This window comes from Apus apus, chromosome 15 (assembly GCF_020740795.1).
Source record: "Apus apus isolate bApuApu2 chromosome 15, bApuApu2.pri.cur, whole genome shotgun sequence".
Classification (NCBI taxonomy): Eukaryota; Metazoa; Chordata; class Aves; order Apodiformes; family Apodidae; genus Apus; species Apus apus.
In genome coordinates this window covers 10,587,050-10,731,228 of record NC_067296.1, presented here as the reverse complement: position 1 = coordinate 10,731,228, position 144,179 = coordinate 10,587,050, and the positions used below count along the sequence as shown (strand labels likewise).

Here is a 144,179-nt window from a genome sequence, read left to right as displayed (position 1 = left end):
AACATGACACGTGGCCCGGTCATTTGGTTTTCCATCCAAAACCCCTGACCTCAAGTTCTATTTTCTAGGCACACTTACATTTAATTAAAAGGAAACTATCAGACATAAAAGTAACCCTCTTAGATATGCTATATCCAGTCCCAGGTTAGGCCTGTTCATGACTTGTCCATGTACAATATCCTCTAGGATTCCACCCAAAACCAAGACCCAGTGTGATGCAACACCACTTTCAGCACAGAAGATAGGGTAATGCTGGCTTGACAAGTGAAATTAATGATTGCATTCCATTAATTTTAAGTCATGCACCCAGCCCATGGAAGCTAGGAGAACCTTGTGAAAAACAAAATCACTACATTGTACTGTAATATTATTCTTGGCAGGAGTTCCAGGCAGCCTTCTGGGGTCCTCCTGCGTGGCTGAGCTTCACAGTGGTTTCTCCACTAGCATTGGTAGTGCAGCTGCTGTCTTCAGAGAGAGAAAGAGAGGCTCAGTCTTCATCCAGGTCTATAATAAGGACAGCAAGGGTCTCCTTGGGACCTTTAAATGCAAGCATGAGCTGGTAGGGTGGTGGTGTTGGCTCCTGACACTTTTGAGTGTTGAGCTCCAATTACCTATTTACTTGCAATTGCTAAGTGACTGCTTTGAGCATTTCCTGTTAAAAAACTTAACTTCTGGAGCATGCCATGGGAATGGTTGTGGCAGTGAAGGGACTCTGGTCCTTCTCAGAACAAAGTGACCTCCATAAAGGCCCCATCACAACTGCACAAAATCTTCTGCACCACAGCATTCAGCTGAAACCCTGCAGTAGCATCTTTCCAGTAGTAAAGAGGAATGGCTTAGCATGACTCAGAGCAGAAGCACTGCCCATCCCAAATGTTGTATTAAAATTTTGAGCGTGAGTCAGCCCAGTTCCCCCTGGGGAATACAATTACTGTCAGCGAGTGTCTGCTGAGCAAAGCCCTGCTCAGGAATCACATCCATGGGTTTCTCCCATGGGAACCTGTGCTGGAGGCACCCAGGTAGAGCACTGGCCTAGCACTGTGTCAGTAAGCCCATGACTCATGGCAGTGGTTGTCTTGCAATACTGACTTCACCAAACCATGGGGTGCTGATGTGCATCTAGCAGACTTCTCAAGAACGGGTTAAGACAGCTTCCCAGGCTTGTCCATAGGCTGACCTCATGTCATGATAGAAGGACAGTTTGACCCCTTCTCCTTCAGTAAGGACTGCAGCTAAGCACCGAGCAGACAAAACTAATGGATAAGCCTTTTCCACCATAACAGCAAGGCGCAGAGATCATGTTCATAGCCTGCAGGCCAGGGCAACAGCCCCTGTTCCAGTCCCCACTCTTTTGTCTTCAGTGTTTTTCCTGGCAGATTGAATTGGTCTGCACCTCTACATTAACTGACTTCACTTTCTTTGGTAAATAAAGTCAATCTTTTGCCCCTGGCTCATGCTTGGCAGTCCTCTGGGTGCTTCCATACGTTCTGCTGGGTTGAAGAGACAGAAGCCTTGTCCCTCTTAGAGAACCAAAAACTATGATGGCAGCTGTGCCAAGACCACCCAGGAGCCTCCTTGCTCACCTCTTCACGACCAACATCAACAGAGCCCTTCCCACCCCACGTCGTTCCCTTATCACCCATTTTCTGTCTCTCTCTGTCAGATAATGAAGCATATAAATGCTGTCTTGTCTCAGGTATCTGTCTGGGGCAGTAAAAAAAAAAATCTTCCCTGCAGTGAGCGGAGGTGCTTTGACACAGTTCAGACCGTGGCTGTTTGCACGCTACAGGCCGCTGGCACGCACCGCTTCTGGCTCTGCTCCTGATGAGCTTTCTGCTGTCAGGCTGCTCGTTCTGTGTGGGAAGAGAAATGAGGAGACTGGCGACAGAGATAAAATTAACTGCGCAGGCAATCTGAAAAGCCTTTCACTGAGGACAAGGACAAAGCGAGGAGGATTTATCAGAGGGAAGACAGCAGTTGTGAGAGACAGCAGAGTGATAAAGCACCTCCATGTGCCCCTGAGCAATGTCCTCACACATGTCCCTGCTCTGGCCTTTCAGGACAAGCAGAGGGTACGAGGAGGAACCCCATCTACACAGCATAGCCCAGCCTTTCTGCCCTGCCACCAGCACTGGCTACTTGGCACCTTCACACTAGGTGTTCCTCAAGGCAGCAAAAAGGAGACACTGACCCCAGGATGTGGGAGGTTGGGGAGGTATCCTGTCAATGCTGGTTTTCAGTGGAGAAATTTTCAGTTAGAATTATTTTAAAGAGGAAAGTTCTTAACAGAGTCCCACCTTTCTGAGAACTGAAAAATCCTTAGTCCCATTTCTTCGTTTTTTGAGTATGAAAATCCTCTGCAAGAATCTTCTGCGGAAACCACTGCTGGTTTCTGTGACGCTGGCTGCTTTTATCTGCTTTTCCTTGGAGGAAGAAGAAACAGAAGGACAAGTTCCAGAAAGACAGCTTCCCTTCTGGTGAGCACAGGAGCTTCTTTTTGCTTTCCATGTCCCAAAACAGGCTCTGCACTGCTGAATGTAGGAGATGCTACATTTGCACTCTGGTTCTGACCCTGCCCCTCAGCAGAAGCTTAAGTACCACGGTAAAGGCAATTCAGTGCACACAGGTGTTGGCCACACACAGCAGGATGCACAGACAGATGGACTCTCAATCTTTTGTAGACAAACATTCCATTGCACCAGGGTAAATGATACAAATGTTGTCCTAATTTCTTAACTTTTCAGCTAAGCATCTCAAATAAAATTTGACATCTGGATGAATAAAGTTGCATACATTGCCTCCTACTTCGCAGCCAAGAATTTAAAGCTGAAGATGACAAACTCGAGTCACACAGAAGCCTAAAGCCTGGTTCTTCCCATCCTTGCATTAACCATGGAGCTGGCAACAGCCAGCCCAATGGCATAGCCCTGACAGGAAATTCAAAGTTAGAGTAGCTCACTAACAGTAGGGATCAACCTAGTCTTCTGGGCATGAAAATATGGGTAATAAATATTAATAGATCGAGGCTCTGAAAATAGCCAGGGAAAACAAGTCCAAAACATTTTACAGAATCTCATTGATTAAAGAGAAATCTCATTTAAAATAGTCAATAGCGACAGCTTGGCTTTTACCATCTCATTTTAGTCAGATCAAAATGTTTCAGTTTGGTAAGAAGAAGCAGCTTTATATTCATAGTCTCAATCGGATTAGTTCTGATTTATATTACACACTAATCTTAGAATAAGTACTATTTTTTTTAAATTTTTTTTTTTTTTAAAGGAAGAACTGCATTTTTCAAAAGGCTGAGAGAAAGGTCATTTTTTGGACCCAGGACTTTGAGTCAAGTGACTTGGCTTGTGCTTTGTCCAGGGAGGAGCCAGGACCACATTTACACTGGTAATTACAGACCAGTGACCATCCAGCCCAGGGCTGAAATAGGGTTTTGCAGAATGTGCTGGTGGATTTGGTAGGCATTTCCCCACGTGTTGTGCAAACCACTGCGGAGAACAAGCCCAGGGAACAACCATGATGGAGTGACTGCTTGCTCTCTGAGGACTCCACATAAATCTCTGCAGGCCTTGTAACCACTGACCCAGACAGTGCCCAGCTCTAATTAAGGCCTTAGAAGAGTTTTTGGGGTGTACAGTGGGATGTCCTTTCATGGTTCCTGCAGTGAAATCCCAGTCTCTGTCTTGCCAACTTCCCACACCCTACCACCCACTGAAGTCAGCAGAAATTTAGCATTCAGAGGTCTTACAAGGTCAAGGCTAAGACAGATTTTGATCCTTCCTGGCTGCAGTTTTCAGGCTGGAGGAGTCTGGGGTTCACACAAGGGCACTAGCTCACTGCCTGGACTGTTGAACACACACGTATGAGGCAGCACTTTACCTTCAAAGGTTCAGAGAGGGGCAGTGATACAATGCTGACTTTATTAGGGGCTATAATCAAATTACACTGTTGTGCAGTTGTAACTGGTGGCAATAAAATTTGATGCACTGGAAGGACAAACAGTTTTGCAACAGCCTGAGAAACAAATTATAAAATTACATAGATTTTACAAAAGATTGTTAAGTCTTGCATGGATAAATTAATGGTGATAAAGGCTCTAAAAATGGATGCTATGTACTGTTTAATTTTAAAAAAGGTGATGATCACAAACTACATTTTAAAACTTATCAGTTCAACAGCATCCTTGGAGCAAAATGCCGTGTTATACTCATCAGTAGGTAGTTTCCTGGGATCACTCATCCAGAGAATGGGCATTTGATTAAGTCTTTGTCTATAACAGACTGTCTCTCAGACTTCTTCCTCATGTATATCAACCTTGAAAACATAGCTAATAAAGGCCAGATGGCTGCAGGCTCCTTCTCACACCCCTAATATTGACGGGAACATTCTGGAGGGAGTGGATTCTGCCTGAGTCTTTGCCTTGTGCATGATATGATGATAAACACATTCCAGCCTTTGCACTGTTCGGTCCTAACTCAATTCAAATGTTTCCTGGATTTCCAGCAAATGAATGAAGTGCAATTCAAAAGAAAATATAACCAGGCTGTATTAGAAAAGGTTGTACTCATCACGAATCATCTAAATACTTCATTTCTGACAGCAGGGAAATCCTTTTATTATTGAGTTTATTTGGAAAGATTTTGAATAGTTCATTATAAAATCACATTCATCTCTGCCAGGACGTACAGAAACCAGACAAAGGCCAAAATCTGGCCCCACTCAAGTCCATGGGATTTGCCTAAAATGGCAGAACTACTGGGCAGAATGCTTTGATCTGGAATAAAGTAGTACATTTTATCTACTAATGTAACCCACTGAAGTGTGCTCTCCGACACTGCAAACGCCTTGCAGTTAGGTTCTGTCTCACTATACTAATTAAGAAGACTAATTAAAGCCAAAATATAATTATCTGGAATTCTGCAGATAACACAGATGTTGCAAAATTGCACAGGATATTGCATGGGGTTAGATACTGTCTCTGTTGGTAAATTCCTCATGGTTAGTAATCTCATCTTTTATATTTCATTTTTAATAAGGAGCTACCTTCATTCTGAAGCCAGCTCTGTTTAAAACTGCAAGAAAAAGGTAATTAAATCTGACAGGACTCACTTTCATGATATATATTGCAGACTATCTTATGACATGGAAACCTGGTACTATTTTTATTATAAGGAGCTGATTTATTTTCACCAAGTATCTCTACTACAATTAGAGTTTTCCTGAATTCTGTATTTCTTTGGCTAAACAAGATCTGCTGCCTGTCTCTGGCTTTGTGCTCTGCAGCACTGCTGGCTGCACACTTACTGTATGTTGACATGTCATGGTTTGAACATTTGGCATTTATATGTAGCTGGCATTCATTTTGTCTCCTTGCAACCATCTGGTTCCAGAAGAAACTCGTAAACTGATCTTGAATCATCCAACCACTAGACAACAAACAGATAGAGCTGTAGGACTCTGACAGCACAGTTATCTCACTTCTGTGACAGCTGACACGAATACTGTACTGCACTGTCTTCTCCTATCTCTGCATACAGACCAGCGAGGGCTGCACTTTAAAGAGGATTTGATTCTTCACAGCAGTGGGAACTTACGGTTTGCACTGACTTGGGAACATCCCATGTTTAGATTCCCTCTTAGCCCGTGAAAGCTCTGCATGAACCAGCATGTGCCGCTGGGTCCCTGCACCTGGTAAGAAGTCACCCTGCCAACATGAGCGAGACGGGACTGCTCCACAGCCCACATTTTGAGCTGCAGTTTTCTGGACTTTGGAAATACCAGGGGGTAGATTTCAAGTTAGTGCCTTTCATGCTTGCACATGAAGAGAAAATTAAAAATTTATAGCCCATGATGATTCTGGTGGTGTTGGCACAACTAAGGAAAGGGGACTGCCAGTGATGTGTCACCATTCTCTGGCTCCATCACCCAGGCCAGAAGCAGGAGGGGAGCAAGCCAGCCCAGGTTTCTCCTGGACAGAGAAAATTTTGTTCAGAATATTCCAGCCACAAAAGCTATTTTCTTTATTGTGTTTTGCTCAGGTTAACTGATATTCGAATGGAAGGTTTCTAGGAACAAAGTGTGTTCTTCAAAATAGAGCAAGGGGAGTGCAGCTGCATTCTTTTTGACTGTGGTTTATTTAGGGGGATAGTAGCTCCCCTGCCATCCCACTTGCTTGTTGGCTCCTTTTTATTTCCAGTTCCTAAATCCCTGACACTGGTCTTGTGTCTGTGAAACAAAGAGATCACTTTTCGCAATAAATAGGAGAACGGAAAAATGTGGGAAGACCAGGTTATTAAATCCTCCGAACTTTTACTCAAGCATTATGTAATACCAATTTAATGAGAATTTTGCTCCACAATTAAATCCCCATAACTCAGCATATAATTGGTACCTCTTCCTTCCAAATTAAACATTGCTGTTTCTATAATTGGATAATATTGGAGTGCTACGGTGATTTGGGTTAAGATTTCATCATTGAAATCCATTTTTATTTTCAGATTCCACAGATGTGTACACAAACACACATTATGCACTAATGCAAAATAATTATTTTTAAATTACAAAATTCAACAAATAATAGTAGCAGTCACTGGAGGGCACCTGCCTCAAATTCTCACCTAGTTAAATATGCCAGAAAATACAAATAAGTACTTAAGATGACTGGAAATGCTTCCTATTCAATTTAAATTCAAAGTGCCCACAAGAATGTTTTATTTGGTTTTCTGAATCTTTAAGGTATGCATGTGTGCTGATTATTTTTATGTTGAGCATATTAAAAAATATGGGCTCTCTATGCTAAGGATTTCACAAACATGTAACAAGAAGCCATTCCTGTGCCAGGGATCCTTATATGTATATGGACAAGGCAGCAAAGAAGAGGATGGATGCGCAGGAAGTTATGGATGCAAAGCAGGCACGGAGCTTTGTTATCAAGACTGGTCTGAGCTTTACAGAAGCAGTGATTTTCAGTGCCCTTTAATGGTACTTGCTCTGCAGAGAGGGCTTAAAATCTTATTCTTGAAAACTGCATTTCTGTAAGGGATAAGATAAGATCTGTAAGATAAAAAGAGAAGCGTTTGCAAAAAGCCAGGGAGCTGCATCCAAGTCTTTTGCACTATTTACAACAGCCCACAGGAATGTCTCTGCCTTCTGCACTCCTTCAGGGGCATCTGCCTCCTGCTCAGGTCAGCAGACTGAACAGATTTTGTGTTTGGACTCTTTTATGCCCTATATCAAAACAGTGCAGATCACAGTATCACTTACTGATGCTCCAGATTACAAAGGTGTGAAATACTGCTCTGTGTAAATGTTCAGAATCTTGGACACGTGAACTCTCCTAAGTCCTAAGAATGATCTGTTCTGCTATCTGATGTACCCTGCCTTTCCACAAATCTGAGTTCATCTCCTCATGTATCAACAGACTTAGATAAACAGATAAGAGATGTCAAAAGGATTTCACAGGAAGAAAACTATATGCAAGAAAAGAAGGACTGCTTCAAGTGAAGGACATTCACAAGTTGGATTCTTTGGAGTTTAGTTTTATTTTGAACTATTATTTAAACCCTTCTAGTGCAGCAAAAAATGCACTTCTCTGTTCTGTACACCTACATAGGAACAGAATACTCAGTAAAAAGCCCAGAGATTATTTCAATAAGCAGGGTTATTTGGTAGACTAAGATATCTTCAGAGAAAAATACGTTTACTGCATTAAGATTAACAATTCTACATTAGTGTCTGAGATATTGTCCAGCCCACCACTGAGATGTGCAGTCAGCATCGCTTGTATTTCTATACAGCACAAAGTGTTACATGTTTTCGATACAGTTAGACAGGCAGAGGAGTTCTGCCTGAACTGAGACTAGACTTCACTCAGTTTTATGAAAAGAAAGCCCTAGGAAACAGATAAAACCAGTAAATTAGGACAATTACTGAGTATCTGCTTCCATGTGAGTGTGGAGTCACACCTGTTTTTTCCCAATACCAAACCAAAGCCTGGATTCCTCTTGCAGCACAGTTAGGTGCTGGAGCACTTACACTTGCTTCCTTTCTGCTTTTTTTGTACTTCAGTGATGTTGAACAACTTGCTTTAGTCTTGCCTTCTAATAGAGCACACAGCAGAACTCCCCTCATTGGTGCCTTGTGAGTCTCAGCTGTTTTTCCACTCAGACTGAAAATAGTCTCAACAGGTATATTGCATTTTTTTACTGAAAACCTTAGGTGAAGCCCTCTTCACAAAGAAATGCAATGAAATTTCCCTCCACAGGGAAATTCTTCCTCTTTAAGGAACAAACTGAAAGGAAAAAGCTGTACGAAATAAAGCTCTGGGAACTATTCATACAGCTCAGCTTAGCATGGCTACAGCTGTCCTAGGGCTGGCTGTTGAAAATATTTTTTAGTAACATGGCAGATAAGAGTGACTAGGATAGCGAATTACCCTGGACCATTTTCCTGATTGTTGAAACTGCTGCTCACTAGGATGAAACCACAGAAATGGACATGTTTTAGAGTGTTATGTATTAGATGCCTACATAAATGGACACTTTCTGTAAGCTTTGCACTGAGACCCCTTGTTGTCACTGGCAATATGTCTTAGAAGTAGGGACAAAGCTCTGGGATGATGGCAGACTGAGGGATGATTTAAGGCATGACAATGAGGGGCTCAAGAGGGAGCCTGCTTCAGAGAGGCTAATGGCAATAGCAACAACAAAACATACTGCAGGCTGCAGTAACTGTCTCCCCAGGGCACACTCTGTGCTGGCATGGCAATGGGCGGACAGAAAGGGAGGAAGGATGAAAAACCCCTGCCCAGAGCAGTGCCATGGCCCGGGGCTCTCACTTGTGCCACAGTGGCTTTGGCAGTGATGCCTATTGCTCTGTAACTCAGTCACTGATGGATTTCAGTGATCCTTCTGCAAATTGCTGAGGTGTTTTCCAGCAGAGGCTGGCACCAGCATCTCTCAATGGGCTGGCATTCAGTAGCAAACATGGTGAGAGAGGATTTCTTACTGTTTGTCACCAGGACATGGCAGACACACTGAGGTCCTTTTCCAAACAAGACACAGCATTTCCAAGGCATTTACATCTAGTGGAAAACCTCTCTACCATGACTCTGTGAGGGTATGCAAGCAGCAAACCACAACCAGAGGGGAATACTGGTTGTGAGGAGAGAAAAAAGAAATGTTTGGCAGACTGATGTGCAGGGAGACTCTGACAGAGCTGATTGCCCCCTGGTGCCTGCCCCACACCAAGGACAGGGCAGCTCCTGCAAGATCAGGCTCCAGGGAAAAGCCTGGTGCATGGCAGCATGTGGGTTTTCGGAGGAGCTGGGAGAGGTGGGTTGCAGCTGGCAAGAATTTCTGAGCTCAGACTGTGTGATCCTGACGCCCTGACAAGGCAAGTTCTTACAGAAGTGCTAAATTATAATGTGCCTGTCAAACTGTGACTGTCATATGGCCCAGATCCCTGAGCCCAGTGCTTGGCATTGCACCCTGTCTCCAGAGGACTGATCCTGGGATTCTTGAGCAGCAGAACTGGGACAGCCTGCCCCAGTTGTAGCCAGCTCAAAAGAAGAGTGGGATACCAGTTACACGTGAGGACATAAGAATTATGCATTAATCTTTATATATGCTTCATCTCTTACCCTATAGGCAAGAAAGCTTTAAAAGTATTTATTGACAATTTGTGGCAATCCTTCCAGTAAAGTTTTGTTCCTGCAGAGTCCTTGTTTTGGCCATGTAACTTTGGTGCTAGAAGCATTTTGTTCCATTATTAATCTCATTGCTCAACTGATTTGTTTTGTAAGTTTCCCCTCTAGTATTTATTTTCCTAATTTTTGTCTGGTTTTATACTGAACTGAAAAAGATCAATGTCTGTTCAATCTCCAGTAGCCTCATAAAATATCTATTGATGCAAACAAAGGAGAAGTAAATTCCAGATTTTTTTCCACTGTCTTTGCAAAAGGAAAGACTGCAGTAATTTCTAGAAGGGGATTTTGTTTAGGAAGTGTGTTTGTGTGTGGAAATGGGTGTTGTTTTTTGTTTTGTTTTGTTTTGATTTGATTTCAACCAGACAACACAAAAGTAATTCCTGGGTAATAGTTAAGGAGATATTTCACTCAAATTCTGAACACTCTTGGATTGTTTTCAAAGGAGAAAATGAAGGAAAGTCCACCATTAACTGGCAGTTAGAGAAATTTTCAGATTACTTTCAGTTTCTTACTTACCTTGGCACTCCATTAAAATAATTACATTTGCTGTAGTAACAGAGAGATTGATTAGACTGAAAACTTCACTGTTAGCATGTTTAACACTGTATTTACCCGACTTTGTACCTTTTGATTCAGAGTGAGGCATTAAAAATAAAAAATTGAAAGTAATTTCCATGAGGAAGATTCAACTTTAGTAGCTTCAGTCTGATAAAGGGGAACTCTGGTTTAATCTAATTTTTCTTTGGATTAGAAGACTTAATTATTGCTTGGAATCCAGCTTTCTAGCCTTGCATGAAGTACCACATTAAAGCTGGGAATTTAAAAGAGCCTAAGGAATACATCTATCATTAAAATTCAATGACACTGGTAGCTTTGCTCCCTGCCTCCTTTGAACATCTCAGGGTTTTCTATTAATAAAACAACATCTGTGAAATTTAGAAAAAAGTATTAATTTTGACCCTCTCTGGATTTCAAATGGGCATGTTGACCCAATGAAAACCCATCCTCCATTCCCTCAGGCCCCTCCTGCACATATCACTTTCCTGTGAGCAGTCTTCAGTCCTAGGGTTTTTTATTGCAAATTCTTCAAATTTTGCTGTTTCTTCAAAATAGGAAAGAATCAGGAGCATTGTCAGTGGAGTCTCTGATCATTTCCAGAGAGAAATGAGCATCAGCTTTGGTCAAGGCCCACATGATGGGGTTGCTGCAAAGCATCACTGAAATATTTGGTCCAGAACATGGTCAAGATGGTAGCATCAAGTGTGTGTGCATGTATGTGTGTATGTGAGAGCCAGTGAGTTTGGAGGACCTGAACTTCTCTTTGTGCTAGAGTCTTAACTGATAATGACCATTTTTTACACTAGGTAAGCTATCCTCTTACTCCATCAGACAAAAAGCAAACCAACACACTCCTCCCTCAGGCAATGCTACTGCTGCCTGGTCCCTACGACTGCTCTGCTAGCCCCTATGGAATCTGCTTAGACAAAGCTTCTGTACTGAAAGTGGCAGTTATCTTTAATTCTTCACTCTCAGAGTTTCCACTGGATTCCCATTACAGACAGAAAATTGGCAACTTTTCAGATTAAACACCAGAGTGAATTTGCTTGGCTCCACAGAAGACATTTCTGTGTCGAAAGCTAAATTATGTTGCTGTTTTTCCACCTGTTAATGTGTAGATTATATAATAGAGACGTTTTTCGATTTATTTTTTTTTCTTATGATTGAAATGATCTGGAAGATGTGATCTTCACAGCTCTTTGCTTCATAGAATAATGCCAATGCTTTTTTCAAAAAATCCATGAGATCAAAAAGAAACCATGAAGATTTTGCTTGCTGCTTACAGAGCTGTTTTTAGTGGTAAAACTTACAGAAACCCTAGTCCAAAGCCATTGCTAAGGTTTAGATCTTTGGCAACACAAAAGCTCCACCTCAAAATCTGGATAGTTGTGGGGAGCACTGCTGGACATCCAGATGTGTGGGTGCCAATTTGAGTGTGTTTTGGGATGCCATGATTTCAGGGTAGGCAGCCTGCAACATCTTTTTGAAACTCCTAACTTCCTGGGGGACCAGTCCCAATGCATAATGAAAGGGCAAGTACAAGTGGTGAGATCCCCAAATCAAGTCTTGACTTTCAAGTTGATAACAGGCTGTGCTATAACCACTATCTGATTATTTCCTTCATTGGACTCAAGTTACACACACTGTAGCAGCATGGATGCCACATACGGAGGCCACTAATGCAGCTGGGCTTTATATTTTCAGACTGCTATTGAACATGCAATGGCAATTTCTTGTTATTTTTTAATCTCTCCTTAAACAAAGTCATAGTTCTTACACAGTCACTTCTGAGACAGGGAGAGAAATATTTACCTAACAATTACTGCAGTCAGCTTAGCTGGGCATTTGAAAGTAACAGACATTTAAAAATATACAATAACAGTGATCTTTAAAAACACTTTATTTTAATAGTATTATTTGGGCAAAAAAAAAGTCCTTGCTCCCTTTATTCAGCAGGAAATGCCACATAATTTTCTTTATTTTCTTACTGTTTGTGGGATGAATTGAAAATTGCTGGTTTAGATTAATTTACCTAGCAGCAATTAACATTTAATTTCCTTTAAAAACATAGAAACAAGACTAAAATGCCCATTGGGGAGGGGTCATTTCTCTTTGATTGAAGTTTAGAAGTGACCAAAAAAAAAGTTGATGTTCAATGCATTAATCAAAAAACAAGAGAATGAAAATTCATGTTTGATACTCCAGAAGCAATCCCAGAAGTGGCTTGGTTTTAGCTTACTTCTATAATTAGATAAAGAAGTGTGTTGCAAGCCTGCAGGGGTGACCATAGCCCACTGAAGCAAACAACAGACTTTCTACTGAACTCAGTGGACCTTGGATTGGGCAAGTCCTTGCCCTGGAGTTGCCCAGAAAAAGTAAATATTCCTGTGTATACTAGAAGCCTTTTATCTCAAAGGCCCAGTGGGGACATTTATGAAGGCCATTATATTCTGTTTTCCTTTACTTAGAAGCCTTACAAAGAGAAATAATAAGAAACTATCCTGTAAAAATTCCAGAAGGATTTGTGCCACTACTGAGCATAATGATGCAATAAGTAAGGTGGTACTGCTGAGATAAAGAATGGTATTTTTCAAGGGAATGTATGGCTACACACCCAGCAACACTGATTTATTTAATGAGAATCATAGAATCATTTTTGGTTGGAAAAGAAGTTTAAGATCATTGAGTACAACCATAAACCTAACACTGCCACATCCACCACTAAACCATGTGCATCCTAAGCATCACATTCACACATCTTTTAAATACCTCCAGAGATGGTGACTCCAACAGTTTAGACCAAGGAGGACGAATTCTCAGGTTCAGGTCATTCCTTTAGGTCATAAACCTTAAGTCACCAAGATTTTTACTAACTAAAGCAGAAAAAAAAGCTTCTTCCATCACCCGTGTTCTTGCACTGTCTTTCATAACCAAAGGTGCTATCAATCCTGTTATGTCCTGTACATCTGGGCAGAAAGCATTGTGCTTGTACACCAATATTTTCCATATTATGCAGTAAACACATTCAGGTCATTCTGATTTCTTTACTGAACAGTTAACAGATCTATTTTTTAGGCCAGCCCATCCCTCCAGAAGCCTAGAGGTATGTGACTAATCTTAAATCTGTTTCTCCTCTGTAGCGATCCAGTGCAGCTCCCTGTGTGGGACCTCTGTGCACACAGTGATTATGGAGTGGACAGATAAACATAAGGGAAAATTGAGATGGAGACAGAATTATGACATTTTTATTGCATTTTGACTTTTTGCAGATTGTCCGAATAATTTGGAATCTGGTCCATAAAAAATAATGTTCCAGATTGTTCAAAATGCACATGCAGTGGAACAATCATTTTGTATGTCAAACGATTTGACTTGTGAGTAGACTGGTAAAACCTGGCTTATTTTTTCCAGCATATGGCCGTACTTGTTTAAAACTTTCAACTTGTTTGAAAGAAAAAATGACCCCAAATTCACATAAATAACTGTCCCACAGTTTTTCCTGTCTGCCTAATTTTGTCTGTTTTCCCGACTAGCAACCAGAGATCCAATAAACTATTGAAGGCTAAAGGCTGATGTAACTTCTTTTTTAGGGCAGTGATCTCAACAAAAGCAACTGTGTATGAAGTGTGGTTGTTTGTTTTGTTTTGTTTTTGTTGTTGTTTTTGTGTGTGTGTGTTTTGTTTTGGTTTTTTTGTGTGTGTGTGTTTTGATTGTTTGTGGGTTTTTTTTGTTTTTGTTTTTGTTTTTTTTAAGTAGGGAAGAAGAGCAAATGGCTAGAAAAACAAAAAAGTGAAGTGCTTATGCAAAAATCTGTCATGGACATCTGGACCACCCTTGTCCAGCTCAGGAAATGTAACACCAGTCATGCATCTAAGTGAAAAGAATCAATTGCACTTTCTGTTTTCAGAGGATCAAAGGTCCCCCCGTCAGCTCTGTTTCAGGTTGGGCAGTAACTTGCAGAGCTGGGGTCTTGATGCAGGTTTCTGTCTCCCCTCTGCTCTGCGCTACATCTATGGCTGCAGGAGTTGTGACTTCTTAGCATCCATGGCATCAGAAAGCTGTGTACAATGATGCTGCACTGGTGCAGAAGGGAAAGCCTGACACTGAAAGTCACAGAAGTCACCCCTTTCTGTGAAAGCTTGACTCTTGAGCCTGACAATGTAATTGCTTACAGCACACACACAACTCACTGAGATACTGAGGTTTAAGTCTTGCTTCTGTAAATACAGAGTATCCCTAAGGTTTTGGGGACATACGGGTACAGACCTCAGATTTATAATGATCTTATTTTTTTAATACCTAAACTGTCGCTGATGGGATAGACTGTATTGGCTCCAAATCACTGGTCTAACTAAACAGAGACACAGTTTGATTTAAGATTAGATACTTTTCTAAAACAAAGCTTTACAAAATATAAGATGAGGGGAAATTTGCCATATTTATAGTTCAAATACCAAAGAAATCGCTCTCCCCAACACTATTTGGTCTAGACATCTGTTTTCCATGTTTAAAATACAAATGCTGTAATTGCAAACCAGTTCACAACTGCAGGAATTGAAGGTGTCTGGAAACAAGAATAAAAATGACTTGTCCTCCATGGCAAGCAAAAAGCAGGAGGAAAAAGCCTCTTGCAATTAGTGGTGGAAAATAAAATTAGGTTTTCAAAATTATTACAGCCATATGTAAGACGTGCTCCCTCACCAGCGAAGCCACAGGCAAAACACAGTCTGGAGTACACTCCATACATTGATCCCTAACTAGCTGGGAACGACTGGGACTTTGTGGGTCATAAGGCTCACAGCTATCCCACAACCCATCAGAAGATACCAAGAGAGGTTCTGTTCTCCCTATATCTCATTTCCTCCCAGTACAAGGCTGTACATCCAGTCAAAAAAGCAGTTCCATCATCACCTGTCCAAGGTTGCAGCCATCTTCTCACAGGTCTGTTCTTTTTATCAAGAACTATGCTTTCTGCTGACTCAATCCTCATGAGAGTCACTGACTCATGGCTTCAAATGTAACATGGATAACATGAAAATAATTATCTATAAAAAAATACATATGGCCAAATTCACAGGCTAACCTGGACAATGTTCCTTTAAGCTTAAAGTCTCTATTGTGTTAAATACACAGATGTTAACAATCTCTTCTAGAGCCTATTGAATGCAGGAAGGACATGTTTTTAGCAATTAGAAAAATAGTAGTACACTTACACATGGCAATATTTAGCAGAGTTTGTTTGGTTAATAGGTCAGCAGTTTGGGACAGTTGGTGGTTGTTATGAGGCAGCAAGGAGGGTTTGTGCAATGAGATGTACTGCAAAGTTCAAGACACAGCCACATACCCATGGGGCACTGGCAGATGAAAGTGTGCTATATAATCCAAGGCACTCAGAAGACAGCCCTTACTCCATAGTTTCCTTCTATCTTAAAAAAACTTTGAAAATCTTTGCAATAGGTTTGAACAGTGGCAAGGAAACTGCACATTGGTAAACTAGAAAAAACACACATGGTGGAATCATGTTTTGGGCATATAAGGATACTACACATGAAAGCCTTGAGCTAAAGTTCATATCCTTAAATACTTTTTTCGTAGAACAAGAATTAAGTAAGCGATTAAGTGATTAGGGCACCAGTCTTGGCTGCTATTTGCAGACTTGTGTAAAGATATTTTTCATGTTTTGCAGGAATGTAACATGCAAGCGGCTGGTCTCAAGCTGCCAGCAGGTGCATACTGACATTGCTTCTAGAACAGATGGATCTGCTGCAACGCTTTACGATGCGTTCCTCTCAGTAGCATGAACTTGGCTGGTGCCTGTTGAAATTTATCTCTGTGGGTATCATTACATGCCTTGAGAACATTTATCTTCGTAAAAATAAAGAGTAAATGATTGTTGTAATTAGGAGAAAACAAGCCTTATTATAACATCCCTGGACTAGGGACTAAGGTTTGGATTTTTAACGTACTCCAATCTGTTTTAACAGCTGCTTATGGTTACTATAGTCACTGAACAAAGACACAGCTATTTTACCTTTCTTTATCGATGGTTCAAGTGCCCTCTTATTTTCTGTCTCTGCAGAATGGCAGAGGCCATGCTTGAAGACACAGATCTTTGGAGTCAGCCAGTTATGTGCAGTTTTCTGCATGCAGTGGTGCAACTGGCATTTCTTACATTGAAATCCTACACTGACAGTTGGATTTTATATAAGGATGCAAAAAAGGGGCCATATCCAATCTAAATAATTCATCCATTGATCTCAGTGGTGGTTTCCAGTCTTTTAGGATTTATGGACCCCCATGGAGTCACTGACAACAGACCTACTTTTCTTGGTTATTTCCTGCAGAACCTTAGATTTAGTTCACAGTCACCATGAGGTTTATGGAAAACACACAAAAAATCACACATCTAAAGTATTTATAAGATGCTAGCATCTAAATTCCTATAATCCTAACAGGTGAACATGAGGAAGTTTCATTACTTGCCCAGCAACCAAACCAGGTAGGTGATTATGCTTGCTGCTTGTTTCTAGGCACATGTTGCTCTGAAGAAACCAGTATCAGTACAGGCTAAATCTGTATCTATAGTAGCTTCTCCTCTAGCCACAGTCAGAGCCAGTGGTGATTTTGCAATTCATCATAATTTCTTTCTAAATTGTTATTCTTCTCCCTTCCTGGTTATGGGCAGAAACAGAGGAGAATGGGACTTGTGAAAAAGCTAAACCCTTGAGAGGAGTAAAATTAAATTATAATGTGGAATCAAGGCTTTGGAGTTGTCCAGTATTGGGGTATGACTGTCCCAGCTCTCATGCCACTAGAAGGGAGAACGGAAATTAATGCCAGGCTGCTAGGATTATGAAAGAAGCAGCATAACCACAGAATCAGTACCACTTTTTTTTTTTTTGATACAGGCCGAGTTTTTGCTTTGGAACAAGAAGTTGGACTCACATGAATCGTGTGAGGGCTTGGCCTTGAAAATCAATGGGTGGTCAGTATCTGGCAGGATCAAGCCCATGGTGAACAAGAAACTTGGCCTAGATGTGAAACAACACGTTTTCAGCTTTCCAACCCCATGGTGTAACCACCAGACCACAAACGTCTTTGCCACTTTTTGCTGTTAGGAAGGACGCGTCAGTTTTCAGGCTTGAAGAAATGTGGTGGACTGAGGGCAGGAAGGATCTGTCATTCATAAGAAAACGTGGGCTAGAGTTTCAAGATCTATTTAGATTTAAAATTTTCTTACTGCTGATAGAGTCTAGTGGTAGGAGAAGGTTCGTTTGCCTGTGGCTCTCACTCCAGCACGTAGCAAGATCTCACCTCTAGCTGCCTTTAAAAGTGTCTGTAAAAACCAATAACACACTTAATTCCTTAACACTTTAGAAAACAGTGGCACACTTACACCTTACAGATAGATAGAAAGCTAGCTCATTTTTTATTCTTTCTTCTTCCTGTAGCCCCAAAAGGGACCTTGCATTAATGTACATTCCTGATTAGCATGATGATAAAACCACAGCAAGCTGCTTTCATGTTGAGATGTGAAGCCAGCGCTCCACAGTGCCCTGAAGTGCACGTATTCTCAACAACTTGCAGTGCAATGAAACCAAAGTTGCTTCTGGTGTAATGTGCTACACAAGCTGTTGCAATTATCTCCAAGGATGTGGGAGCTTTATCTGCCTCAAACCTTTTGCTCTCAGACATTTTAAAGTTAATTATAAAATGTGCCAAGGGGGAGGCAAGGAGAAACCTTGTTAACCTTTTCTTTCTGTGGTTTTCCCCCCTCACTGCATTTACATTGGCCTTGAAGAACTGGGACATTTTGCAGATGGTTTAGAGTCTATAAATTCTTATTTAAATCATCATGAGCCAAGGATAACAGGTAGCAGTCCAGACTTCTCTAGAAAGGACAAACTCCAGCTAAGCATGTAAATAATACTCTAGTGCTTTTCAGCATATAAATACTTACACTGAACCAGGTATCCTGGAAGGTTTATTCACATTTTCCTATTGTTACTCTGTAAAGTGCACTGGGTATGCATTGTATGACTCTGCAGTATTTTTTAAACACTCCTTCTCAGTGAAAAGCACAAAGTAACAGGCTAAAAGAAGGTGGTAGTTCCTTCAGTGCTTCACTGGCAGAAGGTGCTCATCTCAGGTGGCTGATAAAGACAACCAAAGTGCCATGAAAAAAGGCCTGTCCACTGTATTTCTGATGAGGAACACTCTGTGCATATTGTTTTTATTTAAGAGTGAAAGAAATAGAATCTTCACCTGAGATATTTTATTTTTCTGAAAAACTCAAGAATCCTTTCCAAGTCTGTTTATTTTTTATAGCTTTTTACTATCTTTTTTTCTATCCACACCTGCCAACTCTGCATCATGGACAATCTGTTGGTGAGTCAAAGAGAGTTAAATGTATATAGCTCCCTCCAGTTTCCTAGTGAGATTCAAAGAAGTTCTTGCCATGAGGAACCCTTAACTCTTCTCTCACAAGCACCCCAAATCAGGCATTTATTATTTAATTCCATCTATTCTTGGATGAGACTTGACAAAAGAAGCTGTAGATTGGAAGTCATTGACAGGTAGTGAGAAAGATACTTAAACTCTATCCTGATGCAGAACCACATATATTAGCTTTTTTTTACTGATGACCATCCATAGCATTTGAAATTACCTGGATGCACACAGTCTGAATGTTAAGAAATACCTTTCCCAATATTGTATTTTCACTACCATTTTTGCAGTACTTTTGTGCCTAAATGTATAGGCTATCCTAGAAAGCTGTTAGGGCATACAAATTCCCATAGCCCCATAAAATACATGCCTGAAACTGAAATAGAGTGCAAGTGGTTCTACAGGATAAACATTAGTTGTAAATGTACATACTCAGCACTTTCAGGTCACCCAGAATTTTCAGCTCCGCAAACAATATATCCCTTGGTATTAGGTCTTAGAGACTGAACTTCAGAAGCAGAGTTGCTATGGACTATGGACATGGCTTTTTGGGGACACGACTATCTACTCACAGGATCCCTTTCTTCAGACAAGCAGTATTTTCAGAGCTGTTGGCTTATTAATCTTAGGTTTTCTGGCCTGCTGCCTTCATGTGTGGTTGCCTATCCTCTCTAGTCTGGCAAGGGGAAGAGAAAATATTTGGCCTTCAGGGGCTAGGCAACTCATTGCCTTGTATTGCTGACAAGAGAGCATGATTCTGAGTTCAAATATTCTGTACCTGTTTTGCACAGGAATGAATATCACACAAGGTGCCAGGCAAGTGAAGCATAGCTAATGTAAAAACACCTTGGTCTGGTTCCCAGTTACCCTGCAGCTGTGTTAGTATTTACAGCACTGTAAGTAAAGTGTTCCTGTATCAGAATAGGAACGACTTATATTCATTTTGAATGCATAAATCAGGCCACATAGTTCTGCTGGAATTACAGGCTATTTGCAGTCATTTGTCTCCTTCCACGTGCTTTGCCCAGCAGGTAGTCTGTAATTATTTGATAATAAAAAAATATAGGCATTTTTACATTGCTGGTCCTCTGCAGGAGCAGAAGATTACCCAGCAATTTTTACACGAGTTGAGAATTTAAGCCTGATGTCCTGGCAAACTTCCAGGTTGGAAGACTTGATCGCCTGTCTAAATCTCCCCGGTATTTCTAACAGGCTGTGGCACTCATCTCATCCTCGCGGGGCAGCACGCTGTGAAATAGCTGCATTGCTGTGCTCAGGCAGCTCTGCAACACAACGGTGGCAGGAGGAATTCTTCCAAAGAAAAAGTGCTCATGACTTGCTCATTTTGATAAAGTCCCTTGGAAGCTTGCAAGGATGAAGAAAGACAATGAATGAAATCTATCACTATGCCCTGTTAGTCTGATATATGATAAAAGCTCACGATAGTTAACATATTATTATTAAAACTTTCAAACACCTCTGTAAAAACTACTCTGCTTTGGTTTTATTGCCTCCCTCAAACAAATGTTCTTAAAATACATCAAAAGAAATAAGGGAGAGGTCAGAAGTCCATAGCCAAAATGGAAGCTTGTTACCAGTAGACTACCTGTATCATAATTTTTCTGGGTTTCAGTTGACTATGTCTGAAAAGAGTATGTCCTGCCTTGTAAAGGGAACTTCTTGCAAAACTACCCCTTTCTCTCTAGCATCATTACAAAGGACAACTTTTTTTGCCTATGCATTTGATAATTTATGTATTTGTAAATATAATAAAACCACAGCGGTTTGGACATCTACCGAGAATGACTAGTTTGGGGAATTTGAGAAACAAAAAGAGATAAAAACATCAGCTAGAAAAAGGAGTGCCTGCATTACAAATGGACTTTGTTATTTTTATCTTGGCAAGTATCATTAAACTTTAATTTCTTAGGCACCCATGATGGATAAGTTTGTCCCATGTCTCATTAAAGATGTTATGCGTTATTTTTGACAAAGTAATAAACCCACTGCTCTGAGACCTCACCCCAGCACGCCAAAGCCTCTGAGCAGCAAATACGTGACTGCAGAATCAGACCTCCACTCCTTCTCCTCATTGCACTCAATGGGATTACTGCTGTGAACTTGGAGACCAGCTTTTTTTCCCCCAGTGTTTGCCTTTGCCCAGTGAAACAGCCAGTTTCACTAGGAAATGTGTCTTTGCAGGGTCCTGGGGTTCTGCAGAGGACACATGAGTATTTTGATTTCTTTGCCTCATTTGCAAATACCAAACCTAGTTTACCAGTCTGGAAAAAAGAACTAAATCTCAACCTTTACTGCTGACACCAGCACAAGTGTTAGACTATCAGAGCCACCACACCTCTTTTTTCCTCACCTCTTCCATAGACAGTCGGCTCCCTCCATTACTGGACACATTTTACCACTAAAAGGCAGCAAACAGGCCAGCTCCACCTTCCCCCAACTCCTGGTTTCCAGTTCATCGTTACTCATCAACACAGATGAAGACATTGCTTTGTCGTACACACATCTAAGTTCACATTTGTGCTTAGCTTCGTGCCAAGAGCTTATTATAAGCTCTTGATCAATCACAGCTCTGCCCTGGGGGCCTTGTTTGGGTAATGGAAAGGGAACTGGTTGGCACCGCCAGCAGGGCCCTGGTTGAGCACGGTCTGAGGTACTTTTCAAAGAGTCCTGTATTTTTTCAGCGAGGTATCTTGAGGGGGTTTCTGAGGGCTTTAGACCCCATTCTCCTGATCACCCTGGCAAACGAGGCTGAAGATAAAGGTGGGCTGTGGGGTCTGAGGCAGCCACAGCCGGCAGCAGGCAGGAGGGCCTGGCCGTGGGGATGCGGGTTGATGCCCTCACAGCACCACACGGAGAAGAGCTGGCCCGGGCCTCCAAGACACAGCGGGAGCGGGGGCAGCCCCACTGCCAAGGCGGGGATGAGGCGGGGGTGACACTCGCCTCGGCGCGCAGCGGGGCCCGAGGCAGCGAGCGGCAGGCTGCGGCAATGGCGCCCGCGGCCGGGCCTCGCGGCCGGGCCCTGAGGGAGACGTGCCGGTCCGTGAGGAAAAAGTGCCAGTCCCCGAGGCGGGAGTGCCGGTCCCTGAGGAAAAAGTGCTGGTCCTGAGGTGGGAATGCCGGTCCCTGAGGAAAAAGCGCCGGTGGTGGTGCCGGTGGCGGTGCCGGTGGCGGTGCCGGCCCGACTCGCTCCCTCCCCCGCGTGTGCGGTGCGGCCGCATGTGGGGCGCGAGCGGCGGAGTCTCCTCCTCTTCTGGCAGCTGGAACCTGTGGCTGCCAAGCTCCATTAAACTATCGGCAGCCGGGGGGACGCGCCGCACAGCGAAGGCGGGCCGGGCTGTGCGGCTTGACTTTAAAATACAGAAGTTTTAAATTTTTTTATTATTATTATTTTATATTTTTTTTTTCCCCTCCCTTCGCAAGGCTTGGCACGGAGCAGGGCGGCCGCTCCGGCCCTGCTCCGCCGCGCTCAGCCTCCCGCCGGCGGGCTGAAGCCGCCGTCCCGCCGCCGCGGGCACCGCCGCTCGGAGGCGGCCCATGGCTGCCCCGCCGGGCGCCGCGCCCCGCTGAGCTCCGCGGGCACCGGCGGCCATCGCGCCTCTCCTGTCGCCGGCTCTGCGAGGAAACAGAGCGGCCACCATGGTCCGGTGCTGGTGGCTCGCCGGGCTGCTCGTAGGTAGGTGGCACCGGCGGTCGCTGCCGTTCAGGGGCGGGTGGAGGGGAGGGGGAACGAGAGCCGGCGGCGGGGTCGTTCCTTCAGGAGGTCCCCGCCACCTCTCTCTGCTCCCGGGCGCTGCGAAGGGGCAGGGAGGGTGCAAGGAATTGGGGTGCAAGGGGATTTCATGGAGAGTTCAAGGCAATAGCAAGGAGCGGGCAAGAAGTGTGCAAGGAGAGCGCAACTAAATGTCAAAGAGCGCAAGAAAGCTGTAAGGAGAGTGCAAGGAGATTGCGGAGAAATGGCAAGGAGTGTGCCAAGAGGGTGCGAGAAGATTGCAAGGAGGGCGCGAGAAGTTGAAAGGAGAGTCTCCGTGGGGCCGGCTCCGGGACGGGGGTCCCCGGGGTGCCCCGGCCGCCTCGGGCCGTGCTGTCGCGAGGCAGGAGGCACCTGGCGCCCGGAGCTGCCCTCGGGTGCCCGCCCGGCCCTGGGAGGGTTTCCCCGCCCTGCGCGCCCGCGGTGTCAGCCCGGAGCGCCCGCCGAGGAGCCAGGGCAGCGCCCCGAGCTGCTCCGCGCTGCTCCGCGCCATCCACCGCCGTTTGCCTGGGCACGGGACGGGCGAGGAGGGAGCCCGGAGCCCTGGGGATGCTACCGCGCTGTGAGGCCAGGGAGCGGGAGCAGCCCCCACGCCGAGGGGCTTCACTGAAGCCTTTCCCGTCTCCGGCTCTGAGCGAAGTGTGGAGATGCCAGAAGGGCGAGAGGTCCTGTGCTGAGCTGGGGCTCAGCCTCTGCCTCCCACCCGGGATTCGCGGTGTGCTGTGGGTCTCTGTGCTCCCCCCGCACCCCAGAAACCCTGTCGGGCTTCCCCGGTGCCAGCGCAGCTTGCTCCTGTCGGGCGCGGAGCACGGTGAGAGCTTGAGCTGAGTTTAGATCCAGGAAGGGCTCAGAGGTGGTTCTCAGTGGTGTTTCACTGAAAATTGGGAATTATCCTAGGGAGGATCCAGCACCTGCCCCAACAAGGGAGAACTTCACAAGTAGATTCCTGCTGCAGGGACATGCCACTGAGCCCCAGCCGTGCGGACAGACCCGTGCAGCACAGGCTGCATCTTTGCAGCTCCCTTTCAGAAAGGCATCTTTCAACCCCACAGTTCTTGGAGCAGTTTCAGAAGAAAAGGTTCTGGCTTAGGAAACCATATGGGAGAACAAAGACAAGTGTTTGGTGAAAAAAGCCAAAATTATTTCTGTTTACTACAAGGAGCAGAGCCTGAGGGAAGCTACTCCATACTTGGACAGAGTATTTTCCTATGAAATGCACAAGAGACCCTTGGTTGAGACTTTACAGCCCTGAACAGAAGGGGCAGGTGAAAGGAGGGGATGGGAGGGTGCCCTTGGGGCCCCTGTGCCGTCTGGACACTGGAAATCCAGACACCTGGGTTTCCTGCTGCTCGCTTCCTTTCTACCATTTAGTTTACTCTTCTGAGGTTTTGGGCAGCAAAACAGCACTTTGATTTGCCTCTCCAGCTCAGTGCTTAGTTTAGTGAGCACTGCAAAATAATTGTGTAGTGACAGCTATTGGACATTATTTGCATTAAGTGTAAAGAACCAAACTACAGAAATAAATATCTAAGTGAGGTACTACTATAGAGTTACTTTTCTATTCTCCTTATGTGAGGTCTTTGTCATATGTTGTTCCCCAAAGATAAGACTTAGCAGATTAAGAAATACATGTTTTCCTTCTCTGTATATTGTATTAGCTCAAGTTGCTCTGCTCAGAGATCTGTTATCCTGCATTATGTCAGATTACTCACTTAAGTCTACTTAGACTTACTTTCTTAAATCTTCATACAATTTATTTTAGTACAATCCAATTTAAACCCTGTGCTTCTTCCATCTGATGTCAGTGAGAAAATTTCCATGGATTTCAGTAAGAACAGAATCTGGACCTTAAGAATATGTATTTCAATAACCAAGATTCAGGACTCACTCAAATCAAAGTTTGCCCATGACTTTGCTGTGAGCAACACTGGCATACTGTATTTAGCCTAAAACTGTACACCAGCGTGAGCATGACACCAGTGCATAATTAGTTGAAAAAGCACTTAAGTTAGATAACTGAATCTGATTTTGGAGTCTCCTCCAGCAAAGAATCAGTCTTTCCTGGAAGTGTCCCCAGAGACTTGCTGAGTTTTACCTAAGCTTTCATTAAAGTCTTTACATTCCAATAACACTGTGCTGACATTTTCATGTGTAGCTTCTCCTACACAGCTTTAACATAAAAAGATCTATTCTTGCTTTCAATGTTTATTTTTAAGTTTAAAAATTACAGTGTTGGGGTAAGATAAGATCAGCAGTTGCATTCAATTACAAGATTAGGAAGACAATCCCATAAATGATAGTAGTACATTCAATATAGATGTGTGTGTATTTACACAGGCATATGTTTGTACTTAAATTAACATCATTGTCTTTGTGTCAAATATGTATTTGGACAATGTTTACTTTGCTAATTTATTTTTACCAGGTTGGTGGTTTTTATTCTTCATTTCTCAAGCTGGCCAAAAAATCAACAACTAATGTATTATGCCAGAATGTGTGATATGACTCTATTTGTTCTTTCCATAATTATAGGTTAACCATGTTTCAAAGTATATGGATGTAGATAAAAACAGGGCTGAGATGTAAAAAAAGCACAAATGAAAAAAATATTGTGTGGTTTCTATATTTTCCCCACAAGCACAAATTGTTGAGTAAGGAGATTTTCAAAAGCCAGAAATTGCTATGAAGAAAACCAAAGCTGGAATCCAATGCTAGGGGAGGCTGCATCTGGCAGAACAAAGTTTGGAAAGAGATTTTGCTTTCAGTGGGATCCTGTGTTTCCCCACAACACAGCATGTGTCATCTATAAAGACAATGCTTTCATGCATTTCATGCAATCACTGCTAAAATCAACCTCAAAATATATAATGCTGTTACACAGGTTCTTTGTTTTTTTTTTTTTATTTGGCAAGGAAAATAAGGCAATGAAAAGAAGAGAATTCCTAATGTCATTATTTTAAGCTCATGCATCTCAGATATAATAATACCAAGAAACTGACAGTGAGAATGTGAGAATTTTAATGTGTAACTCTTCTTCTGTAGGCTGAGTGCTGCCAGGAGCTGCAAGTATGATTCATAGAACAGGTCCTTCTCTACCTAGTTTAAATTGTGTAAGATCTGAGGGCTTAGTAACCAGCAATCTATGGTGTTTTGTTGTTTTTTATTTGTTTAAGGAGTTAAAAGGTCTCATGCTCTAAAATGCAAAAATAGGAAAGTTCTGTTTCTGTGCATTAAGAAGGGAACACTGTTGTCTATTTTAAATGCCAGAGCTCCAGAGTGTTAAGTGATAAAGAGGCTTGAAATCCATCATTATTTTTTGAGTTTTAGCAGGGTGATGGTGTGATAATAATGTCTTTCATACCAATGTTTTCTAATTTTCAGTGAATTTCTTATTAAAACATCACAGTTTGAATTTCAGCTGAAACTGAGAATGCAGCAATGAAGCTCAGCTCCTGTGGCAGGGTTGGAAAGACATTTAGATCAGTGCAACTGGTGTGATGGCACTTAAATCAACAGGAGAAGTCTCACCACTGAGTATTTGAAGAGATTTGCTTGATTTTAGTTTTTAAAATAATGGTTTCTATTGGGTTAATGAAAACACTGACAAATGTGTGACATTTTGACCTTGTCTAAGTTGAAGACAGAGATCTTTGGAAATGAGCTTTCACCCTGTACTCTGAGATCAATGTGTACTATACACCCAGATCTGCACTGAGACAATGGGATTCCCCTTTTTCTCTTACCAAACCTACAAGTGCTGGACACTGGCAGTTAATGGCTTTGAAGTGTCTCTTCTCCCCTATTGATACCGAACCACTGGGACACATGATTTTTAAAGCATTTCAAAGAAGCTTTTTCAGAGGCAAAAAGGATGTTTTTTTTCCCAGTTAAGACTCCCTGGAAAAGATGGATGAAAATATAAATGACAGCAAAGTTTTGCTGCAGAAAAGCTCCTAAGTTTTGTTAGCTTTTAGTAGCGCAAGTTCCGTTATTAGATTATGCAGCGCGTAGGTTGAATGTCAGCTTTGATTCTAGCATCTGTCGGCAGTGTTTTAAGAGAACTGGAACACATCAAAACTTGGCTAATGTTGACAGGCAAAACAGTAGACTGAAATTTCAGGCTATCTAGAAACCACACCCAGACCCCAAAACACATGTTAGAAGTAACTTTAATTCTGTGCTTCAGCTGAACAAGTAACCTTTTTCTGTGGTCGCTTGTGATTCTAAGTTAAACGTGTGTGTGTATTTCTGGTGTGGGCTGTGGATCAGTTAACCACCTTTCTGCAGAGCTTTTTTTTTTTTTTTTTTTTTTCTGAGGATATCTTCTGCTGTGACTGCTTTTGAATGTCCTTCCCATCCTTGGCTTCACATGAGCCAAGTAGCCTCAGAATATTAGATCCTATTAGATCCTATTTTTATTACTATAAACAGTATCCTTACTGCAGTGCCAAGAATCCTGTTGTGTTAGGTACTAAATAAGGAGAGAACAAAAGGATCGTTCTTGCTTTAGTGGGTTTATAATCTAATTTCCTGGACTTAGATTTTCAATGGCGAGTACTTGACATTGCAGGGACCTCCTGGAATTTTCAGCTGTGTCCAGCAGTTTCGTACCTATTGCAGTCACTTATGTCTTTATGCACCTAAATGCCTTTGTGCATCCAGCCCGTATTTCCAGCCCCATGGAGGTCAGGCAGTGGTTTTGATGAGCAGGATGGCAAACAATGTGCTTACACAGGAGAGCAGCTGTCTCCCGTGGGAGCAGGGAACTGGGACGGCTCCATCAGTGGGAGACTGAAAGGCCACTCAGAGTATCCCGCCGACTCCCTGCCAAGAGCGGGTTATCCCCTGCTGTACTAATGCTTTGTTCAATCCCTCAAAATTCTGCCAAGCAAGTGGACTTGCACTGCCTACTAGATTGTGCCTCAAGAAGTTCACCCTGATATACAAGCCACATTTTTTCCTCTCTTCATTCACTCCCAACAGAACCTCTTTATTCATTGTAAGGAATTCCTTTCCTTCCTTGGTGTTTATGCTTTGTGAATATTTATAGGCTGTTATCATGTCCATCTTGCCCCAGCCGTCACTCAGCCAGGCTTCATGTTTTCTGCTCCTTCAGTCTTGCTTTGCAACTCAGTCCCTCCCAACCTCTAATCATTTTTTGTTGTTCTACTTCCAAATCCCGCCAGTTCCAGTTGCCCATTTTGCTTTGGATAAACATTGTATTTATGTTAATATTATGTGGTGGGTGGTCTTCTCTGCACTCACGGTCCACATGAGTGATTTAGATGTTCAGATTGAGGTTGGCATTTAATAGCCAAGCCATGGTCTGATGACTGGTTCTGCTCTTCAAAGCACTTCGGGAAAAAATATGCTTAGCCATCACTACTAAAAATGGCCACAATAGCCACTAATAAAGTGTCTGTGCAGGGGTTCAAGGGAATTGCCAAAACTGTATTTGAAATGCACGCGCCATTAATTTCAAAACCACATGCTGTATTTTCTAATGAGTTTCCATCTCATCTAAATTGAGGAAGATAGGTGTAATATTTCATATTTGGTAAGAATCAAAATTCTGGTTAAAATTTATCTGAGTCACGATTTCCCCCCCCAGTTTTTGTTCAGCCTTGGACTGAGTTGGTTTATTTTGTTTTTGAAAATAAATACTTTCCCCTATGTGTTCTCACCAATCTCTTACTGTCTAGGTACCATGGGGATTACAGATCACTATGTTCTTACCTATTTCACCAAATAAAAATTTAAACATTCACCAGTGTTTGAGGAGAAAAGCTCTAGCTCCTTTGGCTTCTTTTGCTTTTTGGTTATATATTCCTCTCTATGCCACACCTCTTCAGTGATACTGATAGAGTTTAACACCAGCCACGGTGTGTTAGCATAGCCTGAACCCATTTGCTTTTTTGTCAATGCCAAAAAAACAAGGCAGGTGGCAACTACCCCGTTAGTTCTTACATCTCAAAGGCTCTCTCCTGTAGGCTTATGTGGTGAATTGTTGCAGGGGAGCTCTGATGTTGGCTCACAGCAAGACCCCATTCTCAGCCCCCTTGCCCACTCTCCTGGTCCCCCAGTGGGCTGGCAGCAGGACAGGGCTCTGAGCCAAGGGCTGGTGATGGCTGGGCTGACCACAGTGGTTGGGCCAAAAGGGCCATTTGCCACATGGAACAGTCACCTGTTCTCCAGTAAATCTTTGGACATTGATCATTTTAACTGTGGAAAAAGTGTATGACTCCTCTTTCTGTGTTTTCACAACATGTTTTGGGAGGTGGGAGGGAAAGACACAAAGTGAAATATTTCTTGTATCTGTCAGAACTGCAAGTATGTGAAAAGGAAAGCTCTGTTGTCTAATTGATTAACATAAACTGTAGGAGCTCTCTTGGGAAGATGCACTCACATCCACCTCCAGTGCTTTTATTTGTCATCACAAGTCCTCGATGCCAACTTACATGTCTTGCTTAGTTCACTCCATTTGAGAATATCCCATATCCCATTTCTCCTTTGTATCCCTTAATTCTCCAAATGGAGTGTTTACTGTTTACAGTGATAACTAATGTAATACATTTAGTGTGCCATCCTTAAAAGCATACCTGAGAACTTGAAGCATTTTGCAAATAGCATGAACTGAGCATCAGACTGGTGAACCAGCTATATAGAATTATGCCCATTTTACAGACAAATAAGAGAAGGGATGAATAATAAAAAATACTTTTCCAGAAGCCAAACAGTACTCCAGTGAAAGCGTTGGCATCCTCCCTTAACCACTTGACCACATTCTGGCTTCAATTCAGGGAGGCATTACTAATCAGGGAAAATGCTCATGCACTGGCTTAATTTCAAGCACATGCTTAAGTTTCACTGAAACCAATTAGACTTAAGCATGTGCTTGAATCCTGTCCTGAACTGGGTTCAGTCTGCAGATAGGCAAAATGCAAAGTTCTGCTGTGATACAGTTTTCCACCCTCAGTGGTTATATTTAAGTTTTATAACTTTATAAAACTATGATATAAAATGTATCTCTTCCCACAGAATTGTTCTCTTGAGGATGCCTTGTTCTGCATGAATTAAAAGCAACACTAACTTAATCTCCACACAAATGCAAGGAAAATTGATTTGCTAAATACAAACATTTTCTTTGCTTTTAAAAGAATGCTTAATCCTTTAGTGGCTAACCCAAAATCCATTCTGTGTGCTCTCAGGAGAGAAAAATGCTAAAGAAACATGATTTTGCTCTGTTAATGAAGTCTGTGTGGATAAGTGTAATTCACTTATGCACAATATATTGTTATGTTTCTTATCATCCATTTCATTCCAGTCTGAACATTCCTTAGAAAATATCAAAGGTTTTATGTCATCTCTAAATGAAGAAATGTGTAATGCTCCATGACTTCAGGCACTGATCTTATCCCTGTGAATGGGTGACTAACTGAAACATTAGAAATATAAATGAGAATAATAAATTCTGGCCATAGGAGGCAATAACATGTAACAGATTAAGCAATCTAGCTCTGGAGAAGAGTTGATCCACAGTAACTAATTTGGTGCAAACTGTAATTTATGCATTTTCTCCTCCATTTATAAAGAAACAGATGTGTGACTCAACTTTGCTTTTTTCCAAAGTCAATCTCCTTGGAGGAACACAAACAAGATTTGTTTCCAACAAGGCCTATTACACTATTTCTGCCGTGGTTGGTATTTTTTTCCTTTACAAGCAAGAAGTGGGTCAGAATCTGGAGTGTACAGCAGTTATGTAGCACAACCCCACTGGCAGGCTCTCATTTGCAGGCTTGGCCATTGCTTAGGAATCTTTCTTCTTAATGTTACCAACAATTTAGTTTGCAAAGAATTTCCAGTTCTGCCCTTTTATAATTTGATGCTATGGGTCTGATTTTCCTGAAATACATGTGCATTCCTTACACAAGCAAGTCAGTATGACCTACTGCTGTTGTCGCAAGGCTTGGTCCAGTTTCGCTGATTGCAGTCATAAGCCACCATTCCCAGCTGCTGGCATTCCCAATTGCCTGAGTGCTTGTGCAGGCCCATTGCTTGGAGGCTTTAGGCCAGTACTTTGGATGCAGCACACACCGGAAAGCTGGAAAAAGATACTGTTTTGTCTAGCTGCTGTACTGAGGAGCTCTCTGGAAACGCTTGTGGTTAATCGATACAGACAGACAGGATAGTCAGTGAGTGGAAGAGATCACAGTTGGGGATTCTTTTTAGATTTTCCTATTAATATTTTTGTCTTGAAGATGAATTGTGAATAATTCCTTCTTCCTGCCCAAGAACTTAATAAAGCAGTTGATTTGTGTCTCTCTTAAAATGGAGAGAGGACCTAGTCTGATGTGCTTCACTAGGGGCTGAATAACAGTGACATATGTGTGACAGCCACTTTATTCTGCTCTTGGAATAGAGATGTGCCATAACTACAGTGTTTAGGTCTGGAACTGAACTTTTCCAGCTTGAAAGGATGGTTGGATCTGGTGGGGCTGGGCTGTACTGTTTGAAACAGAAAAGCAGCCACAAAATTTGGAAACAAGCCAATATTTTTTGGTTTGAGGATGCATCCAGCTTGGAGTCTTCTATACAGTTAAGTAAGACAAAATCCCTAGGAATTCCTATCATGTCAAATATTTACATTCTGGAGTATTTCCCCCCTCCCATCATGGATTTTGATCCAGATTATAAAAGTTCCCTTTTCTATTGAACGTGTCAAAATGTAGTGACTGTGTTGCCAAAGTGTCTGTGCTCTCAAACAATGTAAACTTTTAGTGTTTCCGCCGAAAGTAGCAATTGAAGCTTCTGCTGCAAAGAGCACACTCAGAGTGCAGTCAGTGAGAGCGGGGCTGTGTGCTGGGCTGTTACTTCAGTGTAGCTTATAGACTACATCAACATCTCTAGAGTCTTTCTGTGGTTCTGAGCAAAAGCAAATCTGACACTTACAGTCTGTTGCCTCTAATACTAATTAAGTAATTTTTTAGTTTATCCTTTTCTCTAGGATAATGATTTAGTGGTTTTTTTTCAGTGTAATTCAATTTGGACTTTTGTACTGAAGCCTCTTCAAAAGTTTTGCCAGCAATTAGGCCCCTTGATAGTGCAGTCAGGTAAAACTTTGCATGCTCTGCAGGTGAGTAAAAAGACACCTGTAAGTAAGGAGCACACAGGAGTAAATGTGCCTGAGACCACAGAGCAAAGTCATGGCAGAACTGGGGTGAGGATGGAGAGGCCCTGCTCCTATTGGGCTCTGCTAAACAGGCACCTGTGGGGTGCCATTTACCACCACATGGAAACTGCAGCTGCTAAATTAAGGATTTCACTAATAGCAATAGGGTTGTGTGTTTTGTTTTTTTTAATCCAATATTTTCCTATTTCCATATGAAGATTCACAGGAACTGCTTTTTAGGAAGCCTCAGTGCAAGCCATTGTGAAGGAGCTGCCTATGCCTGCTCACCACATCCAGCCCTTAAAGATCATAAAATACAGTACAATTGTGAGTCTGCTCCAAAAAGAGCCCTTAACACTAATAAAGCATCTTTCCAGCTAGTTTATGCATTCCAGTGCATACTGAGGTAACAGAAAATCCAAGGCTGGTTTCACTGGCCATTAGGTAGGTAGGCTGCATCTGTTACTGCTCTTCTGTTTTACTAGGGGCAACGCTTTGCATGTATTTATTCCCGTTGTGGTAGTTTCAGGGGTTTGTGCTTAAATCTACACAAATAAATTTCAAAGACCCTGTTACTGTGATGTGCAAACTTTTGCAAATGGCAATGCCATAGTGAAGTGACTCTGAATTTGTCCATTAGATGTAAATCTTAAGTTATATATTACTAGATTAGTAATAAAGTACTATTTGAGTGGAAATTACTCTGCTTTGTCATATGTTCAGGAGCTTCTGACTTGCACAGCAGACTTTTAATTACTGATTCCCACTTGACTTGGCTTATACTTATGGTAGTCTTGGATGCTGAAGATTTTTAACAGTGATTTAACCCTGTGTGTGTGTAGCATGTATTGATGTCGGGGATGAGAAGCTCCTATCTCAGCATGAACTGGCTGTTGGCTGTGGGAATCAGGGGAGCCTCCCTGGTAGACCCCAGCTGTGGGTCTCACCACGACTGTTTATATTTGTGTTATATCCTAAGCTTGTGAGCCAGGGAATTTTGCTGACGTTGCTCAGCACTTCATAGCCTTGCCCATGTGCCTGTGCTTTGTCTGCAAACCCTGCTAGTTGGGAAGGTGATTGTGCTCTCCAAGCCAGGCTTGGACCCTTCATAATCTCAACTGTCACTGCTCTCACATGCAGGCAGATGGTTTGGGTTTCTCTTTCCAGTGGAGGGTCTGGTTTAGTCAAATCTCCCTGTAAAGATCACGGAATGGTTCAGGTTATATAGAAATACGTAAGTGGAACACAGGGACTAGGAGGAGCGGTTGTGACTTGGGATCTTGATCTCCTTGAGTGAGGCACAGGGTTTGCACATTTAGTATCCTCACTCTGTGGGAAGGTAATACACATACGTGAGAGCTTTCTTTCCAGCTGATAGGCAGGCTGGAAAGGAACTTGTGACCTAACCATTGGTACATACTGAATAAAAGTTGGCTCGAAAATTTCCAGCACTCTCCTAGGCAAACTGCAAAGCACAGCCAGAGCGAGCAGAGCCCGGCGGGGCTCGTGAACCTCAGGCAGCCCCGGGCTGGGCTGAACACCACCCAGCCCAGGGACCCAGCTCTGCCAGCTGGGGCAGTTGTAGGCTAGAAATCAGTAGGGTTTCAGGAGGAGCTTCACTGAGAGCTCATTTTGTAGTGTTATAAAGAGGAAACTCCCAAGTTTCTTATTGAAGTGAACCCACGATGAGTGCTACAGAAGTTTGCTTAAGTAAAGAGTGAATAACATACAGGACGTAGGTATGTGTGCATGCAAAGGTCTTCAGGATTTAGCTGAGTGTTCACACATTCCCTAAGCCAATAACATCCGTTGTTATGGGAAATGAGGTAAGTGACAGAATTACTGTCCTTATGGCGGGCGACAGGCAAGTCTAATGTTCCCATGCTGTAATTCCCTGCTTCAATTACTGCTTCAACAATAGCTTAAGAGAGAGAGACCATGAACAAAGAACACTCAGTTTTATATGAAGATTTCATCTAAAAAATAGCTAGATTCAGATGAGACTCAAGTCGGAAAACAGAGCTTACTGCTTAGCTAACCCACTGGGGCCTTCATTCTCCACCTCGTTCTTCTAGTTAGAGCAGCCAAAGGAGTTTTTCTAGACAGTGGCGTTTGAAGTGGTTTTCATGTCCCTAAAGTGGTCTAAGCAGGGCCAGGGCCGAGCTGTACCTGTGGGTACCGGCAGACCCTGCGGTCCACCGAGCCTGGGGCTGGTTAGTGCGCGGAACCCTCCGCAGCCGGTGCCAGCCCCAGCGCTACCGCCCCTGCCCCACCGCGGAGCGGACAGAGGTGGGTGTGAGTGTGTGTGTGTGTGCCCGTGTGGCGGAGAGGGCGCAACCTCCGCGCTGCTGACGCCCCCTCCCCTTCTCTGCCCCCCCCCGTCTCCGCTCAGCCTGCTCAGCCTGCGCGGCCGCGGAGCCGCCGCTGCGCTGGGAGCCGCGGTGCCGGCAGCAGCTGCGCCACCTGCAGGAGGGCGCCGGGATCGCGGCGCGGCTGCCGCCCCGCCTGGAGGGACGCTGGGTCTCCACCGGGTAAGGACCCCCCGCCCCGCCAACGGATCCGCACCCCCGGGCCGGCCCCCCGCCCAGCCCAGCCCTGCCCTTCTGAACTGCGCCAAGGCCTCGTGCTGCCGGGCCGGGCCTAGCGGCACGGGGAGAGCAATTAGCGCAGCAACAAAAAGAAAACCCGTCCTCCCCTCTCTCCTCCCCAGGCCCCCGGCTGGATGAGGCCCGAGGTCCCCTCTGCCGCCCCGAGCAACCTTAGAGCCTCTTGCCTCTCTCCTCCCTTTGGGTGCAGCTGATGAGCACACCTGGCTTCCATGGGCAGAGCAGCCTTGATGAGCCCCCCGCCCCCTGCATTCCTCCCTGGAGATGTGGCACGAAGTCCAAGACCCTTTATCAGGAGCTGCCATATTGTGGTAGCAGATGCCCAGATCTTAAAGTCAGCCAAGGGTGGGAGGCTTCTGCCCACGATGCTGCTCCCAGCCATGCTCACCCTTCTCCTCCCACCCCCCGGGTGCCCTGGGGAGGATGTCACCCTGTGCACCCCGCCACGCGCTGCGGGTGGCTCAGCACCACCTTCTTCCCCAGGTGTGAGGTGCGGCCAGGACCCGAGTTCCTCACCCGATCCTACCTCTTCTACGCCAACCGCCTCTTCAAGGCTTACCAGTTCTACTACTGGGACCCCTCCTGCCGCGACCCCTCCTACTCGCTGGTCATCAAGGGCAAGCTCCGCCTGCGCCAGGCCTCCTGGATCACGCGCGGGGCCACCGAGGCCGACTACCACCTGCACAAGGTCGGCATCGTTTTCCACAGCCAGAAAGCCATGCGGGAGGTGGCCGCCTGGATCAACCAGACATCCGGCGAGGGCTGCAGGGGGTTCCTGCCCCCGGGTCGCACCTGGGTTCCCGGAGCCCTCTATGAACTGCTGAGCGCCAAGACCGAGCGCGACTGCACGGCTGCCTTGGGCTTCGCCATGCACGAGCTGAGCCTGGTGCGGGTGGAGAGGCGCTACCAGCCCTTGCTGCAGCCGCAGCAGAGCGGCAGCCGGCTGGTGGAGGAGCTGTACCTGGGGGACATTCACACCCAGTGGGTGGAGAGGCTCCACTACCGACCCACCGGTTACCAGCGGCCTATGCAGAGCGCTGTGGTAAGGACCGTGTCTTTACGTGCTGCCTTCATCAGTTCATGGGCTTTGCTAAGCGTGGGTTATTTCCTGGCTGGTAAAACGCTGCCTGCCTGCACATGGGCCCCTTCTGTCCTAAGGATAGGTGGGTGAGGTGTAGGGCTGGGGGTGCAGGTTCTCAGGGTGCTGCCCAGGTGCTCCACAGCACTGGGGGTCATTTTGTCCCTTACCAGGAGAGTGGGGTGGGTGGAAGCTCAGCAAAACCAACATCAGAAACAAGCCTGCTTTGGCATGGGCCTGGAGTTCATGGCTTTTCTTTGGCTCTGTGTTTTCCTAGGAAATACAGTTTCCTACTTTCTTGCACCAAAGCTAGTGAAAGCTTTGAGCTACACACCATTAGAGGCTGCCTGCTCTGTCACTTGTGTCCTCCAGGTTGAAAGAGGAGTGAGGAAGCAACATCTGCCATGAAATCCTTACTCCTTGGTGTAATGCCATTAGAAGTTGCCCTGAATACAAATTATGTTATTACACCGAAATCAAACTTTGGCATAAATAAAACTGAGCAGGAGGCTTAGTTGCATTTTATTTTAGGTTACTTTGTTTCTAGGAAAGCACATTCCTCTCTGAATCCTAGCTAATCAATTGAAAAATGATTGAGCAGTGAGATGGGGTGAAAAAAAAGCCTCCCTGAACTTTACCAGATAGAATTTAATTAACTGAAAAAGAATTATTTTGGGGGCAACATTTCCCCACACCCCAAACTACACCAACTGAACTCTGAAAAGCACAGAGCAACACCCCTCTCCCCCATCAGAAGTAACATTCTCAAATTGGTTAAACTTGTGTTATCTTGGGCCAAAACCATATATATGAGCAAAACCAGATGGTAAACATAAACACTTTAAAAAGTTAATTTAAAACCAAAGCTAAAGATACTGAAATTCACTCTCTGAATAGAGCACTGTAATCAGCTAACAGCTTTCCAATGGACCAGCACATTATGTCACCAGTTGGTGATAATTAGAAGCTGCCATACATTCAAAATAACTTCACAGGACTGGTTTAAGCAAGTAAGATTTTTGGCTCCATGTCTATAGTGATAATTTTATTGGGCACAGGCTTTTTCTTTTTTTCCTGAACTAGCATCCATGTACTTGTGCTAGTGAGGGTTACACAGCTGTGTTAGGAATTATTTTTAACCCCCTTTATGAAAATATCACTCTTTCCCCCTGAAATTTATATCTGTTTTAAAGAGACCCATTCTCCTCAAATTACCTTTCATTATCAAAGAATTTCCTGTCTAAGGAGAGCACATGTATTTGCCAACTTCTGGGATTATTTAGCCATAATGTGCTGTGTACTGTCAGCACTCATTAGTGTGACAGTAGCAGTAAAGCAAGCTGAAAATGACTAAATTACAGTAGACTCCAATCAACTTGCATGTAAATTACCCAGCCTACAGTTAACTACTGAGTTATTTCACCTTGTTGCCTGTGACAGTTCAGTAGAGATCAGCTTGCCTTCGAGAAAATGATACAATTCAAACCCTGGTTATTTAAAAATAAATCAGTTGTGAAAGATGAAGTATAAGAAACGGTTATAAGCTCCACAAAAAAAAAAAAAAAAAGAAAAGAGAAAAGCCTGCTGGCCTTGGATGTGACTGGTTGGACTCAGCTCCACAGCAGGCACAGACTCCCGTCTCCGGTGTGATGCCTTTCCTGCTTGGCAAAGCCCCCCCACCTGCCGCCCGGCGGCGAAGGGGCCGAGGGGGACACCAAACCTGCCGAGCTCTCGGCTGCCATCGGTGGGAGGTAGCGCAGCCAGAAGCCACCCCGCGGGGAGTTCACAGCTCTTCTGGTTGCCCGAAAGGCTGCATCGTCTTCTGTGGCTCAGGGCAAAAAGGCGGTGGTGGAGCCGAGAGCTTCCAGCACCCTCCTCCTCACCTCGGGGTATGTGCAGCAGCTCGCGGTGGAAACCTTGTAGGAGAACAACCTGGATGGCCCCAGGGAGTGTTCCCTGCCCGCACAGCAGCTCTGCCCTCGCCCTCTGCTTCCTCAGCAGCCCTGGCACACGGCAGCCCCAGGGCACAGAGCTCTCTGTCCTTCCCGGCGTCCCAGAATAGCAAAGAGCCAGGGCAGCACTTGATCTCACTTAATCTGCTTGAATGTCTTGGGCCAGGTTCATGGCAGTTGAACACCCTGGTGCAGGCAAGAGGAGTTTCAGCTTTTAAAAATATTCTGAAAGGGTCTTTTTTTTTTTTTTTTTTTTTGTCTTCTGCAGCACCATGTGCATCCTTGCCCAGCCTGTGGGATTATTTACAGAGCTGATGAACACCACCCACCCATCCTGCCCCTCCAAGCTCAGCTGCCAATGCAGCTCAGTGGCAGCTGGGTGAGCACCCACTGCGAGGTCCGACCTGCCGTGCTTTTCCTTACCAGGTACTTCATATTCCATGGTAGCAACCACACCTGGGAAGGTTATTACTATCACTACTCTGACCCACTCTGCAAACAGCCAACTTTCACCATCTATGCATCTGGGCATTACACCCAAGGAATCCCCTCTTCCAAAGTGAGGGGTGGGACAGAGCTGGCCTTCAAAGTCACGCAGGCTCGGGTGACGCCAATGGACCAGCTGACCGTGGTGATGCTGAACTCCTCAGAACCTGGAAGCTGTGGGCTGACAAGCTCCTGGAGCGCTGGGGTGGAGCAGGATATAACACCCACAAATGGATGTTTGGCTTTGGGCATCAAGCTGCCCCACACAGAGTATGAACTTTTCAAAACAGAGCAAGACACGACAGACCACAGCCTGCTCTACGTTGGCGAGAGGCCCACGGATGGATCCAGTCCTGACAGCCCAGACAAGCGACCCACCTCCTATCAGGCACCTCTGATTCAGTGTGCTGGGCCACCAGAGGAATTCTCTAACTATGTTAGTCTGAAATACCTGGGGAGAAAGGATGCTAATGGGAATGAAGCACTAAAACCTTTGTCTGTGGCCTTTTTACTGTTTATATCATTTCTGTTTTTAAGATGGGACTAGTCATATATTCAGGTACAGCACAGAATGCAGACAGTCTTGGTGCTAGCATAACCTTAGCCTTCAAATGAGCACATCTGGAATCAGTTTAACGCTGATTTGGAAACACTTTTAGAAAACACCCAACAAGAGTGAATGAAGCCAAAGAGATATGCCTGGCTACATCCTGCTTGTCCTGTGGCCTTATTGCCTCATCTCCCCCCTTCTTTGCACACAAGTTTAATGGACTGACATGGATGCGCTGCACATGGCAAGAGACAGCTTGGCTATATGGGGGGAAGTGACACCAATTACAATTGCTTTGAGCTTTTGACATTGCTAAGATTTAATCAAAAACCTTGATTCAGATGTAACTCAAACATCCAAAGTGCTGGCTGCTGAGTTTCTTTGAGGTTAAGTTCTCTCCCATCATATTCCTTATTGCTGTTCTTGCAAATTTAATCTGCAGTCAGTCAGCAACAGACAAGCAGTCAGCAAGTGCTCTTGATAAGGGCACTGTTAATCATACTTTTCTCAGTTCACAGTTTTTTTCTGCAATTTCTCTGTGTATGTACACACACAAAAATGCAACATAGTCTTTCACTTCGTATGTGCCCAAAGTAGCCCTCACAGAGCATTAGCTCCACAGACTGTCATGCCTGACCCTGGTCATTAACAGAAGATACAGTAAAAAGGAAAAAAGGCTTCTGTGCATAACGGCTCCAACCTTCAGCATTACCTAACTGCAGAGTCTGCATCCTTGCTGCATTATTCTGGCTCTCCCAGTGCAGTACTGGCCTGCACTTTGGTACATCAGCAATGTCCCCATGTCACTGCACACCTTGTCCAGGAGGCAAAGGCACTGACAGGCAATCGTGACTCCCACTCACCCTGCACCAAGGGAAGCAGAAGGTGACTTACAAGCCTTCTCAGGCTGTTTGTTTTCACTGTGTCCTCTCCAACAAGTGTACTGGCATACCAGTTGTTAATCCAGCTCTCCTTTCAGTCAAAATGTCACTTCCAGCCTCATTCCTGTACAGAAGTTTTATATATCTGCCTTTAGTGAACAATGGGCTGAGGAGATACTGGAATCAGACAACACAAGTCTGACTGATTTCTACTAACAAGAAGGACAAACTAAGAAATTATATTTCCTGTCTGCTGCAACTAAGAAGCATATCACTTACTTGGAGAAGACCTCCACCCAGTAGCTAAATCCTCTCCGAATAAACCTATATATCTTACTCACAAAGGATATTTTGTTAAACCAGCTATGCAATAGCTACCTTCTTAATGCTGTATTTACAAACTTGCAGCTTATACTTAGATAAATTATGGGATTTATAACATAAAAATACTTTTGGGGGATCTGTACATTAAGTAATAATTCAAATGAGATGCTTATTAAATGCATACAGTTGTGACATAAATGTTGTCAGCATCTTCCCATTTTCCAGGCATGAGTGAGTATCAGTAACATTTATACTTGCAAGATGATGCACAAAAAGGCCAAACTTGGCTGCCTTGTGTTTGCTTCTCTACAATTAATGGAGAAGGACACAGACTTCTCCAGGGTTAGTTCAGCAGGCAAAATATCTCCCTATTTCTAAGGGTGGTCGTGTTTTGTTGCCTCCTGCTGCGTGGAGGTCCACGGGCAAATATTTGAAGAACTGGAAGTGCATCTTGGAGAATGTGGTGTCTCCTTCAGGATGTCTCTGTTGAGATGGTATGAAATGGGGCAAGTCTGGAGTAGCAGAGCTGCATCGCATGTAAACCATCCCCGTGGCATGACTTCTTCAGCAGACCTGCTTCCCATCTCCATGCCAGAGCAGTCACTCAATGCAGCCTTGAGGAGAGGCTCCCATGACTCATCTCAGCAGAGCTACATGATCCTGTGGGACCCAAAGATGCCCATGGAAGAACAGGAGACAGCCTTGTGCTGTCTTTGGAGGGTGGGTGAAAGAAAGGGAAGGCAATTCCTGCCCTACATTTATCCCCAAGGATATGAGTTGTGTGCAGGTACTTTTTTTTCCATTTACATAGTAACAAAATGCTGAAGGACATGGTTAGATACAGCTACACAGCTTCTCCTAAGGGATGGGCTATGCTGACTGAACTTCCCTATGAAGGCCTCATCAGGAGCTTCTTTGTCCTGTTTCCAACTCCTTTAAGTACATTCTGAAAGAAAAAAGAGCCATGAAAAAGCTATTTGCATAAATATCATAACTTTTATTGTTCTGTTCACAGTTTTTGGAGAAACATTCCTAAATTACACAGTTATTCTCTCTTAAGAATTTGTGCCTTTTTCCAATTTGAATTTGCCTGGCTTCGATTGCCAGTCAGTCATTCTTGTTGTGTTGCTCTTTTTAAGATCAGAGAACTGCAGTGTTCAGTGTTTTCTCCCCATGAAGGTACTTGTGCACTGAAATCAAAGACATTCTCATTTTTGGTAGATAAATTCAGCTGAGTTTCTGGATCACCCTCTCTAAGGCATTTGCACACCACTAGTAATTTTTTATTCTTTTTTTTTTTTTTTTGCATTCATTCCAATTACTCAGCTTCTCTTTTAAAATGTAAATATCCAAATTACATCCAAAATTCCCAACTCTCATCACAGCTGAGGCATACAGAAGTTTAATCACTTACTGGTAATGGTAATTAAAAACAAGAACACATTCTTATTCATTAGTCTCTTACCCTGGGACTCTAGTGGGAACACATGGAGCTCTTACTCACTCTAGTCCAGGTATGGGTATTTTTGTAATGGTGACATTTTATCAGTGGTCATTTTATATCTATCTTCAATGATCTGGAACCACTGGTCCCAGGAAAACCCTTTTATGTGCATCATTTCATTATGGTTCCCCGTGAACAACCCTCTGAAAGATGAAAGTGTGAGAAAACACCAAGCTTTGCAGGGGCCCAGATACATTCAGTTCACTCTAATCCCAAAGAAAAGTGAAAAACAGATAGAATGAAGTGACTCACATCAGGCTCCCTCATTAACATTCATCTCCTGTTCCATCTCTTCCCTGGGGCTGTCAAGCACTTCACCCAGCCATGCCCTGTTTACTGTCCCTATCTGCAGCTCAAACACTGCCCCCGGCAGCTCCCTTAGAAGCACTGATACAAGGTTTCTAGACCTACTGAATTAAAAAATGTTAATTTTTAATATTAAGCAGTGCTAATGAATGACATCACCTTTCCAGTTCTCTTACATCATCACTAGCAGTTTTACCACCTGCATCTAGGAATGGTCCCTACCCTACAGCAAAGATTTCCTTTCAGCTTCAGTTCTATTGCCCTCTCCAAGCACTCCAACCCATACATCATTCTTTCCCTTTGGATATTGCTTATTACTTTTCTACACATCATAATTCTCATTTTGAGTTGATTGCTGTCTACTTCCTGTCTACTTCCTTTTTTCTTATTTGTTCTATATTCATTTACATCTAATTTCTCCATTTCATCACTGAAATAGGATGGGTGGTGAGCCAAAGCTGTCCCCCATCTCGACTGCAGAACTGTTGGGTTTTTGGCCATTTCACAGGTTTCCCTTAGAAAACTGCCAATTCTAATTCAGTTTTCGCTACCAGATTTGATATTGAATTTGTTCAGCTGTGCCCCTTGGAAGCACCAGTTACATTTACTAGCAGTTTGCATGGCTGTTTGCCTAGCTCGAATGTACTCAGGATCCCAACTTCTATGAATCTGTGATTCATTTCTCTTTATCTGACAGAAGTAAGACAAAACCACATAACTTTGTTTCATCTCTAACACTGCATTAAAACACAGGTCTAGGGCATAGACAACGAACATTAGTCCTCACTACTGGATTCCTTTTAACTGCACAAACCCAGATACATTTTTATTTTACCTGTGATGAAAAACCAGGCTAAGAGATTAACTGGCAGGTCAGTACCAGCTAAAAGTCAATGATAATGGGCTCATCTTGGAAAACTCTTCCCCATTCACTTCTATAATACCTTTAAAAAGTTTAATCATTTTTAACCACTCCAAAAAGCAGATAAAAAATTTCAAACACTCTGAATACACTTCTTAGCTTCTTGGACTAGGTCTCAGCATGACTTTTTCTAGCTTCTTTAATATCACCAGCTACTCGGACAAGGTGCCTTTGCAATTTCCTGCTTCTCCAGCAGACACAACTTAAAGCATGAGCCAGGTTTGCTGGACAAACATAATCATGGGTCTGATCAACTCTTCACAGCTCAATTAACATATTTCCAATTAGTCACATTCATGACCTTCCCCCCGGCCCCGTTTAAAAATACCTTAGAGTGTTTTTTTGAGCTTTCCATTTCCCAAACACTTCTTACACTGAAACAAAACACACAAAAAAGTTTAAAAATACTTTTTGATATAGCAGCACTGAGCTAGTGCTTCATTTGATAATCAATCCACACTGAAGAAGATAAAAGCCTACTTTTTACTTTAAATAATATACTGCATTAGAACAGAAACAAGCTGGAGACAGGAGATGGCTGACAACACTTACTGCTCCAAACTCTACATGGAGTGAAGAGGAAGAAGGAAGCAGAAAGGTGAGTGGCTCCCTGGGGTGGGAAAAGGTATCTGGGAGCAGAGTGATCCATGTCAAGGGAGAGTTCTGCCAGGGAAGAGCAAGACTGGAAGGGTGATGGGAAGAAAGAGACAAAGAAGAAAAACCATTTAAAGATGCTCCACTGAAAGTCAGTTTTTTTGCCAAGAAGCAGTGAAGGAACAAGGATGACTTGGACTGAACTAAGGGGCTGAGGGAGGGAATGGAGTGAGATTTGACAGCTCAGGCAGAATAGATCAGGAAAGAAACTGGGCTGAGAGTCGGCAGCCTTCGTGGAAATGCTCTTTTGTGCTCAGAACTGAAGCAAAAATTCCTGGCTCAAATCATGCTTGTGTGTGGCCTGCTTGTGAAATGTGAAAACAGAACCTGCTGCTCCAGCTCAGTGACTCCCCACCACACTGATGCTTTGGGCAAGAACGGGTATCCAGGGGCAGAACACAGGATTCAGTCCTCACACACACAGGATACACAAAATACCAAGATCCCATTTTTTAAGTTCAGTTTTAAACAACCCAATTATACATATCTGAAGAGAATAAAAGATTTTATAATGTCAGGCACACAAAGCTGGGCAGTTTTAGACACCTTCTGCACAGCCCTGGCTCACTTTCTGACCAGCTCCTGAAGGCTCAAGCAGACAGTGCAGTATACTCACAAAAAAGTGGCCAAACCAGAGCCACAAACTTGGGTTTTGCCATTTCCTAACTTGAGTGTTTGACTTTGTACAGCCTTAATAAAGGTCTCTTAAAAGTAGTTGTGTCTGGATAATTGTGTGTGGGAATTTTGCCAACTCAAACATGAGGGAGTTCAAGAGGCTTTTCTAATTTTGTGAGTTTATCCACTGAAGAAAAAGATTTGATTAAAAAAAATGAAGTATAGCTAAACTGGGAGCAATATGTTACTCCAGGCTGTTCTCCTCAGTTCTTCGTAGGCACTTCAAAATCTTGAAAAAAATATAATAATAATAAAAAAAAAAATCACGATATTAGGAACTTAGAGGAATGAAATGTACTGGTGCAGAAACACAAACAGAAATGCCAGATGTATAATGTCAACTTGTAATATGCGGCTTCAATTAATTCTTCTTAATTCATTTGCTTTCTTAACTTCTTTTGTTTTGCCATCTGGAAAAGGCCATTTTCTAATGACAGATCATAGGAGGAAAGATCCAAAGTTCAAGTTTGCTTTAAGTTTCTGTACTCGTAGACTCAGCATTCCTTTTTCTAGTTTTCATTTGTGCAGAAGCTTCAGAACAGCAAAAAAAAAATAAATCTAAAAGGAAGTTTAGTAAAGTTTTTTAAAGTTTTACTCTTCAAAGTACAAATGTGAAAGGAGTTCTGTAAAAGGAAACGAAGCCACAGGAAACAGTGAGTAAATGACAGATATAGAGTCATTTTGGAAGCGTGCAAGTGCATACTTATTAGAATAGTACATGTAAGAGATTTCTGGCTCTTACTTATGTTATTTTAAAAAATAATGTCTATTTATTCAGGAAAAAAAAAATCAACCCATTAATAAAACAAACAAATTTTATAGTTAAGCAGACTAGAGTAGTGGAAACACAATTACTTTGTCCTCTGAAGCTAATAAAAATAGAAGTAACAGCACAATGAGTAATGTCACTTTTGCACTGACACACATTAGACACAGTGATTCAGTATACAAGAAGCTGTCAACATAATATAAAGAAATCTTAATTGGTCATGGTCAAAGGACCAGCATTTCCCTGCTTGAACAATAAATCCCACTGTTTATCTAACTGTAACAGATGATTTATACTAGCATTGTATCCCGTTGTCATCTTTTAATGAAGCATATCCAGGGAACTGTTACTTTTCACTAGATGAGCAAGAAGCCTTGCTCAGTAGTTGCTCCTCTTTCTAAAATGCCCGAACATGGGTTTATAAAAATATTTTCTAATTAGTAAATTAAATTTGTAGACATGTATCTGATTACAAAGAATAGCAACTTCCACAGATGGCATTGAACTAGTCTCACTCCTGCACAATTATTTTCTTTTTTTGTAGTGTTTCAGTTGAAAAAAAATAAAAATCTCAACTATGTACACTGCAATCAGTTGCCACCTGCCCCTTCTCAACTTGCTCACTTGAGGATTTGAGTAATGGATGCTTAACCCATTTTCAAACAACAAAAAAGTGGCTCTCCAGCCCAAGCTGCTCCAGTGCTGCTGTGAAGTGCTGTTGCAGCTGTAACACAGCCACGACAAACATGAAGTTCAGAGTGCTTGTTTTACATGTTCTTTCATTTCAAAAAGAGGGATTTTTCGTTGCATTTGTTGTTTTTTTCTCAGTTACTTTATATAGAAAACAGAACTCAGGATACTGTATGTCAGGACATCATGTAGAGCAAGAGAAGTATAGTTTCAAAAACTTCACATATTACAGTTAAGTCACTATTGTGCCTGAGAATTAAGGAAGTGCTTCCATGAAGAGATGAAAGTATCATACATGGTTTCTAAATAAAAGGGATTACACTTTTCTTTCTGTAGCCAGCTGCAACATCAAGTGTCCTAAGACGTTAACAATCCATTTTTTGTGCACACCACTATGTAAATATGCTGATTGCTAAGTCAAGACTGCAGTAAGATTTACAAATTTATACGTGCAGTGAATAAAAACCCTTTATAGTTTATCAAAGAGAAGAAGCTCTAGTAATTTGCAAGTGAGGTTCCAACTGTAGCCCATCAACAGCACTTCAGGACAAAAAAGTAACACGGAATACCACCATCCAGCTATTACAATTCTGCATTTTTAGAATCTTACATTATGGTACATCAATCCCTCTCAACATGACACACAACCTATTATTGTGCCCTTCAACTCCTAAAGCTTTTCAGCAGTAACTTGAACAGGGTGTCTACCCTGCAGATGCAATCGTTCCATTGGTGCATTCACAGCCAAGAGCAGCCAATGCACAGCAACAGTTGTGATCACTCATGCATGGAGTTTTTGCTTTGAGGTGTGGATAACTATGTTAAAATAGTAGAAGCCATTTTCCATTCATTTCCTAGTACTAGGCTTCAGGGCATTTTAGATACCCATTTATACCAAATATGCCCTAAGAGTGCAGACAGGAGTGCAAAGCTCCACAAAACCAGGACTACCTAAGCAGCTTCTACTGGCTTTTACAAAAATAAACAATAAATGTATATGCAAATATGCATCTTAAAATAACAGTAAGGACAATAATTAAAGTAATAACTTGATTTCTACTATCATGTATCAATTAAATTCTTCTAATACCTGGTGTGTTAGGACACCAGACAATCTTATTTAGAAACTCTATGTTTTATGCATAGCTTCCTGAGATACACAACACCCCCCAGAATAATTCACTTTCTATGAATACTTCATGAAAACATTTGCTCTTGTGTCATCATGAAAATAACAACTTAAAAAAGGTCCAGGTGGCTTAAGGCTATCCCCATGCAATATATTTTTGCAATGTATCTACAGATTGGACTTCCAGGAACCTTGGAAGAAAACAACCTTGGATTTCTTTCTAGATACGCATATGAAACAAAGGTCTGGTCAAACAGACAGGTAATGATTCCACCAATCAGTTGTTTTATTTTAAGCTCAGCAAAAGCAAAAGCATTAGCCAGACAATTCAGCGCTACTGTCTGTTCAAGGCTCTTTTCAGAAACGGGTAGGAAAGGCCTAAGAATTTTCTCAAGTTCCAAAATATAAGCAGTCAATTCAACAGTCTTGTTTAGGACTAATAGCATGGCTCAGCCCCAGCTGCAGGCTAGTTGTTACCAACAGATCCTGAACTGAGGTCCTCTGCTGGACTCCTTCATCACACATTTGTCTGGCACCTCGCAATGCATGACTGTTTTCTGGGACTTCCTAATAATTCTGCAGTGGAAACTACAGGAATAACTTTGCTCACAAATTACTGTTTCAAGTTGTCACAGATCACTAGGTAGTGACTACTGAACACTGGAAGGCAGACAGACATCCTGCTGGCTCTTCCCTTCACCTGGGAGCTGCCTGTGCCAGCAAAATCAACTGTGGTAGCAAATGGTGTGTGTAAAATTTGCCTGGAACTTTCTTACATATACAGTCAGAAGAGACCAGTTCAAAGCTTTAATCCTCTCTCTTTACCCTATAAAGACAACCATTTATTTTTTTTGTAACCTTTTTTGAGACTGTTTTTTTCAGCAGAACAACAGGGTCTCAAAAAAAGTTAATGTATTTTATTTTTTTTAAAGCAAATTAGGAATTCAACTCTTCTGATAACACATTTTTTGTGAGATCAACATATTTATGCCTCTTTACAATGCAGAGCTCAGTTTCCCTTCAATAAAGGCTTTCTCAAATATATTCTCAAAGCCAAGAAAATAAATTTTGCAACATCACTTACAACCTTGTCTTTTTTAAAAGATTCTTCTCAAACGTTTAATGTAAAAGTTGTCATTAGCTTCTACTGCCCAGAAAAAATCATTTTGCATTGGTTCTGCCCAATTTGCCAAACTGAACTCACTGCTTTGCTCTTTCCAGCTCATCTCCCATCTCCTCTGCCCTTGACAGGCACACTTTAACAGCTCTGTCACTTCCCTCCTGAGCAGACAAGGCACTACCATTTTAAAATGCTAAAGATACACCTCTCATTTCTGTTGGACCTTCTAGAAGTACTTCCACAGTTGTGTTCATAAGCTGAACACAAGAGTTAACAGTTTTTCCTATTTTCTTATTAAACCTCACATCAAATTTTACTTATTTGCACTTGCAAAGCAGGAAACCCTTGAGACAGAAGTGGAACCAATATAAAGGTCAATGAGTGTAGCAGACAGGTTGCAGTGCAAACAGCTTTCTCAAGAAATCACAGGAGTAATAAAGGAATGGAAGAAGTCACTGTTAGAAGACATACCTTAATCCTGAAAGGTGTTACAAAAACTGCTGTCACTGATAGTTTTTGAACCTACCATCAAAGAATACATAAGAGTTCACATGCTCAAAAACTATTTTATCTACTGAAGTTCAACTTGTTAAAACCCATTGAGTTTATGCATTTTGTACTAGAAGAATGCTTAGAAACAAAATTACCTCAATCTTACTTTCAACGTGCTACCAAGCATCTTAACAACTGAGCCCAAACAAACTAAAAAATGGGAAGTTACCTTGTACCTCGGCAGTCAGCATAATTACTCTGAACAACACTTCTGTGTATCCAGCTCAGGATGGTGTTGTTGGAACTGATTTTAAAATAAGGTTGAAAAAAAACAACAAAACACACCAAAACATCCTGAAACAAAGCTGCAGCTTTCCTTATGCCATAAGAAAACTAAGTTGACAGAGAATACTGTTTCCTCCCCACCTCTAAAACTGAGAACATGACAAAAGTAACAAAGGAAACATTAATTTGGGGGCTTTATTTAATTTTTCTTGTCTTTTTTTTTTTTTTTTGTCTTTTTTTTTTAAGATGCTACATAGTCAAACAGGATTGGTCTTTTACGGCATAGGACTAGTTTACTACTAATATTTTTTCCCCTAGATAGACTTATTTACATACAAAAACAGTTTCCTGACCACTGTTTCTCCAATGCTCAGATGATCAAAACTCCCCACAATTGTGTAGTGCCCAAATACCAGGAGGCAGAAGAATCTCATATCACTACAGCAGCAAATTTTCAGTTCTAGTCACTGGCTTTAAACAGGTGCCTTTTCATACCATATAGTATTAGTCAATTTTGTGACAATAAGGAAACATGAGATGAAATACATTAAATAAGTTAAATATGCATTAAACATCTCTGAATAACATTTTAATTCAACTAAATGAACCAACAGCAATGTAGCTTGGTCCCTTTATGAGAACAAGGCATTGACCTTTATTCCAAATGAGCGTCCTACCAGTCAATAAACGCCTCTTCATGATGCCCAGCACACTCAGCACTGCCACGTACAATTCTCTTCAGCTTCTCACTATTCATTTAAGTGCCAAGAAATTGGTAACTTGCACAGAGTTGAAGACACTGACAGAAACTGTTAAATTTATGAGCAGAATGGTGGATTAACATATTTTACAGAAGTTATCAACACCTCCTGCCTAACCCAACTCCAAACAACCAATAGGGCCAGCTCCAGCAGTAGAGGAATATTTTCTATTTTTCCTTTTTTTGTTTTTTAAAAAGAGGTAATCCAGCAACATGTACGAGGGTCTAAGAATGTTTAAAATCACATATACAATATTCCATTGTAGTGTTAACTCATTATTTTCTCCCCCCCTTCATCACTGAAGCATATTCTCTTTCATTCAGTCACTCATTGTACATTTTAAACTTTCTAGATTATGTTACATAGTATTTGTGCAGGGGTAATTTAAAGGCAAGACCTGTGAGATGTCATACATTAATTTTTTTTTTTAAACATTGTTATGAATAAATTTAATCCAATGATATGGCAGAACCATCAAACCAATTTACAATTTCCAGCATGCTGCCTCTACAAGGCTATTTTTCCTATAATTACACCAAAGACAAAGAACAAAACCACCAAAGCAAGTAGTCTGGAGCTGAGCCCTTCGTCCTTGACAACAGCTGCAGAAGCAGATATTGGGTTGTTTGTCTGGGGTGCCTTCCTCATCCGCAGTCCATCTTCTTCCTAAAGGGAAATATACTGATTATTTCTACTGAAGAAAGGCCTTAAATATTCATCCTTATATTTATTTTAAGTGGGCATAATAAAATAGACAAAAACTAATTTACAGATAATTTAGAGCTTCATTTCCTAGACAATCCTGAGAAGGAAGATAATGAATACGGTATAAGAGGAATTGACTAGCAGAGAAAACTCACATGCTCTTGAAAGTTTTCTCCTGCTGACTAAGGTAACAGGGGAAGGAATGAGGAAGCCTGTGAGAATACTTGTCCAGAGTCTGGAGACAGCTCCGGAACTTCAAAAACAATGATGGAGGGAAAGGCACGAAGATGCTTTACCTGCTCTGTAAGCACATACAGCACTGTTGGGGAGGATGCTTTCCAATACAACTACGATAGGTTGTGAAAAATATGCAACTTTAAGGCAATTATTCTCATAATTCCCCTAGTTAGATGTCACAAGCACATTTTACCAGCATTTGAAGGAAAATCTATTTCCCCCATCATATTAAAGCTGACACATTGACATGAAACTAATGGCAATAATAAGGATATTTTCTTGGTAGGAGTTTGACAGCTCTCTTGATTTAAAGATGTATGAGACAACAGACAAAATAACATCATAACACCAGTTATCATAATTTCAAGTGGAGATGATGCTCCCTACATCTTGATCTGAAGTGTTGTGCAGCACAGCTGTGTTAGCACACTCCATTCCACAAACAGAGCACTTTAGGAGATGGCAAAGTGAGCCTTCTGTGACCTAAAACTTGTGTACAGCTGAAGCAGTGTTAGAATTTGTGATACAGTATTGTAGTGCAAAAGTATAAGATACTCAAGCAAAACCTTCCAGTCTATATATTAAAAAATACTCAAGAAATAAAATTACAATAAAAGTTACTGCAGCCTTAAAATTTGTCAGAGAAATGAAATTTAAAGGCTCAGTATATGTCAGTGGTTTTCACTTTTGAATATAAGGAGGCACCTAATGTTCTAGAGAAAAACTTTTAAATAATTATTTACTTATTAAAAGCCACAGACCACCTGATACCTCAGTAATGCTGTAACTCTGGATGGGGACAAATGACTTGTGTAAACAATAAAATGTTATTTATCTATACAGTAATTTTACTGCTAGAAACAAAACACTTTCATTTAAAATATTTTAACTTCCTTTTGGCAATGACTCTAGCCTGACACTGACAGCACCTGGTGGCTGGCAGTCATTTAACATTGTTTTCTGATGTGTTACAGATTTTTCTAACAGTCCACAAAGGGAACAAACAGCTCACTGTTTGAAGATACTACCAGCTCAATTCTAAGTATCTCCTGTAGACTTTCTACTCAAGACTGACTTGCAAAAACAAGTATTGTTACATGCTGGCAAAACAAGAACACAAGGAGAAGTTAAGGCCATGTCTCAGCTATATACATGTATTATTTCTATGTGCAAAACATAACTGGTTTACAAATGTTCACGCATCAGCCAGCCAAGCAGCCTCAGAGCTGACAGAACAGAGTTCCTTTTTTGGGGCTCCAATAGTCACAAATTCCAAATTTTTACAGCACAGGGGCTACTCAAGAACTTGATTTCACAGCAATGTGCTGGATATGACAGGAAGCATATTTCCTATTAATGTCTCTTACTTCGGGTATTTCAACTGCATATTATAGGTACAGTTACTAAAATAGTATTTGCACAACACTGCCCTCAAGCTCCCATCAGTTTGAGAAAACAGGACCAAATTCAAAACTGAATGCTTAATTCAGACTGAGAAAATTAGGTGGGAAAAGGAAAAAAGAGAAGGAATTAATTACTTTGGATTGATATCCGATCAGTTTCTCTGACTGCAAGACTTGTTTACTCCTTTCAAAGGAAGCATTGATTTCAACACTTTTTCTCCGTTTAGAGAGAGAAACCTAACTTATCTTTTCACTTATATGCAATATCACAATATTGTGCCAAGGTCGGGTAACCAAGCATTTAAGTTGGAAGGCTTCTTTTTCAGGAAATGGGTAAATCTGAAAAGGAAAAAGTATCTTTACCTTAAACTGTTTATTCTCTTCCCGTAATCTCTGAACTTCTACTTGAAGCCTCTTATAGTCTTCCATTACTTTCTTAACTTCAGTGTCATCCAAAGAAGAACTTATTGATTTAGACATTACAGAGGAATCTGTCTTTGTTGCAGTTGTGGATACAATTTTATTTATTTCTATGTCATGCTGTTAAAAAAGGATAGAGTGATTTTAGTTAGTTATCAACACCACACACCTGGTATTTAGGGGGAGAATCAGGTAAAACTGGCTGTGCACACTTGAAACGTGTCTGTATCAAAATAAACAACCAACATTTTTTTTCCCCTGTAACATCTATTTGCCCTTTCTGTTTCACAGAAAACACCAAAACAGCAGCAGTAAATGCAGACAGAATTGCCTTGATTTTTTTAGTCCTTATACCACGGTCTGCTTATGGAGTCTTGGTGCTTTCCTCCCATTTCCCTCTGCTGGGGTCCACGCACCCACACTGTGGTGGCTCCCTCTCTCTCCCAACAGCTGGGAAGCAACTCTCCATCCTTCTGTCTTTCTGCTGTGATGGAGGAACCTGCAGCCCAAGCTAGGAAGCAAGCTGCAGACTTCCAAACCCTCCTCTCTCTCCTGCCTCTGGATCCTCCTAATGTTCTACAGCGCAGAACACATGAAAACCAAACCACTCTCTCCCCACCTGAACTGGCACTAAAGTCTTAACATGAAGATTTTATTTACATGAATAAAGTAATAGGATCTTTTTACTATTTGTGTTTTATTGTGCCCTAATGAATCTTAGGTTTTATAGAAAAAATTATAACTGAACAGAATAGCTTTTAGGTTTCATTGTCTAATTCAGATTTTTTCCTTCCTCTTATCACATCACTGAACTGGAAACACAGAGAGCACTCAGGCCTAAAACAAAAGCACCTGTTTTTAATGCAAATGTTCACTGTCTGGAGCATGTAGAGCAGTGAGACTACAATAGTGACATTATAACACATAGTTGTAATTACAAGCTGCCCAGTGCAAGGTAGAACAATTGTGCTTTCCATACCCGCATACTAGGAAACATTTTTCACTTTATTCCATCCATTATCATGTCTATATTTGACACTATGTATGTACTTCCACTAGAAATTAATGAGTTAATTATCCTAACAAAAAAGGATCCTATAATATTATAGGTGCTAATTGCAATACAATCCCTAACTGCATCTGTGTCTTCCTTACTAGCTTTCTACCAATTTACTTGCTAAAATCAGCGTTGTATCAAGGAAGCAAAGGGTAGTGGTGGACAGGCAAATTTATATTGGTGTTGATCCTAACTGCAGTATAAACTCTGAGCTTCATATCCATCAACCAGAATCTTCCACTTTCTTTTAAAATATTTTTTATCCTGTGATCTTTCTCTAAATGAAAACAGATCTGAACAGAACTGAAAGATTTATTTGTGCTTGTGTCCCACTTACATTGTTCAGATTAGCTGTTAGCTACATTAAGCATCACTAAGATTTTGAATAGTTTATATTGTATTTTCACAAGATGATGCCAGCCAGGCAGTGGAACAGAGGGTTCTGTCTTTTTCTTATGGAGCTGGCTGTATAAACATGCCATTTTACATGATTTACTGTGGTATTAGTTAAAACACTCAATATGTATCTGAAAATACTCACAGGCTTATCGTTTTCCGCCGGTAGCTCAAACACACACCTAAGCTTCGAATCCATGAGTTCTTCTGGTTTTGCTTCTTTCCACTGGAATAATTTAATATTAAATATATTAGTATAAGGCAGATGGAAAATGCAGTGTTTTAAGAAAAAAATCATATCACCTTACTCAGGAAAAACCCCATGGGTATTTATGATGTTACCATTAACCATGTACATGATGAAACTAAACACATAACCAACTGGTATCCTAAAAGAAAGACCAGATACTGTGAAGGAAATAATTCTTAATATTCTGAAACTTACAGAGGTTATTTATGAGAGAATTGGGAATTGTGCAAGAGTAATTAGCATAGATAGGGGGAGCTATGGTCCCGATTAAAAAAAAAAAAAAAAAGAAAAATGATGGTGCATTCAAAGGAAGGCAAAGAACAAAAGCCCAAAAATGTCAGTTCTTAAGTCTTTGCCCAGCAGGGTTCCTAGTCAAGCTTTTCTAATTTCATGAGGTTTTCTTTCTGACTGGTATGAACCACACCATTGTTCTTCCCCCTCTTTGTTTTCCACCACCTTATTCTTCAGCATCTATGTCTAAACAATAACAGATGTGCTACATACAGAAAGGGATGGCTTCCCCTCTATCCTTCTCTGCCCTTCAACTATGGAGTTTAAGAGTTTCCTTGAAGTTTTTCCTTAAAAGTAAAAAGTTTCCTTCCAATATTTTTTAATAGGAATTAACAGTCACGAATCTTTGTTTGATACCAGCTGTAAGTCTGAAATGAAAAGACTGATTCCTAGCAGTGATATACAGCAAGAAGTGTCCACATCTATGTCCTGCGAGTTCTCACACACTTCTCACTTTGACCGTACTTGGGGTCATAAGGTCTCGCTCAGCCTGTCTCAAGCAGGTGTCCAGGTTTGGCTAACCCCTGAGCAACTTGCAGAAGCATTTGACTCATCCTAAATAGCTGAACTGTACTTCAGCTCTTCTGTGGCTGAAGTCAGAATTCTATTTTGAGCTCCTTGGCTGCCTGCAAAGTGTTGAAAGCTTTATAGTACTCCAGTAATTTGTCTCACCTGTTTATCCAAGATAGGAAGAGATCAGGAGAGTGGAAACAAAACTGAGAACCGAACAAGTGTTAGAAAAGAAATCATATTGGTCTGCAGAGCTCTGGAAAACTGAAAGGCCATTTAGGTTCTAAAAAACATTCCTTCCTAGCAAAATAACATATTTCATAGTATAAAGTAACTCATAAAAATTAAAGAGTTAGGAAGAAAGGCAGACTGGCTTATCTTTGTAGTGATGCAGACTTTTTATTATTATTGCTGTTTCTCCCACTGGATCTTATTTTGATGCCGTTAAACCAATATAGTTCCATAAATCTCTTTTAGAAGGGAAATTCTTAACCCTGCAGAGTGCTGCAGCTTTAAAACGCTATTCCAAAGATGTTGCATATTGTACAGATGACTGTAAAAAAGCCATGATCTGTATGCTTAGGTTTTTTGGGGTTATTTTTTTTGGTTTGAAGTAGTACATATATATCCAAGCACACACAAATCCAACACTTTAGAGTAATGGCCTTTTTTTTTTTCTTCTTTCTTTTTGTTTTTACCGTGTCCTCAATAACTACTAAGTATTCTCTCAAACTAACAAACACTAGACTAGATAAAGATTCCTTGTGCCTTCTTGCAGTAGCAAATCTTGCTGTTATAGGAAAGCCACCAGTTGACATACTGGTTTGTTCCTTTCCAAGTTGTCTTAATATAGTCTGACATTTAATTTCAAGGTCCTTTGTCCTTCTTTGTTTCATGATTCTTTTACTCTCATTTGCAATCCACAGGACAAAATCTCTAAGGGCCTTTCATCTACCTAAACCACACCAGTCACAGGAAGGGATAAAGAAAAATATAATACATGTAAATCATCCTCCTGGTTCTTGCTGGGAAAATGAGCTGCTGAAGTGAAGACTCAAGACTGATAATAGTAGCATAAAATATAAAAGATGCCACAGACCGAGAATATATTATTCTTAAATATATAGTTCAAGTTGGCTTTTCTAAAAAATGATATATTGAAAAAAAAAATTACAACTACTTAACATCTGTTTCATGGCTTGGCATCCCATTACTGACAGCAGTGTCCTAAAGAAGAAACCACAGGCACCAATGTGTCTTTCAGTGCAAGATTCCTGGGGCTCAATATTAAGAGAAAACACCTTGCCATGTACAGAGATGGAAATCTGGCCAAGCTTTCAAGGATCATGCCAGAGTGGTTTGACAACAGCCCTTAAGCAAAGCAGTAAAAGGTCTTATAAAATTCAACAGTCAGAAATAAATCCATTTTAATTAATTTCAATACTTACTACTGCTTCCATATCTGAAGTATCAGCTGGAGCAAACATAGACTGAACCATAAACTTGTGTTTACTTTTCTCATTAGGGTCATAGTCAAAAGGCTGTAGCATCACTGCAAGAAAACCCCCAAAATACATTATATTAACATTACTCTGATGCATAGTCATGCACTGACAGTATAGTTACCAGATTTGAGAAATACAAACATTAAAATTATTTCAAGCTGAATGTTCATTATGACTGAAGCAGCAGCTGAGAACTTCCCTTTAAAACAAAATTTTAAATGCAAATAAGAGAAACAGACTCCTTCAGTCTAGATTTTTGGAAATGCTGATCACTATACAATATTCCATACACAACTATGGCAAGATAAGAATAGCAGTTTATAGTAAATAGGATAATTTACATATAATCTGGGACAGAGGGAAAAACTCTCAAAAGTATCTTTTTTTTTTTCTTCCTCCATCCTTGGGTCCAGAAGTAACAAGCTGGCATTTTGTTTAGTTGAACACATAGTATTGCTGATGGTTACTGAGAACAGTTACAGAGGCCAAGTGAAACATTCTGAACTTTGAGGTCCAAGTCTCAGGATAGAAATTTCCTCCACAAAGAGGAGACTCGTAGTATCCGCTTTATCAAGTATAAGTACTTCTCATCTGAAAAATAAGTTCCTGAAAGTTTGTTACCAATTTATAGCTGGAAGTTTATGGTTAAATGCTATATAAACTTCATCTCTGAAAGCTATACAAGAAATTGATTTCTCTAAATTAAAAAAATCACAAACATGCCAGAAATTACTTATGCAGAAAATGACTACGTTCAGGAATGACATGTCTGGGGTGTGTGTCCACTCTTTCTTAGGCTTTTGTTTTTTGGGTTTATTTAGTGTTATGAATTTCCATGTCTCTTCTTTTTGGGTGAAGAACTAAAGTTCAAGCAAATTGAAGAGGAAAAGTAATGTATTTAATATAGATAGACTATTTTTTAGTCACAGTGGTCACTTAGTACCCCTACATTTTGCAAATGACACCTGGATATTTAGCTACTGTGACATTAATATACACGAGGCTTCAACATGAGACACAGCATTTGTGAACATAAGCAAGGTAGTTTAGACAAACATGTTATTAGATATTGCAAAAAGCTACCATCCCCTCAAATTTAAAATGAAGCTTGCATACACCACAATTACTGCTAACACAGAAAATGGTGTGAGGTTTAAAAATTTACATTTTACAACCCATGAGGCTACTTCAGTCCCTCAATTCAATCACTAAGAAGAAAAGCAGTTCAAGACTTTAGATTACTTTGAAGTATTAGTGCTATTAACATTATGTGCCTAAATTCATATGCACTAATTACAGAGGTTTGTAGTATAAAAGTGATACCCAAAGATCCCATTTATTGCAAATTAAGTGAAAACCATTTGCCTCCTTCAATGAGCAGAATCTGTTATGGCTGTACTGTCTTTATCATGCACACAATCTGTGGCTACCAATAACCACAGAATAATTAAGGTTGGAGAGACCCCCAAGATCAAGTCCAAAACACATGACTTTTAAGCCTGGGAAAGAAGGAAGACAGCAAACTCTCTCAGATGAGATGCTTTAAAAGTTATTATAATTTTTTAATTCACCTTACCTTTTAATTCACCTTATTTCAAATCAACATAATGTGTAAGATCCAACTGGGTAGTCAAACTATCCCCTGCTTATGGAACTTCTCCAGATTTCCTGTTCTATCTGTTTGCTTTGCTGAGTGCAACTAAAAACTCATTTGAAAACCATTAGCTCCCAAGTGACAGTGCTGAAACCATTCTTGAACTCCAAAGGATCACTGCTCTGCATCCTATTCACTGAATCACAGGAGCAAGCAGCTAGAGAGGGCCTGACAGCACAAATGTAGTTAGCACTTGTATTTTTAGATCAATACATGAAAGCCACATTGACACAAATTACTCAGCAAATGTCTTGAAAGCCAGATGGGAAGCTCAAAAATATGTACTTTGTTCAAGAGGAAACCAAACTGTTTAAACATTTATTCACATACTTCTGGGGATTTCTGTGAAAGATCTGTTCCATGTAACTGCCCTAATTGCTGGAGCATTTGCTACTGTGAATGTGGCTCCTTTGTTTTGACTGGAAAAACCATACCTTTCACAAGAACTATGTGAAAATGTATATTCCTACAAAATGCCTTATCAAATCAGGCACTTCCTCTGGACAAAAGTTTCTGACCAGCCTTCATCAGAACCCAGAGTTCAAAAAAACAGAATGACTAACATGATCTTCAAGTTTACAAGCACCAGCATCCATTAGGCAGAGACATTTATTTCAACCACTTTCTATACTGATCACCCTTCAGGTAAAGCACCAGAACTATTCTAGCACAAGCAAAAACTGTAGTCATTGAGAGATAACGAAATGAGAAGTGACACAAGTCATCTTTGTTAGCCTACTTTTGTCTCCCAAAATTCAAACACAAAGGATTGACCCCATGTACATCCTGTTCTGAAGTGTTTCTGAAGAAATGGATATACCAGTTTTCTCACACGTTTCTGTTACACTCCCTGTATTTTACGCAAGCATAGCAAAGGAGAGGTGGTGACTACCTAACATGCCCTTCCCTTTTCTCAGAACAGTTTACTGGCAAAGTTAATAATAACGTCAGAAGGATTAAACTCTTCTGGTTTTCCTAGCGTAAACCTGCTTTCTCAAGGAACAGAGGAAATCTGAAGCAAGGAACATGAAGGAGGCAAAACTCTACCCCTAACACCTGCTAGGATCTAGCATTTCCTTCCAAGAGCAGAAGGAACAGAAAAGTCTCCCTGCCCAGATAGTCAGCAACCTTCCTCTAGTTTCCATCTAAATTTATCAATGGCCTGTTTACTTGGTGCTAGACCAATATTGCCCTTATGCTTAAATATCAAAGAAGGGGAAGAGTCATTTATTTCTGGTGCACTCCAAGACATCAATCACAGTAACTCTTGGCCTGCTGGTAAACTAAAGAAGCCAGACTTGGTGGGTGCTCTCTAGGCCAGGCTCCCCATTCATTCTCTGCACCTGCTCTGGCTTGCCCTGCTCTATATGAGCTACTCTAATTATACATCCAGGAAGTTTTACTAGTGCCTTGGACAATAGCATTTATACCCTCTTATCTCTTCCAGCCTGTTTGCACTTACTACACTCGTCTCATTCAGAGCCACATTATGTCAGCCTCTTGGTAACCCTATCCAGCCTCCTTTGGTTAACAGGCTTGTGATTATAGCAGTATTTTATACTCAAATTAAGTGATTTTGCATTTTTTTCTGCTGAAACTCATATTCTGTTTCTCTTGCTGTAGCCTTCAAGGACACCCGATTCTGCTGCATATCTTCAGCCTCCCAACTTCACACCATTTTGTGTGTACTCTTTTTATACCAAAATTGCTTACAAAAGCATTAAACAAGATTAGTAGGAAGAATCATTCTCAAGAAGTGTCACTAGTAGCTTCCTGCTATTACATTTCCATCTATCACATCACTGTTTACTCTTTAAGTAGCCCATTCAATAGCCTGTGAATCCTTTTTTCTTTTCTAGCTTTATGGATACTTTTCTCAAATGGTACTGCATGAAATTCTTTATGGTCAGGGTAAGATTAAATTTTCCAGTTATGTCACATTTACATAAAATGCCCCAACCAGCTACAGGGGCAAGCCTCAAGATCACTGAGCAATTTGATCAGCCCTACTGGAGGTGAGCAAAGGACACTCGTTATATACAGGAACAGGCAGAATCCACTGCACTACTTCACATTTGTTCCATGTTTACATAGTTCTTTCTGTAAATATTTCAAAAATACTAAAAAATGTTGAATCTGTGAAGATCAACATAGATTATTCTGAAGCAAGCAGATAAAACCAAACTTGGCAGTTGTTACATAGTCCTGGGATGCCTAGGGAACACAGTGTGGGGCTGATGTTGCTTTGGGAGAGTTTGAGGCTGCATCAGCAGATGGGACATGATCAGTGTCTTAGTGAAAGGGGCAGACTCACTGCCACCAAAGAACAGCAGCTGCAGAAGCAGCCTCCTGAAGGCAAGACAAACTGCCTTTTCAAAGTCAGGCAAATTTACAAAAGGACAAAAATCTTTCCCCAAGGATATCTGACAGCAACCTAAGGATAATGTCAGCTTCTTCCCATTTTTAGGAAACATGTTCCGACTGCTCTTTTCAGCAGGACACTGCACAGATGGTACCATCTGTACTTCCTCTCTCTCCCTGGTACACACCTATCTCCTGACTCATTAGCATCTGCTTATATTTTCTCACTTTCCCTTTGCAATCCATTCATGCCTTTTATTCAGATTTCAACCTCTCGGAAGCCACAAAATCAGATACCTTTGTTGAAATAAGGCATGTTGAACAAAAATGGGATGTGTGCAAATACCCTGCTTTTCACAGTGTTTCAGCCCAGAAGCAATGAAACCAGCTGACAGAGCACACACACACACTTTCCAGGAGTTACATAAACTCAGCTGTTAAAATTACATGCCATTGCGTAACAGGTGAAAACATGGGCTACAACGACACCACAGCAAGCAGCACGTGCTGACAGGGCCTTAAATGCAGGTATTTAGGAAAACCTGTGATACAGCATAAGAAGTCAGTATGTTACACTCCAGTAGAATAAAGCAAGCTTTACTTTTGTAGCACTTGATATGCTTTAAAAGGGCTGTCATACTGATATGAAATAAAGCTGAGTAATAGGACAGCAATATGTCCTTGTGGCCAAGAGGGCCATTGGTATCCTGGGGTGCATCAAGAAAAGTATGTCCAGCAGGTCTAGGGAGGTTCTCCTCCCCCTATACTCTGCCCAGGTGAGACCACATCTGGAATACTGTATCCAGTTTTGGGCTCCCCAATTCAAGAAACAGGGATTTACTGGAAAGAGTCCAACGGAAAGCTACGAGCATGATTAAGGGACTTGAACATCTCTCCTATGAAGAAAGGCTGAGAGAACTGGGGCTGTTTAGTCTTGAGAAGAGATAGATACTACCCTAAGAACAGTGAAAGTGTAGTACTTGCATTTAAAAATATGTTCATGTAAGGACTGGCCATCTAGATGGTTATTTATTACTATTAAGTTGCTATCAGCATGAAAATACATATAACACAAATGTGAGCTTGTGATGAAATATACCATAGCTATTTGCAAAACTAACTGAATTTTAAGTCACTTATAGATACAGCTACCAGAAAAGGTACATTTTTCAAAGCTACCTAAGCAAGAGCAAAGCACAGCTTAGGGCTGGCACAGCAATCTCTCATAAAGGGATACTTTAAGTCGAGTCTTGGTCTAGATCCATATTGTATCTGGTATGCTGCTGGGAGGAGTCAGACTGGAAAAGCAGGTAAGATGTAGGCATGGTAGTAGCGTGAGATAAGGTGGTTGATGGAACACTCGCCTGTGCTATATTCTGCCCAAGGAAGAGCAAAGGGCCACTGTAAGAAGTTTAAGAAAACAGTCAATGGTGAGATAAAGATGACATTTTAAAAAGAACGGTATGTGCCAGCAAAGGAAGCAGGCTTTTAATTTTGAAACTTCATCTGAAAGATGAAAAGAATCCACATCTTTATAGCATGAAGATAATTTGTAGCTAGAAACCATGCTAATTTTCATTATCACTTCATTGATTTCTATGTATTTAATATGCTTGCCTGCAGCTAGTATAGATGACAATTTTACTTGGGAATCATCTCAAGTTGTTTTGGTTTTTTTTTGTTGTTTTTTTTTTTTTTTTTTTTAAATATGAATTCTTCTATATAGAGCTTTTAAATTTACATATTAGTCATGTCAGAGCTTCCTGGATACGTGCTAGCCCTCTCCTGAAGGAGAAGTTGCCTGTAGCTACCACACTGCACTGGTTATCTCCTCTCTGTCACATTCCCCAGAGATTAATTGCAAGTGAGGCACTGTGCTGCAACCACATGCACACACAATTGGACACAACAGAAATCCCAACAACAACAGATTAAGGAGTGTGCCAATGCAGACATGCACACGATGATTTACAGAATTAGAGTCTGTTACAGTGCAAAGTATTATTGGGATCAACTCTTATTTTGTTGAAGCAAGCTCTCCAAGGGTGAAGTGTTTAAATATTTTACATTTTATTAGGTGAAAAACTTCAGTCTGGAAAAAAATAAATCAAAACATAAAAATCAGGTTAAAAGGAGTAGTTTTAGGTCCCCAAAATTTTTACTCTAGGCTAGAAAACTTTGGTAAGATACTAATGGCAAACTATAAAACCTATCAGTAATTCTCCTTAGTATGCTAATAGTAAATTTTTTTAAAATAGTAAAACAAATCTGCATGTTTATAGAAATAATTTTCCTCACTAAAAAGTCAGATCCATGCAGTGTGCCACTGCTACATGCTTTGATAGAATTCTTTATTTAAAACATGGATTGGAGAAGTCATTGAGAAAATACATTGCTTCAGCAATGTATCAACAGCAAGTTAATAATATACAGACACTCTGTTTATGGGAAATACTCAACACTTTGCACTTTCAAAGTAAGCCACTTCTTTGCCTTTCCATTACCAAACTTAGGCAAGTCAGAAGCTACTGACTCGTTAGAGAAAATCACTAGCTTCTATGGAATGGCAAAAATTCAGTCAACATTCCTAACACCAAAGCACACTGTATCTTCAAGGAGCACAAAAGCAGCATGGTTTGAAAGGAAATGCTTTCACTATTGGTTATATTTGGCAGTTTGGCAACAGCCTACATCCACCTAAACTGGCGTGGCTGCAGTCCACCCAGTTTTATTCTTACCTCAATGTACCCATCCAAGCACTTGCTTGACCCTGCACTGAGCTGGTTCAGGAAGTTAAGCTGGCAAAAAAACTAACTGGACAAAAATAATCCCACTGGGAGGGCAGGGCTGATTTGGATAGGCTGGCTAAGTCTGTTACTGAACTACATAAATCATTTCTGTATTTCTCCCTGTCACCTACCCCAGCAAGATGTAAAAACAAATCTATTACTGCTAGACCAGGAATAAGGAAAGTATAGGTCTACTAAATGGCTGCTTCTCTGTGAAATCACAACCTCTTACAAACATTCAAAAAGATACTTTCAGATTGCAAAGTGTTCCAAGAAAGACTTGATTAGAAGAAATTATTTTAAATCACCAAAAACCTGTTTAAATGACTTACCAGAAACATTAATTGATGTTCCTGCATCGATAATTCCACTGTTAGGCCTTACACAGTATCTACGTGGTGCTGTGGTCTTAACTTTGAAGCACACATTTCTGTCTGTAGGATTGCCAAGCTTCAGGTTTGTAGTGACAACATCTGTGAAAGGACCTGAGGAGGAGAGCAAAAGCAGACTTGAAATCACACAGAAAGCACTTCCAAGCAGAGGCTAAGCAGGCTCTAAATCTCTGTTCACAAATCTTATAAAGTAATTAGATGCTCAATTTCCATCTGTGGCACATACTGACAATGGTGGACAGAGCCGAGGCTGCAGTGAGGCCTCTCAGCATTCTGATGTGCAGCACTCTCCAATACTGCAGCACAACAGCTGAAGTTGATCATTAATAGCAAAACAAAAAGGGAGGAATACTTTATACATGGTGCCAACACAACAACATGGCATTCAAAGGATGCCAAACTCTCTGCTGTACCACAGATACTTCATTTAAACTACTGAATCCTATCAAACCTAGGGTTGCGGAGACATGCCATATATACCTATGTTATAGATGATAAACAGGGAAGTACAGTATAGTAACCAGACAGGGAATGAAAACAAAACAGCTACTGCAGATTCATCTGCATATATAAGCTGTACGTCCACAGAAGCAGGATTCCAGCAGGTATTCAGAAAGGCTGGACCATAACAAACAAGACAAGCATTCAGTATGCATTCCCTTTTTCTACAAAATAATTTAATTCTCTTGGCTACTAGAAAGGATAAACCAGAATAAATCTTCATAAAATAGTCTACCTTACCCAAGACAGGAAACAACCATGTGAAAATAGGAAAATTCTTGGATGCTGAGAGCAGTGGCAAAGATTTCTCTATTAGCAAAGCCAGAATCAAACCACTGTCAAGTTCAGCAACACCAAGTACAGGCAAATAAACTTCTCACAGGCTCACCACCTAGTTGAAACTGCCCAAATCCCTTGGGTTAGAGAACAGACTAGTTACTGATTTTCTACAAGACATTGATAAATCAGACAGGTTGTGCTTGCTCAGATAGTAAAGAAATCAAATTAAAAGAAAAAACCCCACACTTTGATCAACTGTCTTCTGCATAAAATTAATTTGATGTCTGAATAAAATATCTTTGTCTATCCTGAGGAATAAGAGCAAATTGGTAAAAAAAAAAAAAAAAAAAAAAAAAAAGCAGCATAGAACACTTCCTTGTAGAAATGACAGCCCTAAAATTTAAAAAGTGTGAATGATGATCATAAAAAAATACTAGCAGGCAATATTTCACTATCCTCCTCTTGCGTTATGGTTGGCTTAAAACAATTTAAGTTTGCTTCCTTTTCTACAAATTCATCACATAAATTTACCTCCTAAGATGACATTTAATACATCTGTAAAAGTACTGCAGTCCTGCAACCTTTATCCTTGATCCAATCTGATTTATATAGTTGGAAAGGGAAAAAAAACAAACCCAAAACAACCTCACAAACACAATGAGAAAACAATGTAGCACCACTTCTGCCTGCAGGCTGAACAAGTCTGTTTTGCATTTACCATGCAACCTGGTAGGGAAAAAATTGAAGCAATAAAATTTTCACATCCTGTGACAAAGATTTCACTAAACCTGACAAGGTGAAACACTGAGATGAGAAAGCCAATGAAACACAGTGGTCAAGTTTTCTTTGTGTTCTGAATGTGGAGACAGATTTGAAGTCTAATGGAACATACCTGGACACAAGCAGACATGAGCTGTTAAGTTAAACAAGCCAAACTATGAGGAAAACTCAGCAAACATTGTGTAAAAACAGTAGTGAATCTTCAAGATTGCTCCAATTGGGAGAAGTCTAACATTTCAGACAAAATTACCTGATGCAAAAGCATTAAGGATGCGCCTTTACTAAAAACAGTAAAGCTTGAGCTATTCTAGCACAGGAAGGCAGTCAAATATACAAAGTCCTGCATGTGTGGCTGCATCCTCAATAGTGCTTCACCAGTCTGCATGCTGGGATAGATTTCCTGTGGGAATACCATGTTTTTACTAGGCTGATCCATGAATGCATGGGGGATTTGTGCACCCCAGCATCGAGCTGCTGTTTGTAATAGTAACAAGATAACAATCTGTGTGTAAAATAATTTCCAAATGGTTTTACTTATTCCTAACATAAACCATATCAAAATATTTGGCAGCAAAACCTTTCAGCAGACCAAATATATTTATTCTTGTCTGCCTGATGTTCCTTCTTTTCTGTCCACTAAACTTTAAACACTCTATTTAGCTACAGTTTCCCCAAATGACAGGTTTTACAGATCAGCCAGCACAACTGTACTAAAAGGCTGACCTCTGCTTTCAGCAAACTTGCACACCAGCATACTCCTTATGGCATTGATGTTAAAATACTGTAGCAAAACAAAACAGAGCAAACAAATGCAGGATTAAAGTGTCACTACAGGTGTTCTGAAGTGTATAGAAAAAGAAATTAACTGGTGTTAATGTAAACTGGGCATCTACTGATACACAAACCAGTAGTGCCACTTTAAGAAAACACCTCATACACTCATGTAACAACAAAGAGTAAGAGGTATCATGGTTTTTAATCACCTCACTTTTCAGCAGGGTTAGTTTCAAACTATAGCTGTGGCTTTCCACCCAGGAGCTGCGCATACAACCCTTCCCATTTGAAGATCACAGCATAATCTCAGCATTTGCCACGCTCCATTTCCTATTCAAACACCAGTGCTGTATCACTCTTTCCACAGAGTGCCATTCTGCAGTGTACTGCATTATAATATCCCAGATCATTTTAGTAATAACAGAAAGGCCTGAGAATTAGGTCAAAAGAACATGGTGTTGACTCTATTTACATTTTAAATAACTCTCCTTGCAATAAAAATTGTCCAAAACTGTACCAGCAAATCCAGGCTGATAACTTTTGATCAAAACAGTACTTGCTGTAAGCTCCTTGCCACTTGCTACTCACAATAACCATTACACATCTACCTCATTTGTACCAAGTCCTAATACAACTATTCTTGCTTTAACCAAAATTCTGTGCTTTAGCATGGCAAATAAACAATGCTCATACACATACACCATAAACGCAGCGAGAACACTGCTGTAGCACTACTTGGCATGTGAAAGAAGTTGGCACAAGTATCAGCAGAGGTAAAGCTTTGGATGGCAGAGGGTTTGGAAGGAAGGCTCAAACCAAACAAGCACAGTTCTCTGCAGATATGTATGTGCAAATATGACTACATCTTCATAATTAGCTACACACATCAGTTGGGCTATAGTCCCAGGGTTGGTGTGTTCCTGCATCAGTCTGTCTCACTACTGAAAGGGAAGGTGGTCTGACCTCTCATCTCCATCAGCCACTAGCTAACTGCACGGTGCTCATCTGGCTGTGCTGAGAGCCGAGCCAGGGAGCTGCTGGGGCTAAAAATGAATCCACTTACAGGACAGGGAGGGGAAGAGCAAAAGGAGAATCTGTTTTCAGCCAGACCAAGCAGCACCCAGGTACTGGCATCAGGGCAACTGCATCTTCCTGCACAGCATTCTGCCAAATTAAGGCAAAAAGGTTTCTTATTTAGTGAGTTAAAGCTAACACATCTAGGCATAAACTCTTCTTTTCCTTGGATAGTTGGCATAGCTGTTGAAAGTAATTAAGGCACATTCCTAATTTTTTTTTTTTTGGTGCTTAAATATAATTCAAATTCTTATCTGCTTAAATTCAGGTACCCTTAAAAAAAATTACTGAACTGGTGCTTTTCAGAGCAAAAGCACCACAGTATAAATTGGTACAATAGTACTCAAGTCATGTTAAAACAGGCAATTGTTGATTAACAAGACCAAAAATAACCTCTCATCAAGCTGCTTGTGTTATTCCCAGAATATTTTAGGTGCACTTTCATAATCTTTCCCTAAACAACATTTCTTGCCACTCCAACTCAGCACCACTAACAAGTAGCCAAAAGCAAAGTAATTTGAAACAGGCAAAAATACAGGCAGATCTTCTAGTGAGACAACCCAGCTTGTATTTCCCTTTTGGAAAGCAGCAAAATGCCACAATAGGAAAGATGTATTTCACCATGGTTTAATCTCATTGATGTGACAGATGAAAGTCACTAATCGCCTGACAAATTAATCAGCCATAGAAAGGTAACCACAGAATCTTTAATAAGGGAGATGGCGGAAAGTAGCAACAGGGACAATGAAATTGCTTTGTGGGTATTCTCAAGAGCCCAAACCCTAGACACTGATGTGTCCTGACTAGCAGACACATCATGGAGCAGTAATTCATCCAGTGAAAGAGCCACACTGACCCCACATGTACAAGTGAAAGGGCGAGGGCTGGATGTGATACTTCAGGCTCCCTTCCCCATCACACACACGATGCAGCTCCTGCTCCCAGGGTATAAAGTGCTTCCCCACCAGCTTGGTCAGCCCCTCAAACTGGGGATGCAGCTCGCCCTGCTCTAGCATCTACAAACCTACTGCAGAGCCCTAGGCAAGGGTGTATTAGCACCACAGCTGTGTCTCCATCTGAATATTTCAGCCTTTCTACTTAAGTTTCCTTACTATGCCTCTTACACTACCCAGTTATTTAATTTTATTTTCACAATTTTTCCGGTTTTTGGGGGTGTCTATCAGTAATAGAGTCAAAATAAAAACACTAGTGACGAGCAAGAGGGCTCAATAATAGGTGTAAAACTTGACTTCCTGTACAGTTCTTTTAAAAGTTTATATATAAAGTTGATGACCTTTGAAGACAAACACTAAGCTGAAAAGGCAAAAAAAGCTGAAAGGTCAAGCAAGACATTTTAAGCTATCAGCCAGGTGCATGTGAATCAAGAATATCCAAGATCCAATCAAACTCTCCCACCATCTTACTTGTCTTTAGACAAATCACTTAAGGGCTTGATCTTCTCCTGTTAAGAGCCTTAAGAGTTGAAAGCAACTCTGAAACAGAAGCAGGTTTGGTCCCTTACAGTTTTCCCTTCTGTGAAGTCAAGAGAATACTTAGCTAATTAAATAGAATCTTGTAAAGACTGGTGTTTTAAAAAGCACTGTATGCCAAGTTTAAATCATCATCATCACCTGGCTCTGGAGGCATTAACAATTAAATGAGCATCTGCAACTTTTGAAAGCAAAGCAGTCAAAAAATGAGAAACAAGAAGTGCCTGTGTTGCATAAACATCTGATTTCACAAATAACTCCCTGAGAGGACCCAACAACCCCAAATTTGGTAATTATTTTTTTTAAAAAAACCTTAGACCTCTCTTAATCCTTATGTAAACCACTCATAAACCTTTCAATCTCAGTTCAGATTTGAAATGGAAGTAACTAGAAAATCCCAACCCCACAGAATCAGTTTCTTTACTCGTACTGCAAACTATCCTGACCCAAAAGAGCCCTTGAAGCAAATTCATGGGAGAGAAGTGGTCATTTCCACTTCTGCTGTCAAGCAGTAGAAGCCTTGATGAAAAATATATTACAAAAATAGGAGTGCCATCCAAACCACTCCCCATGCAATAGCTGATGCAGTAATTAAAAAAAACATACAAACAACATAATCAATAAAATTATCTAAAGAACATGTGGAAAACCGACAAAATTACATGACCCAGATGCCAAAGTTGGAGCACGATTGGCAACAAATTATACCACTTGGACAGATTAATCAGTGTCCTCCTCTGGCCTATTTTGGCACAAAATTTTTGACAGAGAACGCATGATGCCTAATGGGGAAAAAAATGAAAAAAAACCCAAACAAATATATGACTGAAGACTTTTTCAGTGTATCTATCAGTGCGTAATTTTTGTCACCTTTTATTCCTCAGAGGGTCATTAACAGTTTGACTTCACAGCTGTAAGAACTGTGAGGCCATACAAGTATGGCAAGAGAAATGGAAGATTATGCCCTTCAAATAATTTTGGTACCAGTGTAATTTGTTTTTTCCAACTGATCTCTTCAGAGTTTTATTACACCCAAACACTACTTACAGCAATCTTCAGCAACAAAACCACACAACACAAAATATTTTCTTTACATCCTAAACTTAAAGCAGTTTTCTGCACACAATTGCATAAAAAAGAGAATGAGAGCAGAGCTGGCTAGCTTTTAGAGGTAGATCTCTATTTCAGCTGTGCTTTCATATCCTTTTAGAACCAAATCCCAAACATATCCTATTACTTTGTTCATTTCACTCACAAATATCACATGTACCATCTCACTCCCAGGTATGAAAACAACTCAGAAAACAGCGACATATTCTCTTTTCATAGTGGAACAGTAGACACATCACTTTCAATAAGCATGACATAGCAAGACCTACTTAAAGACACCTACCTGGCTAGAAGTCTCCATTCATGGGGGTTGCTGTATGGGTATTGAAAGGGGACTGAAACAAAGCACAGGACCCCAGGGAGGGGCAGGGATGCAGTTGCAGAGCCCAGCACAGCCTGATGATGATGGCCTACAAGTGTCCCTGGCAAAAACTCTGCTGATGACTGAGGCCAATGTCAAGTACCTCCCTGAAAGAAGCATTGTGGTTTTAATCACCATCCCAAACTACACTTGTACAGTAATTTTTCCTGCTTTAATTTCACCACTAATTTCCATTTCAGAGGCACATTAAAATGGTAGGTAAGGAGCAACTTAACTACTGTAAGTTTATGCTCACACATACTCTTTAAATAGACAAATTTGATGTGTAATTTCAATGGTAACTGAGCAAATATTTTAAGTGCAAAGCTATGCATAAATTACAAACACGAGAAGAAACAAGCAAAATTAGGTATTTCAGTCTGCACAGTGAGCTGCTTTTCTAGTAAGTTAAAAAAACAAAACAAAAACACAGTAAGGAATTATAGCTACAAATAAGGAAGGAATCCTGAGTTTAGCAAGATACATTTCTGGGGACCCACTCAAAAACTAGCTTATTAATTGTGCTTTCATAATCAAAGGAAAAAAAAAAAGCTACCTGACAGCTCATACAGTCTGATATGCAACCAGATACAAATGTGAAGTTGCATTATCCTAACTTAAACTCCTGAAGCACTATCTGCACCACTGTACCACACAGGTAAGTATACTGTGAAAACAGGTATACAAAAAAAAAATAAAAATAAAAAAAATCTTACTGCCGTTTTAACTTTGCTCCTAGTCCAGCAAAAATATAGGAAGCCTGAAAGAGGAGACATTGCAAACCAGAGGAAATTATGCATGCAAATATTTTGAGAAGATGCAAAATATATTGTTAATTCACGTATCACAAAAAACAGCAGTTGCAAATATAAACAGGGCCAAACATGAAAGTGCACATGGGAAAGCTGAACTTCTGAGTGTGAGAAATATTAGAAGCACCAGTAAGGATGAAGGAATTGCTAGATGAAAAGCAGCACTCATGAGAAAAACAAAGAAGAGCAATTACATGGTCATTTGACATGCCTTCTACAAGTACAACTAACTTGAATTGGGCCTTTAAAATTGTTTGCAAAAACGTAAGATTTGGCTCCACAGTAAGCCCCACAGCTACATGATTTTATAATTTGCATGGTAACAAACTGGAACACCAGGCAAACCTCCCCCTTCTGTATTTATTACACCTCTCGTGGAAACCAACTGAGAAAACAGGATTAAATTTAGAATGATAAAATCTTTAATCCATAGCACCAGGGTATGAGGTACTGTGTTCACAGCTCAGAGAACTAGACACTAAAGTAGTTTAGTAAAGAGATTATTTTCATAAAGTATTTATAATAATGTGGGATAAAGTACTGCAGGCAGCAGCAGTACCCAATTTGTACACATTTTTGAGGCCAGAATTACAGTTGAAGTAAGCAATTTTCAGAACAGCTATTATACAGAAAGCATAGACTCAGTCAATTCTCAGTCTGGATTGTCTTGCTAGTGTAAACACCCAATCACTTCAATCCATGTGCATTTGAATCCTGCACTGAATTAAACATGGCAGTGGTGATTCACTTGGCATACATTTTCAATGACAACAAGATTGTGACAGCTGTTCCAGACTGATGGCACAAATCCCTCTTTATGAGAGGTTGCCCAGCAGACCAAATTTTAGATTCAACAACATCTCACACATATCAGAAAACACCCTATATGCCTCTATAGACATCTCATTCTACAAAGCAGGTATGAAAGGATTTAGATATTGAATAGTGTGTCAAATGCCAGAGTAACAGACTTGGTGTGAGTGTGGCCCCCGGTTTAGATAAATTGGTATTTAAATATTCACATATATATGTAAAATATGCTTCCTTCTTGCCTCTGTTCATTGCACAGGAAGACAATGAAAGGAGGCTTCAGTGTTACTTATGGCAGGATCTGTGACATCAGTGTCAAAGTCCCTCGTTCAGAGAACAGAGGGAAGTCTAACTCAGAAAGAGTCCCTCTCCCAACCAGACTCCCACTTAGATAAATCAGGATTTACTTGGAGGAAAAAAAACAGATTGCAGCAGCATGTCTATAATGGTAAAGATCAAATTCCCTACAAATCCAAAAATGAAATTTCAAGTCTGAAACAACAGCTGTTACCACAAACAAAACTGTTGCAAACATCATCAATAAAGCTTTCAAAGCCAACCAAGTACACTGACAGAAAAAGTAAAAAGCCTGCTATTGTACCAACTATGAAATGCATTCGGTAGTTATTAGTTGTTCCCTGCAGGGAACAAACATAAGACCAATATGGTAACAAGATAGCAGAAAATGAGTGTGACTGCAAGATGTGAGCAGAATTAGCAAGGGTCATTTGATTCCTCCATTGTCTCCAGCTAGGCAGAAAGCTACACTCTAAAAGCAAGAAACAAGACAAAGCCTCTGCCACCCAGTTTTCTACAAAAATTGCATTATTACATCTGTAGAAGTTGTTCATTTGATTAAAAAAATCATTTGATGCAATCAAAACCCTTCAGAGCTGGATGCATACAGCAAATTAAGCTTCTTTTAAAGCCGAATATTTGTTCAGAGATGTAAGCTGACCTCAGCTCATAAAGTTGGCTCACTCACGATGGTGATGATGTCTTTTTTCCAGTTGAGTTTCAAAACACATCTCACAATCTATTTAAAGGTTTGTACTCTAATTTTTACAATGCTAATTCCAAACTAGAGTGCAATTAAAGAAAATTCAGCCTTGTAGTCAAAGGTAGCTAACCTATTTTAAAATAAATAAAGCACTGCACGACTACTGGTAAGTTTTTCATTTATAAATCCTGTGAAATGAGGAAAAAACAGACAATTTTATTTCCAGCAAGAAGAAACTATCAAAAAGTCCTGTGCAAATTTCTACTCCGTATTTCTCTTTCAGAGATGATAAGACATTGCACATTGCGTGCAGGGTAGCAGCTGGTAAATACAATTTAGTGCTAAGCATCTGTGTGAACCTGCACCTACTATGATACATTACCTATGTCTTTATTTTGACATGCTAGCCATGCTCCTAGGACTTAACACAGCCACCCCTTACCTTTTGTTTACATAAGTGTTTTCAATATAATTTGTTATCAGACAGATTTTATAAAGTGATGGATAGAGGACACATCCCATCCACTGAATCAGTCTGCCACCCTCATGAGCTTTAAATAACAAACTTGACAAACTTTTTCCCCTATCATTGCAATGGTTTCATAGATCAAAGTGAGCTGAAAATTGGTAAGCAAACACTGGATTCCCAAGGAACAGGAGATTATGAATGTATGTGTTCCATCCCTTGCAATAAAGGCAAGCAGTCGCTCATAGTAAAACCACAAAATCCCACAAAACTAAGGGCAGTAACCACCAAATAACAGTGGCTAATGATGATTTTACCACTGCATCAGACCTTCCTTGAAATAGTAATATTTTGATCCCATTCCCATGTTACTTCAACTGCAATTCTTAAAAACTATGCAGAACAAAATTACTCAAAAGCCCTTAATCCGTAAGTCACATTGGCCAAAGCCTTCAAGCAGAGTGTGAGTTTCTTGGTCTTGAGAGACCTAAACTGATTAATTGAATTTAACAGAAAAATGCAGCTAAACCTCCATGACTGCTTCATATATTTAAAATATCTGTTATTTGGCTCTCTAACCATCCTATTCAAAGTCTTGAATTTCTGTTAGCCCCCCCCCACTTTCCCTGTGGAGCTGTTAGTGTCATGTCTCTAGTGTACAGGACACCAGCAGATTGAGGAAGCACTATCTCAACAGCAGCACTATCTTCAACTTACACCAGCTCTCAAGAAATGATGTGTGTCATGAGACACTCAGAATGCATCACCATCTTGCTTTTATCTCCAGCTCTCTTCCTCCAAACAATGTTCTTTCAAAGTGAAGTTAAAAGTCTATGCAAACTGATGAAGCAATTGTAAAACTAAGGGTGCACGTGAAAACAGAATAATTCAGTGAGATGCAGCAAGTCTGTACAACTATAACAAATAACAGTTAGAAAAAGCTATTGATTTTAGCTAAGTTGCAAGTATAGCAAGCATAACATGAACTGTAAATATTTAAGTGTCACCAGAAAAGAACCAATTTTGTTTGACAGTCAGACTACATCCTTCAATTTGTTTAGATTTAGGAAGCCAGCCTTTTATTTAAATACTATGTCCCCTTTTTAAGTGTATAACTTGACAATCAAATTCAAATATGCAGAGATGTGAAGATTTACTTGCATTTGATCTGATTTTACTAGGAATCAGGCTAGACAAGAGGAAGCACAAACTGGTACATTTTCCAGCAGAAAAATAGATAGCCATTACACAGAAGCCTTCAAAGCATAACGAAATCCTAGTAGTGACTGTCATTATGCTGTCAATACCAGCAAGGCTCTATAAAAACAGCATATAAATTTTCAACTTAAAAGATGCATATCAACTATATTAAACAGGCAACTTCTCACAACACTGTCAGTATTTTACATTCTTAAGCAAAGCTTTTTCCAGTGGCAGTGGCTAGAAAGCCCTATTTACCCAACACAGAAGAGCACAAAGTCAAACCCCTCCAAATACCTTCAGTGCAGGAGGGCTTCAATCATGACAGACAAATCACGACACGGATAGGTATGCAATTATATAGGTTAGTTGCAATGTCCAACAAAGTCCTTAACCTCTCTTCTGAAATTTGACAACTGCAGGTTCAGCAAAGACTAATGTTTCATCCCAAGTGTTACTGGACTGCTGGACTGAAATGCCTCAGCCTGGTATCTGGTAAGGTCTGGACATTCATGTCAGAGACATGAGGTTTTGCACATCCACACTGCAATGCACAGATCTGGCAACAGTTTACACAGACTTACCCTGAAGGAGCTCTAGCGATCTCATTTGGGAGTGGCAGCCACCCAATCACAGTAATGCCAGTTATACAAGCTGCATGGGACTGTGGCTTAACACTTCACTTGCAGTGCAGCAGATGCACTGTAGGACACCTATGTGGGCCGAGGTCACACCTTTTGACTGCAGCTCTGATGTACCCTGGGAATTCACTTGAGCCAGTGACAGGTGATAGCTTGAAAACATTGCTGGGCCTCAGGCCAGGTCTGAATCAGTACTAGTATGAGTACTGGCTATTCTGGTTTATTATTGTGCCCTTTGCAGATAGCAGAGTTACACAGGCACATACTGCATATGTGCAGGTGCAAAATCACATACTGGGAACAGGAAACCGCATTTCCAATTAGCACCAACTTAAGACAGTTTTGTGAGGAATCCATCCTGCATTTGGCAATACTGCTGTTTGCCACTTGGGGAGCACTGCAAAAGAGTGCTGAGTCATAAGTCCAGCCTAACCTGTAGCAAACCTCTACCAACGTGGCTGAAACCTCAGCCTACCCCACCTCCCTTTTTGTGCCTGTCCCTGCTAAACACCACTGCTTGACAGCCTGCATCTGCAAAGAACACAGGAGCATTTCAAACACCTAAAACCCCAGGCAAGCTCTAAAACAAGTAATATTCTAAAATTTACTTGCTGACATTAAACAAATTATTCCAGATGGGCACATTATGGTGAAAGGACAGACTGGCCTCACTGGGTAGCTGTGCTGTGAAATGCATGAGGCAAAGCCCTGCAGCACAACTGTGGCAATGAAATTAACAACTTTATCAAAAGACATCTAACAAAAGGGGCCAGAATTACACATCCTCATGTAAACTTAGATTTTATAATTCCTAAAGTCAGGCCCTTGAACACTGCAATCTAACTCATTCTTGGCAGATTGCTGGACATTATCTTCTAGATTAAAAAAAAAATACAGAAAAAGGAAACATAAATGGAAACATCATGTATAACTAGGGTGGTCTTTCAATACCAATAATCTCCGAACAATAAACCTTTATTTAATGCCTTCTCACCTAGGATGCAAGTCTACACCAACCAAAGAGGAAGTCACTGGCAAGGCAGTAAAGCTCCTGTTTCACATGGTATATTAAGACCAGGGCAAGGAAATGGGCACCATTACGTGGCCAGAGAAGTGTCCTCCCACTCTTCACAATTGCACTTCAACACAGCACATGCTGATGCTATTTTGGAGCAAGTGTGTTATTGTGTAGGAGATGCAAGGCGGGGAGGAAAGACAATCCTGCTCATGTTCACCCACTGTGAAAAATTCTAGCACGCAAAACTCCTTTGATATTTTTGCGAACAAGAAACAAACACAGTATTTTGAAACAGAGTGCCAAATTAATTTAGAATATTCACTACAAACCAAAGGGCTTCAAAAGCTTCCTGAAAAAGGTCTTCAAAATTCTTTACAAGCAAAACTGCTGGCTGAGAGATGTCTGCAACACCATAGTTTGGGACACACCAGAGAAGAAATCTTCACTTCAGTATCTTACTCCCCCAATCTTTTTTGCAAACATACCTCCTTCTGGATCTTATACTTAAGAACTAAACAGAACACTTCAACAGCATCAGAGCTATTCTCTCATTTTTCTACCTGTCTGCCTTTAGACTAAGACGTTTATTAATTCCCAGGGTTTCTGGAACTTGGTTCACAGCCCTATCTCACTGACATTGCTGTCCTACACTAAGCATCAGATCTTTCAGCAAGGAAGCACAAGGGCAGCAGCCAGCAGCACTGCTGACCTCCCTCTGTACCTACCCCTGCGGTGCAAAGCAACACTCTGGCAATGAATGCAACTATTTACAAAGGTGAGAAAATACCTACTGCCATATTACCAGGCAATACACCATGACAAAACCAGTAGGACTAGAAATGCTTAGAAAATGATTTAATTCACAAATACTTCAAATTGGCCTTTCCTAAACGAAGGACAGCGGTCAGCACTGCTTGTTAGCATGGACTGTAAAACTGAATTTATTGTCTAGACATGAATGCCATCCGTAGTGTTAAGTCTGTTGGAACATTAATATTTAAGCATACTTTTAAACTAAGCCATTTATTAGCTACAGTTAGTCAAATAACATTTTACGTGGTAAGGAGTGTACGTTGCTGGCTAAAGATCTGGCAGACAAAATTTATACAGTTACTTGATTTAATTTCAACCGTTACCAGTTATTTAGCCTAGAACCTCAACTAATGCACAGGCAGCCTGACAACTTATCTTTATTTCAACAAAAAATAGAGTCTGGCTGTTTTATACCTGAAATGAAGTGAGGGGGGAAGCAGGGGGTGTGAAAAACCCCAAACAAAAACCAACCCTGAATCACAATTATGTCTCATTGGTAAGTCAGTGACAGTTAAGGCCCCACTTTTTGACCACTTAAGTTTGGATTTCCTTGCTTGTTGGAAGCAATATTATTCAGAACAAGAGTTGATTTTCATCTAATCATACTTAACATAAAGAATGTTAAAACAACAATAGTCTCCTTCTTAAGCACATTTGATACTGCTGCCATAACAACAAGCAAATACTTCAGCTTGCAACAAAGATATATTCATTCCACTCAGTGTTTATTACTATGCTTTTTGATAAACCCACTATACATATTACTTCTAATACATTTACTAATAAAAAAACAGGTAAAGACTTTCCCTACATTTGAAAATGTATATGAAACCTTTTTAAAGGAGTATTTTACCAGAACCTAGTAAATATATATTTTTTTAAAAAGTAGATTTGTCAGATATTCCAATGAAGCTATAAAGCACCTCTGACTCTGGTATCATAAATAAACTTGCTGAACGCTTATTTGTAATCCCAGAATATTGTATTACAGTAGGGCGATCTGTCAAGCTGCAAGGCAGGAATTTCAACGCTAGCGAAAATTCAAACCCATCCAAGACTTACTTAAAGAAAGAATGGATTTTAGCGCAGGCGGAGCAGTCACGATTAATTTATCTGAATGGTTTGTCAAATAATAATGACAATAACGATAGGAAAAGCCACGGAGCAGTGCCCAGCGGCCCTGTTTTCTGTCCAAGGCGGCACGTTTCGGGTCCCCACGCCCCGGCTGCGTGACAAGCCAGGAGGACTCGCCACCCCCCGCGTCCGGGCCGGGGGTGTCGGGGCCGCCGCGCTCCTGCCTCCACGTCGGGCTGACTCCCCCACGGGCCCCTCCTTCTCCTACCACTGCACCTCCAAGGAGACCCAGGGCTCCTCCCGCTGCCTCCCGGGCGGCCCCGCGGGGCTCAGGCGCTGCCCGCCGCAGCCCCCGGCCCACGCCCACCTCCGCCGCGGCTGGGGAAGGTCGGTCTGGGGGAGGAACGGGCCCTGCGGGGCGCGCTGCCCCGCTGCCGGCTGGAGAAGGCGGCGGCCGGGACCCCCCCCGCGCACTCTCCTCTCAGGCCGCCCTCGGCCCTGCAGCAGCGCCCGCGGCGCGGGTGGGGGCGGGCGGCGCAGCCGCGGCGGGGGCCGGCCCGGCGGGGACCCCCGCGCCCCGCCGCAGCCCCAGGGGGCTAGGGAGGTGCCTCCCGGCCCCGCGGCCGGCGGGAGAGGCCCGGCAGGGCGGGGGGCGGCGGCGCTGAAGGACATTTTAGCGGCTGGTGCCCAACCCCGGCCCCCGGAAAATGGCTGCCGCTGAAGCGGGGCCCGAGCGCGGCCGCGATACCGGCCCGGCGCGGGAAGGCGGCGGGGGTGGCGGCCTCCGCCTCGTACCTTTGAATTTGAGCTCGTGCTGCGGTTCGAGGCTGAGGACCTGCTCCGCTTTCGCCATGTTCCTCCTCCTCGGCGGTGGCGGCACCAGGCGGAGAGAGGAAGGGACGGGGAGGGAGGGGAAGGAAGGGACGGGGAGGGAGGGGAGGAGGGAAGGCGGGCGGGCGGGCGGGGGGGGCGCCAAGCCCTGCCAAGCGGCCCTGAGGCGGCGGCGGGAAGAGGCGCTGCGGCGGCTGGAGCAGAGCGGGGCCGGGCCGCTCAGAGCCGGGGAGGGCGGGCGGCGGCTCCCAACGCACACGCTGCCCGGGCAGGGACGCGGGAGAGGGCGGGAGGCGGGCCGGGGGCGGGATGATGCAGCACGGAGGGCCCAGAGAGAGGCTGCGGCTGACGTCTGCCGCGGGCACCGCCGCCCCCGCCGCGGCTGAGGGCCGGCCCGGCCCGCCCGGCTGCGGGCAGAGGCGGGCAGGGCTGGGCCTCCCGAGCGCCTCCTCTGCCTGCTTGTTGTGCTCCAGCCACCGCGCCGCACCTGTAACCTGGAGGGGGAGGAAGAGGTCTGATGAATATTGATGAAGTTTAATCATCACTGAAAATCGTGATTTGTTATAACTGCCTTCTTCTCTAGTAGCAGCCTGTTATTTTAGGCCTGGATTAATCCGAGGTCCGCACCGCCTGGAGGGCTGCCCCGACAGGGCAGGGCTGACCGGGCGCCCCTCCCGCAGCGCCGGGGAAGGGAAACGCGTCCCGGGAGGAGCCCGGGGCATCGGGTAACAGCTCTGCAGGGAGCCAGGGCTGCTGGGGTACGACTGCAAGGCTGGAGAACGGAGCACTACAGTACCAGGAAATCCTGGTAACTGTCATCAAGCCACGGGAAAGACGAACTTTTTAGTAAATAAACAGTTTCAGGTCATCTCAGTGATGTAAAAACATTTCCCCTCTGCCCCCTTCTTAAGTAAGCTGTAACCAAAGTTGTCGGGGTTTCTTGTTTGGTTTTTGGGTTTTTTTTTGGGGGGAAGTAGTGGTTGTTTGATTTGGAATTATTTTTTATTAACTTTATGTTTCAAAAAAAGTACTGCTTTATCGGTAACCATAAGCCAGTGTAGTTACAACAGTGCTACATTATTTTTTTCTTCCCTCTCAGGTTCTTTTAAAACATTCCAAAAGTTTTTCAGTATTTATAAAGCATTGCTGTAACCTGTCAGTCAGTGGAGGGGTAGCAATGAAGCAGGAGTTTGAGTCAACCATGTTACCAGCAGAAACATGCTGGTCTTAAAAAACGATAATTTATATACACCAAAAATTATTCAACAGGCAACTGGACTTTAGACAGGGCTTTTGATAGGACTTTGGGAGCAGATACCATTTGTACAGATAAAAGGCAAGTGTGTCAACAATGAACAACTTCCAAATAGCAGCAACTCAGGGCATAGTTATGCTGGGATAAATCCTAACTAGGGTGGATTACCTGTATAAGAGGTAAATATGGTAATAGTAAAAAATAGTGAAAATTCATTTTATCACGCCAATACTATCTATGATGCAGTGTACCTCACCTCTATGCGAGTTCCGTGTATCAGGTATATTGTTTGACTTATTGCCAAAAATGCATAAGGTAGCTAAACAGATCTGGACTTCATGGTAAGAGAGTTGTTCTCATTTTGTTGATAAAAGCAATGGCAAATTACTGATGTCTATGTTAATTTTAACACCACTAAAGGGTACAATGGCATTCAACACTCTTTAAGTGTATCTGCAGCACTTGGCCCCATCCAAACACTTCAGCTGCTCTTGTCCATGATAATCCCTGTTTTTCAGCTTGTCTGCTTAACCACCTCCAATCCTCTTTAGCCTTTTTTGTTCTGAGATGCCTTTCATTCCATGCCAAAATAAACCAAACCCATATACGTGTTTAGTGCAACTCATAACGCAAGAGAAACCTGCTTACTCCTACCCAATACATCAGGACCTCATTTTTACAAGTTTCAGCAATATGCTTAAATAATATACTGCTATTCTTCCTTAAATTCCTTCTCTGTTGGAGAAAATATGGTCACAGTGTCATAACAGGGCACTTTTTTTCCCCCAGGTCCCTGCTATTCTATTTTGCTTAATTAATTAGATTTGGAGCCTAGGATGTCCTTAGCTTATTATTTTGCTATTTATGGGGGTTTAATTTATAGCATAAACTATGAATTATGTCATAACATTTTTCTAGATCTCAAATCAGGAGAGAATTGAGTTCACTTACACTTTGGAGTAGGGCTTTCTTTGGCTGATACTCTGGAAAGACTATCTTCTTTGATATAATCTCTTAGGTTTTATTTTTATAAACAGATTCTCTTGCTGAGCTGGGCATTCTCAGTCCAGTAATTAGTAGAAAAGACAAGCTTTATACATATCTGCAAGTTAATTTGAAACGAATAGTAAATAATAAGACAGATGAAACTTTATACAACATGTAGTCATACATAATAAAAAACCTTAAAGCAAACAACTGTTCAGTTTTGCTGTCCAGACATTTCTAAGTCCTACTTTTCCTGAAAGAAGTACAAAGTACATGCTGAACTACCTGATGATCCACATTATCAGATGGGTTTGTCAAGTTGTATCATCTTACCTCAACTGGCAGCTGTGAACTTACCTGCTTGTATTTGAAGAACTCACCCACATTTTCATCTAAGCTGGAGTTTTTATAACGCACAAGGTTGTTTAAGTTGAAAATTTATCAAGTCTAATGAATGTAGGTTGTCATGTTTTGGTTATATGTAAATAGTGTGTGTACATTTAAGAGTGTACACACTGAAAATGGGCATGCATGAAGGCCACTTGCAATACTACATCCTTACCAATTAAACAAAACAACCCTCACTTTATTAACAATTCAGCAACAAGGCTAGAAGGCAACTTGTTGCCACGGTAGATTTTTGATTAACAGGAGAATACAGGGATAAACACTACAAGGAAACTCTGAAGAGCACCCAAAGGCTTTGTACTAGAACAGTTTTGAAGAACAGCTACAAAACTTTGACCTTAAAAGCTATGAAAGACTTGATCCAATTAAAACATTCTCTCATCTGTGTGTGTGCAAATGAGATTATTTGCATTCAGTTTTCTGGACTCCCTATGCAAATGTTTTTCTCACTATTCTAGCACATTCCTTGTGTTTACCGTTCTTGTGAGTCCTTTGATGCACATTCCTACCCCTATACAAACATGTTTGACACACTTCAAAAGCAGTTAACATGCATCTAAGAGGATAACTTAAAATCAGCAAGTACTGGACAATAAATTTAAGCTATTCCAGGTCTCTTAAAAAGATGACAGCATGTGCTTCCTGCATATGAACTGCAGCCAGTTACTCAGTAGGAATTTGTATCCAGCATCTTCAGGTGAAATAGCAGTATCAGAAACATGCCTTTTTTTTTTTTTTCTTCTTATTTTTGCCTTTGAAGGGTGCTGTGAAGTGAACTTGTTAGTCTTGCATCACACACTGAAATATGAAAACTACATCTATCAAGAATCATGTAAGACAAGTGAGGTAACTGTAGCCAACTCCATATTTTTATGTTGTACTTAACCACCATAGAAATGGTTTAAGAAAAGCAAGCTACCAACCAGCTGGCTGTATTAACAACTAAGAAAGGATTCCATCCCAGCATGACAGGCCCCCACAACACTGTGTGGATATTAAAAGCACTTTACAGTTTTTATTGACAGAAACCTGGCCTGAGCAGTCAAGAATTTTACATTTCATGCAGTCTAAGCTAAAAGCAACGTATTAAGTAACTTCACCCTGGTAGAATTTGTCAGGCCTTGCATTGGTTGACAGGACTGTGTGTGGCCTGCGCTTTCTCAGACATCATGCTGCAAAGAAAGGAAGCATTACACAAAAGCTGCATTCTCTGCTGTTTCTCCCCATCCCTTCTTTGTGCAAGTCTGTCTTCTGCCTTTGTCTGTGTATACATAAACCAGGGAAAAGCTTTGGTTTCTGAAACACCAGTAGTCAGTACTTTTGGAAAATAGCTATTTGAGTCATCGCTTAGATTCACTTCTGACATGGCACTGCTTACATTCCTCTTCTATAATTCTACTGCTATAGAGACTTTTTTTTAACATGTTGAGAACTTTAGAAGCATTTATAAATAAAGCCAGCACATTTATAAACAAAGCTTTTTATTAATAAAACGTTTACACCTTTTTTTTTTTTTGCACAATACATCAGACTGGTAGTGATGTAGCATGTTATTACACTATAAAAGTTTATTATGAATGCTTAAGCTGAAAAGGCAGTTTACATTATGCCAAATCAACATGTCTTTATTTGCATTCTATGCACTAGATGGGAGTGTAACAATTCAAACAAAAAGGAGAGAACAAAAGCCTGGTTTTCCTCATTAGCATCTACAAACCAACAATACAGACAAACCTGTACACACTCTCAGGACCAGCCCAAGAGAAGACTAAAAAAAGTCTCAAAACATTCATAAGCTTGGGAATTCATCACTACAATATTTCATCACTAGTAATCTGACTATATTTCATGCAGTGAAGCAATGGTTGTAAATTTGTGCAGTTTACAGTGCTGCAAATGCTCTGTAACTTTGAGCGGCTTAAGTTTGTTTGTTTGTTTTTTTAATAAGAGATACTATAATAAGAAGGCACAGACCTTTCGACCTTTGTAACAGGTTCACCCAACCCTACAATGGAAAGGCAGAACGTTCTTAAGAGGGACAAGAATTGCTGATACAAAGGTTAACCTTCATGCTTTATTTTACAGGCAAACATTTATTACACTGCAAGAGCTATATGCATATCAGGTTATTTTTGTGCCCTGAATACACAAATGCAAAGTTTCTTGTCTAGAAGAAACCTTCAGAATTATTTTTTTCTTCATTTTCCTGGAGGTGGGGATTACAAGGGGGAAGATTGCCAGGAAGTCTTAAGTGTCTTACAGCTACAGAAATGCAATCCATTTCTGTGTCTTAAATCAATCCACTGTGTCACAATTTCAACACTGAATACACAATATTCAGAAATACAAAGTACAAAATATGAAGTTAAAATATAGAAGAGTTTGTCATGTTACTAGAGCCTTAGAATAATTTGTTCCCCCAGGTGAACATGCTTACAGCATTCGTTATCTGGTATAATAAAGCAGTGGTACATGTCTCAGCTGCTATGTTTTCATAACAGTTTCATAAGGCTCTACTAATGAATCATGTTTTTGTTTACAAATATTTGCCACTGTGACAGATACTTCAAGAACCTTTGAGAAGAAAAAGACACTTGCCACCTATTGGCTAAATCCCATAAGGAAACAAAGAACAAACTGTCAAGCAAACATAATGGATTTAATAGGAAATACATACTGTAACACAAGTAAAAGCAAGGCAAGAAAGTAGTAGTGAACCTATCTGTGTCAGGGTTACAGCATATGCAAGTGCAACAACTGGATGGAGTATCACACTCACACAAGTAAAGGGCATGACAGAGAGTGGTCTACATCCTCCCACATTGGAACAAGTAACAGGTGCTTTGTTCAATAATACTCGTGAAAAAATTTAACAGAAATGAAGCAAGAAAACCCCCATCCTTATTAAAGAAGAGCACATTCACTAAGGTAATCACCAATCCTTGAATAAAATTCATTGTTAGTGTTTAAACAAAAAATGTAAGAACCCAAACCTGTAAGATGATATACTGAGAAAACAACATTGTTTTTTCTAAGAAGTCTTCATTCTAGAATGAGAGCAGTTTCACTAAATGCTGTCTCAACTTTTTGGAGACAAATCATCCTCCTACCTTGATTTTTCATGTAAAACAGGAAGCACCAAATAACTCTACACCACTAAAACTTTTCTAAGTATTTTTAAATGGCTCTTTATAGCACATATACACTGACAACACTATGTTAAAAATTCAGAGTGGGGAGGAGGAAGTGGGAAGAGGAAGGAGGAAAAAGCTGACCCTAGGATCATTTTGACATTTAACAGACTAAGCCCATCAGTTCTCTTGGGTTTCAAGATAGTCATATGCCTTGAAATATTTGTTATCTGACACTTTATGGATAAAGTTTGGTAATGTACAATTTTTCCAAGTCAAACATTTTTGATTCTAGCTCACCAAGAAAGGGTTTGCAATCAAACTTCTAAGACCTTCAAAATATCAAAGGAATTTTCCATAAATGAGCATTGGTGTCAGAAGGCTTAAGAATTTTAGGGAAATATGTTTTGGCACCTGAATTCTTATACAAGAAACAAATACGTGGTTTCAAGCATATTTCTTTTGACAAGCTTGAGCCAAATGACTCTGAAAAGGACAGCTAACATGACTTGTTTAATACTAAAACCTATACTTCTATATCTTAGATTGGTAGTTCACACCAACATCCTATTTCTATAAATCTTCTTTTGAGAATTTAGAGCAGATTTTTTAGAAGCTTAGTTCTAAGCACCCAGTTGTCCTGCTCCAAGTAACTGACTCATGACACACAAACAGCCACAGGGCACTGTTACATGACTTCCAGCTAAATAAGTTAAGAAAGTTTGTCCTTCTCTCCTGTCCATGAACAGAAGAAGCCTCTTTTTTAAAGGTTTAAAGTGTTTAATAGAGATCCATGAAGCTTTTAGAAAATGAATAGGCAGTGTAGAAGTTTAAGTCAGTGAATTATTCAGATTCTCATGTTGAAGATTATTTTTTTTTCTACTTCTATGTAGATATTGCTGTTTCTAAGTGAGGTTTGCAACAGGGTGACTAGCTACACAGCTCAGACAGCTTCTGTCCTGTAAATCATCAATTCCCAAGATAGTCTTTGCAAATTGCTGACACAGCACGCCACAAATAAACTACACCATCCTTCATAAACACTACAGACTGTTTCACAAGAAAGTCATTCAAACATCATGGATACAGCTTCCCTTTCCAACTAATACTCAAGGGATATTACAGCATTGACATAAAAATAAACATGTTATTGAGGCCAACTTCTAAACCTTTCAAGTCACCCACCCTGAATTTATTTTTTTTTTTAAACTAAAATGAAGATTTAACAAAAAATATAGACTGTTCCAAATATACCCCACACCTCTCAACCAGGTTAAAGGATTAGACTTCCAAATGAGTAAGCAGGCATTATCTTGTCTCCTCTTACTCTCTTCTCAGGCATGTAAATAATCATTCTTGAGCAGGCTGGCAGAATTAAACTAGTACTAGTACACCAACCCATGAAAGACTCAAGTCTGCATAAAATGCCCCTCTGACCTATTAACGGTCTGATCCTGTAGCACTTCAAGGAAGGGTCTCAATGGTGTCAGTATGGATTTGAAGTGCAATGATTTTGTTTGATTCAACATGGATGAAGTAAATTAAGTCTTTATTTTCTTGGCAACAGCAAAAGTTGTTAGAATTGTCTTACAACTTTTCAAAGCACCTATTAAAATTTTCAGTAGTTCAACCACTAGATGTTTCTCTTATTGAACATAAGCTTCCAGATCTCACCTAATTAAGCATTTAGTATGCCAGTTTTCAGCATGTATATAAAATATACTACAAAACTCCCTACAACACAGATCGAGAGCCTGGCAAGTCAGCTAAGAGATTATTGTCATTTAGAGAGTTAGATGAAGACACTCCCCAAAACTTGGGAAGCATGTTTAAGTTGCTCCAAAGCTTAAGAACTAATCATTTATCAAACAACATTTTTGCACAGGTCTGAACTTCCATGAGAAAGAATTGGTGTTGGTTAGAAGCCAAAATAGTAATATTTTGTCAGTTAAAAAATCCTATGGATCAATATGACATGCACCTCATTACATTTTTACATACATGATACTTCACTCTTCCAAACCTGTTTTGCAGCAATTAATTCCCTTTGGGAGTATCTGAAAGTCTAGTCTTTATGACAAGCTCCATTCATTAAACAGAAAGTCATAGTGGAATAAAAACTTCAGTTCTGAGCTTTTTCAGAAACTTCTTAACAGAAAAAATGTTAGTAAAAATTTAGCTGGAATAGCACTTCAAACACTCAAATGTATCTCCAAATAGAAAAGCTATGTTAGGACAATATATAACCAATTTCAGCAAGTCTAGTGCACGATGAAAACGGATGGCCTGCCAAATTATTACTACAGAAGAAACTATTTTTCTCCAACAAAAATGAAACAATGAACATGTGCATCTCATCCAGGGAAGACTGCATTCCAGCTTTCAACTGATCAATAAACAGTTATCTTGGCTCAAAAGAACTTATATCAATAGTCTAGCCTTTTAAAGAGGCATGTGTTAAAAAGCAGCCTCACTTCAGTATTTGTAGTTTGGACAATCCAAAACACTGGCTAACTCCATGTTTTCATGAACTGCAACTGTTCTCATTAATTCAGGATCAGAACTGCAAAAAGCTACTAAGTATGCTGGCATTCCACCCAGACTGGTAACAAAACAAGGAGTCTGAGCCCGTAAGACTTAGCTACATTTGAGAAGGGCCAGATTGTTGCTGTTTCTTTAGTGTTTTGGGGTGGGAATTGTTTCTTTGTTTGTTTTTAAAATCTAATTTTGGCATAGAGCAAGGATAGATCAGAAAGTAGTTCATAAAGATTTGCTAAGGTATATGGATGTCTCCCATAACTGGAGAGAGCTACAATAGTTTCAATACTAGCCCAGATCTCAATCTTGCCTAGAGTTTACCATTTCCTTCTCAAGACAATAAATCTTGGATAAATACTATTAAACCGTTTTTATCTCACTAAAAAACAGATTTAAACTCCGTTTTTATCACTTGCTCACTCTTCTTTCTTTAATAAATATATTTCTATTAAGCGCTTTGTAGGAGAACTAATGTTTCTGTTGGTAATTTATTTGCTTTGAACAACAGAAAAAAAGGTATCATAGATCAGGCTGAACACCCAACAAATCTGTTTCTACTAGGAGATGCTCTGTTAAGGAGCAATGCTTCAAAGGGGCTTCAAACAGCCTTCATCTGATGAAGATACACTTCTTGGGCTCTCTATAAGCATGTAGTCTGTAAAAATGTGCAAAGGAGCATAATTGACAATGCAGGGTAAGTAAAAGCTGTGATAGAAATCACCAAGGAGCCACCAAATTTCATTAAAACGTACTGACCTATTCAAAACCTCACTGTAACAGTTCACCTGCTTTGCTCCAGCATAACTCTAAGGAATTTTCATTAATACAAACTAATCTGAACTGTAAGTCCTTTCACGTAACGCAGACTTTCCTACACTTCCTTCAGAGAAAGTACTTGAGATGACAGAAAACCAGATTACAAAGAAAGAATCATCATCATGATGATCCCATTTTGATACTAAAGCTAAACAGCACATTTTCATATACACTCAAGTCTATTAAGCTCTTTTTCTTCAAAAGTATAAAGTCTCTCACTAGTGCGGATAGGAACCAAAAAATAAAAATAAATAAAATAGCACAAGTGGGTATGGTCAACCTATAGTTTAATTGAAAGTGTACAAAAACCAATGCAGAATAAGCTCAAGGCTGATTTGCTAAAAACTCTCACAGATAAAAAAGCCCAGGAACCAAGAGGTAATGATCTACATTACCACGTCTTAAGGTTACTTCCTATTTGTGTTTTTGTGCCCAAAACAGGAAAAACCGGGTGCACCACAGATGAAAGCTTGTTCAACAGACAGACCTCATGCTGCACCAACAGCATTCTCTATTGGCCCTTTCAAATGAGATTGAAAGAGAAAGAATTTCAGTCTGCCTCTGGATTAACTCACAGTGACAATACCTAAAATGCAGGAGAAAACCTGATGGAGATACCCCAGGAGTTTATCCATAGGTGTGGAATGGAAGGAGTGTGTAAGACTGCATTATTTTTTACTGTTTTTACATAATTTATAATACTTTAAACACTGGTCTCATAAATAGAATATGAACAATTTACACATGCCAAGCAATTAAAAGCTTTCCCCAAAACCTTTTAGGTCATACCAGAACCACTGGTAGCACCTGTTTACAGCATCTGTTTTTAGTCAGTAACCACTTAATAGTCAACTATAACTAGGTTTTCTTCAACCAACATCTTAATATTAAAAATCTTGTAGGAATGAAAGGATGCATAAGCCTATCAGTTTGCCTTAAAGTGATTAAAGTCAGCATTAAAAACAAGATTGTCTGTGGTTTAAGTTCTGTTGCTTGTGTCCCCACCCCTGGCGCATATCATCTTTAAATAAAAAGTGCAAATGGGATTTGGAGACTGGATGGACTAATTTGCCTATTATTTGTCTTCAGTTGCTTCTTCTGTAGCCACCTCACCTCAACAGCTCCATCGTACTTTGGATGAGCTACAATTAAATTTAAAATAAGGCTCACTGAAGAAAAGGAAGCAACTAACTTCCAGATTTCTCCCACCCTTAAGTCCCACAAAAGTGCTCATTTCCCTTTTAACAAAAAAACCCCGATAAAATCTTGATTACAAAACTATTAAACATTTCAGTTCTACCATCCATAGTCACCTTTCTTTCAAGCAAGGCCAAAAAAGCGATGATGGATTCCCTTTGAATGCAAGAGAGATTACATTTCTTGTAAGTAAACAGGCTGACATTACAATTGCAGTCTTTTCTGCAAGTGTACAGATGTCAGATGGACTGGTCCATTTTTGTGGGACCTTGGGTGTATGAAACACCAGCAGATAAAGATCTAAGACTGATAATATAAACCCAACGTGAACTATTAACTTCCAAGACCACCTACTGTATAAACAAGTCTGATTTTCTAAGGGATCAGTCAACAGCAGCTGCGCTTTGTCACCGATGGCTGTCTCCTAAGTTTGAAGCCCTTACCACTAGATGGGGGGTTGGTGTCAGTCGATGGAATTCTGCGACCTACAAGAAAGCAGAAACAAACTAAACTAAAACAAACATTCAACTTGAAACCAATTCTAAGCATTCAGTACATTTTGTATACAAAAATGTGTCTTCAGTTAGTCACATGTCATTAATGACAACAATCCTGCAAAACAGAAGGATGGCAGTGAAGCTACACTCTGTCTGTAAGAGGTAATGCTTCTACAAACAGAGCAGCAGCTTTAAGCTAATTTTGCAACATTTACACTTCAGGCTTATCTGGACTCGGAGAGCTAAGCTATAAAAGTACCCAGAGAATATACTCTGCAGGAGCCAATACCAACTAGAATATCTTCAGCAAGAACTACCATCTTAACCTGTATTTCTAGAACAGAGCACCTGCAACAGGCCTAGCACTGAAGTGCTTGTAAAGATAGCTGCTTTAGTAATCTAATTAGTCTTTAAAATTGATTACTCCTTGTTAAGTATCCTTTTCTGATGAGAATGTGTTTTTTTTTTTTTCCACAGTTTATTCAAGATGAATTTTAGAGAGCAACAATTAAGTCAGTAAACCAGGAAGCTAATCTACAACAAATACTTGTTACATCCGCTTCAATATATTAAACTGCTTATAAGGACCCTATTTTTTTCCTTGAAGTCTAAAGCTTCTGTAGCTATTCAAAACAGAATTGCTGTGCACACATACACACAAATGAATTACTGTTTGTCCTCTCCACAAACAGGCTGACATACCTGCACATTGGTGCTGCCTCCTGAAACACACCCGGCAAATAATACTGCACGGAATTCACTTTGCAATACTGTCTGCTTCTCATTCACACAAAAAATTGTCACTATCATCTTTGCCATGAGACAGAAAAGATTTGCAATTTCATTTAGAAAACCCAAGGTATTACAAAAATACTTGTGCAATATATACACAAAATAGTTTCTATTTTCTAAGCAGTAATCTGGCATTCATGATTCTTGTCTTTTTGAAAGGGCCCTGGTTTAGACTAACCACAAACACTAAGAGCAAGAACTTAATCCTTTTTCTCAGCAATATAAAGTTTGGATCTTCCTCATGCAGTTTCTTTTCCCTTCCATGACCTTGGAAGTACTAATTAAAACATTCAATAACAGATACAGTAAGATGACACTGACTTCTGATACGAGTGCCCTGCTTGCTATTTATCCAGCAGCATCACAGTAGGCTTAAAGTCTCTAGAAGGAATATTTAGAGGTTATTAGATGACCAAAATTTGTATGGCTCTTTTTGCAGTTTCTACTCATGTCCAATTGTAACAAATTTGTCAGTATACTCCCACCTAAGCAGCACAAAAACAAATACACTAATCACATTTCTACTTGAACTTCTTTCAGAAGAAATCACATGAACTGTTTAAATACTTACTAATTTCTATAAAGAGTTCATTAATGTTTATTGCATTTTTCGCACTTGTCTCTACAAATATTGCATGAATGGAATCTGCATAGTCTTTAGCATCTTTTTCCATGACTTCTCTAGAAAAACAAAGCAGAGAAAAAACTGTGAATGCAAAGCCCCACATTATTCAAAATCTTATATATTAAGCTTTTAAGTGTCCCATTAAATTACTACTTTGTATTTTACCTGTTTGGCATCACAGTGCTCCCTCATCTTGAAGCTGATGCTCATTCTTTACTCTATGCTGCCTCCCTGCCTTGAGGGATGAGCATCACTAAAGCACAGCTATCGACTACACAAGGCCTTAATCCGTGAGACAACATTACAGTGGAGCACTCTAAGCATAGGTCTGCAATCATTAGGGAGTACTTCATTCTTCACCCAGTTTTAGATGTACTGAAAAGATTCCAAAGCATTAGTTCTACTAATCCAGTGGATTTCCTACAGCTGTTTGCAAAATCAAGCATCTCACAACAAAGCACTATCTACTAATATATTATTAGTATAGCATTTGCTTTACATGAAGCATGAAGACATAGCTATTCTCAGGAAAATATTTACACTAAGCACAGAACAACAGCACCAAGAAGTGAAAAAGTTATTCTGCACCCCCAAGAAGGCAAGATAAGGAAGTCTGCTCCCTCAAACAATGTGAAAAACGCAAACCCCAGCAGGTGGAAAGAGGACTGGACTATACATTGTATCACCTTACACACAACTTCTAGAAAAAAACATGCGCTACTTTCAAGTAACAGGGGACTTAGAATATCAAAAGCAGAGACTGTGAATCAGACTCAAATACTGCCTCTGACTAAAGTATGAGGAATCTTGCCCATCAGCTGGGATAGCAATGTTTACATAATTTATGATGCCATCTAAGCATCAAGAAATATTCACATAAAGCTTAATACTGCATACCTTATATTTGTCTTCAAAATAATTTTATGTCATATTTTCTTCAAGACACATGCTGCTTTTAAGAGAAGTTGTAGGAGCTCACTAAATAACTGTTATGTATCAACAACTTGTAAAACTATACTAAAAACCAACTTTGCAGTGTTTCTTTAAATGCATAACCATCTGTCTCCTTTGAGACACCAGCTGTGGTAGCTTTTCCAATGAGATCTAAAACCAAGAAGTTTGCACACACCTTCTGAATTTTGGCTTATTTAAGCAGGACATCAATAAAAAAGGGACTTACTTTGGTTATAGTACATGCCTTTTTGAAAGTTTGGCTGTTCATAAAATTTCTCAAGAACTTCCCCCACTCCCTACAACTATTTCAGCCACAGCGAATTCCACCCCAATATTTAAGCAGGGAAGGAAGGCACCTGAACAAGCAAGTCAGAAAAACCTACACAATGCTTTCCAACAGGATTAAGGTTTTTCCCAACAAAATGAGGTGCTATAGACTGACAGGGGTACTTCTTACAAAGTGAGGTAAACAGCTTGTATAACACTGTAGTTCCACAGGCAGTTTAGGCTTGTGCAACTTGGCACTGCCATCAGAAAAGGTTAACCCTGTCTCCCTGTAAACTGGTTCTTCCTAACCCTGCTTTCCCATCTCTGTCATGCCAGCAAGTGTTAAGGGTATGAGCAAGATAAATACACTTGGATCAGTTTTCCTTTTTTAAATGGTTAGTTTTAATACGGATCTATTTTACAGCCGGATTTACTGCCCAATTACATACACACTCACACTAGTGCAGGGGAGGAAGTGGGCAAGACTGTCCAAGTACAGACTAACCAAATCTTCTGACAGTAGTAACCCATCAGACTCCTTGTGAAACTGCAATGCTAGTGCAAAACAGCTTAAATTGCTCTGTATCTTTCACCTGCTCTGAAACCTTAAGTACTTAACACTATGAACTTCAGTGAAAACCTCAAAACTGTCAACAGTTATTTACCTTACATCATTAAGATCACACTTATTTCCTGCAATAGCTACAACAATGTTTGGAGGTCCATGCTGTCGAAGCTCTTTAACCCAGTTCTTTAATGTTGAGAAAGTTTCCTGATGTGGAAAAAGACAAAAAAACAAACAACAACAAACAACAGAAGGAATTAAGTGTCAGAACTGGGCCATAACACAAAAAAAGGAGAAATCTTAATGCTGGGTTAAGATTAAATTTCTTACCTCTTTTGTGATGTCGTACACTATAATGGCTGCTGCTGACCCTCTGTAATACATTGGGGCTAAAGCACGAAACTGGAAGAAAGAGCATACAATATCAACCTGATCTTCCACTGACCCCATGATTTCCTTAATATTATCATTAGTATTGAAGAAAACTAGCTTTAAAGCTCCCATTAGTGGAAAACTTTTTGTTACCATTCCAGAGAGGCTGTGCAGCAGAGTACACAACATTCTGTGAAAGTACCATTTTGCAAAGTCAAACCAACAAGTAATTCAGGGATCAGCAGCACACCTGTTGCAAAAAGCAGGAAGCCAAACTTGACCTTACTTTGACTAGACTAGAATCTCTCATTTAAAAGACTGTAGATTATTCACAGACACAAACCTGCAGGATATATGCTCAATCTTGAACTCTGAGTAAGGAGAAAACAGTCAGAATTGAACAGTTCAAGATACTCATGCTTTTGGACAAAAGGTAGTTTCAAGAAAAGTAGCATATATTACTGCTGACCTGTCATGTCCAGAAGTTGGTGTCAACCTCTAGCTCAACAGGTAAGTCATGGCACTTTTGAAAGCTAGAAATGTTGATTTCTTCAAAATCTAACTTATGGCTTTAGGGATTTTGCTTAATTTTTTCCTCAAAATTTGAAAGTTGGAAGGATGATTAAATCTAAGAGCCGCAAAAGCCCACAGCTACATGACCTGTTGCAAACAGAGCTTTAAGGAACATGCTAGACAGTAAAAGGCTACAGTAATTTTATTGTAATTTTTAGAATGAAATTTACAGCAGCATATTTGGTTGGCAGTGCATTTGCAGGACATAAACCAGGCCTACACCTTTGTATAGGCACAGTGTTATGAATCCAGGACTGAAAAAATGATAGAGCACATGATTAAATTGCATCAAAAAATACCAATTGAGCATTGTTTAAACCAGCATGATTTTCTGGTAACTTAAAAAGAAGCAACCAAAACTCTCAGTCAAAGCACACATTGAACTGTGTGTACTGCTTTGATGTAAGCATGTGTGATTTAGAGCTTTTGTGCATCTTATTACTCAGGGTAAAAATCATGAATAGAACAGTTTTTTTGTTAAGGCTTATTTGGTTCTAATAAAATACCAATTTCCTTTTACTTAGTACAGTTCAACTGAGAGCAATATTACAAATCATAAAAACCTTGCTATAAAGCAGAATTCCAGACCATTTACATTTGGCTCTCAAATTCTGTACTGAAAACAGGATTTTGAACAAAAAGTTTAGAATGTAAAAATATTTAATAGCGGGAAAGAGAAAAATGGGCAGGCATTCAGTTCATGATGGACCATAACCCCTCTCTTCCTCCTAAGCACTAAAATGTAAAGGAAAACATATTTGGTAAACCACCACTTGGACTGGTTGCAACCTGGCTTTTTGATTATTAGACTGTTTACATTGGGAATAAACCAACTTTCACTTGCTGATTTTGTATTACTCTCATTTCCTGCCTGCTAACACTTAGATACTTTTTTCCACCTTAGAAAAGTCAGCAGATAAAATACATTAACAAAACAGATGTTACCAGAGACGCAGAGTTTTCCTTTTGTTATTTTTTCCAAAGATTTCAGCTTGCCCTCCAGCCTCTGAGCTGTGTTTTGTCAGAATCGCTAAGACGACAATGTAATTACGCAGAGAAATCGTCACAATTGTTAGGTGAAAAGGCAAAAATTCTGATTGCTGTAAGTAATCTCCTATCCACTTTACTCAGTGAAAAAGAAGTAAGGCACGTGTATAGGGAAATGAGCTGTGAGAAGCGAAGTAGTGCACATTTCCACCTCTGGAGGGAAGATAACCAGCCACTCCCTGAAGCCACTTAGAATAAGGGGTTGCCCAGTGTAGAGCAGAACTACTCACTGCTGGGCTTTCAAAATGGAAAATAGCAAGTGCTCCTCATGAAGCCAGGACTATGATTTTTGTGCATTACACATGACAGTTCAGCAGAGACACCTGAGTTCCAAGAATGGTGTGGACATTTTTGGTATTCCAGGTAACTAGGGACAGGATCCCTTTGATAATTCATGGCCAAAGGTGTTGCACAACCAGAAAACTGTGCTACAAATTTCAGGGCAAGGCAGGTCCATAGACCATTAAGTGACTAGCAGCAAGTCTAGGTGTGTTATGCTTTGAAGAAGTAAGTATCTATAAAGATACTGGCATGGTTTCAAAGTAAATATCCATGCTCCCATATTTCACTGGTTTCCTTGGATATATTTGGTCCTTACAGTGTTTTCTCTCAGGTGTGGAAAATAAGCTTCACAGGTATCACAGTTGCTGGGTCAGAGCCTAAGCAAGGAATCTTTCCTTTTATGATTTCAGTAAAGATATCAGGCAACTTGTATGTAAGAAAACTAGAAGTATCACTCAAGTCTAAATAAGACAGGCAAGGAACGCACTAGTAATGTACAAATAGGATTCCTCAGATTGTAGTGTGCTGAATCCAAAACAGGGTGTTCTCCCATTGCTTGCAAACACAGTTAAAGTGAACAGGATGGGACGCTAATATGGATGTTTCCTGCCAGTTGTGGCAGGCATGTTTTTAAAACTTTCCATTTAAAGAGCACCAGCCTCTCAAAATTCATCCTCTGCCTCACAGAAGACTCACATTCTAACATTAACATTTCAGAATGGGCTAGGACGCTCACTTAAAACAAACTCTGACAGCAAATGCTGACTGACTGCTAGTAATGGAAGGACTTGGGACACTTCTGATAAGATAGATACTACCGGACACAACCCTGTGACACATCCCAGACAACATAAGTTTGTTTTATATCTGAACTAGAAATGGTACTAAAGACAGCTGCTGGCTTCCTCCCCACTGTTGGGTTTTGAAATAGCACTCCCCCTCACTTAACCTACACCCCTCATCTGTTTTAGAAGTTCTTCTTCTTAGGTAATTTGCCTTAACATTGTACTTTCACCATAGCAATGAAAAACAGAACTGTATGTACAGCACCTGTATCTTGATGGAAACCTGCACAGAAACGTTCTAATAGGTGTTTGTAAAAACAGATCCCATTGTGAATTTCAGGGGCAGTGCTGAACCCAAACTCTAGCAAGAACTATCACTACAGATATTTATTCTACTTACCCGCTCCTGTCCAGCTGTATCCCAAATTAGGAATTTATGCAGCTCATTTTGATACTGTACAGTCTTGGTCATAAATGAAGCTCTGAAAAAAATTACAGCTTATGCTTTTCAGAATATGAATACAGTTTTTAGAACATAGCCACCACGAACTTTTAAGAAGTTTTACATTTCAACAGAAGTGCTTCCCACCCTCCACACCAACCTGACAAACACAAAGCTACCATCATTGTTTTAAGCATATGAGATCTTATGATCTTGAACATGTTTTGTATGCTCAGTACCTGTCCCCTGAAAATATTGCAGAATTCCAAACTTTTTCTACTGTCAGTTTTGGACAGGATGAAGGATAGGATCCTGGAGGTGGCCTGTACTGGAGTTTCTTACAGAGCTCTAAGCTTGCTATAGATTCAGAGTCAGAGAGCAAGAGTCCTTCAGCATGATCAACAACATGAAATACTTGAGTCAAAGACTCAGAATTTCAGTTTATCTTGGATCTTAAGCACCACCAGCGCATAGATTTTCATGATGTCCATCACACTTTTGTAGTTGATACAACTGGAGTCTTTAAACATGTTTCAATGTTAATAGGAGGAAAAAACAGCTACATTTGAAAAAAGGAAAGAGAGCAAATACACAATGCTTTCAACTGTTAGGGTAACCTTCTCCCCATTCTTTAAGCTCAGATGGTTTGCCAAATAGCACATCAATCTCCAAAGCTGACTCTCTTTTAAGAGGCCAAACAGGAGACCACAGCATCCCTAGGAGCCTACATACTTCCTACAGAGTATCTTGCAATCAGGTAACAGTATTTACAGTTGAGAAAAGAGGTGGGAGGTGTAGGTTTTGTCCATAACTTGGGACTCCTAGTAGGATTTTGCTAGCTTAGATAAACAATACAAAATGGGTCCAGATCTTATATATGAAAATGGAAGTGCCAAATACACTCCTACATTTCCTAAGGTAGTTCATGAGCTAATTAATGCTGCAATCATGTTTATTATCACACTTAGCTGCTACACATGGAGAATCCTCACATGATCTACGCAGGAGGTACAAACGTATATATATGTAATTTGGTTTCATTCTTGACCAAGTCACATTTACTTTATTTAGTTTCTTACCCTATTGTTGGGTTGATGTTGGGATCAAAGCTATCTTCTACAAATCTCCAAACAATACTTGATTTGCCCACACCAGTGTCCTAAAAATAAGGACAGAAAAAGTTAAAAGAAACATTAGTTACTATAAACAGATATTTTTGTCCTCAAATCTTGCAATACATTGTGCATGACTGACACATTCCTGCAGACAATCTCAGCCAAGTTAGATTCTGAAAGACTTCAGGTATTGTACTAATACAGTAGAAAAATTAAGTGTCTCTGGTAAGTGTTAAAGATGTTTTTTATAAAGGACTACAATTCTGCATTTGTGATTATCAGTTATTGAAACTTTTTTCTATATATATTTTTTTTTTCCAAAGCTATGCACAGTCTGCATTTGAACAGCAGTAGGGAAAGACCATCTACCACCTCTAGTAAAACATTCAACAACTGAGCATTGTACTCCATCTCTGCAAGCCAATGGAGTACATTAAATAATACAAGTGTGACACACACATTTCAACCTCTGACTAATGCTGTCCCACCCTGCTTAATGAAAGACTTGAAATTTCTCCTGACACACACCTGAAACATGTTTCTAATGCAACTCTGTAGAGTTATAAGTGGTAAAAGAGGAAACCTATAATGAAATTTCTGGGTCATGTGTGTATTTGCACCATTGACTCCATTGTTAAAAAAAGATTGAAAGCATATTTTGGACTCAACTAAGTCAGAAAACTACTAGCAGTAAAACTGTTCTCAATATCAGCTAGACATTCTAAATGGTCATTTAATTAAGACAGGTAAAGACAACCTTTTTGTTTTACATCTCCAGAGTCAGTCAAATTCCAAGGGGGGGAAAAAGAAAAAGTAACTGCTTCATTAAGAATGAAGCTTTATGCCATTCATGCGTATTCTTGAATTCTCAGTATACTGTAGTACATTTGTGTACAGTATGTATGTTTGTGTTAATCTTCTCAAGCCATCTTCCTCTCAGTTCTTTATTTTACGATGTTTGCAGGCTCAATAAGCAGAGCAATTCTTAAGAAGAGAAATACAGCTGTAGTTCTTGGCTCTGGAAATTCAAGGACCAGTTTTCCTTGGTGCCAATTCTTCTTATATGATGAAAGGCTTCTCAGGTCAGGTGAACACAAACAGTAGCTAATAGCTACTCCAAATGCCTTCATAAGACAGAGTACAGAAACACATGATTTTCTCACTGAAGGGCAACATGGCCATTTAGAATCAGAAAACAATTCTGTCATACAGCATAGAACACAGGATTTAGATAGAGGTGGACACAACTCCATCTGCTCAACGTGAGACTCTTCAGTGAAGCCTTCAGACCAAGCCGAACCAACACACAGCTTTAAAGACTTGATTTTTTAAAAACTTATACTTCGGCTTACTTGATGTCTACTTCCACCACCTGCAACACTTAGGGCACTTTCAAAGCCTAAATACGTTGTTAAAAAAAAAAAAAGTTTAGGCCACTCCCCTTCGAGTTTGAATTCAGGTGCTTTTATTTATTTATTTCGTGAACTCCAAGCCTAAACCAGCTTGTGAAGTAGAGAAAAACATGCACTGGATGTTTGTACTTCCTCTCTTTTTTTTTTTTTTTAAAAGAAAAACACTGGGAGAGAAAAAAAAATAAAATAAAGGAGCAACATTTACCTCATGAAAACGCCTCCCCCTGCGGAGGGGAAGGCCCTCCCGGCCGCCCGGTCCCCTCAGGGGGACAGAGCGGGACAGCCGGTGGCTCTGGCGCGGCCAGGCCCACCCTTCGCCCGGGGAGAGGAGCCCCCACAGCCAGAGCCTCCCCGGGGCTCACACACAGACTCTCCTCCAGCAGACAGGGCCTCTCAGGCCAGCCCCTCAGCAGGCTCCCTCCCCCTCTCTCTCCCACCGCCCCCGGCCCACCGCGGGGCCCCGCAGCCAGCCAGCCACGGCGCACTTACCCCAAGAAGGCAAACTTTCAGCTCCCTCAGAGCCATGGCCAGGCAGGCTGCGCCTTTACCGAGCGCCTGAGACACAGCCTAGAACGACCATAGCCCTTCCCGAGGCGCGCGTAGCGCTGAGGCCTGCGGGGGCAGCCCCCGCCCCCCCACGCCGCGGTTACCAGTGAACCTTCCTCCTCAGGCTCCGCGGACGCGGCGCCATCTTGGGCGGCCCGCCGGAATCACCTGACTGCGCCCCGCGCTCTGCCTCCCCCTCCGGAGGCGGCGGCGGGCGCGGAAGGGAGGGTCAACCCCCCGGCAGCGGCTCTTTATTAAACCGGTGGCGTTTCGGCTGCGCGGGGGCTGACCCGGGGGGCAGGAAGTACCGGCGGCTCCTCCCTTTGCCCTCCCGCTCCCCTCCTCCTCGCCCATGTCCATTCCAAGATGGCCGGTAAGTGGGGCTGGCGGGCGGGCCGGGGCGGCTCCCGCGGGGCTGCCGCTGCTCTTCGTCGCAGCTCTCCGAAACCAACCCCCCGGTATTTCTCTTCTGTTTTTGTTTGTAGGGATCCCTTTGTATTTTGTGGATTTGCAGGATGACTTAGATGATTGTGAGTAACTGTTTTTTATTTTTCTGCTCCCTATTTAGGCCCTTCCCCATTCTCCCACCCTGGGGTCCTTCTGCCGGTCTCTTTCCCTCTCCGTATTTTTATCCACGTTAGGGTGAAGGGAGGACTTTGAGGCTGTTTGTACTGGCAGGTGAAGGTTTATAGGCGTTAGAGATCACGAATGAAGAGCGTATTTGTATGTCTGCAGTAGCGCGGTGCTGACAGGGGAAGCAAGCTCGCTCCCTCCGGCAGCTGCGGGCCTTCGCCTCACCTGGCACGTTTCACAAGCCATTAAGTGCTGGCTGAGGGGCCGAGCTGTCGAAGGACCGGCAGCCTCTTGAAGCGGGGTTTTGGGGGAGCAGCCGCTGTCCAGGCGGGGAGGAAGGACCCGCGGCAGGAGGCAGCCCCGGGGCGGCGTGTGGAACCCGGGGGTCCTTTCCAAGGACCGTGCTCGCTGTTCCCGGTGGCCGCTGAATTGTTGGATTCAGTGTAAGCAGCACCTGCAACAATGGGTCGCCGAGAATCTCTAGGAAAGAAAAATGGGTCCTGCCGGTAGGGGTTTAGGCAGTAGCTCCGTTGTTGTTGTCCGGTGGAAATTAGCCTGGAGTAGCCGAGGGATTACCCAGCAGCAGCAGCTCAAACGGGGGAGACTTTTAAATGTTGTGGAGGCTGCTGAGGGCGCCGGGTATTTTGCTGTTCCTGCACCTGTGGCATAGGTGCTCGGCGGGATGGTGCTGCCGTGGCTGCCCGCACACCTCGGAAGCGGGAACAAAAGAAACCGCGGTCGTGCTCTAGTTGGCTGATACAATCCAGTGGTTTTAGGTTAAATACAGTGTCGTGTGTCCTTGGCCAGGCAACAGCTCCACCTCAAGCCGGTGTAGTCCCGAGCTGGTTTACAGGATTAGAGCTGAATGACAATCAGACAGCTTGGTAAGAGGTGTTACTTACGGAAAGAAATCTTTGACCAATAATTACATGAACTTGTATTGCTTTAGAAAGAAGCTTTCTGTGTGGGGTGGTTTCATTGGCAACTTAGATGCTGGATTGACTTTTCTATTAAAAAGTGAAAACTGAAACTTTTGTTTGTTTCTTCTGAGAGACTATTAGTTTACCACAAAACCAGTATTGTTTAATAGTACTTGAAAACGTGTAACAGATGGATTTCCCTGCTCCCTACCCCAGTCAAGCATGAGCAAGCTAATTTAGAAGGAACACTGGGGGAAATGTTAGATCTGAAGTATTCCATTGGAAAGATGTGCAGAGGCATCACCTCTGCAGGCAGGAGGTTGTTCCATGGGATTTTGTTAGTTGCTGCTCTTAAATGTTGTTGGTCTTCAGCTTTGAGGTGTCTGCATTTCAGTAATAGGTAGCAGGAAAAAAGATGATGTTTGTATTTTGATTAAGTTTTAGAAAGTAAAGTTTGGGATCTTTTGTGACGTAAGTAATGTATAAGTAATGAGATTGTGTATGCAAGCGTTCTTGGTTAATTTTATGTTTGTGTTTTTGAAAATATTTTTAACATTTCTCTTATACAGATTAATTCTAACTCTGTGAGTATTAATTAAAAAGCATCCTCCTTCCTTAATACCTATTTGAAAGGCTAGAAATTGTCCTTCCTTCTGTGCCCTTCTTTCTATACCCAGATTAAGTTTTGCCATAAGCGGTACTTAATAAACTTTATATATAGGTCACTTAAAATTTGTGTAAAAGAAATGATAAATTTCAGGATGAGCATGTAGATAAAGGGATGTGCATTTTAGAGCATTATTAATATCTTACTTTGATTTAAAAATATTCCTTGATTGAGTTCATTAACTTGACTGTGCAGCTAGATTTATTGCATTGAAAGCTGTCTTGTGCTGCAGTGAAGTTCAGATGTCATGAGTTGTTCATGACTGAGTCTAGCAAAGAGTTCATGATGTGTTTTGGGAAAAGCTCACTGAAATTAATCACTGGCACTGAATTTTTACTTAACTGAATTGGTGGAGTAGTGTTATGTACATTGAAGGTCAGTTTCATTGAAACAAATGGAGAGGCTGGGGGATTCCTTTGAATTAGGGGAAAAGCTGTAGTAAAAGCTAACAAAATTCATTGGCTACAGTTTGAAACTTATTTTTTGTAAGGTGATATATTTGATAATCTGGAAAATAGCTTAATTATGCCCTTTTATGTTAAATAAAATTAATTTTCAAATTTGTTCTTCCTTTTAAAAACAGCAGGAGATAAAATTATCTCCTTAAGCAAATGAAATAGTTGCACTCTATATTAGTATTTACTGCCTTGTATTGGAAAAACTGGGTAGTGAACCTTGCTAATGATGCTGAATTGCATAGTTAGATCCTGTGACCCTGTGGATGTTTCTTACAGGCTCTAAGCAGCTTTTCAGTCTAGGTCAAACTCAGGCATGGTGAACTCCACTTCAGCTGTGAATACTGTCAGGTTTATTCTTGTTTCTATGTGGACAGATTTCAAGCTTGCTTCTTTGATGTCATTAGAAGGAAAAATACTGAATGTTTGATTCATTTGTGAAAGAGCGTTAGATAAAAATAGTATATCATTATTTTTCTGTGATTTACTTTCTAGTAGTCTGAAACCTGTAAGCACCTATGGCTTCTTATTTTATGGAAAAGAAAATGACTATTTTTGACAAAAGACAAAATGGATTCTGCCACGACTGTTCCTTACGTGTACTGAGTGTGTGGAAAAAATTTCAGGAATTTAATTCTCTTGATCCTGAGCATAAGTAGTTTGCTCTTTTTTCCCTCTGGTCCTGGAAGCACTGGTGTGGGCTTAGCTAATTTAAGGAATAATAGAACTACTCCAAGTAGTACAAGCATCTTAGTCCCAGGTGTTGTAGTCAAACGTAGAATTTGGATTTACTTCATTGTTACTTGAATTGGTAAGAATTCTGAAATATTTTAAGTGAACTGATGACAACCTTCATTTTAAAACTGTTTCTTAATTCAACAAGTGGACACTAGATAAAGTTAACAGCAAGTATATTGATTTTTTTAAAAGTCCTAGTAAATATTTTATTGTGTAACAGTTGGCTAGACTAAAAAATTAGCTAGTACTTTCAAGTTATAACCAGTTTTCTGCTTTCTTTACCGATCTAAATGCCTAATACTGTGTCCTACCAAGTTAGAAACTGGTTTTTGGCCTTCAGTGGTCATCACTCTCAGAACATATGCTGGTTTGAGAGACTGCTGTTTGCATATGAGAAGCAGTATTGGCTCAGTTTGCATGTAATTAAGTATGATGACGGTTGCTATATTATTTATGTGAATAAAGTGTGCTTAATTCTGGGAGTGCTTGGTTGGGAAAACTGTGAATCCAGAGCAGGAATATAAGGTGCTCTAGTGCAGCTCTTCCTGTCGATTTGGTTGTTGTATGTGTTCTTATATCCATTGCTAAAATGTGTTGCAGGCAAGTTATCTCACTGCCTTTGTTTTAAGGCTGAAGGAAAGAAAAAATTGGCAGCACAGTTATCTTATTCCTTCTCCACTTCACAGTCTTTTTGCCTGTAATACGTAATCAAATGGTTGTTACTGTAAAACTTGGTAGGACAGATTTTAGCTGTTGGTATGGTAATAGTTGGTTAAGAGTCTCAAGCTGCAAGTGCAAAGGTTTTAGAAAAGAGTAGAGTTTGCATGGCACAGTCTGTAGTTGATAAATCTGCAATATGTAGCTCCCAGTATGTTCACAAGCAAAGTAAAGCTGAAGTTCTTCTCTACCAGTCTGATATAGATGTGTGGGACCCAGTAACTACAGTGAGAAAAACTGTACCTTGGTGACTCTAATAGACTCAAGAATTTGCTGTTTTAAAGCAATATGGTTTGGGATTTTCTGTCATGGTTAAAATTCCATTTTTTTTTTAAATGGGGCTGATTTTGCTTTTTAATGTGTCTGTTGGTTTGTGGTGTGTAATTTTGTCAGCTGAGCCCTCTTAACTCACAGTGCATGTGGTTAGTCCATGCAAATTGTGAAGTAAGATGTGTTAAAAGCTAAGGATTTACAATAACTGAAATGAGCTAAAATTCAGCTGTTGAGTGTAGTAGTCTATAAGCAAGTGTTACTCTTGACTTTGTTAGATATTACTTAAGATTTTGTTTTGTAAGCCATTTTCAATGATGTACAGATAATTTTCCTTTGAAGAACAGCTCTGAAAAGAACTAAGTTACTGGTATAGTGAACTTTACACTGTAACATCTGTTGCTGACTCCTGGATTGGGTTTTCTTTTTTTCTTGGTTACTCTTCCTGTCTTTCAAGTTGGATTTGAAGATTATGGACCAGACTGCGATAGCATGAGGATAACAGCATTCCTGGATATTCCTGGGCAGGATAATTTAACTCCACTGGCTCGTCTAGAAAAATATGCCTTCAGTGATAACATATTTAACAGGTAAGGGTACAGCAGCTACATTTGATAACTGAGTCTGATAGCATTGTAGATGTTAAGTGTCTCTACTTTTGTTATTATTCACTTAAGCACATACCTAATATTAATTCTATTAGTGTAACATTTTTCATTCTTTATTGTCTGAATAAGATCTCTTGATTACATCTTTGTTTTGTTGGGAGATGGGGAAACTGTATAACTAGTATGTCTTGTATTGAGAGAAGAGCTTGATCTTTTTCAAGGTGCCTGTTTACATTTTGTAATTTCCCCTTGTACCCCATCTATGTGCAGTTGGTAGGAGGTTAGGCAACTAATATGTTGTTCACTCCACAGGCAAATTATTGCCAGAGGTCTTTTGGATGTCTTTCGAGATTTCAGTAATAATGAAGAAGACTTCCTGACTGTAATGGAAATAGTAGTCAGGCTCTCTGAAGATGCAGGTTTGAATATTTTATTTTTTAATTTTTGTAACTTATTTTACATAAGCTGCAATATAGAAGGCACTAACTTTTCTGTTTTGAGGAGGCAGTGAGTGAACTAAAGAAACTAAATCATGTAACAGCTGTATCTGTCCATAAAATTGATATTTGTTTTTTTCATCTTTTTTTTTTTTTTCATATTTTGTGTGGTAGATGTATAAATGAAAGCCTAATGTAATATTTTTCAGGGAATTCATTACATGTGAATATGTGTATGTGGCATAGAACAGTTGTGTATTTTAATACTTTGTGTATATGCCATCATGGTGATTGAGTTTCTAGCTAGTGCACTTATTTTATCTGATTTATTAGGGAACTTATTCCAAGTTTCTGGACTCTAGTGGTGTATGTAAGGCTGTTCTATTTTATTCAACTTCCCTTTAAGAACAGGCAGTTTCAGTGGTGATTTTTCTTATGTTTTGATTGTTTTCATTTTCCTCTGCTGTGAACAAAAAAAAGCTACTTTTTTATGGTGATTTATCTTAATTTTGTATTTACTAATGTAGTTTTCACTTTTGTTTTATTGCTAGAACCAACTGTACGTACAGAGCTGATGGAGCAAATACCTCCTATTGCCATTTTCCTGCAAGAAAGTCGACCAAAATTCCCAACAGCATTCTTTGAGTACCTTATGCCCATAGTAGTGAGATACCTCACAGATGTTAATAATCAGGTAGGAAAAACAGACTACAGGAGTTGAATCACTTAAAAATCCTATGTGGTGCAGTGAATTTCAGGCATGAGGAAGAGATAATGGGAAATTCCATGTTGATTGATAGCTAGTTCTTTTATGTTGCTTTGTGTTTATTAGTTTCAGCACACTTTGCTAGGGAGGTCTGAATTTTTTTTAGTACTTAGCAGATAATGGAAAACTTACAGGATTTGCCTAGCATCATATTGACACAGTCTTTTACAGGAGTTATGACTTTCAAGTCCTGTATTCATCTTTTGGCTTCTCCTCAGAATTTAATTAAATGCCATGCACTGATTATATTAAACTTCAGTGTTTGTTACTAATTTCTTATGATGATAATACTGCAAGTTTTTCTGTTTTTTTAATTTGGACCTGTGTGTTTGTTGACAACATGCCTTTTGTAGTTCTTTTATCAGTAAATCCTGTTCTTACAGTGACATAATTTTCTTGTTTTGTTTGTTCATATTAATAGGTTAGAAAGGCAGGTCAAGAAGCACTGCTTATACTGCTAGAACAAGACCTTGTTGCTCAGAGTGACATTGAAAATAAGGTGTGTCCAATTCTGTTGGACCTCTCTGCTCCTGACAGTGATGATGAGTACAAGGTGGAAGCTGTGAATGTAAGTGAATTTTGAATAAATCTTTTTTTTCCTTTTTAATTGCTTTTGTTCTCTGCCTTCCAGCAGTGCTACTATAAAGCTTTTCTAAAATATAACAACTTTGTGTGAGATTTTCATGAGCATAAAACCAGAAAATAAAAACTGTACTTGCATTCTTAGTATCCTGAAAGCTTTACATTAATCATTGAACTTAAACTTCCTATAACATTACTGTTTCCGTTTGGTTTATTCCTTCTCTTTGTTAGTCTGCCTGTTGCAAACTGAGAACCTGCTGTTGTGACACAGCTGAAATGTAATTGTGCTCAGCTGTGAAATTTTGGAGCTGTAGGTTTCTTAGTCACTTTTAGACATTTGTAGTAGTGAGCACCATTGAAATTATGAATTTTCAAAGAGTTTGAACAGGGTCAGAACTTGATGCACCACAAGTGCATCAAGAATTATCTCAGCTGAATTCAAGAAGAAAGCAAGTTTGTCCTGAGTACTGTTGTGCTGAGTACTATTTATTAATGCCTTTGGTTAAGTGCAGAGGTACTTTGGTTAAGCTCTCTCTGGGTCCTGTACCTTTGTGCGATGAAGAAGTCTGGGCTTTTGTGTCAATGAAGTACTTGAGGAATCCTTCTGAAATATTAATAGTAATGAAGATGAGGTCCAGGAATGGTGCTGACATTAAATAAAACAAGCAATCAAGCCTTTGATATTTATTCATTATATATTGGTTTTTAAGTTTACCACACCAAATCTTTAAATTTTTACTCTGAATTTTTTAAAAGATCAGGTTTAAAGAGACCATCTTTATACTTCAGGATGCTAAAATATTGTCAAAATGGTAGCCAGATAACAAGAATTAAAAGAAGACTGTCAAGAATCAAGTGCATTTTAAAGTTAAGAATTCATTGTTCCCCAAGAGTTTTCATTTGCTCTACTGTGCATCACAGTAATGGTGTAAAAGCATGAATTATGATCTTAATTCTTAAGGTTTTGAAAAAAAAATAATTCCCTGCTCACGAAATTGGCTGACTCCACAGGAAAATGCTGGTGTGTAATTACATTTCAGCATGGATATCTGATACTTGATGTGTAAAATAGTTTTAGCTGCTAGATTTTCCTCTTGCTTGTTTGTGAGTTGAGTATTGCTTAGGCAGTTTTCCAGAGTGACATCTGAGCACCAGATGCCTTTTAAAAAAGTTTGAAAATTTGTAGAAAAGTCCTTGAACGGTGTCTTCCTTAGCTCTTAATTTACCATGCTGTTAAGAAGGCAAAAGCGAATGGTTGTTTTTGGTTTGTTATTGAGGTAGAAAGCCTCAGTTATTTTTGAAAAATAAAAATAGAAAGTTGAGTTCTTCTAATCTGACAACATTTGAGTAGGCATGAGCAGGCAGAACAGTTGAGTAGGAAGGTGCATGGAAGTCCTTTCCTTTTTACTCTTGCAAATATAAGAATTAAAGCAAGTTGTCCTAAGAAGTGGGAGCTGAAAAGAAATGTACAATCCAAAGGACTTGATTTTCACAGCAGAAACATGGTTTGTAGTGGTAGTTGAAACTCACAGTTTGGAAATTCAGAACAGTTCAGACAATTCGGAAAGCTGAATCTGTGAGCACATTACATTACTAACTTATGTTAAGTATGATGCAGTGTTAACTCTCTGAGAATGATTCCTGTAAAGTGTGCATTAGTTTATGAATATAACTAGTTTGTCTTACTATCCCTTTTCTGTATGGTTAACTTCTATTTCATCATGTTGTCTGAGCCTGTAAAGAGCTGGGACTGTGTTTGTTTTTAAGTATCTGAACAGTCCTGTTAAAGCCAAGGGGCTTATTTGCATCCTTAAGCTTGAGATATTTCTAATATGCATAAAGACTGATTTTGTGTGCTGGCTAGTGTAATGGAACTTTTGTCTTCTCCATACAAAACACCAGTGTATGCCACATTGTAAAACACCTTGAAAATGCATTTATTAATAGAAGTCTATTTAACCAGATAAAAAAGGCAGTTCATTACATGCAGAAATACTATGTTCAGGCACAGTGGCGTAGAATGATTTTAAATAAAAACTGTGATTGTGCTTCACATAAGACTGTTGTATGAAAATACAAATAATGTGTAGTAGTTAAACCTATTTCATGCTAGTTGCTCTCTTGCTCTTAGAGGTAATTTTCAGGAAGAATATTTGGCCATGCTTGCAAACTTTGTTTTGGTTTTTTTTTCCTTGCACATCCTCTTCTTGACTTTTTTTTTAGATAATCTGTAAAATGGCTTCTATGCTGAGCAGAACAACAGTTGAGCACGTGCTGCTTCCTCGTTTCTGTGAACTGTGCAGTGATGGGAAACTGTTTCAAGTGCGAAAGGTTGGTGTGTTTTCAACCCTAAACCATGTAAAAATAAATTCATATGTTGCTGTTCAAATACCTTCCTGAATAATTTAGCCATAACTTGAGCTGATGAACTTCTAAAGAGTCTGGAAGAGCAGTTTTAATTTATTGACATGTAGTTCAGTAAAGAGACGGATAACTGTCCTTCCTGAGTGGCTTTGGTGTAGCAGTTAAACTGATCTTGCATTGGTAATAGTTTTATACCACTTTTTTTTTTTTTAAGCTGTTGATTTATAGGATGCAAACAAGTTACCTGATTTCTGCCATGTTACTCCAAAACCAGAAATTCAAAAGTAACAGATATTTGAGACATGCTGCCTTTAAGAAGAAATAAACACATAATTCTGGTGTTACTGAAAGGAGAAATTTTAATTCATGGTTGAGTACAAAAGGAAACTTGTAGCCTAAGAAGATTTTAAATATTTGAGTAGTCTTAAGGGTTATGCAAAGCTTCAGCTGGGTCCTTAACATAAGCTGCACTTGTTGGAATTTCAGCTGCTTTACAGCCTTCTACGTAAGCATGTAGAATGGATAGTGTATATTAACACATTCCTATCTTAACTTCAGATTTTGGTGCCATCTTTTTTCTACATGAGGGAGTGTCCTTTTTGCCCTAATTATAGCATTTGTAATGTACTGTAAATGGCACTACCTTGAGACCTTGATTTCAGCAAAGCACTTAAGCCAGTCTCAGCCATAGCAAAGATATTTCTGCCAGTACAGAAAGTCCTGACCCTTGTATCATATTTTAGTTTGTGTTGGTTTTGACAGCTGCTGTTCAAAGTATTTTAAATTTTTAAGTAGGCTTATTGTACCTTTTAGTGATTACTGAAGTAGATTATGCTCTTCATGCAGAAACCTTCATTATTAGTTATTTCAAAGACATCTGCCTTATGGAAGCTTATTCTAATGAGTATTTGTTTGGGATGAGTTAATGTTACAGGATGTCGTTACATGGCTGAAATTTGAGTAGTCTAGCTTATGCAGTTGTTACGTGGGATAAATAATGCATGGTGAAGTAGATAATAAAACTAGTGTATTTGAAAGATCCAGAATGTTATTTGTTAATTTTTTTTATTTCTTTCTTAGATTTGTGCAGCTAATTTTGGTGACATTTGTAATGCTGTTGGTCAGGAAGCCACAGAAAGATTGCTGGTATGTCAAAAATCAAAATCCATTTACAAGACTTGTATTTCTTAGTTAAAAAGGTTTAATAATTAGTTATTTTATTGTCTGTACATTTATCAGTATGAATGCATTTTTAAAAATTGATTTGGCTCAGGCTTTGGTTGCAATTATATAGCAAAACTGGAAATGAATAGAAACGTGAAGTTCTTGTTTTGCAAAACATTAAAAAAATTTAATAGCATATATGTACACACACACTTCAGAATTACTGACTCTTTTCCCCTGAACTAGGATGATCAAACAACGTATAGTTTCTGGAAAAAAAGGCCATGTATAATTCTATTGATTCTTTCCTAGTTCATGTAGTTGTACATAAAGTCTAAATAGGTAAATTTCAGACACTTTTTTATTAAATTAAAAATTGTTTTTAACTTGTTCCTGTTTCTTCTTATTTTACTGTCTCTTGAGTTATCATTGTCTCCAGTTTTCAAACAAATACCTTTTTAGTAAGTTGCTGTAGTCTTTTAGTCTTTAGTCTTGGTTTTGCTTATTTTTGGCAGATTCCCAAGTTCTTTGAACTCTGTTCTGATAGTGTTTGGGGAATGAGAAAAGCTTGTGCTGAATGCTTCATGGCAGTGTCTTACACCACATCCCCAGAAGTTCGCAGAAGCAAATTATCCCCGCTGTTTATTAGTCTTATTAGTGACACTTGCAGATGGGTAAGTAACTCCCTCTATAATTGGTGCATATTCTCAGTCAGATACACAAATAAAGGGCAAGTCACAAGTATGCTGTAAAAGTTCTCTGAATTTGCTGAGATTAGAGCCTGATCTGCTAAAATTATATCTCCTCTAACAAGATGCTGTCTTATTTTTCTTCTCTCTTACTACTTAACAGCTTCTATCAGTAGGTTTTTAGTAAGTGTAAACAGTTCTGTGAGTAGGTTGCTTGTGGAAAAGGTGTTAGTTGAAGTGGATAGTGATGTCTTTCAAATGTATAACTACAAAAAAATTTCCTTACTATGATTGTAGATACATGCTTGATATTCTAATAGCCTTTGCTTAGGTGTCACATACTTGTTAATTGATAATTGCTTATATTATTAAATGAAGCTGTTACAGTAAGAACCAATTGAACCAAAAATTGAACCAAAATTTTGGTTTTTAGCATTGTCTGTGCAAGACTTGCATGAATTGTGACTGTTGTCTTTATGCTGCCACAGGTTCGTCAGGCTGCTTTTCAGTCTCTTGGTCCGTTTATTTCTACCTTTGCCAACCCTTCCAGTGCTGGTCTTTACATTCGAGAAGATGGGACGCTGAGTATCTGGCCGGATGGGAATTCCAGCAACAACGTAACTTCATTGTCCTCCAGTACAAATGCTACGTTGTCCAGGTAAAATTAATGGAAAGATGTGGGGTAGTGGAAGGGAGAAGAATGAAGAATGTTGCTCTTCAGAGCTAAAAATCTCAACTTGAGAATATAGTTCCAGAAAAAGTATGAAGGGAAACCTGGTGAAGTAAAGTGTAGTGGTAACATGAATTCTAAATTTTGCAGGGAAAATAAGGTTCTGTAGTTGGTGCTGTCTTTTATGAATTATTTCACTGAAAACTATTGTTATGGAGTACTTTGTTTTGTTTGTATAACTGTGTGTGTCTGTTACCAGTTCAGAACAACCAATGGAAATCAAACCAGAATCAACAACTGAGGAGACTGCTGCTGAAGCTAATAAAAAGCTCTCAGTTGAGAACCTAAATAAAGATACCCGAGAAGAAAGTTCAGATTGTTGTACCAATCCTGGAGAAGATGTGTCTGGGTTGTCTCAGGGTGACAAAGTTGCTGCTGGTGTCATAGAAGTCACTAAGGAGAGCAGTTTTCCTGGAACGAACTCAAAGCTACAGTCTGCTGAGGATGTATTTAATACTTTTCTGTACTGGCGCCCTCCTCTGCCTGATATAAGTCAGGATCTGGAGTTGATTCAGTTCAAGACTGAAAAGCACAAAGATAGCTGCTCTGTGCCATGTAATAACTGTGTTGCTAGTAGTGAAATAAAAAAAGTTCTAGAAAGCTTACAGGAGCACATAGATGATCCAGATGTTCAAGGTGAGACTTTGTAACAGTAAAATAAGAATTTCTATGAGCAGATGTTCTTCTGGCCTTTAGAAAACCCTTGACCACATTTTAATTGGCTTGGTATTCACAAGGTGATGAGACTTCCTTGAGTAGTAAATTATAGTAGAAAGTTATTAAACAGCCTTTTTCACAAGACCTGAGTTATTTCTAGAACAGCTGGGGAAATGTTCCTGGCTCCTGTTTGCATGAAATAAATTGGATCTCACTACAAAAGGGAAAAAAGCTTGTTGATTTTTGATAAAACTGTCTTTAAGTATTGTAGCTAAGTACTGTGCTGTAGGGACAGAGCTACTTGCTATCAGCTGTGTTCATCTGATATTTGTTGGAGTGAGAATGGCCCATTCTGTAAGTGGAATGTTTGTGTTTCCTGGGCCAAATCCTTCTTGACAAGCCTGTCATCTATTGCCAACTCACTTTCTTGTTCCACGAAGTCTCCGATGTACTCTAGAGGATTCACAGTTTTCATCTGCCTGTTTTTTCATCCCTTCTCTGCATGCAAAGTTGTATCTGCAGGAACTGAAGCAACATTTGGATTCCTTGCTGTAGTAGTAGGCAGTAGTCAGCCAACTGGTAGCCTGCCATATTAAGGTGGCTAGATACTGTTTCTGTGCAGCTTTGACTGGGCTGCTTCTTATCTTTTGAGATTTAACTTAAATACATGTTCAATGCTTTTAAGTGCATTAAGTGCATTAGAAGACTAAATAGTCTCTTGCTTTTTACAGCTCAGGTCCAAGTGTTGTCTGCTGCTCTCAGAGCTGCTCAGTTTGATTCTGTTGGTGACTACGAGACCAAAAAAATGGAAGCAAGCAGTGGCAAACTTCAGAACAAAAGTATTTTGGATGAAATGGCTGTTTCAGGTGCTACCTGCAACCAGGTGAAGGAGGACACACTTTCATCCTCTGCCTTCCAGGATAACGTCAGTGGTCAGTCTGGCACCAGTGTACTGAAAAGCGCAGTAAGTATGCACTGTGCTCCATGCCTGAAAGGAATTCTTGCCTGCTTAAGTACTTTGTATGTTCACACAATCTCTGACATTGCTGACCCACTCCTGATCTGAAGCCTTTGAACATCACCATAACTCACATGCCACTTGTTTTAGTTAAAAAAGAAAAGCTATTGAGGGCTATTTTTTCTGTTTGCACACAGGTTACCTAAGAGTTAAAGCTTTGCAGAGTCTTGTTGGATTTTTGTCAGATGAAATAGAGCAAGTATGGTCTTACCTTTTCCTGTAATGAGTCTTAAATTAGTGTTTTATCTCCAAACAGGAAGCTGAATCAGGTGTTGACAGGAAGACAGTTCCTGGTTACTATTTCTTTATTTTAATATATAGATAGGAGTAAAAAGAATTGTTTGTACAGTATTTAATGTTGCTGGAGTAAATTGTGAAATGTAAAGAAAGATTCCTTGTCTATGAACAAAAATTGCACATTAAACCTGTACGAACAAAAATGTAAAATACTGTATGAACTTTTGAACTTTGTTTTGGTCCTTTAATTCCTTTGAATTTTTTTGATATTTGGGGAAAGGAGCAACTGCTGAATTGTCTTGTTTAAGATAATTTAAATTCAAGAATAAAAATGTTTTTAAGAGTACATAAAAGTAGCCATCCATAATCTATATGAATGCTGAGTTTATTGTGTTAAGTTAGATTGCTCTTTATAGAAATAAATTTAACTACTGTTCCTCTTGTTGCTGTGATGATCTTAATAGTGTATGTCTAAGTGTACAACTCAGTTGTCTTTTTGTAGTTGTATAAACACACCAAAGAAGGCTTTGCCTGTACAAGGCTTTGTCTACAAAAGGCTGTTCTGTACCTGAATTGCATTGTTCTGTAGCGCGATGCTTTGAACTATCCCAAACAGCAGGAAGTAATTCATTTCACTAGCTATATGACCTTTTGCAGGACTCAGAAGAACAACACAGAGGAACCAGTGTAATTGTAAAGAAAGAGCCAGAAAAGAATCCACCTTTGGAAGATGACAAGTCAAAACTACAGGTGATGGGAATAGCATCTATCTGCTTTAGTGGTGTACTGAATACAGTTAATCTTACCCTTGCTACAGTGATAGCTTTTGCAGTTGATCAGATGCAGAATGTAAGAAATGTTCTGGGCATTTGAGTAGAACCCTATTTTAAATTGGAAAGCTAGAAAAAGTCTGTTGCCCTTTTGCTGTCTCTGCAGTCAAGGCAGGCACCAGCTATACTGTTTTTTCACTGGATTTACTGTTTGTTGTCAGCAAAGAAGTTTTCCATTTGGTTTGATGCAATCTGTTGATCAAGTAGTAATTACTGTTCATTGCTGCCTGCTCTATCCTAAGGAGAGGACAAATAACTGGGGGGCTCATGTGCACTTCGTAAAGCTAGTTCACAAAAGGAGCATCTTGCTACTTTTTGTGTTTTGCTGCCAGCTGGTTGGTAGCAAGTGAATACTAGAGCACAATTGGTGTATTTTCTTTCAGATCTTCAATTGTGTGTTGCTGATGCACTGTCTCTCTCTAGGATATCATACCTCAACCCTTATTAGACCAGTACCTGTCAATGACAGACCCAGCTCGAGCCCAGACTGTTGATACTGAAATAGCCAAACACTGTGCCTATAGTCTTCCTGGGGTAGCCTTGACGCTGGGCAGGCAGAACTGGCACTGCCTGAAGGATACATATGAGACGCTGGCCTCAGATGTACAGGTAAAAAAATAAAAATAACAAAAAAAATAGTGATAAGTTAAAATTTTGCGTAGCTTTCCTGTCCTCTTTGTTGCACTGAAGTTACAACATGTATTTTCTTACAAGCGTTTAAATATGCACTAAAAATATAAAATTTAAGATGTAAATCAGACTTCATAAATATGATTATCATTTTCTACTGCTGTTTAACTAGGCCTGTTTCTTCTGCTGTCTCAGTCCTCACACAGGTGTAGTTCAAAAGCTTCTTTATTTTAGTTGTAATGCCTAATCTAGTTCACTTCTTCAACTGTTGCAGTGGAAGGTACGCAGGACACTAGCTTTCTCCATACATGAGCTAGCAGTAATTCTGGGAGATCAGCTAACAGCTGCTGACCTGGTGCCAGTTTTCAATGGATTCCTGAAAGATCTGGATGAAGTGCGCATTGGTGTCCTTAAACATCTGTATGACTTTCTAAAGGTAGGAAAATGTAATTTAATTTCTTAAGAAATTTTTTTTCCAGACTCTATTATATTAAGAGTTTTTTGAGATGTAAAATATCCAGATGTAATTACACATTTAGCTTTGTGCAGTACGGCAATTTTGTATGTCTGTTGCTTTTTTAAGGTACCTCACTGTCTCATATCCCAACAAAATACCAAAACTGAAAACCTTTTGTAAACATGGCTGTAAATGCTCCTAGCTATTGTAAAGGAATTAGTATTTTGTGCAGTCCAGCTGGGAAGCTGGACCAGTAGTGATTTATGTTTGAGGCTGGGAGAGAAAAGAGTAGCTCTTGGTGGGCTGCTGGGTAATAAACACAAATCCTTAGTTTGTGGGTTGCTCAGTCTTCTGCCCAGAGATGGTGCTTTGAGTATCCTTGCAGAAATGATGACTTGATGTATTTTTTTGGATGTCAGACTTGTGTGTCCAGGCAGTCAGCTGACTCTGCACAGTTTTTAGTAAGCATCTCATGAATGATCACTTCCTTTCAAGTAGGAAAATGCATATAAAAGTGTGAATAGAGCAATACACCAGAGAAGTGCAAATACTGAATTGCATCAGTTTTATACAAGTCATGCTTTTCCTTTAGTTACTTCATGCAGACAAAAGGCGAGAATATCTTTACCAACTTCAAGAATTTGTGGTGACTGACAACAGCAGGAACTGGAGGTTTCGTTACGAGCTGGCAGAGTATGTAATTTTGTTAATTTCAGATTTTTACTCTACATTACTAACTCTGAAATAGATAATTACATTCAGAAATGAGCACACCGTAGTTAGGAGCTGAAATATCAACCAGTCTGTTAAGGAACTGAACTTCAAAACCACTGGCTGTTCGTGTTTGGTTTATATTTGGTTTTGGAGGATTTTTTTTTAGTGGGGGGTGGACATTGTCAAATTGTGTTGTCATCAGGCCTGAATGGAACTTAAATGTGGTTATGCCAAAATGGAGATCTGGTTCACTTGCAGCTTATGAAATACGACAGTCTGATAGGTGCTATTCAGTGAGGTTTCAGATTTTATTCAGTTCTAGACTGCCTTGTAAAAATCAGTGAAATTTATGTGCGAAGTCCATGATGTTAAAGGTCTTTTCCAATCTAAATGATTGTATGAAAGACATCTTTCTAGCAAGCATGAAGGAAAAAACATTTCTTACAAACTAGTTTACTGATTTGGCATGTCCATATGACTGGGTGTGTGATGGAGATAGAGTAATATCCCACAGTTCTTTTTCTGCAAGCCTTCTTGATATTTGAAGCACACAAAGATTATTCATAGGAATCGTTTGCAGCTAAAATCTGACCTTCATGTTTATCTCATTGTTTTGTTTGGGCTGTGGAGGATTCACTCCCTAGTTTGGCACAAGGGACTCTCACTGAGTTGTGACACCGTTGCACAGCAGGTCCCTGACACTTAGTGGGGAGTTGTCACTTAGCGGTTTGCGTTTGTGCGTGGCTGCTAGTAACACGGGAAGGGCTGTGGCTAGAATGAGCTCTGTGCAGTTCTGAGATAGAAAACTTGTTCTGGAATGGAGATTTCTACACCAAAGTAAATCTTCCATTTTTGCTTTGCAAGAATATACAGGTTATTGGTCTGAAGTTGCAAAGAAGCTTCTCATTGTACTTCTGTTCGCAGCTTTTGTTATTATTTGGGATATTTTTGATTCATGGGTACCTCTAGTTGGGATAAATGTTTCTCTTGGACTCGATGGATTAAAGCATGTGTCTCTTTGATCCTGTGTGTGCACCTGTATGGAGCAGAGAGAAGAACAAACTGTTCAATTGCTTTGTAGTAACTATAGTATTTTCAAGGCTCCAAGTGATCCTTCCTTATGTTTAACAGTTGCTAAAATGGAAGCAGGTTGTGCTTCCTAGAGTTAATCACTTTCTTTGTGTTTAGACAGCTGATCCTGATACTGGAACTCTACAATCCCAATGATGTCTACGACTACTTAAGACATATTGCACTAACTCTCTGCTCTGATAAAGTTTCAGAAGTTCGGTGGATCTCCTTCAAACTGGTAGGGGATTTAGTTTACTTCCTGGCAGAAAAGGAAAAAAAATATTCTTGAGAGGGAAACATGAAATCACTTTACTTTTTTTTCAGACAAGTAATGTGAATACAGACATACTTTGATAAATGTGATAAACAATATGGAAAAAAGTTAAATGAAAATTTATAAAATATTTTGAGTGGTCAGACTTCCACAGATATTAAAATGTTTCTCTGTTAGTTGCATGGGAATGATAAATGTATTTTCAAGTGGATGAAAACCAGGATGTAGAAGATCAGGGAGACCTTTTTGTTCTGGGAGGGAAAAAAGTTACTGATATTTCCTCAAATTTGAATTAATTTGTTATGAACTTAATGGTATTGCCATCATCCTGTAGATGTCCTGAATGAGTAGAAAGTTTTCTTTATTTTTTTTCTTCTTGGCATTATTTTAATGATTGTTTAAAATCCTTTTAGTGTTTTTTGTTTCACCTGAACAAACAGCTATTTTAAAAGTTATGTTTCTTTTCCCCAGAATAAGCACAGTAACTTATTCTGCAAGCACAGCTGGCTACACTGAATACAGTTTTTGGTGTCCTTTTGTAGGATTCAATTGAAATGATGCTTTTTTAACTTTATAAACTCTCATTTCTTTTTTCCCTTTTCCTCTTCCCCCTTCCTCTGCTTCACAGGTTGTAGCAATATTACAGAAGTTCTACACAAACAATGCAAACGCACTGGGATTAAATTTCATTAATGAACTTGTAGTGCGGTTCCGTCACTGCTCCAAGTGGGTTGGAAGACAAGCTTTTGCCTTCATTTGTCAGGTTGGAATGTTCTCTCTCTGTGTTTCTATTTATTTTGGAACATTTGATTTGAAGCCAGTGTGAAGCTTTTTAACAGTATGGGCAAAACTGAAATTTGGGCTAAATAGCATTTTTTGCCATTCCTTGGGTTCTGTGATTCTGTGGGTCAAGCAAAGGCAGTGGCAGAGTTGGCGTGGTCTCAGTAGTAGCAAATGGCGTATCCAGTTTGGAAGCTGTGGTCCTTGTTTTGTTCTGTGCCTCCAGCTGAAATACAGCTGATCCTTGTGCTTTCTGGTATCCCAGTAGCAAAGTCAAGAATTCAGTCCTAAACTAAGATGTGTTTTGTAGTACTTTGACATGTAAGGATAGAGGTTCACAAGAGCTCTTCAAACTGCCAGCGAGTGCTAGATGCCAGGAACCATTTTCCTCTATTTCTGCTGACCTGCCTGCCTCCAAACCAAAAGTGCTTACTTGACTAGAAGTAAGGAGCAAGACTTGAATATTGAAAGGGAAAAGGATGATGACAGGCAAGCGAGCAGTGGTTTTTAAAGTATAGTTGAAAGTTACCTGCTCATTTTGGGTCATCTTCAGATAGCTTTAGAATGGTAAGGCATGTTTTCGTAACAGTATTTCGAAGATTGTATTTATTTCACCAATATAGGGTGTATTCATTCAGAGTCAAACAGGGTCTTTTTTAATAGTCAGGCTAAATTAAGGGCAACATGGAAACGAGTGGGAAATGGCGTATTTATAACATAAATTTTGCTTTCTCATCTTCTGTGTTTATCCTGTAGGCTGTAGTAGAAGAAGAATGTATGCCTGTCGACCAATTTGTTGAACACTTACTCCCCAGTCTTTTAAGCCTTTCTTCAGATCCTGTGCCAAACGTGAGGGTTCTGCTCGCCAAGGCTCTGAGGCAGACGTTGCTGGAGAAAGGTGTGGTCATTCATTTCCTTCAAAGGAACTAACTGGTGACAAATGCTCTTTCCTCTGCCAGTGCAGTTCTTTATAAATTGCACTTTGGTTCTGTTTCAACTGAAAACAGAACCGTACAGTGTAACCTGGGATACTGCATTTAAATTCGGATTTAGGAATGTGTACTGTAGTGACTCTTCTGTCTTGGAATGTATTCGATAGGCCTGTCCGAAGGGCCTGAAGCTGATGTTGCTCCTGTGACTGATGGAGGTCCTTGGCGCTAGAGGGCAGGGCAGGACAGCCACGCGTTGTTCACAGCAGCTTCCTGAGCTTGCTCTTAGTTGTTGATACATTTCTATTTAAAGTTCAGCCAAAAAACTTCCCTTAGAAATACTTCAGCACCTAGTAGAATGAGTAAGCAGTAGTGTATTTCTCTGTCAGCTTTCTAAGCTTGCTGTAGTTTCTCTAAGGAGCCTAAAAATTGGATGAGAAAGCCCAAGTGTTTTTGGCATCCTCTGTATTTTTGCACTACTTATGGCCTAGGATTTATTCTTTTGGGTTTGATTAAAATTGTCTTTTTCTCCCCTTATTCTAGCTTATTTTAAAAGTGTTGGCAATCCTCATCTAGAAGCTGCAGAAGAGACCATTCTAGCCCTGCAATCTGACAGAGATCAAGATGTGTCCTTCTTTGCCACCATAAAACTAAAACAGGGTAACCTGGACAATACTAACATTGAAAAACAAAACTAATGTGTTCTTCTGCAGTGAATGCTGAACATCAAAATGTTTTTTCACCTTATGTTTGTAGTTATGTTGTCGGTGGACAAATAAGAAGGTTTTTGCTACCTACTTGAGCTGGAAAGGGTCTGTTGAGAAACATTGCAATGTTCATTTCATGAGCATCTCTTACCTACAGCCATGTGTCTGTGTGAATAACTGCTCTTTTTACCTCTATAAATGAGGGGGATAATTCTTATCTCGCCTGCAGTTAAGTATTGTATGCAAAGTCTTACACCATACTCAGTGTTCCAGTGTAGTTGCAATTTACATTTCATTTTTTAACAAAACATTTCCAGTAGTAGAGGAGTCTGCTACAAGCTTAAAATGGTTTCTGCATTTGAAAACTTGATTATAGCAGACTTACATGAAGATATTATTTCCTCATTTTTATTGTAGTTTTTGTATTGTTTCAAATGTTGCATTTCAGCTGAGAAAAATGTATATATGTGAATAGTTTTGAATTCTAACAAATATGATGAAGAACTTAATTCTGTATCAGTGGAAAAAAGCTCAAAAACAATTTCATTTTATGAAGTAGTTACTCTGCGAGAATTAAGGCATGGTTCATTTTTACTTAATATAATGTGATATTTTTCAAAGCACAGAAAGAGCTTGATCCTTTGTATATTGTGACTTTTCTATTAATTTGCTATTTCTGAGCTATACCTGTACAGGTGCTAACATGTCTGTTTTTGTGACTGCTGGCTCTGGTAGATAGGCTGTTAATTTCTGAAACTGAATATGATTTGTCTGCTCTAGCAAAGTTCACTTCTTCTAAGGGATTCAGTTCCTGTGACATGAGGTATCTAGAAGGGTATTACAGAATTTTACAGACTTATATTTTTTTGTTTGTGCTTTTTACATACATGCATTGTTTGAAGAACACCTTTTAACTGGTCCAACGTTCAAATCCCAAAGAGCCTGCTACTTTGTTCCTAAGACAAAGGAGCTCTGAAGTCAGAAAAAACTCACAGGGGAAACGTGCTGATGCAGTTTACTCTCTAACTTCTGTTGATTATAGGTTTAGGGCAAACAGCAAATGAAGGTTACTGATACCCTTAAGTTTAAGTAGGATGTCTTCCAAAATACCTGTTTAAGTACACAGAAGAAAGAAATACAGAATATACAGCTAGAACAAAGTTCTGTTAATAAAATTAGATAGATTTTGAACAATTTGAAAAATTAGGAAGTTTTTTCTTTGGTGTGTCTCAAACCTGCAGATAATGTAGGGCCTGGAAAAGAAATAGTTGTCTTTAGATTGTGGATTGGATGCTGGTCTTGTTCAAAAGCTGATGCTGAAATACTGAAGAAATGGTTTCATGTAATAACAGTTACGTTCTCTCTGGGAACACAATACTTTAAGATAAATAGGCCAGTGTTAATATTTCCCCTTATTTCACTGTTGTTCCAGTAAGTAGTTCACCTGGGTGAAGGTTTCTCCAAAAATCACTTTTTTCTTTTTGTTTTGTTCTGGGTCAGGCTTGTCTGCAGTACAGCAAGTAGGTTCCTCAGCTAGGATCTGTATTTTTGGAGGGCTCAGTTTTGTATAAGTTTAAGAAGTCCTGTATTATAATATGTACAGTATTTGTAACAAATGGTTTCCTTGTGAGATCACAAAATGCTTTTTGGAAGTTGCAGGCAGAAATATACCACTGTTATCACTGCTGTCACAGCAAACAGTATAAACTTTGTAAACTCTGCAATATTCTACATTTCACTTTTTACAATTTTTTTATAATTTAAAACAAATGCTTCTTCAGTACAGATTTTTACAGTTGCAATTTCTTAAGAAAAAGACCTCTCAAGTTAATTTTTTCTAGTTCTAATAACTTTTTCTAATGCTGGCATTATACTGGTATTTTCTAATGGTTCAGATTTTCTAAGGCCTTTCTGACAAAGTTTTATTTCCATTTTTTATTATGAGTTCATTAAATTTCTCAGCACTGAACAATTTTTTTAATTGTGTGTATATGTAAGTATGTTTGAAAGGTGTTGTATATAAATTAAATACCTTGAACGTTAACCCAACCCATGTTTGTGTTTGTCACATAATCTTAGTTACCTTTACTTGCAATAATCCACCAGAAAACAAAAATTTGTTTTAGCGTGTTTGGTTACTGTTCACTTCGAGTTTTTAATTAGGATACAGTAAGCCACTACCTGTAAAAGTTCACTGAAAGGCTAAACAAACTTGGATTTTTTTAACAATGTTTTGTCACCTCTCTGGCTCCAGAAATCATGTCTGCTTTAAATGATACGATTTCAGTAGAGCATTTAAGGACTTCCGTTAAAACTTTCAGTCACATGCACTAATAGGGGACATCATAGTTTGGGGTGGGATTTTTTTATTTAGACAATGTGCAGGTCTATTAAACAGATTTACCCTCTACAAGGTTTGTCTTGGTTCAGTTTTACACTAGAAATTATTTCAGCATGACTAGAGACTGCACTTTGTCTTGTACGAGACAATTGTATGCAATGATAAGCAAAGCAGTGTGTTCACATGCAGTTCTCTGGGTAGTTTAACTTATGCAAAAATATGTATTTTAAAAGCCAGATGATGCAAAGTTAGGTAGTTGATCCACTTTCACACCAGGAGTAAGAATATAACTGAAACATTTCTAGCTAAGGAACATGAAAATAATGTTGGTGGGTGCAATATTGCTTGGATGCTATAGGATGGTCAAGCACTTGTAATCCAAAGCATGTTGGTCATGTTGCTTAGAATTCAGGCTCACTGGTCTCGTGTGTGTGGCATACACTTGGCGTTGGTCGGGATCCTGCCCTAGTGGCAGTTCTGTCTGTACACAGTGTTGTTTAGAACCCAGTTCTAAAGTGGGGACACTCTGGAAGTGTCATTCGTTTGTCAGAACAGAGAATCTATGTAACTTTCTACTTGTATTTATCTCAATAAATCCTGTAACTGTTTTATAAACCAATCTGTGGTAACTGACTTTATCATAAGTGGGATGTGAGTGTATTCTTTCAATTAATGAAACATCTTCCTGGTATAAACAGTCACCTGTCAAACCAGGGTTGAGTGTGGAATTCATCATAGTGTCTAATAAAAATCCATTAGATGTCCTGAGACCTGAAGTAGCTCTTCTGGAACCTTTTCCTTGCAGTGAAAGTGCTAAAAGTGCTTTGAAACTACTGTCATTTGGTTGGAACTGAAACTCTTAAGATTTATTTTAAATGAAGAGAACTTTTGTGTGCTGGGTGAGAGTGGCACTCAAATCTTAAATCCTACCCTTTCCAAATTTCAACCTGGAAGGACATCCTGGACTTTTCAGTGTGGTGTTACACTTGGGCATCCTACATTAGTGAACTCTGTGAAGTTGTTAGGCCTTGGGGAGCATGTGTGTGGGAAACGAGTAATTGGCACCTGGTATGTTGGTTTTGCTTCTGAGCTTAGGAGTCTTCTGAATCTGCTGCTGCTGCAGTCACCTTTTTGGCCATTTCACTCACTGTCTGTTCCATCCCGCACTCTAGAACTTCAGCCAACTGCTGCAAAAGAATATCTGACCTTGTCCCTCTTTTATCTGCAGGATTTTAGCTGATGTGAAAGTGAGGATAATGAACAGTTCCTGTACCCCTTAGCCACACAGTTAGGGCACAAGAGCCCTTTGTATTAAACTGGAAACACAATTAAACAGCTGTATGTTCTTTTTTATTACACATTGGACTAATTGTGTAGCTTGAGATCTAGATTTCAGCAAAGGAAAGAGGAACACGGAATACAGGTAACTTTGTGTATTTACATGATTTACTGCTTGGTTTCTCTACTGCTTATCTTCCAAGGAAGTTTATATTTTGTCCTAGTAAGAATTAAATATGGGGAGGAACATGTATGGGAAATCTGTAATCACTCTTACTTTCTGTGGTGTTCTCTGATGTTTATACAGGCTGTTGCATCACACCTGTGGACTGTACTTCTGTGATGTCAGTTGATGCTGCTTAGATACTGTAACATGATACATAGCAGGATCTCTATATGGAGGGCTTGGATGAGTCAATAACTAGGGCAGGGAGGAGTGACCAGATCTAGACCCCCTGTCCTTACAATGAATCCCAGCTTTTTCCAAGAGGCAAGTCTTACAAACTTTTCCTGGTCAGGATCCACTTCATCACCATGCCCCTGCATACCTTTACTGTCCGGCTCCATTTAGTTGAAACAAATGAGATCTTTTCACTGCCTCGATGCCAAAATGACTTGACTCTGAAGAAGCTGAAGTCTCATTTAGAATTGTTGACTGGGATCCCCCTTCACTTCCAGCGGCTTCAGTATCTGGATGAAGGTGAGAACCTGTAACCTCTTGGATTTTTGTGGATTGTTTGTAGCATGTTTACCTGTGAGTTATGGCAATGTTTAGGTCCTGGATGAAGGCCAGGCTTCTGCTTTCCTCTCTTGACTGTACTGGACTTGGAATTCAGCTTTTAACACTTTTCTTTCTACTCCTTAAAGATCTCAGCAGGATCTCTCTGGGTTAGAGATTGCAAATGCTGACTTCTAAATTCCTGCTTAGCATTGTCAACAGCCAATGCCAGTACCTGGCTGGTTCACCTCAGCCTAGGACAGCTCTAGCAAGGCTCTGGCCAACCTCTCCACAGTTAGACTTGTGTGGAGCAGTATTTTTTCCCATTACATCAGCTGAACGTGTCATGTTGGAGTCCTTGGCTTTGGAAGTAACAAGCAGAGAGAGCCCTTGAAACTTGCTTAAACCTGCTAATTAATACAAAATGACTTATTTTTGTATGACAAACTATTACTTGATTTCTCAGAGCAAACCAACTTGGTGCTTTCTTTTTACAATAAAGACACCATATGTGTGTGGATACACTTAAGTATGTTTCTCCTATGGTCTTAGTACCTAACATCTTAGCTGCACCTTTCTGGGGGTTACAACCATGTTGGCCCAAGACCACTGAGTATTGCAGCCTTTTCCAGGCTGGGAGTGAATCTCTGTTTTCATAACTTTAGAACAATGGGGCCCAAGGTGCCCTTGCTGCATTATGACAGTAAAATCAGAAAGCACCAGCAATGGCTAAAAGAATTCGGTCACCATTAACATTTTTTTAGCTGGTCATTGTTTGCTCTGGGGATATGTTGACTTGTTCTTTCCAACTCCCTACAGCAGATCTGCCAGATGAGGCTACATTTAAGGACATTGATATTGTCCCTGGTGGAATGATTACAATGCGCATCTGGCGACACGATGGCTGGGGGCATCTCGTGGCAGCTGCTGCAAAAGGAGAAACTGTGAAGGTTGATTTCATTACTTCTGTGCATGGGTGGGGTGCTGTATGCAGAAAAGCAACAGTCTGTTGCTGCAGGTCTCTGCTCTTAGAAAGCAAGACTTTGGAGGGCGCATGGGAGAAGTCTTTAATGGAAGAGACTTGCCATAGGAATTAAATAGGTTGGTTTTACTGGCTACAATTCACAATGAAAATGGTAATTTTGAGGGGTCTAGTAATCCAAAACTGAGGAGTCAGGCCCTAATGCAGTCTGTTCAATTTAAAAATAAGATGTATTTTCACAGTTACTAGTAAACAGCACATACACTTGGAGTGCAAGTTCTTGCTGTTTTGTAACTTCTTGTAGCACTGATGTGAGGATACTTTCAGATTACTTTTCTTGTCCCTGCTTACCCTGATGTCTGTGAAATGTCTACATTTTATGTTCAGTCACCTGCTATTTAACCTTCTGTTGTGTTCTCAATGAAAGATACTTAATCCCAGGGGTTTTTTGTATGGACAGAAGAAATAATACATAGTATATAAACAAGGTATTTTTCTTAGTTACTTTTAAACATCATTAGAAGATTGAGATTATCTGTTCTTGGGTATTCTGGTGAGGCTGGGTGACTTTGTCTGTTACGAGAATCAAGGGCAGAAACTGTTTCAGAGCCCATCCTCTGGTCATACTGACAGCAGAGTCAGAATGGGACTCAATGCACTGCTGCCAAAATCAAGAATCAAAAGACATTCTCTATCTCATCCACTTTATCTGGTGCTAACTTATAGACCATCTCGAATTTATGATCCTGTCAAGTCTGATTAGTAAGAAAGCTTTGATTTTTATACAACAAATAGTTTCTGTGGTGCTTTGATAAAGGGCATGATGCTCTCTTGATTGAGGACTGAAACGTTGTCTCAGCAGAAACACAAGGTGCTGTAGCTGATCTGTACTGTAAACCTTCAGGCCTGAACAAATGTGGTCATGAAATAGCCTTTGGGACCTTTCATAAAGAGCCATTATCTCCTTTTCCCTGGCCAAATTCCAACCTGGCTAATCACATTTTATTCATTTGTATTTCCCCAACCGCTGCAAATGGATACTGCAGGGTTCTTCACTTCCTTTCCTGAACTGTTGTGTAGTGTTGCAGTTCACTGTCAAGCAGCTCTTCTGTCTTGTGCCACAGATGGCTTGCATTTTGCTATTGGCCAGACTGGTTTTTGTGGGGGGTTTGGCGATTTGTTGTTCCCTGTGTGCTACAGATTCTTTCTACTCAGTGTAGAGCAGGAAATGGAAGGATGTGCCACAAAGCTGAGTGGTCTCCTTGGTAATGAAAGGTGTATTGCCATAGGAGCCCCACAGAAGCTTGTTGACACTGTTGATTTTCAAAAATAATATGCTTCTGCTTACTAGATGAAAAAAACATGGTGCACTGTGGAAGATGCAGCCCAACATGGAAATGGTTTCTCAGGAAGAACAGCAGCATGAGGCACCTCTCAGCCACACTTCAGATATGTTTGGTTCACTTTCCAAAAAAACCCTCCTTCTGGGAAAGATTATGATACAGGACTGTTGCCTGAGGCACCTTAGGTTTATGGAATTAAGGCCCAAAGTCTCACCTGCCCCTTAAGAAATCTGGGTTTATGTGAACACACTGTCCTCTTTTCCAAAAAAAAAGATCAGTTTCCAACAAGTTTGAAGACAAGGATTGCAAAGAGAAACAGTTCCTATAAGATTTTGTGGTGCTTAACATAGGAAAGGAAAACCCAAATGATGTTCTCTCCAAGGGACGGTTATGAATAAATACTAGATAGTAGAGTGTCAAGATGAGGCAGAAGAGTAAGAAACAAGCAGGCATTATTTAGCTGGTCTTGGAGTGATTTATGCAGTGTGCAAGCATTCCCGAAGGATACATGTGAGACTTTGTTGATACCTGAAAAGAATTAGACTACTCTTTTGAAGGAGACAGAAAGGTTTGTGTTCATTCTGCAGCTAGCCCATCTGGGAGCTACAGCAGAGGGCGCTGGGGGCAGCACGCCGCATGCGGAGTTACTGGGACCGGAGCAGAAAAAGGAGTGGGCGGCACACCGAGCTTCTGTGGCACTGTTCATTGCCAGCCACAGAGGTCACGCTGAAGCTGCCGGGTTTCTCCTGACACATGGTAATGTTCTTAAAACAATTCTTCTCTGGCTGTAGCAGCACAGGGTACCACCTTCCCAGTGACCGAAGCCATAGAATTGTACCCAAATGGCCTCACATATTTTGTATTTGAGGTACAGAATGTATTCAGCACATCAGTTCTGGTATAGACTTGGAGACTATAAAACCTACTGCCCTTGCTAAGAGTAAGGACTCCTGGTGTTAGAGAAATTAATATTGGAAAATAGGATTCTAAATTTTTACTTTCCTCTTTGAGTCTCATTTATTTGTTGCCATTTTCTTATTACCTCATGCTCAGTTTTCATCAGCCCTGTGCAGTGCTTTATCAGCCACTGAAACGCAGGAAGAGTTGTAAGCACCAGTTCCGTGGCTCTGATGTTTGGCCTTTATTGTTGCTTTGCACCTCAGTAAGCCTGCTTTCCCAAGAAACCTGCTTTGCACAATGGACAGTCCTTTCGGCTGGCTGAGGTCACTTTGATTGTCCTGAATGAAAGGACATTGTTAATGTAATCCCACCTTGTCTGATGGTGCTCCCTTCAATCCAGGTGCTTGAGCCTGGCCTCCTCTCTTAAAGGACGTTGTCCTCTCCCAGTAAGTGGGAGCTCCCAGTGCAAAAGTGATGGCAAAGCCTCCCTGCAGCAAAGCTTGCAGTGTCCGGAACAGAATGCGGAGTATCCAGTTGCTGTGTGCGAGCTAAAGGGCAGCAGGAGCGTTTGTTCACTAGACAGCTTTGTTAATTGCACTGATTAGATGTGACTAAAACAATCTGCTTCTGCCTTCAGAAAGCCATGCTGCGTTCTGGCCCGCAGGTGGCATTGCCTCCTTTCCTATGCCTCGTGTACGGTTTGTCGCAGGTGCGGATGTGCATTCCAGAACCCCGCTGGGAAGGACCGCCCTTCACGCCGCTGCTGTCATGGGCCGCTGTGACTGCGTGGAACTGCTCCTCAGCTACGGGGCACAGGCTCTTGTCCCAGACAGCGAGGGACAGACTGCGGTGAGCCTTGCCCGCCTGTGGGGCCAGAAGGAGAGTGAAGACATCATGGTTAACCCCCGGTGGAAGAAGAGTTCCCCCGGCCCTGTGCCGCCCTCCGGCGCCGTGAATGGGGCATTGAAGCAGGCGTCTGGTCCCACCTCCTAAAATACAGACGGGCTAACTTGGTTCTGGCAAATTTCAAGGGACAGTCAGTAACTTTCCCAGAGACCCACGCTTCAAATATAGGTCACTGAGTGGGATATGTAGGTTATAGTTATGAAATAAGCTCATGTTCTAGTGTGATGCTGTAGCAAAGATGACACCTAGCTTGCCAGTACACCTCAAACACACTCTAAATTTGTAGCTTAAGTATTTATAACGTTGTTCAGAGCCAAGCCGGCCATTTAGTTAAGACAGTTTTGTATGAGAGCTTGAGCCTGTCTGCAAGTTCTCTCTGGAATGCTCCTTGCTAGGGTAATTTCCTAACAGTTGGCAGCAGACCAGGGTGATACAGTTTAATGGGTATTTCAGGGGACTGGAAATCCCTAGATCTTTAATCCAGTTTTGGCCCTGGCTGGCTTTATTGCCTCTGGCAGATCAGCTAAGGGTTATTTTATAAGTAGGGCAGTTTGTCTAACATGGGGGGGTGCAGGCAAAGTTGATGTGCATGTAAGTGGCTAATTATGATTGCCCAGTGCTTGCTAAGTGTCTTCAACTTTTTAAGCCTCGGGGCTTTGAAGGCTGGGGTTTCCTGAAACCAGTGATGTGGTGAAGGGACTTGCCCGTTTGCTTTCAAAGTTTCTATGTATCCCAGATTCCTTAGATGCTGTAGAAATACTACTTACAGCCTCTATATTTCTGTGATCAGGAGAAGGAAGCTGAGCTTCTGCTCTGTTTCCTGAGGGCTTATTAATGGCTCTGCTCAATCTTGAGCAGTTTCCTTTGGATTGCTTAAGGATGCATTTTTCCAAAGAGCTCAGCCCTAACTTCCAATTGAACCAGAGAAGAGGTGGTTCTGGGTTGGAACAGAGCACTCCTGAGAACAGGGGAGATTTTTGCTTGCAAAGGCCCATGCGCAGCTGGGAGACACTACAAATAACTAATCTGATTTGTTCTTGTTTCTTTGTGTCTGACTATTTCCTTTACCTGTTACCAGGATGGTTACATAAATATCCTGGTAATTAGGGAATTTGGGCCTGAATACTTAGGTTTGTGTGCCTAGGAGTAGCCATATCCAGAATGTGATAAAAATTAGTGTCCTGTGGTGCAGCATTATCTTTTATGAATAGGTGAAATACGGATCAGAAAGATACTGGCTACGAACCTGGACACCTTGAGTTTATATCCCTTAAGGGAGAGATTGTGGCTGATGATGTGGACTAAGAATTGACTGCAGTCATTGCTTTCTGTGCACAGAATGAATGGAGGCAAGAAGAGCTGCAAGGCAGGACGTTGCAGTAGCCAAGAAAAGGTGCCCTAAATTAAAGGGGAAAAAAACCAGGCCATCTGAATAATGTTCCCATGTATGTTTCTTGTCAGACAGTCCCAGACAGAAATATGGAGTGTTGCTCAGGGTAAGCAGAGTCAGCGTGACATGGCAGGTGTCCAGGCATGTGGCTGCCTAGCTCAGAGACAGATAGTTTAGTCTGTCCAGGGAATTGTTTCCCTGTGCTCGTAATCCTCAGCTTCCTGGAAGTAAGTCCCTAAGCCTAGTTTCCATGTTAGTCAAGTTAAAATACTAACCTGGAATGCTTTAAAGATGCAGCTGCATCCCCTGAACATGCGTCTGCTTCACTCAGGATGGACAGCTGGATGGATGCCCAGTCTGAAGGCAGGATTTTGCCTTCCCTGAATGTTCCTGCCACTGTACAACGTGCTGTTCTGGGGACAGTGTGTGTGGACCAGGAGTGGAGACTGAGGAGTGAAAAACACAGATTCCATCTCTAGAGCCATCTAAGAAAAATACCCTGTTACTTCAGCTATTTTTGTAAAGTGGAAGGGCTTTGGGATGATTGTTTTACTTCTCTGTTGCTATTGCTTTCCTTTCCTTGAGTTTAAAAGGTCACAACCTAAAGGGAAAATTTCCAGTTGCTGTTTTGAATTGCCTGAAGTTGCACAACAGAAGCTGTGGGAGTAGGGCTCGCAGGAGAGGGCACGGTGGGAGCAGGACCTCCACAGCAGTCTGCACGCTGTGGGTGCCCTCTCATCCCCAGTCCTGTATGAAAATTCCATGTTTGCTTTTTTTAAGCCACATCTCCTCAGGTGTACCCAGTTGTGAAGATAATCTAGCTAGGGTTTCCAAGGCAGCAGCCCTGTATTCCTTCTGAATTGATAATTGTATTTAAAGTTTATCAAATCTAGAATGATAAATGCCCTTGTCTTTCAATTCCTTATTTTAATCAAGTAATAAAGCAAGCTACAGAACTTAAGGTTCAGAAGTGCCACTTCTGAAGTCAGTAACTGTGAAGTCAGAGGACATGTAGCAATGCTTACACCTGCTAACATCTGAGAACAAATGAGCACAGAATTTCTCTTGTTTGAAGGAGACGTTCGAGGTATCGTTTCAACAAAATTCACTCAAAGGTTTTGAGCTGATTATTAATTCTGTGTGACTTTTATACTTGTTAAATAACTGCTTAGGAGAATGACAAGATCACCATTTTTATTCAAGTGATCAGTACAGAAGATGCAAAAAGATGGTGCTTCTGGCATTTTGCTGAGCAGTGAAATACTGCAAGCAGGATTATACAGAAAAGTCCTTAGAAATCCTTTATTCTTTCTTCCTATTGTCTGTCTAGACTGTCTAATCTGTACCCAAGCTTCCAGAAATGGGGAGAGGATTTGTAGTTGCTGTTAGACATTATGCAGCATGCTCTGGGGAAGAACAGCAAATGTCATATGGAGAGAATTGGGTGACCTAAGGACAAGGATGCCAGAATGGCAGGGAATTATGTAGCATGTAGTTAGGGACAAATACTAAGCATTTTTTTGCTGGAAACTGGAGATTCAACCCCAAGAACAGAACAGAAGTCACCAGTGTGTTGCAGCTGGGAAATGGATGAGTGTGTAGTAATCCAAAACTGTATTGGAGCAAATTAATGTCTGGGTGAGTAAAACCCTGGAATGGTATGCGCTGTGCTGATTAGGTGAGAAAGGTGAATTCAAGCTAGAGGAGACCCCTAATTTAACCAGGGGAAAGGAGAGTAGGGCATAGCTGATAGGAAAGACCGTGCAAGGGTAGCATTGCTCTCTATCTAAGATGATAAATGCCAGGGAGGCAAATGAGCTATATACACTGAAGGAAACTGCTGGGGTAATAGACTAGAAACCAGAATACGTTTTGCAGCTCATGTCAGGGAGGAGGAGTGGGGAAAAGAGGTCTAACCAAATGTGTGCCTTTAAGAATTTGATGGTCTGGAAAACTGTTTGGACTGGATGCCAGTTTTATTTGTTGCAACATTGTATTTGTTGCTTAAAATTTCTGTTGCAAAGGATAAAAACAGGATGTAGGCAAAGCAGACAATATTGAGTGTCTTAAGTAACCATCTATGCTGTAGCAGGCACCAGAAAAACATCAGGGGAGACAGCAGGCTGAGGTTCAGAGCACAGAGAGAAATGTGGCTGTTGAAGAAACTGAGGCTCTGGATTCCTGAAATCCATGCTTAGCTCTGCCAATTCTTTATACATGATCCTGAGAACTTGATTGCTGTCTTACAGAGTATCATGAATCCCTATGAATGTTGTTTATTGCATTGGTGTGCAAAAGTCTGTTCTAGAAGGAAAGCTGTGATAACAACCTTTTCAAAGAAAGGAAACAAGCAAGTAAAAAATGTGCACATTTTGCATTGCAACCGTTATTTTCTCTTCTCTATGTTACAACACAGGAAAAGGATCAGTCTCCAGAAGACTTTAGTGAGGACTTGTTAATCAACTTTGGGATCCTCAGATAAAGAATCAAGAAGATTGTTATGGAGAAGAAAATGCACTAAAATGCGTTGAGTCTAATTATGCCCAAGGAAGGGCAAAAGTCACAACTGTCTCCTAGTATTAAGAAATCCAAAGCAACTCTTGTGGAAGGACTGTTGTTCCCCTGGATGCAAAAAGGAGTAAGTTAAACAAAGATGACAAGCACAGGAATAATTCATCACCCATTCTTACCATTATCAGCTTACCCCCTTTCCTTGCCTGGGCAGACTCCCAGTATTGCTCATAGCCATCCTGCTGACTGCTGTTCCCCCAGAGCCTTGAGAAAGCTGAGGCTCAGCAAGCCTGACACAGTGTCTGCTGCTGTTTAGAAAGAGTCACTGTAGCCAGGGAGAGCCTTGGATGTCTCTGAACTGTCGCCTTTCATACTTTCCAACATCAGTGAAATGTTCCCCAAACATTTCTGTTTTCTCTAGAAACGTTTCTAATTTCACCTGAGTTACACCCCAAACTTGCTCACTTTTGCTTTGTCCTTCTGAGCTTCTCCAAGGGATCCTGCAGAACAGAAAGGCTTGGTGCTGTTGCCAAAAGTGAGGTGTTACATGACATGCCTGGTGGTACACAGATGTACAGTCTTAGTTGCAGCATTCATTTTCAGGCATCTCACTGCTTTATATCCCAAGGTCCCCAGGTGAATGCCGTGTGTCCCTGTGTAACGTGTGGATCCCACCCACTGGACGAAGAACTTGTACTTTGCTTTAGGTAGCAGACAAGCCTCTCCCTCTGCTCCCAGTTCATAGCCCTGAAACTTCTTTGGTATTAAAATCCCTTTTAATGAAGACAGAGAGGTAATTTCTTCTAAATGGTGGCATTTATTGGTGGAACTTCCATACCTGTGGGGATATGGGCCCCTCCAGACTCAGGCAACATCTGAGTAGAGTTTCATGCTCATGTATTTTGTCAGCACTCTTGGAAGCCTAGCACCATTGTTGGTCTTGTGAAGTGTAGCCTACATGTAGCTCTCCCTGTGGAGACCGAACGGTCAAACTACGGAGTGAAGACTTGTAATTACTTTGGGATTGCACAAATAACTTGTTCCGTGAATTTTTGAATAGAAAAAAGAGCAAGCTTGTTGTTATACCTGTTCCATATTTATCAATAGACAGCAGTAGTGTAGAACACTGTGGCAATCATTGCATTCATTTCTTAAAGTGAATAAAATGAACAGAAATTGTTAAATGCCAGAGTACAATATAGCTTACAAAGCCCAACAGACATCAGGAAACTGGTGCTGATTTGGCTCTTAGATGTTGTTTTTCTGTTGCTTAGGAAAGAGAATTGTAGTCAGCTTGCAATCTCCCTGACATTGTTCATGAAGGAAGCAGACAAAAAGTACCAATGAAACAGAAGGGCTGCAATTTAGTTAATTTTATGCAAAACACAATCAGCATTCAAACTGGGAGTTACCAGGCAGAAATGTATTGGTAGAGAAACCAAAATAATCTCTCTGCATAAATGGTGAAATATTTAAATTTCAAAGGGATTCCTGGGACTTGTATAACTGTGTGCCAGAGAAGATGCAAGAGTTTGGCACTATCTAAGTCAAGAGGAGTTCAGAGAGGCTGTGACTTAATCCCTGACACCCCAGGCTGTGCCTCTGCAGGGCAGGGCAGCTCAGGTGTGACCCAAAACCTTGTATCAGGAAAAACATAAACAACGTTTTTCAGAAAAGTGATTAGAAGAGAAGGTGATTGCTTATAAAAGATGGTTGCAAAGGAGCTATGCTTGGGAGAGCTAGAGAGGGAAGAGCAATAAGGAGGTGGTAAAGGACAGAGAAAGATGGAAAGAACTGCATAACAGCTGGGAAATGTAATTACGAAGGTGATGGGTATGCAGGGGTCTGCTTTCTAGTCCTGGAGACCCCCAGATTGATGATGGTGGACACTGATGTCCCATTTTGCCTTTTAATTGCAATTGGCATGATGGGCTCCTGTTAGCATGAAAGTCAACTAAGCAGACACAATATTTTTGTACAGAATAAGAGGCACTTCTTTTCCCCAAACTTCATGCACCCCACTGACATTTTCTGATTAATCAGTTTTTGTGCCTCAAGTCACTGAAAGCTTCAGTCCTGTGTGCAGTCGGTCTCTGTCTATAGCAGACCCTGTGCATGCATGCTTTCCCTGCCTTCATCTTTGGAATCTGCAGTGTTCCTTGAGTTGTAACCACGAGCCTTGTTCAAAGACAACCAGAAGTGAGTTGTGAACCTTGTCTGAGGATCATGCTGACCATTAACATTTAGGAAGGATAGTGGTTTGCAGAGGGAAGCCAAAAGCTATTTGCTTTCTGCTAGGCTTCCAGCATCCCGTTTAGGTTGGTTTGATGCCTAATCTAGGCTGCAATTGAGGTTAGTGCTTTGGGTTTACTTCAAGTTCCAGTTCTCAACACACTGTCCTGTTTGCAGAATTTGCTTGACATGACTGTCTGATATGGTTAGATGGTGTTTTGCTAGAATTCCTGTGTGTGCAGAAGCTAATAAAGGAACTGTCAACTCAGAAAGCTCATCTTAGAATATGGCCCCACTGGCTTGGGATAAGAAATGCAGAGATCCCTTGCCCAAGCCTCTTCCGTGGAATTTGTGATGCTATTTCAATTCCTTTGGTTTCCAGTAACCAAACAACCATTGGGGTCAAGCTAAAGTCAAGGTATAAAAATTCATTGCTGTGAGCCTCCTTAACTTTAAGCTGGCCATACATTAGAGGAATGATCTGGACTATAGCAGTTATTTTATACCCCTTGGTAAGAGTTTGTATGCATAATTCAAATGTGTGTGCGTGTTTGAATTCCAGCTTGTATTGATTGAATTGGTCTCTGATAATAAACAGTATAAATAAATCAGATGGGAGTTAGAGCATTGATATACTGGGGCGGGAGGGGGGGCAGAATTAAATTCAGAACAGTCACCTTGAGCAGAATGTAATTTCAAAAGTGCCTTAAATATGCTGATGACATAAAATAAGGCTGAAGAAGTTGGAGGGGCAAGAGGGAAGGGGACAAAAGAACAAAACAAATTCATTTGAAATTATTTGGATTGATCAGGATTATAGGCAGATATGTGGCTTATGCTGTTTATTGTTGGGAAGTGTGAGGTAATGAGGCCAGGGACCAAAAGTTGTTGGACTCCAGTTGAAGTGAGAGCAGCATGGAATACAGATCAGAATATGGCAAAGAGGGCACATGCAGTTAGGGAAGTCTTGTCTAAGGTGGAAAGCTGTCCTGATGCTTCTCCCAAGCTCAGCTTTGCCTTTTACTGCCAACATTTCATTCATATCCTGAAAGATCCCCAATAGTTGATAATTTCCAGTATCCTAAATACCTAAGGCATATCATAACACCTAGACTTCTCTTTTTCTTCAAGTCCTCCCGGCTCGGTGCTGCATCAATGGAAATCTGTTATTGTCTAGAAGCCATAGCTGCATGTGTTGTATTTGCCATAGTTGAGTTAAGCAGTGAGGAGCTATAGGGAAAACTGAACTGGGAAGGACAAAGGTTAAGGCAAGTCACAAGTGATAACTTAATCTCATACACTAGTCCTTATGTCCTATCAGAGTTGCGTGGTGAATGGGGAGTGGTGAAAGAATCCTTGGGGAAAGAAGAGATACACTTGAAATTTTTCTGAGTCTCTTAGGCTATTGTGGCCTCTGATTAACTTAGTGGCCAGTTCAGTGTCCTTGCCTGGGATACTGGAAGCCTGCTGGATGCACTTTGAGATGAGCTCTATCCCCACTCAGAGCTGTGCATCCTTATGTTGTAATAATAATAATTATTATTATGATGATGAAAGGTGACCTCCATGTACTTATACCCCACGTTTCTGTTACCCATTGATTCTCCATGGCAAATGATTGGTGTTAGTTAGAATCTGCATCCTTGGAGTTCTATTGTCAGTTTGGGCTGTTGTCACACACTTAGCTAATACCCTCTAGTAATTTTATTTCTTATTCACATGCACACTTAATGTCCTTAGTCATTAGACTGAAAAATGTTAACCTTGTCATAGTTAGTGACTGGAAGCAGAAAAGTCCATTTAATAATCAGGGGGGTGAATTCTACTTTTCTGCTTGTCAGAAAGTGACATTTTACATATTTTTTTCTCTTTTTTTTTTTTTTTCCCCACCAGTTTAGTGCTAAATTTAAATGTGTGTATCATAGGAATAGACCTTTTGTCTGTGCTGAACACCCCAAAAGCCTTGGCAGGTATCCAGAGTATGAGACTTGACCAATAGCTGCTGCTAGAGCTCATTTCATGCACTGAAGAGAATGGGAGGCAAGAATAAAAAGTTGGAGATAAGAGGTCATTGCAGAGGGCACATTAGCATTGCATGTCAGAATGCATATTTTTTCCCCTAGAAAATATGGATGAAAAGCTGCTCATCTGGAATAAAATAACCAATGAAGAAACAAATTATGTTAATCTAGCAGGCTTGTACTAATATTTGTCATTAAGATGTGACACCTTCTTCTATTTAATGTCACAAACTACTGGGAGCCTTTGAAAAACACAGTGGTTGGAAGGCAAGTTGTCTGCAGATAGTGAGTTCACTGTTCTATGAAAGGGAATAACTTGTGTCTTGAAAAATAGATGGCATTTATGGCAAAGGGAAATAATCCTCCCACAGATTACAGCTGTTCACTGCATTGTTGTGCGGGTGGTCTTATCTCATCAGTGGATATTTTATAAGGTTCTTTTTTTTATATATACATTTCCATAAGGCTGTTCTAAGGAGGACATTGTGTACTGGGAGCTGGCTGTGTTTGGAGAGGGATACCACTACAAAGAAGTGAGTCTAAATTGCAAAGACGGATGAAGTAAAAATGGGCTATGGTTATTTTGATTTTTACAGATGGGAACTGAAGCAGGGGAGAGTGACTGTTGTGGCCAAAGCCACCCGGGGAGTCTGTGGAATTGCATCCTGATCTTTGAAGTCCATTTCCAGGATCTTTACTATATATTGTCTTTCTGTTCCCTTTCTGTGCTGAATATAGATCTAATATGCATATGTGTAATGAGCCAAACATGTTCTGCATATGTTTATCCAAATTCTGACCTTAGGGGCATGAGGTGAGTTCTCCCTGATCTCACTGGGAGTACTCTCCTGGCTGGCCTCAGCCCAGGGAGTGCAAAGCAGAGCTGGCATTTAGCTGATGAGACTAGAGGCCCTCCTGGGCTCGAAGTTCAATTCATCTGCCTGTTGTGTGCTTTAACAAACTTCAGCTTCTGTGTGAGTTCTGGAGAAGAGACGGCAGGTCAGCGGGTAATAAACTGTGTGGCTGATTGTCTGACCTCCTGTATTGTCTGTGCACCAGATGCTGATTAACGATTAGCATGTAACAAATTAATAAATCAATACCACAAACAAACTAAAAATCCATTACAGAAGCCTGTCAAGTTTCTCTCTCTGTGAGAGGAGACACTTGCAGTTATTACATTCTTCACTGTGCATAAATGCCTCTGGACTATGTGCTATCTTGACACTTTGCAGATATGACATACAGATGAGATTAATTCTATTCCATAGGTAATTTGACGTGCTGAAAAAACCCAAAAACATACAGTTTAAGTTTTTTGTTTAATTTTATTCTATGCAGGTGTTCTTGAAGGGAAGGGTGAATGGTCAGCAGAGTAAATGTGGGCTCAGGAGGAACAAATTCAATCTGCTGTGTTCCTGTACAGCCCTGGCATCTTGCCTTGAAGGCATTATCCATACTGACCAATTTCAGACAACTACCTTCAAAATCTAAAGATAAGACCTTATTGCCCAAGCTCTCTCTGTAGCTTTGTGGAGAAAGCAAGGATCCTTTAGTGTATCATTTAAAGGTCTGAATTTGGACTCCTGTCTTTAGTCACGATCAGAGAAGCTTAAAATTAATCAATGTGAAATATCCAACATCACTGACCTCAGACTCTCTGAGCCAGAATGAAGCAACAAATTGATTGACTGTGTTGTCATCAACAGGCTGTTAGAAGCACAGAAACTTTTGTGCACCTGGACTTATTTTTCAGAAATAAAAACCATTAGAAGGGATTGTGATACATTATGGAATACAGCTAATTAATGCCCTTGTAACAATCAATGACAGGTTCAGGTAGAGTTCAGAGCTGGTTTCTGAACCTGTACAAATAAGCCTCCAAATCCAAAATGGGACAGGGGAGTTCAAAAATTCCTGATTGTCCTGACTGATTTTTCCATTCTGCTTACACAGGAAGTGTTCATGTACTTCTGTGCAGTTCTTTTGGCATGATTTATATGTCCTAATAATTAACGAGTGTATGCGCACATAATTAGAAGGGGCAATAAAGAAAAGCAGTAGATTAAATTGAAGTATACATAATAAAGATGTAATTTTATAGAGAAGTCTGTAGTCATCAGGAGAGAAAGCAAAGCTTGCTTGTTTTATTAGTGTTGTGAGAGACCTGAGCTGAAATTACACCATGCCCTGTTCAGAGCTCTCTCAAGACCCCCTAGAAATGTAGGCCAAAGTGAATTTTCCTACATTAGAGATTCAGGGCCCATCTCCTGGTGCTCTGTGCTGCAGGGAAAGAGCAGGGATTGTCAGAGCTCTCCCTAGTCCCGGTCCCTGACCCGGCAGCACCACTGCTCATACACCTTCATTTTCCCTGTGACAGAAGCAGCACAGCCAGCCTGACTTCTCAGGATTTGTGCTTAACCAAGGGCTATTTTATTGCCCCTAAGGGTGTGTTGCCACAGAGAACTCCTCAGCTTTGCCTTTCACTACAGCCAGGAAGGAAATTACTTGGGGGACATCTCTCTGTCCAAGTGAACCAGTAAACAGTGTCCCTCCCCACCCTGTCTCCAGCCTGTCAGCTGTATCTTGGCTTCTAGTTTGAGACTGTAAATATATGGGTTTTGTTCATTAAGTGAGGATGATGCTAAGATGGAAGCTGTAATACATGTGATGGGGAGCACAAGAAATTACTACAGCCTTTATTTAAAAAAAGGACCTGACTGTTCTGGCAGTAAGAGCATAATGTCTGCTTAATTTTTCCAGACAGGCACTGTAGCTCACTGGGGTTTTTTTTGGGCTTTTGCTCCATTTTTGTTTTTCCTCCAGTTTTTAAGGATGAGAATGTTGTGTCTGACGCATGTCAGCGAGCAGAGGAGATTCACTAGCATAGCTGGGTTCATCTTGCTCCCCGGTGAGGAATAAAAGCATTAACCGTCTCTCACTTCAGGAGGAGAAGGGGGGGGGTTGTTTGCAGTCTGCGAGAAGTGAGAAGGCATTGTCAGGTTTAGGTCAGGCTGGAGCGCAGGGCTGTGTGGCGCTCTCAGCAGGACAGATTAGCTGGGTGTCACACGGCAGCCTGGAGGCATCGTTCAGAAAAAGCAAGAGACAGAAGTGCGTGTGAGCAGGGTGTGGGGGGGTGAAGGCTGCCATGTCTTGTTTGGGTGCAAGGCTGCTCTCTGCAACCATGATCTTTCTGGAAAGCAGGCTCAGAAATATGGATTGAATAAAGAGTCTTTATCAAGGAAGCAGAGAGAGAAAATGGCCACTTCTACACTTCTTATGTTAGAACTCTAAATAATGCTGTTATCGAAGCTGTTAAAAACATTGCTGAGCAAGAGTTCTGCCCAGCCACGTTTAATCCCAGTCTGGTACCTGCAAGGCCCAATCCTGCAGTCAGTTGCTGCCAGTGAAGCTCCTGTCAATGGAGCCACCAACTGAAAAGGACAGGGGCAAGGAAAGAAGGTTGTTTCTGTTCTGTTTATTCCTTCTATTTGTGTTTTTAAGTTCTCAGGTTTATTTCAATCAAAGGGGCTTTAATGAAACAGACAAAGCATGAAAGAGGAAAATACAAGGGCCAGACTCAAAGTAGAGTCAAACTTGGGGAACATACGCAACCTGCAACCATAAGGTGTCATTACATTAATAAAAATACATTGCACTGACTAATGACTTCAACATTTCTGCCAGATTTCAACATAGCTGTGTAACCACACCTCACTGAAGCAGGATGCATAAGGTCATCAAATGATAAAGAAACAGTAGAGCTTGGAATAGAGACCTGGTGAGCTGCCCCAATAGAAACGGTAAAACTGCAACTCCATTATTATCTCTGTTTGTTTCCTGGGCATCAATATGTAATCCTTTCCATCTGTTCTGAAACAATTACATGAATACAAAAGAAATCTGTAGAACAGTAGCTTGCCACATTATTGCAGTAAGTGCCCAAAGGCCATGGAATGGCAATGGAGGCAAGATCCTGTGACTTACAGAGCAAGCCTTAGAACTAGAATCGCCCAAGTCTGATCTAAGGTCTGGATAGACCAAAGGAACCAAAGGTTTGATTGCCATAGGGCTTTAGACATGCTTCAATATGGTTTGTAGTGCAACACTGAAAATCCCTGAGGAACATGTAAGGAACCCTGGTCTGCTGCTTGTCTTCCAGGTTTTACAGAGACAGATGGAAGTAGGACTGGAAGGAATTTCAGATGATCTTCCATTTTAGCCTTCTCCCTGTGGCAACATCAGCTTACAACTGTGCTGTGAAACATGTTTGTGCTGATTGTTTTTAAAAGTAAGCCTAGTATTAATATTTGTTTATTTATTATGGATCATTTAAAATTGTGGATGAATGAAGCAAAAACTTGGACAGCGTTTTCTTAGTTATCAGGAAATTAAGAAATCGGTATTTACTGAAATGAAAAGAGAAACACACCACTCCTGTGTGAAACATGATTGCCTTTTTCTTAGCTCTCCTAAAAATCCTGAACTTTTTGTTACTGACATAAGTCAGGAGTAATAAACTTAAATTACATGAAAGATATGACAGGTAATTATCCTCAGAGATACTCTCTAAAAAAAGGTATTTTAATGTATTGTACTATACTGTACCTAGCACATCTCTTCCATAAAATGTAACCTCTATTATTCACTTCTAAAGAGTAGGAAATGTGCTTATTCTAAGCTCAGATTTTTCATATACTCTCACCTCTTAAAAAAGAAAAAAACCCCAACAAAACACACTAAGAAGTAACAACCAGCCTTTGATCTATAATTTTCTGTACAATTGCTAAACACGTAGTGATTTTTTTGTACTTTTATAAGGTTTACTAAGGCTGTGTAATGTTACTTTTAATATCAATGTCCTGATTTAAGAATAACTAAAGCATTAAAGGCTGGAAAAATCTTTCACTGGGGTTCAGACATAAGGATGTTTGTTGCTAACCTGCTTTACAACCTTTCCAAGTGATGCTGTTCTCATGTTTTCAGCCAGAATTTTGCATGTTATAGTAAATACAGCTGCATTTGCTTAAATGATAAGGAATAAAATTAACCTGCTGTGTTTCCTTTTATACTTGTCAGATGGTCTGACCCCATCTCATCCTTCTTCTCTGAATATCTGGTGAGCTGCCCTTCCTCAGTGCTGAGGTGCTGTCCCTAAGCTACAGAATTGTGAGGTCATCTGAAGCCAGGGAAGTTCATGGATAGTGCAGAGGGAAACACTGATGCTTCAGAACACCCTTCATGAACATAACCTCTGATTTCTAGTTGTCCAGTGGCTTATCACCATGTTGGAATGGTTTTGGACATTTTATAGTGTCAGAGCCTGTAAAATCCAGTGCTCAAACTGCTAAGTGTGGCTTACTTTGAAGGTGGTAACAGTACATCTTTCTTCATGGAGATGCCCTGTGCTATTCTTCAAGTTATATCAGAGAATTTCCAGTTGGAAATCCTTATGGAAAGAAACACACCACTGAGGCACACAGGAAGGAGCATTCTTTAAATCTCTTTGACCTGTTCTCCATTTAACAGACCAAGTCCTGAGACATGAGCAGCCTTAAACACTGATGTCAAAATAATCTCCTGATTCATTTGACAAAAATAATGATCTTTTCCAGTGTTTTGTTTCACTGGTGCAACATGCATCAGGTTTGTGTCGCTTTCACAAAGTTTCTGGTTTTGTTTTGAATTTATTTCTCAATACTCCTGATCTTTTCCATTCATAACAGAAGGGGCAATGTTTTGTTCACTGGCAACCTGATCAGTTTCACAACACAACAGTATCATTTTCCATTACAGTTACATTTATTACACTGTGGTCCAATGAAATGGTTTGACATGCTTTCAACTAGTTAAATAACAATTTGATGGGATGTGAAAACCGCAGGAGTAAGGAAGAAGTCTGTGAGTGGGCCTTGTCTGTCTTGCTTCACTGACACTTAGGGTTTTAAGGGAATTAAATACAACGCATTTAGGAACCTAATCCAAGAAGTAACCTGGGCTGGGCTTCAGATGGGAGCAGAGATCTCAGGTCTCATTGCCAATGTCTATGTACTTTGTGGAAGGAACCACAAAGAATCCTTCACTAAAGGAGGAAATGATGCGTGTTAATGGGGAGCCTTAAGTCTCTGAGATGAAAAAAACCCAACCTACCTCCTGTTTTGTAAGGCAAAGCATCTCAGAATTAAAGTTAATTCAGGCTGACAGAGTAGCCAACAGCAGGAACTGCAGACAGTAATTTTTGCACAAATTTAGGAATCTATTAGGATTGTCACAGCATGTAACCTTGTAGAGCTATCTCATGGAGAATAGTGATTAGATTTAGTCTCTAAGTGGCCACCTTTAACAGTAGCTAGATCAATTGGCTATGCACATACTGTGGTTGCTTTTCATTTTGCTTATTTCAAAATGTACAGCAACACTTGTATGGTGGTTTTGAGTATAGTGCTACTTAGAATCACTAGTTCACTGTCATCTAATCAAAGACCTTTATTGTCTGATGCAAAATACATTTTAAATGAATAATAATCCTTCAGCTCTGAGCTGCCTGTAAAGTATTTTATATTAATTAAATTATAAATAGCATGTATCAGTTCTATGCCAGTTCTAACAGCACAGAAAAGAACACATTGTGAAAGAAAGTGCACCAGGCTTGTCACCCAAACTTCTTATTTCTAAAGTGAGGGATAAAAGATAATTCTGACTTCATAATTCTTCACCTTGAATACAAATGTCATTCAAGACTTTAATATTATTTAATTTCACACACAGGAAAGTATATACAGGCACAGATCCATAGTGCAAAAGATGTATGGCTGGCCTATTTTCATGTCTTGCTGTGGTGACTGTGTATCAAATACAGTAAGATTTTTGCATTACAATTCTGAAAGCATCATCCACAGTTGCTCTTTAAAATGCTCCTGTAACCAAACAACTCGTTTATCTGAAAGCAACAATCAAAAGACAAGATGGCTTCAGTTTTCTGAAAAATTTTAGTCAACTAAGGAGGAATTGCTACGCACGCCACTTTGCTAATGTGAACCTTAGACTGCTAAAAGCTTTATGGAAAACTACATCAAATGACATTCAGATTGAAGCATAGAAGACATCTAAATACATTTGTATCCTGTTTTTAAATTTTGGTTGAAAATAAACTGCGTAACTTTTTATATCTGTTTAGTAAGCTCCCATTCTGTTCTGACTTACATAGAAGCACAAGTGTAAGACCTTTACATGGGATTAAAATTGTCTTGACTTTTGCTGCATTTTTCAAGTGGTTTGGTTTTGTTTTGAAGCATTTCCCCTGTGTCTGCACTGAGTTTACTAACACTGTCCTGACCTTGGAGATGGTGTGATATTTTACAGTGTGCAGTGACATTTATGTGCTGAACTTGGCTCCATTAAATAGGTTAATTTCCACCAATTAAATGCTGGATTTGAAACATTACAAGGTGGTTTAATTGTTCTGTATTGGCCTTTTGGATTCACAACTGGGGCAGTTCACTGGGCAGTCCTTTGTCAGCTGCAAACCCACAATTGTTACACATTTTGTTTTCAGGTATAAAGGGTCACACAAAAAGTGCTGGGAAAAGAAACAGGTCTATAGTTTCACATATTCTTGAACACCTAAGCCCCAAATACATGGATTAATTAATAACTAATGGATTTATGCTAGAGGAATTAGTGCAAATTTTAGACAAGACTCCTTACACATCCCAAATTAGGCTATATCAAAATATTCCCTGATGTAAAGGTACTTTATATGTTAGTACAGAGTTAATATTCAGGCATTGGGAATGAGATTCAGTACATCCTGGACTAAGAGTTTATTTTGGTGTTCAAAATCAAGCCATGCCTCATGTGGATTTAGATTTCACTTTATACAAACATCTCCTGGATTTTAGGTGCCAGCTTTGATTCTTTAATACAACACTTCTTTAAAAACAGTGTTTTTGAAGCTCCCCTTTCATTTGGCCTGATTTATATATTTTTTTTGCTATTATATTGCATATTAATCTTTAATATACCTGTTTATATAAATCAGAAAAGAATAAGAGGATCTATATATGACCTTAAAGTGAACTGAAGAGCCATGTGATTAAAATAGAGATACAACCCCAGCAATGGCAAGAAAGCAAACTGACTTAAAATGTTGTTCTTAAAATTATCTTGCTTGTTCAAAGAACATTTTAAACATGTTATAGTCAGTAGCTAAACTGCAATTTAGCTTAAATATCCAGAATCTGATTCCAAGTTATTCTTTATTCTGTTTTTTAAGTAATGTGTCTGAAGTTACTTCTGCTGTGTATTCTCAGTCTTGGGTAATCTTTCCAAAGGATATGAGTCACTTCTCTGTTATTTGTACAGAATATGGCAAAAGTAAAATATTGTTATTTTGTGGGCATTTGAACTGGATGTAAAAAAATAGGTAGGATGTTGATCATTGTGAGTCATACCTTGGGAAGAAGAAAGAAATATTAGCTGCTGACCTACTGCTATGAAAGCCAAGGATTTAGTGCTGACTCAAGAAGTAGTCACTGATAGCTGCAGAATACAAAGGAGATCTTGCAGCAGGATTAGAGGAAAGTCTTTCCTCTCTAAGTAATAAGAAGTTATAAGGAGTTCCCTGTGCTGTTTTCTTGGAGGCTGTTGTTGGTTTAAACAATCTTCTAGTTTAAAGAAATGAACCAACTAGAACTGTATCCTGCAAATGATCGCTGCAACTAAATGAGTCTTCTGAGTTTCCAAAAGTCCTAGCAAATCTTCAGGTATGTAATGAAGTGCAGGACTGGAGTTCACAGCACTGAGGTAGCCACACCAGTGCAGTCCCCTGCTGTTTCTTTCACCAGTCCTGGTTGGAATATTTGTATAAACAAAACTGAAGCAACATAAATACTTTGTAACACATTTGCATTCTGATCAACTCATTGAAAAAAAACCTGTTTTGATACCAAAAAACCCAGATTTTTTTTTAACTGGGCTTTCTATGCCTTATTTGTATCAGGCAGCTGCACTGGGAACTACATCATTACTTATGTGTGTAACTACACAAAGTACCTGTAAAACATGCACAACACAAAAGGCAATGCATTTAGTAATTATTACTTTACTTATGGTTTGCCT

At 40.5% G+C, this 144,179-nt stretch overlaps 5 protein-coding genes across 6 annotated transcripts; 3 read left to right on the top strand and 2 right to left on the bottom strand.

Annotated features, from left to right (window-relative positions):
- Window positions 1–22,005: 22,005 nt before the first annotated feature.
- On the top strand, window positions 22,006–39,734 carry APCDD1L (APC down-regulated 1 like). The gene is made up of 4 exons (XM_051633535.1): window positions 22,006–22,415; window positions 34,052–34,190; window positions 34,749–35,307; window positions 37,564–39,734. The coding sequence occupies exons 1-4, from the start codon at window positions 22,379–22,381 to the stop codon at window positions 38,326–38,328; spliced, it is 1,500 nt and encodes a 499-aa protein (XP_051489495.1). The 5' UTR covers window positions 22,006–22,378; the 3' UTR covers window positions 38,329–39,734.
- A 778-nt stretch (window positions 39,735–40,512) lies between these two features.
- On the bottom strand, window positions 40,513–78,098 carry VAPB (VAMP associated protein B and C). Its single transcript, XM_051633537.1, has 6 exons — window positions 77,812–78,098; window positions 62,754–62,906; window positions 55,561–55,664; window positions 53,207–53,287; window positions 51,552–51,728; window positions 40,513–49,509 (listed from the first exon to the last, which is right to left on the bottom strand). The coding sequence occupies exons 1-6, from the start codon at window positions 77,867–77,869 to the stop codon at window positions 49,351–49,353; spliced, it is 732 nt and encodes a 243-aa protein (XP_051489497.1). The 5' UTR covers window positions 77,870–78,098; the 3' UTR covers window positions 40,513–49,350.
- A 3,863-nt stretch (window positions 78,099–81,961) lies between these two features.
- Window positions 81,962–98,611, bottom strand: RAB22A (RAB22A, member RAS oncogene family). Its single transcript, XM_051632808.1, has 7 exons — window positions 98,397–98,611; window positions 96,460–96,539; window positions 95,339–95,420; window positions 92,210–92,281; window positions 91,980–92,086; window positions 90,040–90,149; window positions 81,962–88,664 (listed from the first exon to the last, which is right to left on the bottom strand). The coding sequence occupies exons 1-7, from the start codon at window positions 98,430–98,432 to the stop codon at window positions 88,567–88,569; spliced, it is 585 nt and encodes a 194-aa protein (XP_051488768.1). The 5' UTR covers window positions 98,433–98,611; the 3' UTR covers window positions 81,962–88,566.
- Window positions 98,612–98,768: 157 nt separating this feature from the next.
- Window positions 98,769–121,397, top strand: LOC127390807 (serine/threonine-protein phosphatase 4 regulatory subunit 1-like). Of its 2 annotated transcripts, XM_051632806.1 has the most exons (20): window positions 98,769–98,826; window positions 98,939–98,983; window positions 103,251–103,383; window positions 103,714–103,820; window positions 104,390–104,532; window positions 105,026–105,172; window positions 107,410–107,517; window positions 108,631–108,696; window positions 109,230–109,388; window positions 109,892–110,061; window positions 110,333–110,769; window positions 111,522–111,754; window positions 112,703–112,795; window positions 113,299–113,484; window positions 113,780–113,941; window positions 114,555–114,655; window positions 115,865–115,985; window positions 116,650–116,784; window positions 117,558–117,699; window positions 118,274–121,397. In XM_051632806.1, the coding sequence occupies exons 1-20, from the start codon at window positions 98,820–98,822 to the stop codon at window positions 118,426–118,428; spliced, it is 2,850 nt and encodes a 949-aa protein (XP_051488766.1). In that variant the 5' UTR covers window positions 98,769–98,819; the 3' UTR covers window positions 118,429–121,397. The 2 variants fall into 2 exon arrangements, with proteins under 2 accessions (XP_051488766.1, XP_051488767.1); XM_051632807.1 differs by lacking the exon at window positions 98,939–98,983 and having other exon boundaries at window positions 98,780–98,826.
- A 418-nt stretch (window positions 121,398–121,815) lies between these two features.
- Window positions 121,816–126,992, top strand: ANKRD60 (ankyrin repeat domain 60). The gene is made up of 5 exons (XM_051633411.1): window positions 121,816–121,832; window positions 122,575–122,756; window positions 123,594–123,724; window positions 125,687–125,855; window positions 126,709–126,992. The coding sequence occupies exons 1-5, from the start codon at window positions 121,816–121,818 to the stop codon at window positions 126,990–126,992; spliced, it is 783 nt and encodes a 260-aa protein (XP_051489371.1).
- Window positions 126,993–144,179: the final 17,187 nt, after the last annotated feature.

Excerpts from the sequence above, each read along its gene's own strand:
- APCDD1L (XM_051633535.1), top strand. The coding sequence starts at position 22,379 with ATGGTCCGGTGCTGGTGGCTCGCCGGGCTGCTCGTAG. Across the intron at positions 22,416-34,051 it reads GCTCGCCGGGCTGCTCGTAG|CCTGCTCAGCCTGCGCGGCC; the intron begins GTAGGTGGCACC and ends GTCTCCGCTCAG. Across the intron at positions 34,191-34,748 it reads GGACGCTGGGTCTCCACCGG|GTGTGAGGTGCGGCCAGGAC; the intron begins GTAAGGACCCCC and ends CTTCTTCCCCAG.
- VAPB (XM_051633537.1), bottom strand. The coding sequence starts at position 77,869 with ATGGCGAAAGCGGAGCAGGTCCTCAGCCTCGAACCGCAGCACGAGCTC. Across the intron at positions 55,665-62,753 it reads AACATCAATTAATGTTTCTG|TGATGCTACAGCCTTTTGAC; the intron begins GTAAGTCATTTA and ends GTTTTCTTGCAG. Across the intron at positions 51,729-53,206 it reads CGGCGGAAAACGATAAGCCT|CATGACATAGAAATAAATAA; the intron begins GTGAGTATTTTC and ends CTTTTTTAACAG.
- RAB22A (XM_051632808.1), bottom strand. The coding sequence starts at position 98,432 with ATGGCTCTGAGGGAGCTGAAAGTTTGCCTTCTTGGG. Across the intron at positions 96,540-98,396 it reads TGAAAGTTTGCCTTCTTGGG|GACACTGGTGTGGGCAAATC; the intron begins GTAAGTGCGCCG and ends CCTTATTTTTAG. Across the intron at positions 88,665-90,039 it reads TGAACTCTTTATAGAAATTA|GTCGCAGAATTCCATCGACT; the intron begins GTAAGTATTTAA and ends GCTTTCTTGTAG.
- LOC127390807 (XM_051632806.1), top strand. Across the intron at positions 104,533-105,025 it reads TCACAGATGTTAATAATCAG|GTTAGAAAGGCAGGTCAAGA; the intron begins GTAGGAAAAACA and ends TCATATTAATAG. Across the intron at positions 116,785-117,557 it reads CTTTTGCCTTCATTTGTCAG|GCTGTAGTAGAAGAAGAATG; the intron begins GTTGGAATGTTC and ends TTTATCCTGTAG.
- ANKRD60 (XM_051633411.1), top strand. Across the intron at positions 122,757-123,593 it reads GCTTCAGTATCTGGATGAAG|CAGATCTGCCAGATGAGGCT; the intron begins GTGAGAACCTGT and ends AACTCCCTACAG. Across the intron at positions 125,856-126,708 it reads CGGGTTTCTCCTGACACATG|GTGCGGATGTGCATTCCAGA; the intron begins GTAATGTTCTTA and ends GGTTTGTCGCAG.